Source organism: Brassica napus, chromosome C3 (assembly GCF_020379485.1).
Source record: "Brassica napus cultivar Da-Ae chromosome C3, Da-Ae, whole genome shotgun sequence".
NCBI classification, from domain to species: Eukaryota; Viridiplantae; Streptophyta; class Magnoliopsida; order Brassicales; family Brassicaceae; genus Brassica; species Brassica napus.
In genome coordinates this window covers 62,567,979-62,707,662 of record NC_063446.1, presented here as the reverse complement: position 1 = coordinate 62,707,662, position 139,684 = coordinate 62,567,979, and the positions used below count along the sequence as shown (strand labels likewise).

Sequence of the window (139,684 nt, the reverse complement as noted above, 5' to 3'; positions counted from 1 at the left end):
ACGACCTTCTACTAAGTCGTCCAGTGTATTTTATTTTTAGACGACCTTCTACTATCCCTTCAAGTGTATTTTATTTTTAGACTACCTTCTACTATCCCTTCAAGTCGTCCAAACCTTCTAGACGACTTATTTGTAAGTCGTCCAGTTGGAAAACCTTCCAGACGACTTATAATAAGTCGTCCAAACCTTCTAGACGACTTATTTGTAAGTCGTCCAGTTGGAAAACCTTCCAGACGACTTATTTGTAAGTCGTCCAGTTGGAAAACCTTCCAGACGACTTATTTCTTCCAGACAACTTATATCATGTTCAAATACAAAAATCATGTTAAAAATCATGTTCAAATACAAAAATCATGTTCAAAAATCATGTTCAAATACAAAAATCATGTTAAAAAATCATGTTCAAATACAAAAATCATGTTAAAAAATCATGTTCAAATACAAATCTAATCATACATGCCCACGAACTTATCACCATCCACATTTTCTTTCAGATGCTGATCAACAAGCTCCTTCCATATATCCACCGCCATATTATCCCTCATTTTCTTCGCGTTGCACCTAGCAAAGTCTTTAGGGTCAAAGGAGCCCCCGAGCGCATGACATTCAATGTACTTTACAGTGTACACGCCACAATCACCATTGTTGGCCGTGGGTACACCTTTCAGCGGTCTCTCATATGTGTATGGCTCCAACCCGTATTTGACCCGCATTTCGTCGGTGGCTGCGCACTCAACAAGCAGATAAGGGACCATCTGGAGAAAAGGCTCCATTATCGCATCCCATGCGTCTGGTACACTAGATGAAGGTATGCTGTCCCAGACGACTATGTGCCTCTTAGGGATCGATATCCAAATAGCAACCCAATGCTTGTCGTCCAAGTTCACTGGCGCATAGATATCATCAATGTCCTCCCCCCACTTCTTGTTTGATTGGCAAAATGAAGGTATTGATCCGTCATAAAAATACGACGCCCCACCAGGTAGAACTCTTCCTAAACCTTTGTGATCAGGTTCCGATGTTTTGAAGAGCTGATACTGCTCTCTCCAAGACTGAGAAAAGTTGTGATCCAGGAAGCACATTCGCTCGCTCCTGAAAGCTTGTGGGTTCTCCTGATACCTCTGCCTTAGCACATTAATCCAAGCATCTATATGCTGCATATTAAATATAACAAGTTAGAAGTTACCAGACGAAGACGACTTAATTATAAGTCGTCTACGTGGTCGTCCAAGTAGACGACTTTCCAGACGATTTATCTTTAAGTCGTCTGGAAAGTAGTCTACTTGGACGACTTTGTAGACGACTTAAATCGTGTGCAGAAGACTTACGCAGTCTTCCAGCCATCCTCTGGCTGTCCGGAGGAAGTGGTACCACCTTGTTGGTGATGTACGTGGTTTGTCCTCGATCTTAGTTAAATAATGACTGCAAACAAAAAAGCAATCAGTTTTGGACGACTAAATCAAGCTATTATGGGTAAAGCAATCACTTACGGATCAGTTTTCAACCAATCAGCGAGTTCCTTCAACTTTTCTTTGTTTACTGGCGGAAATGGATTATAGGCTGCCACTTTATCTTTTTTTTTCTCTGCCATATAAGGAGATCTCACAGTAGGAGCAGGTTTCTTCGCTCGTTTACTCTTTGCACGCTTGTCCAATACAACCAGGCTCGGTTGTGAAACTGGATCGCTTGGCTCGGTGGAAGCGAGGCTCGGTTGTTGATCTGTGGAAGCGAGGCTCGGTTGGTGATCGGTGGAAGTGACAGCAACAATCTCTTTGGAGGTGACACCATCTGCTTTATTTACCGAGTTCGCCTCGGTTGCTGTATCCTCCGGCAACCATCTCTGCAATAAAAGTTGCACACAAGTTAACCCTGGACGACTTAAATAAAAGTTGTCTGGACGACTAGTTGACCCTGGACGACTTAAATAAAAGTTGTCTGGACGACTAGTTGACCCTGGACGACTTAAAATTAAGTCTTCCGTGGTCAACTAGTCGTCCAGACAACTTACGTTTAAGTCGTCCAGGGTCAACTAGTCGTCCAGACAACTTTTACAGTCGTCTGGACAACTAGTTAACCCTGGATTTGATACTAACATATTTGATTTGAGGAGGCTGTTTCTTTTGAGGAGGAGGCTGTTTCTTTTGAAGAGGAGGAGGCTGCTGCTGTTTCTTTTGAGGAGGAGGAGGCTGCTGTTTGGTTTGATGAGGAGGAGGCTGGTTACTAACCACGGTTTCATTGGCATGAGGGGTAGCCTGTTTGTTTCTACCCCCGGTTTCTTTGGCAAGAGGGGTAGGCTGTTTATCTTGAGGGGTAGCCTGATTGGTTAGAGGTGGAGGGGTAGCCTGATTGGTGACACCAACCTTCTTCTCCACAGCTTCCAATCTATCAGACAACTTCCTAAACTCCCTCATGCACTTATTAAACCCTTTTTTCATAGCCTCAGCTACGCCCTTGAACATAATTTCCAACTCCTCTCTGGTCACCCCTCTAGCCTCTTCTCTAGCCTCTTCAGGAGCCTCTTTACGAGCTTTCTTCCGAGGTCTTGGATTGTCTTCCTCCTCCTCCTCCTCCTCCAACACAACCATCTCTTTGGCCTTCTTCGATGGAGTCACAACCTTAGGTTTTGTATTGACCTTAGTACCAGTGACTTCCCAGCAATCCATGGTCCACTTCCACGGTCTCCGCTCATACATGACTTTAATGATGTTCTCCGCGGGCAGGTCCTCAACCTCAGAGTCCCATTTTGGCCACATTTCACTAATGTCCTTCTCAACAAAGTTGATCACGCGGGTCTGCAGTAAATAGAAGAATCGAGTTAGATATTTGAAAAAAATACTAAATAGACGACTTAATTATAAGTCGTCTACTAAGTCGTCCAGCTGGAAGACCTTCCAGACGACTTATAATAAGTCGTCTAATAAGTCGTCCAGATGGAAGACTTTCCAGACGACTTAATTAAGTCGTCCGATAAGTCGTCCAGCTGGGAAGACTTTCCAGACGCCTTATTATAAGTCGTCTAATAAGTCGTCCAGCTGGAAGACCTTCCAGACGACTTATAATAAGTCGTCTAATAAGTCGTCCAGATGGAAGACTTTCCAGACGACTTAATAAGTCGTCTAATAAGTCGTCCAGCTGGGAAGACTTTCCAGACGACTTATTATAAGTCGTCCGATAAGTCGTCAAGCTGGACGACCTTCCAGACGACTTATAATAAGTCGTCTGCGCAGTCTTTTGGATTGAAGTAAATACCTGACTCAAGATAGCAGCTTTCATTGATCTGCGGCCTCTGCTGCCCTCGTAAGCCAGTATCGGTGGAGACGGACTGTCTGCTCTGGGACCACCAATACTAGCACCCAATTCCGGCATAGCTGTGTACGTCCAGACTTGAAGAACTTGTATAAACCCATCCACGGTGTAACAGCCAGCAATTTCTTTGTTCCACAAAGAGTCCATCAGCACCTTAAACGCGACTCTCCCCCATGGATAATTCTCAAACCGTTCTAAATCCATCACTAGCCTTGCCAGAGTAGATCGTGTAGCGGTTGAAAACTTTCTCCCTTCAATGAATCCAGTGAAGATGGAGAGGTACGCGAGCCGCTTGCGATCTTCCCTGGACCAATCCCCGCATCTCTTCAGTGCTGCTATTATCTGATCAGTAGTTGGCCCAGCTTCCAGATGAACTCCCAGCATCCCCCAGAAAGAAACCATCTCTGGGGTAACGTCACATTTTGGTGTCTCAAGGTCCTCGATGTACTCGCAGTTTAGACCAGTGAGGTTTTCAAACTCTAACAGTGAAAACCTCAAAGGTTCTGGACCAACGAGAGACCACATCTCATACTTCTTCTTAATGTCCAGCTTGAAACTGAGCATGTAGTGAACCAGCCTTGAAGCCCAACCAAATCCCTGCTCCTTGAACTTGATGAAAACTCCCAAACTCGACTCCTTGAGCTCTTCAAATTCGTCATCAGTAAGAGCTTTCCTAAGAGCAGTATGCAACTTGCTGTTATCCGTATGATACGAAATGCTATTGTGGGCTTCTGGCTCTTCCCCTGATGTGTATAACCTACGGGGGAGTTCTGGAATATCCATCCTTTTTGTCTGCAAAATAATCAAAGACAACAATATAAGTCCAGACGACTTAGTAGACGACTTAAATTACTTACAAGTCTTCCAGTCGCAGAAGGAGTTGGAGTACTCGTCATTGCGGTTATAGATCTGAAAAAATAAACGTGAAACGGTGAGAATGAGTAAATTGATAGAGACAACGTTTTATGTTCATCTTTTCCTCGAGATTGATGACTTAGCGGCGTTAGGGTTTACAGAGAAACGGCGCTAAGGTTTACAGAGAAGAAGCGGCGGCGCTAGGGTTTAGAAGAAGCGGCGGCGCTAGTGTTTAGAGGAAGCGGCGGTGAGAACGTTGGTGACCACGGTGGCGAGGGCGACGGTTTGTTCGGAAATAGTGGAAGCGGCGGCGCTAGGGTTTAGAGGAATCGGCGGCGCTAGGGTTTAGAGGAATCGGCGGCGCTAGGGTTAGAAGAAGCTGCGGCGACAACGGTGAGAATGAAGTGAGATAGATAGCCGACGTTGAGAACGATGGTTTGTTCGGAAATCGTGGGAATTCGAAATCGCCTTTGAGAGAGAACTGTTAGGGTTTCTGAATTTCGTGAAAAATGAAACAAAAAAAAAAAATCACCTTATATATTGGGTAAATAATCCGGTTAGCTTTAAAAGTACATTGGTAAACTTTAAGGTTTGGTCCGGTTTAGACGACTTATTCTGGCTGATAATGTACAACAGACGACTTAATATTTAGTCGTCTGTTTTCAGACGACAAAATATTAAGTCGTCCTAGACCCTAAAATGAACCCCTAAACTAAAATGACTAGATTAACTAACTAACCACGTTATAAAATCAAATTATACTTAAATAGTGTTTACTATACACAGAAATGAACACGCATAAGTAATTTTAAAAATTTTCAAAAACGGTTTTAATGCTTTCCAAAATCTAACCCTAAGAACACATACAATACTACAACATATGTTGATGAAACATAAACTAAAGAATATCATGACTCACTACTTTCACTCATCTATGCTGAAAACAATTGAAATTTGTTATATCTTAATTTATACCTCCTAAGACATATGTTAATTACATAATTCCCATTTTTCACTTATCAAAATATTTTTTACAAAATTTTTAAATTATGTTTAAGACTAACTGTCCAGACGACTTTCAGTTAAGTCGTCTGGACGACTTATTTTCAAGTCGTCTAAACAGACGACTTGCGAGGGGTAGAAACGTAAAAAAAATTCCGTTTTTTTGTTTGGTCACAAGGGGATAGTTGTAATTTCAATAGCCTTTTAGGTTACTTTTGCCTTTGACCCAAGTTGGGGTATTGTTTTGGGTTTGACTCCAAGTTTTGAGTCACACTTGGCAATTCTCCCAATATATATAGATAAATGAATTGACTAAAATAGAGAAACTACATACATACTGTATTTGTTACTACAATTCTGAAAATCTTTAAAGTATTCATTTTGCCACGTTTTAAGCTAATCTTAGAGTAAGATGAGAACATATAATACTATCTACGATGGTTGATTTATTCAACACCCTCTTTTTTTTTTTAACACTCCACATCATCTTCTCTCTCTTCCACCTAATTATTCAACATCCACTTCATTTTTAACATCTACAATAGTTTTGTTTAATAAAATTCAACACCCTACCCCACCATTTTTAAATCATCCTATTATTCTTTACAATTTACATATGTAATAATTTCGAGTGTAATTAACATAAATACAAATACACACGATGTAATACAACAAATAAAAACACACAATTTAATTGGTACAATAAACTCAATTCAACTGATAGTTATTGAGATTTTGATAGTTAAAAGGAAAATTACTCGAATTTTGAGTGTTAAAGGATCATTATTTTGATCTATTTAACCAAAAAAAGAAGTTTAAACATAAAAAAAATTGATTGGAGATTAATAGGAATTTATGTGAAATTGACGGATTTTTTTTGTATCCAAATGAAGTGAAACTAGTATCTATTTATAGACCATAAAAATTATGAATTTTGATATAAATTTTATTTTTTTAAAAAAGTTATTGTTACAAAATAATTGAGTTCTAATAATTTGAGGAGATAGAAAATCTCCTAGATTTAAAGCAACCAATGAAGTGTCAGCATTATTTTAAAGGATAATATTTTTCCGTAAACCCACTCTCTCTCACCTATCTCTTCTTCTCATCTGTTGACAGCTGTTTTGATCGGCCCCATTTTCGCAGTATTCAACTTGTTGAATGATTTCAACTCGTTTGAATCCACGTTTGATTCATAAAAATTCAACATTCCCACCGTGAACTTTCAACAGTTGAATTTGAAATTCAACATCCCCATTGCTGCTAGTCGAATAAAAGAAATTAGAAATATTCATCTGTAAATTTTTAAGATGTTGTATGTTTATTTTACAGGTTAAGTTGTGGAATTTTTTGGTTTTGGGAAGAATTTCTCATTTGTAGATTTTGAGAAACAATAGGGATGAGTGATGACGTTGAAAATATTTAATTTCAGTTATGGGTTGGATGTGGACAAATTATCACATTTCAACACCAGACCCCATTATTATTTAAGTTTAAATTTTGTTTGTTGAGATTAAATCCACGTCAAACTCTACGTTATTTGATTAGTAAGATATTATTCACTTTGGGTCTAAAAAACTGATTCATATGGTTTTACTTTTGAGTTGGACATCTCTTTATATATTAGACACTTTTTGTTTAATTCTCTAATGTGAGACTTAGTTTGATATCTCACATTTCCTCATCAAACTAAGGACCTCATTCATCTCGTGTCGCACAACCGAACTTCCAGGATTTCCTGACTTGATCTCTGCCACACACCTCTCATTCTTAACCCATAGAATACCATTCATCTCTCAAAAAGTATTTCGGTCTTCTTGCAGATTTTTCGTCAACCGCGCTCTAATACCAATTGTTGGAATTTATTAAATCCATGTCTAACTCTATATTGTTTGATTAGTACGATATTGTCCATTTTAGACCTAAAAGACAGGCCCACATAGTTTTATTTTTGGTCTCCTTTCCAAAAAGTCTCGTACTAATTAGAATTGAACATCTGTTTATATATTAGACACTCTTTGTCTAATTCTCCAATGTAAGACCTAGTTTGATATCTCACATTGGTTACATTTTCACTCATATTTAACTCCATATTTTATTTGCCAATGGAAAAAAAATATTTTCACTCATATTTAACTCCATATTTTATTTGCCAATGGAAAAAAAATCAAACTTGGGAAATATCCAGATTCAGTCACTTCCTGATCATCTTCCTCTGCAAGATTCACATTCAATTAAATCCCTACACATCTCCGGTATTCAAATTATACCTACTGTTCCTAAATGCAGTGGAACGAGCGCATATACAATTTTATAGGACAAAACTTACGTTAACCCCCTAATGTGAATTTTTAGATTCACTATCTCTCTTACCACCAATCAAAATGTCAATTAGATAATTAAAAAAAAATATTAAATTGTATTTAAAAAATTTAAAATAGTTGAAAAAAGAACGATGTAAACAAAACCCAAATCCTAAATTTTAAACCCTAAATCTAAATCTAACCCCTAAAAACTAAACCTAAACGCTATACCCTAAACCCAATAGTAAACCCTAAACCCAAACTCTATACTATAAACTCAAATCCTAAACGCTAAACCCAAACTGTAAACCCAAATCCTAGACCCTAAACCCAAACCATAAACTCTAAACCCAAACTCAAATCCTAGATCCTAAACCAAACTGCAAACCTTAAATCCAAATTCAAATCTTTTGGGTTTAGGGTTTATGGTTTGAGTTTATGGTCTAGTATTCAGGTTTAGGATATATGGTTTAGGGTTTAGGTTTAAGATTTGGGTTTAGGGTATAGGGTTTGGGTTTATGATCTAGAGTTTGGGTTTAGGATTTAGGGTTTAGAGTTTGGGTTTAGGGTTTAGAGTTTAGGTTTAGGATTTAGGTTTAGAGTTTGGGTTTAGGATTTATGGTTTAAAATTTAGGATTTAGAATTTAAGATTTAGGGTTTTGTTAGTGGCATCATTTTCATTCTTCAATTATTATTATTATTTTTTTAAATATAATATTTGTATAGGTGGCACTTTAATTGGTTATAAGAGGGTGGTGAATTTAAATTATCTCTATATTGGTTGTCTATCCTTTGATTATTTCTAAATTATCTCTATATTGCTTAGAAAAAACTCTATTATAAAGATCAGTTTTGTTCTGATGTCTATATAATAAAGTTACAGTATTTTAGTTTAGAAAAAAATATATATAAAATTTGAAAATGCTCTTAATAGTTAATTCATGGCACTAACAAAATAATACTAACTAGATTTTTAAAAATATGATGCTATTTGCTTTTTATGTCACTATTTAAGGTTGGACAAAAAAACTCGAATTCGAAGAATCGAACCGATTCCAATCCGAATAAGTAGTACTAAATCCGAACCGAAATTGATTAAATATCCGAATTATTCAAAATTTTAGTATTTGAAGAACTGAAATCTAATTAATCCGATCTGAAACGAAGTATTTTGGGTATCCAAAATAGATTTATATACTTATATATATATTAATTATTTTTAGATTTAATATATATAAAAACTCCAGAATATATATGATACTTTTAAGTTCGTTTAAATACTTGAAAATATATACAAATAATCAAGCGTAAATATCTAAAATAGTTAAAATATACTCAAAACTTCAAAAATTCATAAATAATTATTAATTCTATATCCAAATATTTAAACCAAACCAATTTAAATTGGTTATCCAAATCCGAACCGAATCCTTAAAGATCTGAACCGAGCACGAAATTCCAAACAGACCCGAAAATGATCATATGTTACAAAATATGTGTTATCATATAATTATCGTATTTTATATGTACCATCAAATAAGTTTTCTTATAATTAATAATATTTATACGTACAATCATATAAATAATCACATATATTATATTTTTAAATTTCAATGTGAAATATAAAACCATAATTTAAGTTGTTGTTTGAAATTGGACTTTGTATTGTATATTTCTTATATATATTAAAAACATTTTTATAACGGTTATTAAAAAATATGTTACTAAAAATCAAATTTTGAATATATGTATATTTTGAATGAATTTTTGATATAAATAAATTTTAAATTATTATTTTGATTTGAATATGTATATCAAGTAACATAAACTCATTATTTTTTAATATAATGGACTTTCAATTTTTTAATAGCATAACCCATTATTATTTTTTTTCTAATTTACTACTATCCATGTTTCCAAACAACATTATTTTTTTAACTGCTATCTATGTTGCCAAACAAAAGCCGAAAGTAATTATACTTTAATAAGATAGATTCACAATTAATGTCTATGTGTACTTGTGTAGACACAAATATACAAACATCCAAGCCGCGTTAGTGTGTGACTCAGAAGCTGGCTCTCAAGCACGGAAATGACCTTTTCACTTTGTAAGTTTTTCCATCTCTGTACACAACATATATAGAATACTTTATTATTTTTATTTTCTTAAAAATCAATAAATAATCATAGCTCAATAAGAACATGTCCAATGTAATATCCTATTTTTTACTCTAAAATAGTACAACACCAAAATAGAATAAGGTTTTACTCCAATGTACTACTCCAATTTCTACTCCAAATATAATATTTCTTAAATGATTTCATTTTTATTTTATTAATAATTGCAAATAAAATCTTATACTTATAAAAATTTACCAATTTACCCCAACTATTTTATGTTTATAATAAATAATTAAAATATAAATTATTTGAATAAATATTAAAAAGTACAAAAAATCATTAAAAAAACAACATATATGTGGGTTCAACAATGAGCATTAGAATATTTTTTCCACAAATGATCAACTAATGCATTTCGTAATGAAAAATGAGCTTCTTTATCTTTGATATTCCTAAATCGAACAAGAAAATTTTGAAATCAGACATTTTCATCTTCTGCAATATTGATACTCGGAGGTGGAACTTCTTTCTCAGACTTCTCTGTTTGGGCAATATTTCACCGACCTTAGCGGATCCGGAATGGATTTTCCAGATTATTAAATTACTTATTTTATGTTATTTTTATTTTTATTTTAATTATTTATGTTTTCTCTTATTTTATGCATTTATTTAAAATTATTAAATAATCCTTTGTGGAATATACTATTTTCATGTTATTGTATCATTTTAAATATTATTTAAGTAAGAAATGAAAACATTAAAGATTCAAAGGATCATTTTATAAATAAAAAAAGTTCAACTCAAAATGGAGTAATGGGTAAGATTACTCCATAAATGGAGTAACCCTAGCCACTACTCCATTTTGGAGTTGAAAATGGAGTGGGATTGGAGAAGATTTTACTCTATAATGATGTTTAGAGTTGAAAATGGAGTAGGGTTGGAGATGCCCTAACGAAAACTTGACTCCAGATGATAAAATTCCATGTTTTATCGTTTCAACGAAATTATAGTCTTTTGAAAATCTAAATATGAAAATCAATCAATTAGTCATTATTTGAGTAAAGAGGTTTTTCAATATCTTATATATTAAAACAGAAGTGACAACTTTGATTCATGTGTGATTTTTTTTAAAATGGACCTAATGGACATATTCTTAGAAAGTCACGTTACATTTAATCTCTAATCTTATCATTTAAATTTTGGACCTACCAGAAATTTTTATTGGGCTATCAATAATTAGATTTAAACAATAGATGATCCATTGGATTTATAGATAATATAAATTAAATAGATATAATTTAATGTTGTAATACTATACCTCCATATGTTAAATATTTAAATATTTGTCGATGTTAACTTTTAAAATTATAAAAAAAAATTTAAATAACAAAAATCATATTATCTAACAATGATTAATCTTTACTACCTTAAACCAATGAAAACAAATTGTAAACTATATAGTTTATTTTAAAAATTAAACAAAAACTAAATGTTTAATTATTTACTCGATAATATAAATCTATGAAGCGAAAAGTTTAATTTTTTAAAAACTTTCTAAATTTTTGAAATGTTACAATATCTTTGAATATGACAATAAAACAATATTTTACTAATCTTTATATATATAGTTACGATTTTAATAATGAAATAATAATCCGAAAATATATATATAGAAGAAGATACAAATACATGTGAAAGTTTGAAATAATCTATTCAATGAAAAAAATATACCGTAAACTTATTATGTTTTAAAAATTGATAGAGACATATATATTATAATATATACCAATTTAGAATTGAAAAAAAAATTATTTATATAAAAATAAATGAAAACAAAAATCTGCGCGGTTGCGCGGCTCGAGATCTAGTATATTTTAAATTCCAACCGCACATTATGAACTACAGTCCACAAGCATATTCTGTACTAGAAATCGTTTGAATGAAAGTTTCAGAAACTGATGGAATAAGTTAAAGATCTCCAAAGTAAAACAAAAAATTATCAAATGTTTTTTTCAGATCACGCGTCATAGAGTCAAAAAGCTTCGGCCATGCCCATGATACTTTAGTTGGTCGATGTTCTTGGCATTTTTTCGTATTATATGCTTAATTCGTAGCAATTAAAATATGCATAAAAATTAGACTATAACATGGAATGCCAAACGTACAATTTGATAATCAAAAGTATATTGCAACCCTCTTTCATTTATTCAAAACTGAAGGCCATAAAAAGCTTAAGTAGCTACTTGATCATCCATTAGCTCTTGTCTGAATTGGTAAACAAGAAAAAAAAAAAAGAAGACTAGTGAAATGGGCCTTTGTGTTTCATACTTCTCCTCTTCCCCTCCTTCCAAAACGACTAACAACCTCAGTAATGGAGCAGACATCTGGTCGACCATAGAGACAACAAATAGCAATGTCGGACGACCGAACAAATTATTGGGGGCTTTGAGCGACGGTTCCGGGCAGATATTGGAATCAACAAATGTCAAACTTTACAGCTTTCTTGATCTGACGACTGCGACGATGAATTTTAAACCGGACTTTATGTTAGGTCAAGGAGATTTTGGTGAAGTTTACAGAGGTTGGATAAAACAACATAATTATTTTTGTTTAACCCAAAAAAACATAATTATTTTTGCGACTTTTGTTTCTTCATTCAGCACCACATTTTATCTATTTTTTTTTCAATTTCTTTTCTCTCTTTTCTTGTTTTCTCCGACAGAGGAGAAAAGATCGAAACCAACAAAAGACGACGACTCTGTCGGTCTAGTCGACGTCTCATCCGTCTCTTTCGGTGCTCAGGGCGACTCCTCCGTCTTCTCCTCGAATTGGTGTGTATTTTCTCTTGATTCTATCTTCATCTCCGAAGCTACTCTTTGAAGAATTGGGGATCAAAGCTTCGTGATGGACAACGAATCGTTTGATAGCAGCGGTTAGTTCCCTTCCATAACACTGTATTAGAATAAAAACACCTTCCTTGTTCTTATCTCGTCTTCTGGTGAAATTAGGGTTTACGAAAGTTGTGGACTTTCTCAGATTGAGAAGGAAGCATTCATTTCTATCATAATTTAGTTGGATACTTCAATGAATCTCAGGTCTTCTTCTTCTTAAGTTAGTTTACTGCTAATCTCTTTTTATGTATGTATCTTGTTCAGGAAAAGGAAAGTCTTATAACTGAACTGCGTAAAGAGTTGATAGTGTCAAACGAGGAACATAGAGAGCTTCTCCATCTGATTCGTGTGTCTTTCAGCTCTCGCTCACGATCTCTTCATCTTCGAGATCTCTTCCCAAGTGTGTAACTTTCTCACCTCATCCTTCTGCTTTCAATTTAATGTTTCTTAATCAGTGCTCTTAAAGTTCTTTTAGCTAGTTGACATTCAGTATTTAACTTCTGTTTCGATTATGACTTAAGGTTCCTGAAGGATTAAGGAGGTATGTTGTGTCATCAAGAAAAGCGCAAGCAAACTGGTAAAGATTTAAACTTTGTCTCTTTATTTTAGCTATGTACTTTAGCTTTGTCTCTGTATTTTTAGCTCTGTATTGAAATTGATAAATGCTTGTTAGGTTGTGGTTAGTGTAAACGCGTGTGATAAATGCTTGTGAATTGTGATGAATTGTTGTTTTATTGTTACATTAGAATTGTGATGAATTGTTGTGATGAATGCTTGTGAATTGTGATGAATTGTTGTGCTGAATTGTTTTTTTTTTTTAAGAAACCCAATTTAAGATACTACCATTGTAGCTCAAAAATTAGATGATTTTTAACTAAGGTCCTTAACTACGATTTATTAATTTAATAGTCATTAATATGTACTTAAAAAATCATCTGAGATCCTGAAGATAAACATGCTCTTAATGGTTAGAAGCTGGAGAGGTTTCTAAAAAATATATATATATATATATATATTAGTTTTCAAAAACCTATTGAAAAGATGTGTGATTAACACCTGTCTTTTATAGTATACAACCGGTCCAAAAACTTTGTTAGTTAAGGACTTTTGGGTTCTTCTCTCTCCTGATTCATTAATGATTTATTAATTTTTATCTATATTATTAAAAGAGAAGTACTCATTGAAAATGTTCTTTCTTCATTAATTAAACTCCTTTTTTTTTGCTTGGTTTTTTCAGTTGCATTTATGAAATATCCTAAAACGAATAAAACTGTCTAATTTATTATTTGTCTTTTCAGTTACATTAATGAAATATGCTTAAATGAATTTAAACTTCCTATTTTATTGTTTGTCTTTTTCAGTTACCTTAATGAAATATCCTTAAATAAATTTGGACATAATGTCATTTAATCAACCAAAAAAACTCATGAGTTATCCTCACGTGCATAATTTTAATAATGGAGATTTTAAAAAACGTGCATCATTAAAATGTTACTTAAAACATGCAACACTAATATATAACATGCATCAATAAAACTAGAATTTGACTCACACAATTATACAGATATTATTTTCAGATGATTAAATTTAAAAATAATTATTTATTAAAAAAATATTTAAGAATGGCCATGTTTTTAAAAATTATATGGTATTATTTGCTCATAACTCATTTGTCATTTGATAAATTGTTAGAAAGAAAATTTTAGCATAATATAACTCAGTTGTCATTTGCTAAATTTATTGTTTTTACTTATATTTTTTATTATTTAATTATAATATTTTCATTTTATATTTGAAAGATAAATGAATTTTATTCCAGAAAATATTTTTGTAAATGTATTTTTTAAAAATAATCAATTAAAATTATTATTATCATTGAATATCATTATTTTTGACATAATTTGAGTTTTCGTTTACATCAAAACTTATCATATTTTAGGATAATTTTAATTTAAAATGTAATTTTCATATTTTTCAAACAAATTCTAAAAATATTTTTTAGATATTTTGTTATAATAGTTAAAAAATATTGAGTTGCATTTCAAATAAAAAGGTAAAGATATTAAAAATATTCTAATTAAAATATGTAAAATTTAATATAGTTTTAAGGAAATGGTCAAAAAAAAAATTACACATAAAATAATCATGATTTTTGTTAACTGGGCGGATCATTATTTATATGATATCGCACACGAAAGAATTAACTCTAATTAACTCTATATTCATTTTTTTAATATTTTTTATATGATATCACACATTCGTAAAAAATAGATATTTTAAGATGTAAAAAAAAATATTTACTTAATGAATATAATATGAACGAATATTACAAATACATCATTTAATAAAATAAATAATTAAAAACTGAAAATACATCAAGGTCATAAATAGTTTATGTTAAATGCTCAGAACATTTTTCGGAAATCCAGTTAATGCTGCTCTAACGTCCATTTTCTATTAATTGAGAAACATTTTAAATAGGTAACCTTAAATTTGTATCTTATTTACAACATGCCATTGCTGAGTTGTCAATACTACATGCATCCTCACATCAAATTTAAATATACTCATTCTCTTATAGAACAATTACAAAATTTGCCATTCAAACATTAAAACTTGGACCAGCATTTTATAGAGGAAACTACAAAACGTGGAACTTGCTAGAATCATTATAATTCGGTTTTGGTAAACCAACTTCGACATACACTCAAAGAAAACCAGCTCCAGTTCCATGGATATCAAAAAGCTGGTTCCATATATATGAAAAACACAAACTCATTAACGTTCTTTTGATGCATAGTGCTTAGAATCTGTGGTCTGCATAATGCGTACGATATATAACCTCCATAAACTATTAAGAACAAAAATCTGATTTTTCTATCTGATTTGAATTGCTTATGTACTTCTGAAAAGCTACAGTTGATTGAATGCTTTAGAGAATGTTCCATATAAAATGAAGATGAACCAACCGAAACAAAACTATATCCACTCCAAATATTAAACTGCTTCATATGGTTTATATAATTTGTAAATTTACTCCAAAATACAGTAGAATCTCTATAAATAAATACTAGATAAATTAATAATCTTTATAAATTAATATAAAATTTCAGTCCCAATTTGGACCGGTTCAAAATTTGATACAAATCGATAAAATAATAAGATAATAATTTTTAGAAAATTCTATGCAAAGCTATGGTCTCATTAAAATTATAAATTAATAATTTATATGTATACATATTTTATATAAGTAAAAATCTATCATTATATTGTTTGCTTTGTATTCACAATTGAATTATCTTTATATTTCACTTTTAATATATTTTTGATGAGATTTAGTAATATTATATCTTAAACCATATTTATTAACCAATATCAATTGGTTTATGGTTTGGCTTTGATTTAGCCAAGGATTTTAGGTAGCGGCTATATATTACTTCAACATAAAAGATAAATATAATATATATAGGAGAAATAATAAATTTCATAAATCTTTGAAAAGGTAAAATGTTATAAATTCAAACTAATCCCTTAATTTAAGCTCCAATTTTTTTAAGAAAGGAATGAATATAAATGTTGACGCAAATTTTTTTATTGTTTTAAGAAACATTGATATACTTGGTCTACGGTCAATTACAGTATTGAATATTGTTTCCCATAGATAGGAAAGATAATTAATAAGTATAATACTTAACATTTCTTGCGTGAATGTTGGGAAATGAAGCAATGATGCATTAACACAATATTCGTTTCTATTCAATTAATGTGTCTCTAAACCCTAAGTTTGATGACTATATATAACAAACTAAATTCATTCCTCCAGCATCACTACTAACCTAATTCTATACTGCGATACCAAGCAAAAAATGAGTTCTATGTATCATCTCTGAGATGAATATAAAAGCAGGTGGTTTTCAAATATATAAGGAGATATGAAGGATATTCTCACATTTTGTCTGACCATGAATTTCCAGAGATAGAAGCTTTAAAAAAAGAAGTAAGAAATAAAACATTTTAATCCTTCTTTATTAATTCACTTTAAAGTTTACTTATAAAAACTAAGCTGACAAGAACACCAATTTTTTTTTTCCGATCCCAAGCAGTGCCTTTTTGATAGGAGAAATTATATTCTGAATTCTCTTTATTTTTTATTTTCTGAATAATTGATTCTTTTGCAATGTGTATTGAGTGTTGACACATTGCAAACTTTGTGATAATATTTAGAACTTTGAAATAGCCATGCTTTATATAATTTCGCATAATGTAAGTGTCTTAACTACTACATGGGTTTCGGTCCTCTTTTTCTTAGGCATTATGGGCCAATTAATGAAACATGTAATAGTAATATGTAATTTGCTTTTTCGTCGGAGTTTCAACCTTCCGGTAAAGTTAATTTAGCAAAAAAAAAACCTTTCGGTAAAGTTGTACAGTATATTTGTAGAATGTTTTATTACATGTTTGCTTTTACAGGAACGGTTATAGTTTTGTTCCATAACTTTGTCGAAAATATGATAACTTTGTTCATCTGAAAGCTTTACCAAATGAAGCTTTTATAAATCTTTCAGTTTGACGCCAAAAAAAAAAATTGTTTTCTTTTCTTTGTATAAATTATACTTTCCACATTTTTTCACCCCGATCTTCACCTAGTATTTGTGTATATATTGTTTCCTTGTATTTTTGTATGGCATTCAACCATTCACTTCTAGTTATTCTCATTTCAAGATTGATGTTGCATTTTCATATTCAATGAAAGGTCTGCGTTTTTTTCTTTTAAATTTCCATTTTGATAATGTAAATATATTAAAGTGAACTGACGTATTTACAGACTCCGGGTCGTATTTTATCATAGTAATATATTAATGCGTGGGAGGATCTTTTGATCCCTTCGACGCCAGCTAGACCGGCACGGATCCGGGCTCCAGCATTGAACCCAAAGATGCTCGTAAGCAGCCTTATCAATCATGTTTCAAAAGAGTGGGATATTCGACTACTAGAACAATATGTAGATCAAGAGGATATTCCGATGATTCTGAGTTTGGCCATAAGCCCTACTCATCGACGGGATACATTTTGCTGGAGTTACACAAAGAACGGACAATATACTATTAAGTCAGGATATTGGGTTGCTACAAACTCGATGAGAGAGGAGGAGGATTTAGAAGTTCTACAGCCCAACATTACAAAACTTCAAGCCTTTGCTTGGAAGGTGAATGCGCCACAAAAGATCTGTCATCTTATATGGCAATTAATATCAGGACAGGTTGCTGTAACAAGGAATCTGGTACGCCGCAATATGCGCTGTGACAATTACTGCCCAAGATGTGGAGCACCAGAAGAGACTGTTACTCATGTTATCTTCGAGTGTCCACCGGTCTTACAAGCATGGGAATTATCATCAACGCCGTCGAATTCTGAAATTTTCCATGTACCAAGTATTTATGCTAATATGGACTACTTTTTTTGGAGAAAGAATGGTATTCTGGAGCCAAATGATGATAGAGATCCTTATCCGTGGATAATTTGGTACATTTGGAAAGCTAGGAATGATAAGCTGTTTAGAGGCATAGACAGAGATCCATTGGAACTAGTTAGGTATAATGCCAAGCTTGGTATAATGCAAGAGACACTGTACCGACTCCACCACATGTACAGACGGATGAAGAAACACAAGCCTTAAGCTTGGGTAATATTTGTATGGTGGATGGTTCATGGACCTCCACAGCTCAGTTTAGTGGAATGGGATGAGTTTGGAAGGATACAATGGGGAAGATACAGCTCATGGGGTCAAGGAACTTGCGGAGAAGAGAGACACCGCTGCACTCGGAACTGGAAGCGCTAAAGTGGGCAATGGAGAGTATGATACAGCACTCGACCTGTCAGAGGTTTGGGACGGACTGCAAGGACCTGATTGCAATGATAGAACAGCCACAAGATTGGCCCAACATCTCAACTAAGCTGGAAATCATTCAAACTCTTCGGTTATGTTTTTCGGACTTCAAGATCAGTTACTTTCCAAGGACGCAGAATGAGATTGCAGATTCGTTAGCTAGGAATGCACGTTCGTTTCATAGATCCTTATGTTTTATTGGTTGTTCTATTCCGGTCTGGCTTTCCAGACCACCACAAGTTTGAGTAATAGAATAGCCGTTTGCCGGAAAAAAAAAATCTTTCTGTTTACTATCATTCTTTTATCTCCTGGAAAAATCACAGATTATTTTGTCAGTTGAAAGACATATAATCATCTATATTATTAAAAGAGAAGTACCAATTTGAAAATGTTCTTAATTCATTAATTAAACTCCCTATTTTTTTGCTTATCTTTTTCAGTTGCATTTATGAAATATCCTAAAAAAAATAAAACTGTCTAATTTATTACTTGTCTTTTCAGTTACATTAATGAAATATGCTTAAATGAATTTAAACTTCCTATTTTATTGTTTGTCATTTTCAGTTACCTTAATGAAATATCCTTAAATAAATTTGAACATAATGTCATTTAATCAACAAAAAAAACTCATGAGTTATCCTTACGTGCATAATTTTAATAATGGAGATTTTAAAAAACGTGCATCATTAAAATGTTACCTAAAACATACAACACTAATATATAACATGCATCAATAAAACTAGAATTTGACTCACACAATTGTACGGATATTATTTTCAGTTGATTAAATTAAAAAATATTTATTTATTCAAAAAATATTTAAGAATGGCTATGTTTTTAAAAATTATCTCTATTATTAAAAGAGAAGTACCCATTAAAAATACCCATTAATTTTTTAAAGTTAATTACACTTCCATGCCACTGATAATTAAATTGAATTTCCTATTTTTATGCTTGTCTTGTTCAGTTAGATTAATGTGTTTTCCTTATTCAAATATAAACTTAACATCATTAAATTAACTTCTAAATATGATTACGTAAAAGTAAAGTACAAATTCGAAACTTAACAACATTTAACCGAAAACGTTGGAGGACATCACACTAAATCTCTATTAATAAAAGAGAAGTACCCATAAAAAAATACCCCTAAGTTTTCTAACTTATTTACACTTCCATGCCACTGAGAATTAAATTAAACTACCTATTTTAATGCTTGTCATTTCCAGTTAAATTAATGAGTTTTCCTCAATCAAATTTAAACTTAATGTCATTAAATAAACCTATTTATTTTAATGCTTGTCTTTTCCAGTTGAATTAATGAGTTTTCCTTAATCAAATTTAAACTTAATGTCATTAAATGAACCTAAAAATACATCATATTTAACGTAGCTTATTACGTACGAGTACGGCCCAATAATAAACTTAAATTTTATTTTTACGAAAACGTGAATCACTTGACTTATGTAATATTTAAAATATATTAACTACAATATAACAAATGCATATAACCTACCCATACTTTAGTTTGAAATGATCATGTTCAAGTTTTATATAGTCAACTTACATCATGCATCGATCGATGTACAATATTCAAACCACCTATAGTTTTCGTTTTCTTTATAGGATGTATCACTACAAGAAAACAGCGGTATTCTGACGGACATTCCGACGGAAAATGAAATCCTCGGAATATCCTGAGGAATTTCCTCGGAATATACCGACGGAATTCCGAGGAAATATCAATCCGTCGGAATATTCCGAGGAAATTCCGAGGAAAAATGTGTTCCTCGGAAAAAACCGATGAATTCCGAGGAAATATTATAGCCGTTGGAGAGCCGTTGGGGGATTTTACAAAATTTCGAGGAAATTCCGACGAACTAGCCGTTGGCGTCGGAATTCCGTCGGAAATTCCTCGGTCTGTCGGCATGATTTAAACTATAAATACAAGCAGTCCTCTTCCTCTTCATTCACTTCATATCTTCATCCTCCCTCTTACTCTATTTACACACGAATTTGAAAGGTTATTAAAGGTTATTAAGATGTCCTTGCTCTAATTGTAAAAATAGAAAGGTTATTAAAGGGTGAGATGTTTGGACTTATCTATATTTGAGTGGGTTTACACGAAGTTACAAAAATTGGTATCATCATGGGGAAACTAATTATGAACATGGTAGTACTAGCGAACCTCAGCCAGCGGTTAGATTAGAAGAACCAATTAGAACGGATGTAGATTATGGTGTAGGTACTGAGCAGATGGTAAATGATCATTTTAGAGGGGAAGATTTACCCAATGCACAAGCTAGGAGATTTTATGATATGTTGGATGCTGGAAAGCAACCATTGTACGAAGGTTGCAGAGATGGTCATTCAGCTTTATCATCTGCTACAAGATTGATGGGCATTAAAACATATTATAATTTGGCTGAAGACTGTGTGGATGCGATTGCTGATTTTGTAAAAGGTATTCTACCCGAGGATAATGTAGTTCCTGGTTCATACTATGAGGTTCAGAAACTCGTAGCTGGTCTTGGTTTATCGTATCAGGTAATAGATATATGCAGCGACAACTGCATGATTTATTGGAAGGCGGATGAACAGCGGGTTACATGCAAATTTTGTGGAAAGCCTCGTTATAAAGATACGAGTGGAAGAGTTCCAGTGCCATATAAAAGGATGTGGTATTTACCTTTGACAGAAAGGTTGCAGAGGTTGTATCTGTCTGAACGCACAGCGCAACCAATGAGATGGCATGCGGAGCACTCAACAGATGGTGAGATCAGACATCCTTCAGATGCAAAAGCGTGGAAGCATTTCCAATCAAAGTATCCCGACTTTGCGTATGAGAGAAGAAATGTCTACCTTGGATTATGTACAGATGGTTTCAGTCCGTTTGGCAAGAGTGGAAGACAGTATTCTCTATGGCCCGTCATTCTTACACCATACAACCTACCCCCAAACTTGTGCTTGCGACGAGAGTTTTTGTTTCTCTCGATTCTCGTTCCCAGACCAGAGCATCCTAAGAGATCACTTGATGTGTTTCTTCAGCCACTAATATGTGAGTTGCAACAACTATGGGCTCAAGGTGCTGAAACATACGATGTTTCGTGTAAAGAAAACTTTCAAATGCGGGCAGTACTAATGTGGACAATAAGTGATTTTCCAGCATATGGTATGTTGTCTGGATGGACAACGCATGGAAGGCTATCATGTCCATATTGTCAAGATAACACTGATGCTTTCCAACTAAAAAACGGAAGGAAAACATGTTGGTTTGACTGTCACAGGAGATTTCTACCACCTGATCATCCATATCGTAGGAGTAGGAATTTGTTTACGAAGAACGAGAGGGTGTTTGACAGTCCACCTCCGGAAATTTGTGGGAAAGATTTGAAGATACAACTAAGAGATTTTGGTGCAGAAAGGACGCCAGACGTCGGTGGACATTAGCGTTTTCCGGTAGATGCTGTTGGAGAACTACATAACTCGCACAAAAAAAATATTTTCTGGGATCTGCCATACTGGGAGGATCATCTGCTAAGGCATAATTTAGATGTCATGCATATTGAGAAGAACTTTTTTGACAATCTCATGAACACGATCTTTAATGTTCAAGGTAAAACAAAGGATAGTTTGAAGTCAAGACTGGATTTAGTCGATATATGTGCTCGTTCAGAACTTCATGTTGATGAGAATGGTAGGGCTCCTTTTCCCATATACCAACTTGATGCAGAGGGAAAAGATGCGTTCTTTGATTGGATTTCAAACGATGTGGAATTTCCAGACGGTTACGCATCAAATTTGCGTAACTGTATCGACAGAAAGGAAGGAAAGTTTACTGGCTTGAAAAGCCACGATTGCCATGTAATGATGCAGCGCCTCCTTCCGTTCGCCTTCAAGGAACTATTAGCACAAAATGTTCATGAAGCAATTGCAGGGATAAGTGGTTTCTTCCGCGATTTATGCACGAGATCAGTGACTCTTGAAGGTATTGAAAATTTGAAGACTAACATAGCCGTGATTCAGTGCAACCTTGAGAAGATATTTCCTCCCTCATTTTTTGATGTTATGGAGCATCTTGTTATTCACCTGGCAAGAGAATTGGAACTTGGTGGTCCTGTGCAGTATAGATGGATGTATCTGTATGAGCGGTATATGTTCCATTTGAAGAAGATGGTGAAAAATTTAAGTAGGGTGGAAGGTTCTATAGTCGCACAGATGATCAATGAAGAAACTTCAAACTTTGCCGAGTACTACTTTCCAGCAGAAGTTCAGACCAAAAACAGAAGACCTGCTCGGCATGATGATAGAGGCGAACGGGCAACATATCATGTTACGGTTCCAGACATTTTCACAGACGTTGGACGACTTAGCGGAAAACCAAAGGACCGTCGACTTACTGAGCAGGAGCGTAGTCATTTGCAAACATATTTGCTCACCAACTGCGAAGACGTTCTTCAATATGAGAGGTAAATAAATTAGCTTACAAATTTTTATTTTAACAAGCTGAAATTTAAATCTTAATTAATTACATTATTGTCATCATATACAGGATTTTCATGGCAGAAAAGTGGTTCGAGTATAGATACGCCACAGAGGACGAACTAGAAGAAATGAAGTAGAGAGAATTTACTGGATGGATGTTTACTTATGTGAGTGCTTTAAACAAATTAAAATATATTTTATCACATATTTATATTAATTCACATTTATTGATATAACATATATATATGTGTTATTAATAGGTGTCTGCTGGTTTGGCCAGAGTTGAAACATTTGACGATTGGATACGTGAGATGGTCGTTGGACCAAACTTTGTTGTGAAGTCATATCCGAGATTTTGTACTCGAGGATATGCATTCACAACTCAGAAGAGGAGACGTTCGAGTACGACTTATGATGCTGGCGTTTGTTCTGCATCAGGAGATGATGTATACTACGGACACATACATGAGATTTTGGAAATCAAGTATTTGGGTATGGTTGGATTGCGCTGTATTGTTTTCTATTGTGATTGGCACGACAACACTCCAGATCGAGGTGTGAGAACAGATGCATTTGGTGTTACATCAGTAAATTCGAGGTGAAAGCTGCAATATTATGATCCTTTCATTCTTGCTTCTCAGGCCGATCAGGTAATTAAATGTTAATTATTCAGAATGATTCATCATCATGTGTATTAATTTATAATTTTACTAATAATTTTCTAAATGTTACAGGTTTGTTATATCAAGTACCTCCGGGTAAGGAACAGAGATGATCCATGGGTTACTGTTACAAGACTCAACCCGAGAGGCCGAGTTCAGGGAAGTTCTGAGCTGGAAGACCCACTACAACCAAGCACATCCGGCAACTTAAGTGCAGCAGAAGATTTAGCTGGAGTTGGCCTTGTAGTCGATTTAACCGACTTCAGAGAGGAAGCCGTCGTTCACGTAGAGGATGAACCAGTGATTGGAGAGTTTCACCAAGATCCAGATTCAGATTCATCTGGTGATGATGACTCGGAAACAGACTACCATTGATTTTTTTTTTAAGAAATACCGAGGAAATTCCGAGGAACACTTGATATACCCTCTTTCCTCGGAAAAGCCTCGGAATATTCCGACGGAATTCCGAGGAACACTTGATATTCTCGATCGATCGATGGGATAATCTAATCGATCGATCACATTGTTACGCTTTGGTCCATCTTAGTGATCGATCGATGCGTTTTTGTACATATATCCATCGATCGATCCGTTTTAAAAAAAATTGACGTATTGAAACCCCAAACACTAGTTCCTCGGAATTTCCTCGGAATATTCCGACGGAATTCCCTCGGAATAATCCGAGGAAATTCCGAGGAAATAGGGTTTTTAAACCGAAAACAACGTTTTGCGGTTTGAATAACACCTATATAACCCTTATTAAGTGTCTTACGTTCATTATGAAGTCAAAAATTTGTTCCTTACCGTATAATAAGCACTTTTCCGATTGTATGAACGAAATCCTACAACATAAGAGAAACGCTTATACCTTTTAATGAACGGTAAAGGGAATACTTTCAATTAGTTTTGAAATTTGTTATTTCATGGTTTATGCTCATCTATACAAAGAATCCTCAATGGTATGCATTACAATTGTGTAAGAAATGAAATACGGCAAAAAAATTGATGTTTTGAAACCCCAAACACTAGTTCCTCGGTATTTCCTCGGAATATTTTCATTTTACCGGGCAAATATTTCGCGAGCCCCTTCTTCTTCCCCATTCCTCTCTTCTTCCTCTGCGCGACTCCTCTCTTCTCTCCAGCGATTTCCCCCTGAAATCCGACGATATCTCCGGCAATCTCCCCCTTCTCTTACACAAATCATGTAAGGACCCTATCCCACTTTCTTAGGTTCTATTTGTTAGGTTTTTGTGTAGTTTTGATAGATTTTTGTTAGGGTGATTGGTTAGGATTGTGATTTGGTTGTATAATAGGTTTAGAATTGTGATTTGGTTGAATAATTTGTTTTGTTGAATTGATTTAGAATTTTTTTATAATTTTTTTTATTTTTTTGTATTTATAAAATTGATTTTATACAAAAATCGATTTTTTTATTTTACAAAACAATTTTTCTATATAAATTCGATTTGTTGGATTTTACAAAATCTTTTTTGTATATAAATTCGATTTTTTGGATTTTACAAAGCATTTTTAATGTCTATAAAACTTTTTTGTGATTAAAAACTATTATTTGGGATTTAAAAATATTTTTAATATATATATATTATTAAAACTATTTTTGTAATTATTAAACTATTTTTTATTTATTAAAACTATTTTTTGTTTATTAGAACTATTTTTATGTATTTATTAAATATTTTAATATCTATAAATCTTTTTTTGTGATTAAAAACTATTATTTGGGATTTTTTTTAAAAAAAAACTTAATTTATATATTTCTGTATTTATTAAATATATTTTTTTAATTTACAGGTCTCATGATGATCAGACCCGGCCTCGACAGCGTCGTGGTCGTGGTGGTACGGGGAGCCAGTCTCGGGATTCCAGCCATTTTCAGGATTCCCCTTCGCCCCACAGCTCCAACCATACATCTCCCTCTGCTGCACCCGCTCCTGCTCCTCTCGCTCCCGCTGCTGCATCCGCTCCTGCTCCTCCGGGTCCTCCGGGAGTGATGAGTGTTGCGGAGTTGGTTCAACAGCCCGGTCGTGACCATCTTCTGTATCTCATTACGTATCCACATGGACGGGGTCAAACATGGTAATTAAACATTTTTTTGTCTTTAAATTTGGATTCATTATTAACTGTTTGTTCTTTTTATTAGGTTCAACAGATCCGGGAACGGGATCAGCGCATGGATCAACCGTATGATGTACTCGGCCCTCGACAGGGGACATCCGACTTTCACTCACTTCCCTACCGATAAGCAGGTTCTGTGGTTTCGTCAGTTTGCGGTAAGTATTCTAATTTTTTACTTATATTTTTAATCTTTAATATAAATTTTCTACTAATTGTGTTTTTTTTCAGCAAGAGTTCAACTGGAATTCCGATGAGACGCTCTTTATCTATCATCACTTCGTCCATAAAGTTATGGACAACTATGGGAAGCAGATCCACGAGTGGAAGAAGAAGTGGGAAATCAATAAAGTTCGATTTAATTTATTAAACAATTTTTTAATTTATTAAACTATTTTTTAATTTATTAAACTATTTTTTTTTCTTTTTTTATTAAAAGGTCCCAAAGTCGATGAACGACACGGTCTGGAAGGAGTTGTGTGCGCATGATATCTTGCATAATTACATTGTTTTAACTTTCTATTTCTTGCATGTTTTGATAATCTAGATTAGGAATCACGCGTTTTAGTCTCCTTTTGCATTGCATAAGTCTTTATCAGGTTGTGGAGTTTCCATTGGAGTTCTTAGAGGTACTTAGAAGCATTTGGGATCAAAAAGGGAGTGGGAAATGCTGTTTAGACGAGCAAAGCACCAGAGCGGGGTACGGGAGCGACATGCGGCACCCGCTCCAGAAGAGTCGAAGTTGGCGCGACGTCTTGCACCGAGGTGATACACCCGCTCCAAGCCCAACTTCTTGTCGACGACTTTCATGATTTGGAGCGACCTCTTGGAGCGACGTCACGCACCCGCGCGGGGTTTTGGAGAGGTGAAGCAAGTTCTGCGGAGCGACCTATGGGAGCGACCTAGTGTACCCGCGCCAGATGCAGAGCGACCTCTGGAGCGACGTCATCAACCCGCGCGGGGTTTTGGAGAGGTGAAGCAAGTTCTGCGGAGCGACCTATGGGAGCGACCTAGTGTACCCGCGCCGCGTTTTATCTTATGTCGAAAACTTATGTTTTATTTGGGCTTTTGATAAGCAAGCCCATTATGTTTCAGAAGTCACATAAATACTCTCTAAACCTAATGTTGGGGGGTTATCTTGTTTTCTATCAAATCACAAAAGAACTTTGAGGAAAAAGATCTTATCTTGAATTTTTCTCTCTTGTGATTGCTTGATTTTTCTTGATCTCTTATCATGTTTAGCACCAAATCATCTTTGATTCTTGGGCTCATCATGGAGAGTAGTGAGTAGTCATTTTTGGATTCATGGGTTAGGGAGATTAAGGGTGATTAAGCTAGATCTAAGGTGTTTAGGGATAGATCAATCTTATTCCTTGCTAGTAGAGGGCTTTTAATGCAATTTTAGAGTTGGCCTCTCTAAAGTTGAGCTCTAGGCATTTCATACCCGGAAGGTGTTTGATGAAATGCCTGAACCAACTCTCCTAAGCTTTTAACATCCTTTGCCAAAGGGATTTGTTGTTAAAGGTGTTAAGATGGCTAGTAGACTTGAGATTAATGATTACTTAGGTAACATTCAACCAAAGGAATTTGATGCTTGAGTTATCTAGGTAAATGAGCATTCATCTAGGGATAGAGTTTGTTTAGTATTGTGTCTAGGCCTAAGGAAGATATAGATTGGTTAAAAGTTGACACCTTTAGGTTGAATCTTGATCACCCAAGATCAATTCCCATAGCCCATGAGTTCTCTCTTCTTATAAGAAAGAAAGCTTTGCCCTTTATTGCATTTTAGGTAGTAATCTAGTTTACAAACATCTCAAAAACTGGTAGCACTTAGATTAAGCATGGTCTTGCATTCCCTTTGCTTTAGAATCACTTAGAAATGGTTTGACATCCTTTATATTATAACATTTGATTAGGAGCCTTGAAACTCCTATCATCAAATTGGCGCCGTTGCCAAATTCTAAGTTGATTGTGACATTGGGATTTAGTCATTTGCTTGAGACTAAGTCAATTTATATTTAATCGTGTTATTGCTTCTCTTTGTTCTTCTCTCTTTGCATTTCAGGTGTATGAACACAAGGAGCAGAGGTCCAACAAACCTAGTTCCAAGAGTTGAAGACATTAGAGCACTTGAGAGGGAGATAGCAAGACAAAGAAGAGAAGTAGAGCAACAGGCTCACTTGCAAGGGTTGGGGTTTGATATGGAGAATCTGCCTCAAGATGGTGAAGCCCAAGGAGGCAATGTTCCAAGAGCTGATCATTTTAGACCACAGCGCCAGCCACAACATCCACAGCGCCAAGCTCGTGCCATTGGAGCCTATGATCAACCTCACATTCATGGTCATAGGTTGGGAATCAGAGCACCAGCTGTGGAGAACAACAACTTCGAGATCAAGTCAGGGCTGCTCAACACTATAGAGAACAACAAGTATCATGGTCTTGCTGCTGAAGACCCTTTTGATCACTTGTACAAGTTTGATCAGTACTGTGGCTTGTCCAAGACAAATGGTGTTTCTGAAGATGCTTTCAAGCTGAAGCTATTTCCTTTCTCTTTGGGAGACAAGGCACACCAATGGGAGAAGACTCTTCCAAGTGACACTGTCACTACTTGGGAAGATTGCAAGAGAGCTTTCCTAGAAAAGTTTTTCTCTACTTCAAGGACAGCTAAGATCAGGAACGAAATATCCGGATTTCAACAAAAAGGTCTAGAGAGCTTCAGTGAAGCATGGGAAAGGTTCAAGGGTTATTGGTCTCAGTGCCCTCATCATGGTTTCAGCAAGGAGAGTTTGCTTAGCACCTTCTATAGAGGAGCCTTACCACAGTGCAGAAACAGGCTTGATACTGCCAGCAATGGTTTCTTCTTGGGGAGAACTGAAGAAGAAGCAGAGGAACTGGTGGAGAACATGGCTAAGAGCGACTCCGTCTACAGCGAGGAGCATGATAGAGTCAACAGAAATGATGATCAACAGACAAAGAGAGAGATCAAATCCCTGCAGGAGAAGATGGACTTGCTTCTTTCTAACCAAGCTAAACAAGAGCAGGTCAACTTTGTGGGTGGTCCTATTCAAGAGATTCCTCCCAAGATTAATGAAGTTGATGGTTTGGAAGGACAAGAAGAGCTGTGCTTCATCAACAACAATGGTTCTTGGTACAGGAAGGAACCTAACTTTCAGTACAACAACTACCAGCAAAAGTCCTACTCAAACAACCAGCAAGGAGGATACCAGCAGAGGCAAAACACTCAGCAAGGGAGCTATCAGCCTAGGCAAAACACCCCTCCTGGTTTCAACAATCAGTCTACTCAAGCTCAAGGAAGTTCTTCACAGGCTCCAGCTTCAGATACAAGTGTGGATGCAATGTTCAAGAAACTTTTGGATTTTCAGGCCAAGAATGAGAAGACAATGGGTTATGAGTTCACGAAAATTCACTCCAAGATTGATGGAAGTTACAATGAGCTCAACAACAAGATCCGCCATTTGGAGAATCAGTTTGCTTCAATGAACTCTCAGCCAAGTCGCCAACAAGGGGCATTACCTGGAAAGCCAGAGCAAAATCCCAAGGAGACAATGAAAGCCATCACCCTTAGGAGTGGAAAACAGCTACCACCACGAACTCTCATTAGGGATAATGAGAAGCAAGATGGGGAGGTGATCATCAATGTGGATGATGATGTAGTTATTATGGATGAGAAGACCAATGAAGAGATCTTGGAGAAAATAGTTGAAGCAAAAGGAAAGGGTAAAATTGGAGAAGAAAAGAAAGGGAAGAACAAGAATGAAGTTGCTACTTCATCAAAAGAAGCTCTATTCAATCCTCCTCCCTATGAACCAAAACTTCCTTTTCCCGGTAGATTCAAGAGACAGCTTTTGGAGCAATACAAGGCTTTATTTGAGAAACAAATGAGTGAAGTTCAGATTACTATGCCCATAATTGATGCCTTCATGCTAGTGCCTCAATACAGCAAGTTCCTCAAGGATGCTGTAACTAAGAAGAAGAAGGAGATGGAAGGCATGGTGGTTCTTACTCATGAGTGTAGTGCTATTATCCAAAGGCTAACCATCCCTAAGAAGCTTGAAGATCCAGGAAGCTTTACTTTACCTTGCGCCATTGGGCAATTTACTTTTGAGAGGTGTCTATGCGATTTGGGAGCAAGTGTGAGCCTTATGCCTCTCTCCATTGCTAAAAGGCTTGGCTTTACACAATACAAGAAGTGTAGACTCTCTCTTGTGCTAGCTGATCGCTCAGTGAAGATTCCCATTGGTATCCTAGAAGATCTCCCTGTCATGGTTGGAAATTGTGAGATCCCTACAGATTTTGTGGTGTTAGAGATGGATGAAGAACCAACAGATCCTTTAATACTGGGGAGACCTTTCTTGGCTACAGCAGGAGCAGTTGTGAATGTTAAGGAAGGGAAGATTGATCTTCACCTTGGAAAGGGGAACATTCTTCACTTTGACATCAAGGAAGTGATGAAGAAGCCTATTACTCAAAGCCAAGCTTTCTACATTGAGGAGATGGAGGTGTTAGCTGATGAACTTCTAGAGGAGTTGGCACTTGAAGACTCTCTACAACATGCCTTAACAATTGAGAGAGAGGTCCAAATGGTTGAGAACAAGGAAAGTGATGCTTATGTGAAGATGCTGGACTCTCACAGGGAGATTAGTGATGAAGAACAGAATGAGGAGCTTTCATATGAGGATCACCATGCTTCCTCAGCTACTCAACAAGAGAATCTCCAAGAGGATGATTGGAGTGAACTCAAAGCACCAAAAGTGGAGCTTAAACCTCTTCCCCATGGTGTAAGGTATGCTTTCCTTGGCCCTAATGAGACTTACCCTGTCATAGTGAGTAGTGAGCTTAGTGAAGATGAATTGTCTAAACTTTTGAATGAACTTAAAAAGTGTAGAAAGGCAATAGGCTACTCACTAGATGATATTAAAGGGCTATCACCTTCTTTATGCATGCATAGGATACATCTAGAGGATGAATCTATGACTTCTATAGAGCATCAAAGAAGGTTGAACCCCAACTTGAAGGATGTTGTTAAGAAAGAGATTCTAAAACTCTTAGATGCAGGAGTCATCTATCCTATTTCGGATAGCAAATGGGTGTCTCCTGTGCATGTTGTTCCAAAGAAAGGAGGAATGACTGTAGTTAAAAATGATAAGGATGAACTAATACCGACAAGAACAATAACAGGACATAGGATGTGCATAGATTATCGAAAACTTAACAAAGCATCTAGAAAGGATCATTTTCCATTGCCATTCATTGATCAAATGCTTGAGAGACTTGCAAATCATCCATATTATTGTTTTCTTGATGGGTATTCAGGGTTCTTCCAAATCCCCATACATCCAAATGATCAAGAGAAAACGACTTTCACATGCCCCTATGGTACCTTTGCTTATCGAAGGATGCCATTTGGGCTATGTAATGCTCCAGCCACTTTCCAAAGATGCATGATGTCTATTTTCTCTGATCTTATAGAGGATGTTGTGGAGGTGTTTATGGATGATTTCTCTGTCTACGGATCTTCGTTTTCTGCTTGTTTGTCAAATCTTAGCAGGGTCCTCAAGAGATGTGAAGAGACCAACCTTGTGCTGAACTGGGAGAAGTGTCACTTCATGGTTAAGGAAGGGATTGTGCTTGGACACAAGATTTCAGAGAGGGGGATTGAGGTAGACAAGGCCAAGATTGAAGTGATGGTTGGGTTAGCTGCACCAAAGACGGTTAAGGACATTAGAAGCTTCCTAGGTCATGCTGGATTCTATAGAAGATTCATCCAAGACTTCTCAATGATAGCAAGGCCAATGACTAAGCTTCTATGCAAGGAGGCTGCATTCGTCTTTGATTGGGAATGTCTACAAGCCTTCAAGAAGTTGAAGGAGAAGCTGGTTAGCGCCCCAATTGTGCAGCCACCAGATTGGGATCTCCCCTTTGAGATCATGTGTGATGCTAGTGACTATGCTGTGGGAGCTGTTCTTGGTCAAAAGAAAGACAAGAAGACTCATGTGATCTACTATGCGAGTAAAACTCTTGATGAAGCCCAAATGAAGTATGCCACAACTGAGAAGGAGTTGCTAGCCATTGTCTACGCCTTTGAAAAGTTCAGAAGCTACTTAGTTGGGTCAAAGGTCATAGTCTACACTGATCATGCTGCATTGAGACACCTCATGGCCAAGAAGGATGCTAAGCCAAGACTGTTGAGGTGGATCTTGCTGCTACAAGAGTTTGACCTTGAGATTAGAGACAAACCAGGAGTTGAGAATAGTGTAGCAGACCACTTGTCTAGACTGAAGATTGAGAGTGAGATCCCTATTGATGAAGGGCTTCCAGAAGAGCAGATCATGGCAATTGGAGCAGTGATAGCGGTTTGTGAAACTGGAAAGAAACTTGAAGAAGTGAAGGCAACTGAAGAGAAAGGGCCTTGGTATGCTGATTTGGTGAACTACTTAGCTTGTGGGAGAGAGCCACTTGATCTTGAGGGATATGCCAAGAAGAAGTTCTACAAAGATGTGAAGCGATACTATTGGGATGAACCTTACCTCTACATCCTTTGTAGAGATCAACTCTATAGAAGAGCAGTAGCTGATGAAGAAGTTGAAGGGATCCTCACACACTGTCATGGATCATCCTATGGAGGGCACTTTGCTACTTTCAAAACAGTCTCAAAGGTGTTACAAGCTGGGTTTTGGTGGCCTCATATGTTCAAAGACACTCAAGACTTTGTCTCTAGGTGTGATTCATGCCAAAGGAGAGGAAACATCACCAAAAGAAATGAGATGCCTCAAAACCCAATTCTAGAAGTGGAGGTGTTTGATGTGTGGGGTATTGACTTCATGGGACCATTCCCATCATCTTTTGGCAACAAATACATCCTTGTAGCTGTTGACTACGTCTCCAAGTGGGTAGAAGCTGTGGCAAGTCCCACCAATGATTCTAGGGTGGTGATTAAGATGTTCAAAAGCACCATCTTTCCAAGGTTTGGAGTTCCAAGAGCTGTCATCAGTGATGGGGGTTCTCACTTCATCAACAAGCTGTTTGAAAGTCTTCTCAAGAAGAATGGTGTGAAGCATAAGGTTGCTACACCATACCATCCTCAGACAAGTGGACAAGTTGAGATCTCCAACAGAGAAATCAAGTCTATTTTGGAGAAAACAGTGGGGATTACAAGGAAAGATTGGTCCATCAAGCTAGATGATGCACTATGGGCTTATAGGACTGCTTACAAAACTCCTTAGGAACCACACCTTTCAACCTTGTGTATGGGAAGGCTTGTCATCTACCGGTTGAACTTGAGTACAAAGCATTGTGGGCTGTTAAGTTGCTGAACTTTGACATCAAGAGCGCAAAGGAGAAGAGACTTCTCCAACTCAATGAACTGGAGGAGATCCGACTTGATGCTTTTGAGAACTCAAGGATTTACAAGGAGAAAACCAAAGCTTTTCATGACAAGAAGATCTTGAAGAGAGAGTTCAGTGCTGGAGATCAAGTGCTTCTCTACAACTCTAGACTGAAGTTGTTCCCCGGGAAGCTCAAGTCAAGATGGTCCGGTCCTTTCAAGATCAAGGAAGTTAGGCCACATGGGGCAATTGTGTTATGGAACAAGAATGGTGGAGACTTTATAGTCAATGGACAGAGGGTTAAGCTCTACATGGGAGCCACAACAGAAGAGGAAAGAACTTCGGTTCCACTCTCCGACCCCATTCCCACCTAGCTAAAAAGAAAGGAAGTCAAGCTAGAGACTTAAAACAAGCTCACTTGGGAGGAAGTCCCATGTCTATCCTTGTACATACTTCACTAGGTAAAAAAAAAAAAAAAAAAAAAAATGTGAAGAAAAATTCAGCGCGGGGTGTTCTCGCGAGGTCTGGACGTCGTGCGACGACTCGAGTTTTGGATGGTGTTTGGAGCGGGGTGTGACCGCGGGGTCTTAAGGTCGCGCGTCAATTTGAGAAACGAACACAAAATGTTTAGCGCGGGGTGTGGCCGCGAGGTACCGACGTCGCTCCCGTAACCCAGGTATGATTTTTTGACCCAAAACCCGATGACCCGACCCGACCTACGCCTACCCTACCCCGCGCCCGTTTCTCTCTCTCTCGTTCTCTTCTCTTCTTCCCCAAAACACAAACACACTCTCTCAATTTTCCCAACTCTAAAAACCCCATAACTCACTCAAATCTTCTTCAAATCAACCCATTCTTGTTTCCAAATCCAAGCTTTCGCCCCTGTAGTCTAATTTCTTGAATCAATTCATCTTTTTCATTCTAATCCAAGCAAGGTATGGTAATTCAAAGATGAATTTCGTGGGTTCATGAACCCTAGAAATTCAAACTCAAATTTAGCTTGGTTTCTTGCTTGATTCTTGTGAATTTGGCTAGGGAAAGCATATATATCATGTTGGGTTGCTAATTTTGTGGTAGAAGTGAGTTGAATCCGAAATTGAAAAGCTAGGGTTCTTGCGAATTGGAAATTTTCGAAATTGTCCACATTGGGTTTGAATATTGTTTGGAATGAAGTGTTTGGATGGTTTTAGACTGTGCTAGCTTTACTTAGACCTGATTATTCATTGTAACTCATCTCTTGTGATTCTTGCTAATACTCTACCAAGATTTGACTGCTGTAGGTACAATGGCAAAGACAAACAAGACGGACATGGAAGCTAAGAAGGCAGCAGCTGCAAAACGCGAATTTGAACTGAGGGGAAAGCCTCTAAAACCTGCTGAGCCAAACCAACAAGGAGTGGAAAGGACATCTAGGCAACGAGTTCTGGATGCAAGGAAGGCAGCGGAAAGGGAGAAAAGAGCAGGCAAGGCTGTAGCATCTTCTTATAGAGATGAGGAAGAAGAAGAACCAGCTCCACCAAAGAAAGCCAAGATGTCCAAAGGGAAAGGGATAGCTCTTGAAAGGGACAGAAGTAAGACACCAACAGTTGAAGAGCTACACCATCACTTGGTTAAAGGTGTTTCTTGGGTTCCTACACGCTTTGCTGACCCCAAGATGATGGAGGAGTTAGGAATCGAAAACGATGTTAGGACAATGCTGCAGCACATGAAAATGGAGAGCTTCTACTCCATGGCCTATCCTACTTACGAGGAACCTTCTTCTCAGTTCCTTGCAACTCTTGAAGCATCTTTCTATGAGGCTAACCATGTGAGACAGGGATGGGGCAAAATCAAATTTAAGGTCAATGGAAAGACCTATTTCATGAGTTTCAAGGAAATTGGAGCAATGATGGGGCTTGAGGATAATGAAGATCAAACCCTCCCAAGGTTCAAGAAGCTTCCTACTGGTGTTTGGAGAGTGATAAGTGGAAATCAGCATGCTACTGGTCATGACAAGAACTCAGCCATCAGACATCCCGCAGTGCGTTATCTCCATAGGATACTTGTCCACACACTCTACCCTCGCAAGGAGCCAGGGACAGTCAATGAAGAAGAGCTGCGACTACTCTACCGGGCTGTTAGAGATAATGTCACACCAGAACAGCTTGAGGAGTTTGAGGAGACTGATAAGATGAAGTTTCCCACAACTGACATCTTCGAACGCTTTGGAATGGTTGGTCTCTTTGTGGAACGTCTCATGTACTACAAGGATTGGGTTTGGACTACAGCAGATTCATCGCCTCAGCTTGGAATTGGTGGTATGATAACTCCACTGCTGATAGCAAATGGTGTGAACTTGGGGAATGATCCCAAAGGACCAGCATTCATTGATGCCCCTTATTTGAGGATTGCTACTTACATTAGTGGAAGGTATCAAGAGAAAGTTGTCTACACCTACTTCCGCAAGGGAAAGATGGCTAAGTTGCTACTCCCCAATAGAAGACTCACAAACATAGAAAGGCCGGGGATCACCCACTTCGACATAGATGAATCAGAGCTCTTTGGACCTCTCGGCCCTATAGATCCTGTGACTGTTCCTACGAGAAGGAGAGGTGGAGCGAGAGGTAATGTAATGACTGGAACAAGTGATGCTACACAAGACGGATTTGCTACCCCCCTCTATGGTCCACCTCGCTACCACTTTACTCAGAGCTCAACAGCCTTACCCCATGGCCCTCTCCGTGAAGCTCATGAGCACATTGACAAGCTTCAAAGATGGAACAAGGCTCAGGACAGGACAATCTTCAAACTAAAGACCAAGTACAAGGAACTTAAAAAGACAGTAAAGAAGCAAGCTGAAGCTTCAGCTCAATTCATGAAGAAGGTGGCTGATCTTTTGGTTAGAGGAGGAATAGGAGGATGTAGTTCTGAAGACTTTGTTACTAGAGATACCTCAGTTCCTCAACCTCAGCCCTATGACCCTGTCACTAACCCTTCCTTGGACCTTGGACCTCCCCTTACTACCCGCCAGCTCTTGCGTCTGGCACGAAACCCCCAAGCTCATAAATCCAACTCCGGGAATAAGTCTCCTTCCCTTGCCTCAACCGATGCTGAAACCGACAACGAGGAAGTTGCCAGCGAGCCCCAAGAATACTACACTACCTTCCCGAATGACTCCGGATATGGGGACTCGGGTTTCTTCCCGAACGCTTAGACAGGTACTCCACTACCTTTCCATTGTATATACCAGTTTTTCTTCGCAATTGTTTTCGGTATCTCCTCCAACTTCCTAACACAGAGACTGTGTGAACTAAGTTTGGGGGAGGCATCAAGTATTTAATATGTTTTCTTTGATGATTTGAGTCTCATGCATTGCATTGTACATATATATATGCAAAAAAAAAAAAAAAAAAAAAAAAAAAAAAAAAAAAAAAAAAAAAAAACACAAAAGAAACATGTAGTTGCATCACTTGCACTTTTAAGATTGAGTCTAGAGCATATAGGTTGCATTCACTTGCATTGGGAACAATGATTTAAAATGCCTTGCAAAGAACCCTTGTCTAGAACTCAAAATGACACCCTAGTTAAACATATCAAGTAGCTTAAGCGTCTCTTGAAAACCTTGCACGCTTCGAGCCTTGAAAACTCTTCTTGAAACTTGTTTGCTTGCTTGATGTTAGCATTGTTCTTAAGATCAGCTCCAATCTAAACTTGGCTTGAATGAACTTAATTTCTCTTGCATATGGGCATTTGCGTACTTGATCATGGATCTCATACACATTTGGGTTATCTTATTCCTTCATACCTATCTTTGTTAACCCAAATGGCACTCCTTACCCTAAAACCCTAACCATTCCTTGAGACCAAACATTTAATTGCATGAGTGAGGCCTCTTTTGATAGCTTGTCATGTGCAAAATCTTGAGAGTATTGGAGGCGACATAGGTTTATTCTCATCTCTTGCTAGCACAATGAGTTAGCATTTGGGGATGTGAGAGGGGTTTGTGTGTTTTAAATTTCAATATCTTGGGTTTGGAGAGTGAGAAAGATGAGATATATGAAAATGAAGCTCCTAGGGATATATATATATATAAAAAAAAAAAAAAATAATAATAATAATAATAAGACACCTTAGATTATGTAACAAAGAACCTTCCCCTTAAAAAAAAAAAAAAAAAAAAAAAAAAATCAAAAAGAAGTTGGGGAAGGAAATGAAAAAAGGGTTAGAGCTTGTGGAAAGTGAATTAAAATCCCTAGCGAGTGGGTCAAATGAAAAGAAAAGAGAGTTGTACATTGGGTGAGTGATGTGAGGGGGTTTAGATTGATTTTGAGATGATGATAAAGAGGGTAGAACTTGTGATCATTTACAACAAAATGGGGTAGAATGATGAGAATGAATCTATGTATGCATGAGTTGCTTCTAATCTTAGATAAATTTTGCATAATGATCAAGCTCCTTGTTTTGAGTGATAACCACCCTTAAATAAAAACATTTGAACCCATCTCTTCATTCATATTAGACCATTGCATACCTAGCCAAATGATTGAGATCATGTGCCCATTTGTGAGACTCCACCTTGTGTGTGTGTGTGCGAATCAATGTGAGAGCTGATTGAAAGGACTTGTTGGTAAAGAGTATTGCAACTTGAGTAGAGGAAAAAGAGTATGGATAGGCCTAGAGAAGCTAGAGTATAATAAGGAGAATGCTCATGCTATTTGTTATGTTTCTTTAGGATGTTAAGTTGAGTGCTAGGAAGTGTTACTTTTGGCTATGAGTTCCCACCTTCAACCTCTCTCTCTTATGAGTTCTTACAAGGTCACTTGAGGACAAGTAAGATACAAGTTTGGGGGAGTTGATATCTTGCATAATTACATTGTTTTAACTTTCTATTTCTTGCATGTTTTGATAATCTAGATTAGGAATCACGCGTTTTAGTCTCCTTTTGCATTGCATAAGTCTTTATCAGGTTGTGGAGTTTCCATTGGAGTTCTTAGAGGTACTTAGAAGCATTTGGGATCAAAAAGGGAGTGGGAAATGCTGTTTAGACGAGCAAAGCACCAGAGCGGGGTACGGGAGCGACATGCGGCACCCGCTCCAGAAGAGTCGAAGTTGGCGCGACGTCTTGCACCGAGGTGATACACCCGCTCCAAGCCCAACTTCTTGTCGACGACTTTCATGATTTGGAGCGACCTCTTGGAGCGACGTCACGCACCCGCGCGGGGTTTTGGAGAGGTGAAGCAAGTTCTGCGGAGCGACCTATGGGAGCGACCTAGTGTACCCGCGCCAGATGCAGAGCGACCTCTGGAGCGACGTCATCAACCCGCGCGGGGTTTTGGAGAGGTGAAGCAAGTTCTGCGGAGCGACCTATGGGAGCGACCTAGTGTACCCGCGCCGCGTTTTATCTTATGTCGAAAACTTATGTTTTATTTGGGCTTTTGATAAGCAAGCCCATTAGGTTTCAGAAGTCACATAAATACTCTCTAAACCTAATGTTGGGGGTTATCTTGTTTTCTATCAAATCACAAAAGAACTTTTAGGAAAAGATCTTATCTTGAATTTTTCTCTCTTGTGATTGCTTGATTTTTCTTGATCTCTTATCATGTTTAGCACCAAATCATCTTTGATTCTTGGGCTCATCATGGAGAGTAGTGAGTAGTCATTTTTGGATTCATGGGTTAGGGAGATTAAGGGTGATTAAGCTAGATCTAAGGTGTTTAGGGATAGATCAATCTTATTCCTTGCTAGTAGAGGGCTTTTAATGCAATTTTAGAGTTGGCCTCTCTAAAGTTGAGCTCTAGGCATTTCATACCCGGAAGGTGTTTGATGAAATGCCTGAACCAACTCTCCTAAGCTTTTAACATCCTTTGCCAAAGGGATTTGTTGTTAAAGGTGTTAAGATGGCTAGTAGACTTGAGATTAATGATTACTTAGGTAACATTCAACCAAAGGAATTTGATGCTTGAGTTATCTAGGTAAATGAGCATTCATCTAGGGATAGAGTTTGTTTAGTATTGTGTCTAGGCCTAAGGAAGATATAGATTGGTTAAAAGTTGACACCTTTAGGTTGAATCTTGATCACCCAAGATCAATTCCCATAGCCCATGAGTTCTCTCTTCTTATAAGAAAGAAAGCTTTGCCCTTTATTGCATTTTAGGTAGTAATCTAGTTTACAAACATCTCAAAAACTGGTAGCACTTAGATTAAGCATGGTCTTGCATTCCCTTTGCTTTAGAATCACTTAGAAATGGTTTGACATCCTTTATATTATAACATTTGATTAGGAGCCTTGAAACTCCTATCATCAGCGCATTGGGATAAGGAAGAGACGAAAGAAACTTCTTCCACCAACTCCACCAACCGCATGAGCGACCGTAAAGGGAAGGGCATCTACAAGCATAACTTGGGTGCTCAATCTATTGCCACTCTAGGAGATCGCATGGTAAGTTCAATCGCTTTTTCTTCAATTATTTGAGTTTCAGAATTTTAATTTATTGTGCATTTCTTCTAATTTCTAATGTTTCTTTAATTTATGTTTTTTTTCAAGGCGGAAGAAAATGATGGCGAGCCGGTTGATGATCTCGCCCTAATGAAGAGGGCGTATACCAACAAGAAGACCGGCCAGATTGATGACGGTCTTGTGAGGGACGTGGTCGACCTGGTCCAAACTCAGGTGGTAGACGAAGTGTCTCAGCTTCAAACCGAGGATGACGCTTCGACGGCTTCGACCAACTTGTCCCGGTTTCGAATCAACGAAATCGTTGAATCCGTAAGTTCTTTTTTTTTAAAGTTCAATTCATTTATTTCTTGGTTTAAATTCGTAAATTTAGCTATTTTCTATTCAGTCGGTTCCAAAGAAGAAGGACGTTTGGTCGGTTTGGGTCGTCGCACCCGGTCGGTTCCTCCTTCTTCTGCACCACCGCCCTTTGTTGATCCAGAAGTACTTACGGCTCAGTTGAAGGACAAGGATGATCGCATATCTTTGTTGGAGACCCAGATGGCGGCTCAACAGGCGGGCTATGAGGCACAGAGGAGGCTGAACCAGCAAATGATGGAGATGATGCAGAGGATGTACCCGAACGAGGTGTTCCCGGACGTGCCAGACCCGTAGTTTTTTTCTTTTCCAAAAACTCGGAATGTTTTATTTTTATTTGTGAAACTTTGAATATTAATTAATATGATTTCAATTTTAATTTTAATTTTATATTTTCGAATTTAAATTTCAAAAATTTTATTTTTTTAAAAAAATTAATATTTTTTACATTCCGAGGAAATTAATTATATTTTTTACTCGATCGATCGATGCGTTTTTGGACATATATCCATCGATCGATCTGTTTATAAAAAAATGTTCGGAATATACCGAGGGACATCTTCCTCGGAATATACCGAGGGACACCTTTCCTTGTTCCTCGGAATATACCGAGGGACATGTTCCTCGGAATATACCGAGGGACATGTTCCTCGGAATATACCGAGGGACATGTTCCTCGGAATATTCCGAGGAAGATGTCCCTCGGTATATTCCGAACGTTTTTTTATAAACGGATTGATTGATGGATATATGTCCAAAAACGCATCGATCGATGAACTTCCGAGGAAATATACCGACAAAGTTCTCCCTCGGTATATTCCGAGGAGATTTCCGACAAACTAGTGATCCTCGGAATTTCCTCGGAAATTTGTTTCCTCGGAATTCCGTCGGAAAATTCCGAGGGATTTCCGAGGAAAGAAGAAATTCCGAGGAATTATTTCCGAGGACTTGTTTCGTCGGTATGTCGTCGGAATAACGTTATTCCGACGAAATTCCGACGATTTTTTCCCTCAGTATCCTTGCTGTTTTCTTGTAGTGTATCAACCAACCAATCATACCATTGATTTTCTAAGCTTTATAAAAAACAAATCAATAAATACAAACTCAAAATCCAATATCTTCTATTAATCAAAACATAATATCTTCAATGTCGTATCTTTAATGTACGTATTAAATATAGAAACTGTAACCATAATTATACTAATTATAAGAATAAATTTGATTCCAACCAATTGATCTATTACTTCGGTAATTGATTTGCTTGCAGAAGAGGAAACAATAAATTTAAAATTTATAAGAATATAAAGATATAGAGATTTCAACCAATTGCCTATATTTGCGTATGATTTCCGCATAATAAGCTTCAAATTGAACATTGAAAAATATAGAGAGATTTTTTTTAATCTTTTACCGACACAAACTTAAACAAAACGAAGAGTTAAATGTAATTTTTTTTGTTACACTTCCCGGAAAAAAACGGTTATAACATGGGCTTTCATAATATGGTCTTTTAACATATTAATGTTATGGACATTTAATAATTATCTTGACGAAAAACAAAGACTATAAATAATTTATTATTAATAAAATTATGAAATTATTTACAATTTGATGACTAATTCATCGCCCTTTTTTATATGTTAAATTTTTCATAGAAGTTTAAAAATCATTTTTTTTTTAAACATGTATAACTAATTTATAATCTTTTATGCCATACTAAGTCATAATATAATATTTCTTCATATTTTTCATTAATAACCATTGTTTTTATATATCGTCTACAATTCTCTAATTACGTCTATTTGTTCAATTTTTTATATGATATCAAATATTCATCGTAAATAGATGGTTTAAGATGCCAAAAAAATTATTTACTTAGTGAATATAATACATCAAATATTAAAAATACATTATTTAGTTAAATAAATAACCGAAAACCGAAAATTCAAATTCGCGCTGGGTCTACTAAACTATTAAAGAGAGTTTCAGTTTGAACTCTTCTCTACTACAAACAATCGAAACACACATTGGAAATGAGTGTAAATTAAACAAAACAGCAGCCAAACCAGTACCACCTACCACCAAACGCTGTCGTTTAATATCAACTTTTATACTCTCTCTCTCTCACCAAACTCTTTTCAGACAGATCTTTTGCAATAAAAAGCGAAACTTAAGAATCTGAAGAACTCACTCATACACTCACAATCATGGCGGCGTCAACAAACTCTTTCCTCGTCGGAAACAACAACACTCAGATCCCGTCTTTGAAACCCAAATCCATATCTCAATCCCTCCTCCACCTCGCCAAACCAAACACCTTGCACCTCGCTGGAAAAACCAAACCCGCATCCGTCAGATGCATCTCCTCCCCAACCCAAATCCAAGACGGAGCCAGATCCGCCCCCACCGGATCGCAAGACCGCGTCTTCAACTTCGCGGCGGGCCCCGCCACTCTCCCGGAGAACGTCCTCCTCAAAGCTCAGGCGGATCTATACAACTGGCGCGGATCGGGGATGAGCGTGATGGAGATGAGCCACAGAGGGAAAGAGTTCCTCTCCATCATCCAAAAAGCCGAATCTGATCTCCGCCAGCTCCTCGAGATTCCCTCCGAATATTCCGTTTTGTTCTTGCAAGGCGGCGCCACGACCCAGTTCGCCGGTTTGCCTCTCAATCTCTGCAAACCGGACGATACCGTCGATTTCGTCGTAACCGGTTCGTGGGGAGACAAAGCCGTGAAGGAAGCGAAGAAGTATTGCAAGACCAACGTGATCTGGTCTGGTAAGTCCGACAAGTACACAAAGGTTCCGTCTTTAGATGCGCTGGAGCAGAGCCCCGACGCTAAGTATCTGCATATATGCGCTAACGAGACTATCCATGGAGTTGAGTTTAAGGACTATCCTGTCGTTAGAAACCCCAACGGGATCTTGGTGGCTGACATGTCTTCCAACTTCTGTTCGAAGCCGGTTGATGTGTCTAAGTTCGGTGTGATCTACGGTGGTGCTCAGAAGAACGTTGGTCCGTCCGGTGTGACGATCGTGATAATCAGGAAAGATCTGATCGGTAACGCTCAGGCGATCACTCCAGTGATGCTTGACTACAAGATTCACGATGAGAACAGTTCCTTGTACAACACGCCTCCTTGCTTCGGGATTTACATGTGTGGGCTCGTGTTTGAGGATCTGTTGGAGCAAGGCGGGTTGAAGGAAGTGGAGAGGAAGAATCAGAGGAAAGCTGATTTGCTTTATAACGCTATTGAAGAGAGCAAGGGGTTTTTTAAGTGTCCGGTTGAGAAGTCGGTGAGGTCGTTGATGAATGTGCCTTTTACTTTGGAGAAGTCTGAGTTGGAAGGGGAGTTTATTAAGGAAGCGGCTAAGGAGAAGATGGTGCAGCTTAAAGGGCATAGGTCTGTGGGAGGTATGAGAGCTTCTATTTATAATGCTATGCCTTTGTCTGGTGTTGAGAAGCTTGTTGCTTTCATGAAAGATTTTCAGGCTAAGCATGCCTAAGTTTATTTGTGTTTCTTTCTTTTTGTTTTGCATTTTGGCTATGTTGGTTGGGTGATATTGTGATAAGCTGATGCTTATGATTTGCTTCTAGTAATAATGTATCAAAATCTTGCTCACGTTTGGTAACTACAAAGATCTCATAATCTCTTTATAACGCCTCTTTTTCTCTTCAACTCTTGTAACTGTAGATCATGTTTTTACAGTAAGTTACCATTTGGTATTGTCCCTCTAAAAGCAGCAGCTACTTTCCTTAAGAAGTCATTAGTAGAATCTGCATGTTCAACCAAGTAGCATTTAGTTCACTTGAGTAATGGAGAACAAAGCCATAGTACTATTGTAAGAATCAAGCCTCACCATGTTCCCTGAAGCGCAAGATAACCCTGTGGAACAAATGCACATGCGAAGTCACTTCTTTTTTGCTAAACTGTAATTATCATATAAATGAAGGAAGTTTTACAAGAGAAAACTAATTTTTGGACCATCTTGACAAAAATAAATAAAAACAAGATGGATCATTGATTATACACCTACGAGAGGGAAATGATCATCATAAGCGAACGGAAGGGTTTTCTCAGTCTTCTACCAGATATAATGTTTCTCAGCTCCTTATCAATGCCGTAGAAAAATGAAGCAGGTGGAATTGAAGTCTGATTATGAATCAAGTTATTCCTTTGCTTCCACAGGTGGAAAACAATTACAGTTTGGGTTGCTAACTTACGAAGGAGAGTTAGCTTCCTGGATGGTGAAGCTCTAATCCACGAAAGGAGTTCATACCAGTTCATGAACATGGTTGACGGAGGCTGGCACGGGAGGAGAACCTCCCTCCATACTTCCTGACTATATTCGCACGGCAGCACCAAATATTCGCACATGAGAAGTCACTTAGCATGCAATCGTTTTATACCGTCACTGTGAGATGTTATTATTCTTACCTTCAGATGTAAATTATTCTTACCTTCAGATGTAAAATAGCAGCGCTATATGGTAGACAAGCAGGATCTCAGTCTTTGAATGCCTACAACAAACCACCAAAAGGTACATTGGAGTCAAATTCTCAGAGAAGATACTGCCTGAATCAGACAATGATCATCTTTTAACGGATGAACATTTTTACCTGAAGATCCAGGCGAATGGAGCTTTGAATACATCCTAACATATTTCATGTACCATAACATTGCAAAATACATCAATGAGTTAAGTTGCCAACAAGGTAGGGTTTAGAGACGGTTAGCCAGAACAAAACCCAACGCTTGCTCATGCGACAAGATACTAGCATAAGAAACTACTCAATATCGGTTCCTTTTCAGCCTGTAAACACACAACAACATCTAACCATTATAGTAGGAGCAAACACTCTTCCAAAAATTAGTCATTGGATGATCTATTTATAATCAATGGGAATTGAAAGATTATGATTTCAGCACCATTAAGGCCTAAAATGATTATATAGTAGAGTGATAAGAGAAAAACGTATCATCAAGGAAACTCAACTTAACGTCCCAACCACCTACGGCTAATATTGGGTCGCCCAGGCCCATTGATTATAAATAAATACAAAAGTTAATTATTTGTCATATTGTTGACTTTTTCTTGTTAAACTAAGTTTTTAACTGTCAAAATGAAGGGAATTATGAATAAAATGGTGACAAAAAGGCATCAAAGAAATAAATTTCTGAACGCTGCATGCAATCGCCGAGAACGAGAAACATCCAACCTACGTCAAATCGTCGCTTTGATCCCATAACATAGCTAAATCCACAACCAATGGCTAAGAGATCCGTTTCGATCCTCACCCGCCTCCTAACGAATCCATCTTCTCCATTCACCGCACCCACCCGATCCATCACCTACATGCCCCGTCCCGGCGACGGAGCCCCACGCACCGTAACCCTCATCCCCGGCGACGGGATCGGACCTTTAGTGACCGGTGCGGTGGAACAGGTCTTCGAAGCGATGCACGCGCCGGTGCATTTCGAGAGGTACGAGGTTCGTGGACACATGAGGAAAGTCCCCGAGGAAGTGATGGAATCCGTGAAGAGGAACAAGGTTTGTCTGAAAGGTGGGTTGGCGACTCCCGTTGGCGGAGGTGTCAGCTCATTGAACATGCAGTTGAGGAAAGAGCTCGACATCTTCGCTTCTCTCGTCAACTGCATCAACGTCCCTGGGTTAGTGACGAGGCACGAGAAGGTGGATATCGTTGTGATTAGGGAGAACACGGAAGGAGAGTACGCGGGTCTCGAGCACGAGGTTGTTCCTGGTGTTGTTGAAAGTCTTAAGGTATCAAAGTTTCACATCTTTTATTGGGAATCGTTTGCAAATTGAATTATTTTGAACCAAACAGTAGTAGCCAAGTGGTAAGAGTAACTCCGTGTTAGATTTTTACCATGTTTTAGAGTCTCCGGACTGATATGGGACCATGTTTTAGAGTACCATGTTTTAGAGTTTCCGGACTATTTATTACTTTTATTTAGACTCTAAAACATGGTCCCATATTCGTCATATCCGGAGACTCTAAAACATGGTCCGATATTACAGATTGGTATGACGAATATAGGAACATATTTTAGAGTCTTCAGACTATTTATTGGTATTCTCATGGATATTAGTTGGACCTCGGTTCAGATATTTCGGGTTAATAAAAAAATTGAATTCTTCAAAAGCTTAATACAAAAAATGTTTTAGAAGTTTTGATTTTTTTTTTGTTTTATATGTAGGTGATAACTAAGTATTGTTCTGAGAGGATAGCGAGGTACGCATTTGAGTATGCGTACCTGAACAACAGGAAGAAAGTGACTGCTGTTCATAAAGCCAACATTATGAAGCTAGCGGATGGGCTCTTCCTTGAATCTTGCAGAGAGGTTGCTAAAGCTTATCCTGGGATTACATACAACGAAATAATTGTAGACAACTGTTGTATGCAGCTTGTGGCTAAGCCTGAGCAGTTTGATGTCATGGTATGCGACTTGAATAAGCAAAAAAAAAAAAAGAGTGACTGCTTTATCTTTCTTCTATATGGGTAATTACTATTGGCTTGGTCGGTCTTGTTTGTTTTCAGGTGACGCCTAATTTGTATGGTAATCTTATTGCAAACACTGCTGCTGGAATAGCTGGTGGGACTGGTGTGATGCCAGGAGGTTTGTCCATACAAGTCTTAGTTAAAGTTATTTAACTTTTTCTTGTTTTTTTTCTCTAGAAGATGACATGTTTGGGGTTTGTTTTTTCAGGCAATGTTGGTGCGGAACATGCGATATTCGAGCAAGGAGCGTCAGCAGGGAATGTTGGGAATGATAAAATAGTGGAGCAGAAGAAAGCGAACCCGATGGCTCTACTTCTCTCGTCGGCTATGATGCTTAAACATCTCCAGTTTCCTACGTTCGCTGATCGTCTTGAAATTGCAGTGAAACAAGTCATACAAGAAGGCAAATGGCGAACCAAGGATCTCGGTGGAGATTGCACTACTCAGGAAGTTGTTGATGCTGTCATAAAAGCTCTTGACTGAGCTTCTACTTGCTTCGTGCTTGGTGCTTCTCTGTTTTGCGTTTGCTATTTGTTTTTTCTTGATTGTTTTTATTCATGCATTTACTTCATTTGACAATGTTCGATCTCTTGTTAAAGCACGAGCTTATAATAGTTATATAATAAATTCAATAAAGAGAAATACTCTCTCTGACGCGCTTACCAAGACACTCGTGCTCCGACGCCGGTAGAGGCCGGCGTCGCCTCCGTCCCATCTTCTTCTTCATAGTTTCTCTTGCTCCAAATCAAAGCTCTCATTCTGTCACTTATTTCGCCATTACTCAATCATTTATTCTAGATCTGGGGATAACAAAACTGGAGAAGACCTGTGTGGTCTCTGCTCGGGTTTTGGAGACCACCGGACCTGCATCCTTCACCGGGGACTCCTGGAATTGCGGTACAAATACCACCCCTCCCTGCCTCGACCCACAAAAGGGATGGCTCTCTATCTGCAACAGATTTGCAACTCGCTACGCTTGCACAAATGGCGCCTCACATCACCTCTTTCCCTTCTCTGAGTTCAACTTTCAGCTGCGCTCCAGATCTGAGAGGACCTCCATGGGTTTCTCCGGATCTGAGCTACTGTCAGATAAAGCCCAAAGCTCAGACATAAAGAACACCTCAAGCCACCGTAGTTCATCAACTTCACGTTACAAACGGGATTCCGTGGGTGGCTGCTCAATCCCTAACCTTCAGATCTTCACGGTCTCCTCTCCTCCATCTTGCGCCACCGTCCTTCACCCCGCCAACGAGGTGTACCCTAATTCCGCCGCACACACGCTGCTCGTCAAGTTCAGATCCGTTGAGGATAATGCTGACATCAGCCCTTCCATTTTCTCTATATGGGCCAGACCCATACCAATTGCAAAAGGTGTCAGCCCATTCTCAATCTCTCAAAATGATAATTTTAATGAGAAGACCAAGCCCAAAGATTTGGCTTTATTTAATAGTTTTTCAATGAGTCTCGATGGATTCACCGAACCTTTGATCCAAACTATTGTGAACACGATGTCATATCATTCGATTCAGAACCGATCCTTACTTTTGTGGTTGTCAGTGGATTCACCAATACCATCATCTAAGACTTTCTCCATGAGAAGTGTTATCTCTCCTGCTATAAAGCAGATGAAATTGTCAAAATCTCTAACCGTTTTGTTAACTTGTGGAGCGGTCCGTACGGGGCCTGAAGATGCAACGGATTTCATTTCGACGATATTTCGAGGTGTAGATTGGCTATCAACATCACGATTTAATGTGACTAAGTTTCAACTTTCCGGCTTTGCCGTGAACTTTATTTCGATGCATTCGAGCCTTACTCAGAATTCGCTGTCAATTTATCCTAAAGGTTTCTCTACTCTTATCATTTATGTTGTATTGTCTCTTGTACTGTTGGTAGAACCAGGATTATTCCTGCTTGAATTTATAGTCATCAGTAGACCCACAAGTCTACCTGAATAAGAACATTTTTAGTCAAACTAAGACTATATACGTTGATTTTCCTTATTCTAACACCATTTTTTTCCTTTTTTACATTTCACCTCATATTTTTTTCTCATCCACATAATTATTTAATATTTATTTTCTTTTTAACCAATACAATATTTTTACTTAATAAAATTTAACATTATATCCTACATTAAAACATATTCTTGTTTTATATAATTTAATAAATATGTATTAATAGAATTTTTCTATTTTAATTAACTTACATAGTTTAAAGGAAAACAGATACTTTTGAATATCAAAAGTATTATTATTAGGATATATTTAACAAAAAATAACATTTTTATTTATATCCAAATGAATTAAAACTAGTTTGTATTTCATAAAAGATGTTGCATTCTGGTATAGTTTTTTAAAAAAGAGTTTACTATAAAATAGTTATATTTGAATTATTTGGAAGAATTAAAAAATACAAAATATCGGTAGCCAATAAAAATATTTTTGAGGCAATGTAGGATTCATTTAATTGTCTTTCAACATGCAAATAATCCACCTAAATTTTCATTTTCTTCTGTTAAACAGTTAAATTTTTAATTCAACAAGATCATTGCTCATGGCTCATGGTCTAAGAAGAGAATCCGTCATCACATAAAAGGTTTTGTTGAATATCTTAAAAAAAAAAGAGATCCATAAAATATTCTTATATTTCAAAGATTTACTAGGTGTTTTCCTGCACCATGTGCAGTAAAATTTTTTTTAATCTAACTTATATTTAAAAATAAATTTTATTAAATATTATAGATTTTACTATTTTCTTACTAATATTTAATATTGATTTTATACCTATTAAATTAATTTATATAAAAATAATAAAAATGATATAAAATTGTATAATTATCAAAAGTTTAGCCTAAACAATATTTATAAAATTTGTAGATATATAAGAAACTAATGATCTTACGATTAGATATTTAATTTTTTTAAAAATTGTAGAAAATTTTGAAAGCTTTTGTAATACAATTGTATAATTATACAAAATAATAATATGTCGAAATTTGAAATGTTATATATGAATATATTTATTTTATAGATGATGTATGAGCTATTGTTATATTTACCAAAAAGAAATATCAGTATTAAATGTAATATATGAATTATTACCATATTTTAATAAGTTTGCCAAAAATATAAATCAACATTAAATGAAATTATCCATGTCATATTTTTCCGGAAACCATGTCATCAATTTTAGTAGTCATGTTATATTTGTTTTGTGAAATTGATTGTAAATAGTACATGTGGCAAAATCACTTCGCAAATATAGTTTAGGGGATTTTTCTTAGTTTGTCACAGTTCTCACAAATATTTTTTAGTGAGAAGTTGATCATGTAATTTATTTATTTGCTGGAGGAGTAGGACATACGCACTAACAACCGGTACCAAAACATAACACTTTGCATTCTGGCGTACAAAAACCAAACCCTCCTCCTACTGGTTTAACCGTCGGGATTGAAGTTTCGAGATCAACCGAGGGCAGAGAAGTTTCTTCGTTTAACATACGTTTCGCCTCAATACTGTGGACTGTTACAGACGCCATCACTACAACACATAATAAACATAAGTAACGCATCTAATTGTTTTCTTTCATTAACTTAGAGATTCTTTTGATTTTTTTTTTTTGCATATTATATAAAATAAATAAATAAAATTTTGAACTTACAAGCCAAAGCTAAAAAGACGATGAAAGCAGACTTGCATGCAAATTTCTCCATGTCTCCTGATAATCTTCTTGGAAAAATACAAAGACAAATGTGAATAGATTTATATTTTGGAAAATGTATATTTATACAATTAGAAAAGCGTGGTAATGCTGAATCTGAGTTTGGCCGACTCAGATAATGAGAGAAAATTTGATGGTAGATTATTTCAAAAGTATTTTTATTGATCAGAAGATATTGAGATTATAGAGTGTGTGAACATTTTAACAAGAAAAAAATAGAGTGCGAACAAAGGAAAAATAAGCTGGCAGTCGTCGAAATTAGCCAGAAAAGTACAAGTCGGCAAAAAAATAATAAAAGTAAACAAACCTTAATTTTTAGTTGTTAGTCTCTATGTGTTCAAATCCGGATCCTTTTCTTATTAACTTTGTATTTTTTTATACACACTCCTTTTTTTTTTGCCCAAATCGATTTTGTTCTAATGAACTAAATTGGGCTTAACAGTCAAGTGATTGGGCCGAGCCTTTGAATCTTTGCTTCGGCCGCCTAACTATAAAGCCGAACTAGTGACTCGTGAGTTGTAGTGACAAGCCATTGAGCCGATCTCATGATGCCGAATTGAGACAGGTTAAGCTGACTTAATGTGCCGAATTGGCAGATCTTTTGGAAGAGTGTAGTCCATCTCCAACGGATAAGATCAAACATTCATGTAAGCAAATTATTGTTATCATTTGACTATAAAAATAAAATCTCCAGAGAGATCATAGACTATTAAATAGTCAAAAAGGAATCCATGATTTCTTAAAATAAAGATTTGTATGGAAGATCTTGAAAATATTAATAGCCCAGGAGAAAAGTTAGCCCATTACATAAAGCCCATTTGTATAATCAGTAAAACTAATCATGATAAGTCTTTGCTTAGGGTGGGACATTAATGAGTGAGTAACGCGTGTCTAAAGACACAACGGCTATATTTAGACAAGGTCAAAGGTGGTCCCGGCTGTGAGTTCTTGTGGGACCCAAAAGAGCGTTACTTTCCTATTATCATTGAATACCGTTGGCGTTACAACACTCACACCACTGTGCCTTCTCCTTCTTCTTCAGTCATCGTGCTTCTGTGTCAGAGACGCGGTGGTGGTGAGAAAATGACGGCGGCCGGAGTAGCATCGGAGAAGACGAAGAAGCTATTCAAGCTTAGTCTTTCTCTCTTCCGTCTTGGCTTCAACTCCTCCAAATGGTAACTCTTATCGATCGATTTTATACATTCTTAGATTATTAACAGAGATCTATCAGTTTTGATGAACCTTGTTTTGTCTGGGAATAAAAAAAAAAAGCAAAACGGCGGCGAAGATGGCTGTAGCTCGAATAAAGCTTCTGAGGAACAAGAGACAAGTTGTGGTGAAGCAAATGAGGCGTGACATTGCCCTTCTTCTTCAGTCCGGTCAAGATGCCACTGCTCGGATCAGAGTATTTCACTTCTCTAACTTTCCATTACAAAAGTGTTCGTAGTGTAGCGGTAGCCAAAGAGAATTGGTTGTTCCCCTGTGCCAGGTTCAAACCACCATTGGTATAAAAAATTATTCTTTAATTAGGAATATCTAAAGATTGATTTATAGTTTCTCTAGCACAAGCAACTCAATTCAATGAAGATTTATCTTTTTGATCAAATCAGGTTGAGCATGTGATTAGGGAGCAGAACATTCTTGCAGCAAACGAAATCATTGAGCTTTTCTGTGAACTCATTGTTTCAAGACTCGCTATCATCACCAAACATAAGTATGTTCACATGTCAGTTTCAGCTCATGCCTTTTAACTTAATTTTAAATTTCTTTTACTTGTTTTTTTTATAGGGAATGCCCTGTGGATCTTAAGGAAGGCATTGCTAGTTTAATCTTCGCTGCGCCTAGATGCTCTGAGATTCCGGAGCTTGGAGATTTGAAAGACATCTTTGAGAAGAAGTACGGTAGAGATTTTGTTTCTGCTGCTACTGAGTTGCGTCCTACCTGTGGGGTTAACCGGATGGTAAGTAACATTCTTTTGTTTATGATTAGTTACCATGATGTGGACTGACCTTTTGACTCTTTGTGTGTGTGTTGTAGTTGGTTGTTAAGCTTTCGGTTACGCGTCCCGAAGGAGAATTCAAACTGAAAGTCATGAAGGAGATTGCAAAGGAGTTCCAGGTTGATTGGGATACTAAAGAGACAGAACAAGAGCTTCTCAAACCTAAAGAAGAAACCATTGTATGTGTCTCTTAATCTATTTATCTTTTTAGTAGAATCAATTTTTCTTAAACATGTAATTTTGTTTTGTAATGAGCAGGATGGGCCACGTGCGTTTATTAGCGCCTCAAGCTTACCAGTTGAACGTGCTTCTCAAGATCTCATTGATCCTACCAAAGCAGTGCCGAGGTAAGAGATGCATCTCCATCTTTTTGTATCTACAGTGTCTAGATAAGGACTCAAAATAATGGAGTCTTGTTGTTGTTTTGTTTCATCAAGATCGAGTAGTAGCCTGAGCATCAACACGCATTATCATGACACAGAATCAGCAGCTGAAGCGGCAGCTGAATTAGCCAAGCAGGCGGTTGAAGCAGCACAAGTAGCAGCCTTGTTAGCTAACAGAAGAGACAGCACCACGGAGGATCATTATCATCCAGGTTCAACAAGACAATCCCTAGATTCTGAAACAAGCTCCTACTACGCCAAACCTTATGTCAGAAGACACAGCTGCAACAATCCGTGTGTAAATAATGAAGCTGACCACATGGAAGAAGCAAAGGAAGCAGTGAGGAGGAGACACAGCTACAACTCTCCACCACTACCTCCTCCTGCAACTTCTGAGATCAAGTTTGATGAGTCAGACTATGAGGAAGAGACAGAGCCAGAAGAAGGATTACTGCAGAGTCGTGCTTCTTCCCTCCCACCAAACCGAGCACCGCCTCAGGCTCCTCAGTCGAGAAGGGACTCAAGCGGTCACCAAGTTCACCCAAAACTGCCTGACTATGATACTTTGGCGGCACGTTTTGAAGCAATCAGACACAGTAAAGGGCCATTGATCTGAAAGCTGGAAACTTCACTTACTCCTCCTTTATATATATAAATAGAAATAAGATCACCTTTTGGATTTATGCAATTATTGTATTTATTACTTTGGTTTAGTCATTGTGTATGAAGAAGAAAGAAGCATTATGTTTTTATGTACTGAAACTCATTGTGAGGATTTATGCATTGCTGCTCATCGTTTATGTAATAAATTTAGCATAAGGAAAGTTGATAAGAGAGGTAAGTTCGTTTCAAGGTTTATAAATTGGACTAAGAGCTGGTGGAATGGGTTTAGGTTAATTCCTTGGGAGACAAAACACTCATTATGGCTACAGAGAGTTGTTTTACAGTGACCATGATGACTGATCAAAAAGTAGTTTACTATTGGAAATATGGATGAAGATGTTAAAGTTTTCAAGCTTAATGATGGTGGTATTATCAATATCACTTCCCAAAGTTGTTTTCATATGTTCTCTACTCTTTCTTTTTTTTTTTGCAAAGATTAATTATCTTTCAAAACTTGTATATTGATACTGTGTGCCGTGTGTTATTGTGAAAATTTAAAAATCTCTAAAGGCCAAACTAATATAAAACCTATATTTAAAAAAGAAAAACTAATATAAACCAAAATATAAACATTCAATTGAAAATATCCAGATTTGTAACTGAAATTCTAACTCTGAAGTAAGGGGTTAAGCTCAGCTCGGTTTTTCATGAGCATGAATTCTATGTTTTAGGCTCATTTAATAAATGAGTTTAATAATTAAACTTAAATTAGATCACGAGTTATATGAACGATCTTTAACGAACACGAGCTAACTCATGAGCTTGATTGTTTTTATACTATGTGTGTGTGGATGACTTTTTTTCTTATGTAAGAAAATATAATTTCCATATTAATCATATTTATCTTCTAAAATTAAAATATAAACCAAAAAATATTAAATATATATATAATGTAAAAGAATATTGTTATCAATCCTCATATTATATATCTTTAGAATTAAAATGTAAAACAAAATATTTCTAAGATTCGCATGCGGAATATATATTTTTATGATTTAGATGAAAACTTTGAATGAATCATCTTAAGACTTATGTTAAATATATTTTTGGATCACTAATTTAGATTTTATTTAATTTATTATTAGGTTTTGGTTTTATTCATTATTAATATTAATGTTATGGATTTTTAATATTTAAATTTTAAATTATATTATGAAAAATATTTTATTTATAATGATTTTATAATTTTTTATTTTTTCATATTTGATCGCGAGTTAGCTCATTTAACTCATGATCTAGATGACATGAATTCGAATTTACATATGGAAGCTCATATAATAAATGAGCTGAGCTGAGTTAGTTAATGAAAAATCTGAGCTCCCAATGAGCTGCGCTGAGTTAAGCGAGATAACTCATTTTGACACCCCTACTCTAAAGTAACTTTTTTGGTATTACTGAACATTCCGAGTAATATATTGATTTTTTGGGGTCAAATATATGATTTCTCAAACTTGTTTTTTGCCCATTAATAGAGTAAATTTGCACTACAAGAAAACAACGGCATACTGAGGGAAAAAATCGTCGGTATGTCGTCGGAATAACGCTATTCCGACGACATACCGACGAAAAAAATCCTCGGAAATAACTCCTCGGAAATTCATATTTCCTCGGAAATCCCTCGGAAATTTCCGACGGAATTCCGAGGAAACCCTATTTCCTCGGAATTTCCGAGGACCACAAGTTCGTCGGAAATTCCTCGGAATATTCCGAGGAAGATGTCGTCGGAATATTCCGAGGGATAAACTTCCTCGGAATATTTCCAAAATTAAAAAAAAAAATTATAAATTTATTTTTTTAAATTGAAATTCGAAAATATAAAATTAAAATTGAAATAGAAAACATATTTAAAATACAAAAAATAATAAAATAGTTTTATAAATAAAAAAAATGTTTTATAAATACAAAATTAGTTTTAATAAATATGAAATCATCTTTTTATAAATACAAAATAGTTTTTATAAATACAAAAAATAATAAAAGAGTGTTTATAAATCAAAAAATGTTTTATAAATACAAAATTAGTTTTATAAATATAAATATTTTTATAGATATGAAATCATCTTTTTATAAATACAAAATAGTTTTTATAAATACAAAAAACAATAAAATAGTGTTTTTAAATCAAAAAAAATATTTTATAAATACAAAATTAATTTTAAAATATGAAATCATCTTTTATAAATCCAAAAATCGAATTTATATACAAAGAACGGTTTGTATATTTAAAAATAGTTTTTATAAATACAAAAATAAAAAAAATAGTGTTTATAAATCAAAAAAATGTTTTATAAATACAAAATTAGTTTTAATAAATATAAATATTTTAATAAATATGAAATCATCTTTTATAAATCCAAAAATCGAATTTATATACAAAAAACGTTTTGTAAAATCGAATTTATATAGAAAAAACGTTTTGTAAATACAAAAATAATGAACAATTTATAAAAAAAGTTCTAAATCAATTCAACACAACCAAATCACAATTCTAAACCTATTACACAACAAATCACAATCCTAACCAATCACCCTAACAAAAATCTATCAAAAACCTTCTAAAATCATCAAATCTACTTAAAAACCTAACAAATAGGACCTAAGAGAGTGGGATAGGGTCCTTACATGATTTGCAAGGGAATAGAAAGGATTCGCCGGAGAGATCGTCGCGAGAGAAGGTGGAGAACGCCGGAAGGAGAGAGAGATCGCCGGAGAGGAAGAAGAGAGAAATGGGGAAGAAGAGAGAAATGGGGAAGAAGATGCGTTTCAAGTTTATAAAACCTTGGGTCCGACGGATATTTTCCGTCGGAATTCCCTCAGTATTTCAATTTCAATTTTCGCGAAATATTTGGCGGCTTGTTTGCCCGGTTAAATGAAAATATTCCGAGGAAATTCCGACGGCCACTTAAATATCCGTCGGAATTTCCTCGGAATATTTTCATTAATTCGAGGAAAAAAATATCCTGTGCATGTATTTCTATTAATTTATATTGTTCCTCGGAATTTCCTCGGGAAATTCCGAGGATTTCATTTTCCGTCGGAATGTCCGTCAGAATACCGCTGTTTTCTTGTAGTGTTGTAGCTAGAGAACAACAACTAATTCTAAGTAAAAAGTACATTAAATATATGGTCAAGTCAAAAGTGGAAGTCATTTGTAACATGAGTACTATTTAATAATTTTACAAAATAGTTTGGTAAACATTCAATGAAAATCCAGAAAGTTAAATAAACAACAAAATTCACGTATATCTAAGGTAATTATATTATTTTGGGGGTCAGTCAAGGTCCATATATCTTTTAGCTGACCCAAAAAAAGGAAAATATCTTTCATTAAAGATATTCTTTCCATATCAGATTTAGAGTATATATATATAAACAGATCTTCATAATCTTCAAATCATTCATCTAGTTAACAAACGATATCAGAAAAAACCGTAACAAATAATAAAGAGAGATGAGTCAATCCGTAGAGTGGTCTGGTTTGCCCGAAGAACTAGTCGATGAAATAGCCGGCCGTCTATTCTCTAAAGTCGAGCTTCACCGAGTCCGTAGCATCTGCAAACCCTGGCGTTCCGCGTCTTCGATCCATAAACGTTACCCCAAACGCCATAACCGCAACCGTGTACGTGTGCTTTCGCCCTTCAGTAATATAAAACCGTGTTTGCTCTCTCCCGCGGCTTTCTTCCGTGTGTTTCTGTCGTCCTGTCGGAACAAAGGATGGCTTATTAAAACCCAAGATGTCTCCGAAACCAGGTCCGAAACCCGTAAAAAAATTACTACACCCGCTATCTCGTGTCCCCATGGACTCTTCTCAGCAAACCTTAGATCTTTTGGAGTATACGGTCTCAGAGATCCATCAGTCCTACGACGTTCATAAATACCATAAAACATCGTATAATTTCGCTAGAGTTGTTTTAATGGACAAGTTTGTTTTCGGGGTGAATGACAAGAAGGAGATCTGGTGGTGCAACAATGAAGAAAGTAATGACGATAATAACAATGTTTGGACAAGAGTTTCAGATGAAGAAGCTGAGTATTTCTCGGACATCATAGTCCACAAAGGTCAAATCTATGCCTTGGACCTAAATAGCGCGATATGGTGGATTAGTTTATCCGAGCTCGAGATTTTTCAGTACGGACCTTCGACTCCAATGGACTACTACGAGTTTGATGATTGCAAAGACAAGAGGCTCGTGGAGTTTTGTGGAGAACTGTGCATCATTCATCGTTTCTGTAAGACGTTTCGCGTGCGCAGAGTTGACGTGGAGAGGACTACTGGTTTTAAGGTTTATAAGATGAACATGGAGTTGGTTGAATGGGTTGAGGTTAAGTCTCTGGGAGATAATGCTTTTGTCATGGCGACAGATAGTTGTTTCTCTGTCGTGTCTAGTGACTATTATGGATGTTTGGAGAATGCTATTTATTTTACTGAAGAGAAGGATGTAAACAATGTTAATGTGTTCAAGCTTGGTGATGGTAGTGTTACTAATTTGGTGGAATCTTCTGAGAATTGTTTTCATATGTTTTATCCTCCTTTTGTATGAGAATGTTGTTGTTTATTTAAATCTCAAATCCTTATGTGTTTGTCAATCAGAATGTTTCTACCATTGTTAATGAAAATAAATCCTCGTTGTAAAGGGAATACATTTTTCATTCCTACGCGTCTTTTTCATGTCGGTTTTCTGTTCATTAAACGACATGGTGTTCACATGCCATATCATATCGATTGCTAATCAGTAAAGTACAGTGAAGATTAGCCATGGGCACATTTATTCATTCGGAACTGAAAAACCGAACGAAACTGAACAAAAAAAAATGAAGTTCAGTTTGGGTTTGAATCTCATCAATTATTCGAGTAGATACTATATTTCTACGATCGGAAAACTGAAATCAAACAGTAACCGAACAAAAAAACCGAATTAACACTCAAATTTCTGTAATATAGTTTATTACCTATATTTAGTTTCAAAATTTTTAATAAATCAAAATACCCAAAAACGAATTAATCATAAAAATATTTTTATCTAAAATATTCAAAATTGTTTGAACTATGCAAATTTTATATGAAAATTCATAAAACTGAAATTTAATCTAAAATCTAGAATTTCTGACATTCTAACTCGAATTAACTAGAAAACTAAAATCGATTTGAAATCGAATGAGATCCAAAATTACTTCGGATATTAGCTGGTTCTCAATTTTACTACTTAAAATAATTTGAAAACCGAAATAACCTAACTGAAGCCGAATCAAATTTTCCAAATACTCAAATGGATGGTAAACTTCTAAAACCGAAAACCAAAAGAAGAACTGAGAATCGAATACATAGGATAGGACTAATCGCGTTGACCGAACCGGGGGTTAACGGTTGCTTCAGGATGGTTTTCGTTTATTGGAACCGGTTAACTAATTTAATAGTCCGGTTGGTTTGTGCCTAGCGCAATTCGTTTCGTCGTTTAAGTCTTAACTTTCCGTAGCGTCTCAAGGAAGCCTCGGCACATTCTCGTCGGAGATTTTATCGGAGACAAATGAAAAAATCGCCGTTGCCGGTGCAAAATGTTAACCGCTCCGATAAGAACTTCGCCGGAAAAGAAGCACTGGTGAAGCTATTGCGATGGCACTTCGGCCATGCAGATTTCAGAGGGAAGCAGCTAGAGGCGATTCAAGCGGTTGTGTCAGGAAGGGATTGCTTTTGCTTGATGCCGACGGGAGGAGGGAAATCGATTTGTTATCAGATACCTGCGTTGGCTAAACCTGGAATCGTGCTTGTTGTTTCTCCTTTGATTGGTAAAAATCTGTTTCCTTTCCTTTGTTTTCGATGAATGTTAGAATTTGCGTTTTTGATTTTTTTCTAACTGTTTGTTTCTGTGTTTTTTTGGTTTCTCAGCTTTGATGGTGAGTGTCATTGTTCTTTTCTCATGCTTCTTTTCTTTGAGCTCTATTGTTTAATGGGGTTTTTGAAAAGATCTTTCTTTGTTTGATAAAGGAGAATCAAGTGATGGCGTTGAAGGAGAAAGGTATTGCTGCTGAGTATCTCTCGTCCACTCAAGCTACACATGTTAGGAACAAGGTGAGTTGGCTATACTCTGTGTGTGTATGTGTATATGCAATGTAGATAAATTCTCGTTGTTGGTAGCAAACTAGAATTCAAGATTCATGGCATGTGCTTTGTTATAGTGTTGAGTGAATCACTTGGGAAAGCTCTTTATTTTGTTTCACTTCAAGTGTTTGTGTCGATCATTCCTCGAAAATATCTTGGATGAGGGAGACAACTTCTTGTATTTGTTATTTTTTTTGTAGATCCACGAGGACCTTGATTCTGGAAAACCTTCTGTGAGATTGCTGTATGTAACTCCAGAATTGATCGCGACAAAAGGATTTATGCTGAAGCTGAGAAAGCTCCATGACAGGGGTTTACTGAATCTTATAGCCATAGACGAGGTAAGGCCGTCTAATGCTTTATACAAGAGTAAGCAGTAAAGCTTCAGATGTTGAACTTGAATGTGGGTTTAATTTCTCTCAACTGTTTATTTATATTTCAGGCACATTGCATCTCATCATGGGGCCACGACTTCAGGTTTATAAGTGGTGATTGTGTCAGCATTCTTGTTTGTGTGTGCTAGCTATTCTCTAACTTGTTTTGTGATAAAACAGACCTAGCTATCGTCAACTTTCAACATTAAGAGATTCTTTGGCTGATGTTCCAGTCTTGGCTTTAACCGCTACAGCTGCTCCTAAGTAATCTTCGGTTTTAGTGCATTATAAGAACATGTGTGTAGCTTGTAGAGCCTTTTTCTCAACAGCAATACTTTGCAGGGTACAAACAGATGTTATTGAGTCCTTGAGTCTGCGGAATCCTTTGGTCCTCAAGTCTTCTTTCAATCGCCCAAATATCTTCTATGAAGGTTTATATTTTCCCTTTTGAGCTATTAATATTTTCTACGAGTTCTCAACGTTGTATTGTTTCAGAATCTTTTAAACTATAAAATAATCTGAATAAGTTTTTTGTTGATGCAGTTCGGTACAAAGATCTTATAGATAATGCTTATACTGATTTGTGCAACTTGCTCAAGTCATGTGGAAATATATGTGCAATCATCTATTGCCTTGAGCGTACAACCTGTGATGACTTGTCTCTTCATCTTTCCAGTACTGGGATCTCTTCTGCTGGTAAAAAAAGGTCCCTTGTACCTCTACCTGCTTAAAAACTGAGCCACGGCCGTTGATTTATGCTTATCTTTATGATTGCAGCCTATCATGCAGGACTGAATAGTAATCTGAGAAGTACCGTATTAGATGACTGGCTGTCCTCGAAGAAGCAAGTTATTGTCGCCACCGTGGCTTTCGGGTATTAACAACTCTATGATATAACCTTGCATTTGGGTTCTTGGGTTTATTATGATCATCTTCTTTGCGTCTTACTATGTTTGGGAGCTCTTGGGGGGCACGTGATAAACGCTCTAATGGTTTTTCTACAGAATGGTAAACAAAGTTTCTTCCTCATGTTACATATTCTTTAAAAGATACTTCTTATGTACTGAAGCATGATCAGACAACTGACTTTATAGGGTATAGATAAGAAGGATGTCAGGATGGTTTGCCACTTCAACGTTCCAAAATCGATGGAATCTTTCTACCAAGAGTCCGGCAGAGCAGGTCGGGATCAACTACCTTCAAGAAGTGTATTATACTATGGCGTAGACGATAGAAAGAAAATGGTAATGTTAAACTCTTTACAACTTTCATTCTATACGTAAGTTATCTAACTTACTTTACAAACTCTTTGCTAGGAGTTTCTACTACGAAACTCGGAGAATAAGAAATCCCAATCCTCATCCTCAAAGAAGCCTACATCCGACTTCGAGCAGGTAAATGCTTTCTTGTTTTTTTTTTCAGGCTCTGTGTATTTCAGTTGAAAGTCATTCTCATTCATGCTGCATGAATTTAGATTGTGAGATACTGCGAAGGTTCTGGATGCCGAAGGAAAAAGATTCTTGAGAGCTTTGGTGAAGAGGTGTGTGACTTGTGTTTTACTTTATTCACCAGAACGTTTCATTAAACTAAGCCGCTGATTTTCTTTGTTGCAAACAGTTTCCCGTACAGCAATGCAACAAAACGTGTGATGCATGTAAGCATCCAAATCAAGTTGCTCGTAGCTTGGAGGAGCTCACGACTACCGCCTCCCGAAGACACAACTCTTCTCGAGTTTTCATCACCAGGTTTTGCTAATAAAACCTCATCTAACTGTGCAACAAGGTATATACAAAAGAACTTAACTCCGTACTCAATTATTTTGCAAGCTCGAGTGATAATAAGACCAATGACGGGCAGTACTCTGAGTTCTGGAATCGTAATGAAGATGGAAGCAATTCCGACGAGGAAATATCAGATTCAGATGGTAGCACTTCCTTCAGTAGAGATTTAGCATATATATAGATATTCAATCTTGTTACTCACGCGTTGATCCATCTACATGCAGATGGAGCTGATGTTGTCAAAAGCCTAGCAGGACCTAAACTATCGAGGAAGCTGGGAGTAGATGAGAAACTGGTTTTACTGGAGCGGGCTGAGGAAAAGTACAACGAAAGCAATAAACAGGTTTAGTACTCGCTTTACCTTCTTCAGAAACAGAAGTATAACTTAGCATACTGTTTGCAGGTCAAAAAGTCAGAGAAGAATGCAATATCTGAAACACTAAGGGAATCAAGCAAGCAGAGACTCTTGAATGAGCTTACAAAAGTACTTCAACTGCTCGGTGTAAAAGAGTAAAAATCTCTTGAACCCTCTTTTCAGTATTATTCTCTCTTATCTCATTTAGCTGGAATGTTTAATATTGCAGGATTGAGTCCCAAAACGCATCTGAGTTTCTTGAAAACGAGTGCTATAGAAAATACAGCAAAGCAGGGAAATCGTTTTACTACTCACAGATAGCGAGTACTGTGAGATGGTTGGGAACCGCAACCAGAGACGAGCTAATGACCCGACTTAGCTCAATGGCCAGAGAAGAAGAGCCATCAGGAGAACCAATCCTGGTGACTGAACCAGTCGAGAACATAAGAAGACAGAAACACATATACAGCCGAGCTACAGGTCGATGAACCAACACAGCTGCTTGTGACTAGCCCTAGCCGTTCGCCTATAAGGCTCCCAGAGATTCCGTCATTCTCAGAGTTTGTGAACCGTAGAAAGATGAAGCATTCTACTGAAGGTTCTGATGGCAAGAAACCGTCAAAGGTAATGAAGCTACAGTAAAAATTGCAGCCAAGTCCTTGAAATATTTGTTTATTACAGTAATGTTCTTTTTTTTTTTTGCCAGTTTTGGTAATTGGCCTATTGTCTCTTCAAGTCGTAGCGTAGAGGATACATAGTTCAACCCGGTTCAATAGACTTAATTGGAAATAAACCAGCTAAACCGATATGTAATTAAAAACCGAAGAGAACATATTTAAGAAAAAAAAATCTACAGATTCTCAAACTCTCCTTATCCAAACGACAACAGCTGTCTATTCTTTACCGTGAAAAGGGCTCACTGACATCGAAAAGCACATCTATTTGTAATATTTTTATATTTCAAAATCGTATATTATATTGTTTATAATAATACACGATCCGTGATCTGCGCTAAGAGATACACCTCATGGAGAAACTCGAGACCGGCGAATCTACTGCGGCTCCAGCGTGATCGCTCTCTTGACCGTAATCCATCATCGGACGGTACTCCAGATCGTCGTCGTGGTCGTACACAAACTCCGGCATCTCTATCTCGTTCCTCCTCACGTGTTCCCACAAGTAGTCAACTCTGCTTATGTACCTTAGCTTCCCGTACAACCTACCGTAGCCAATCACCGCACCAAACAAACCAGTTCAGTAACCGAAATAATTTCAGTTTCTTATAACTGAAATAAACGCGACGGTTACTCTACTCACCCGCCGGAGAATAGGAATCGTCCGCAAGTTGCGAGGAAGAGACGCGACTGAAGGCCTGGATGGAGGAAGTAAACCTCCTGGAGATTGTCTCTTACGTTCACCGGAATCGCGTCGTAGATCGCTCGTAGAGCTGAGATTCCGGGGAAATTCTCGCTCCTCTGTACGCCGGTGTGGACGTAGAGAATGGAGAAAGGTTTTCTCCCTAAGCGAGGAAAGATCTTCTCCTCAAGATACTTCTTCAACACATCCAGTGAGAGAAACCGAGCTGATTCAAGAAGAATTCAAATCAGATCATAATAAAGAATTTGAAATAAATCACAGAAAAGCTTATTGTATCAAGTAATTACCTGGAAAGAACTTGCCGATGATCCGAAGGATCTTACGTCGTCGTTTGTCTCTGCCATGGATCTTGAAGATCTCGAGCTTCTCGAGCAGCTGCTCTTGCTCGATCTCCGATATCTGAGTGCTCATCGTTTCGACGGTGATAATCAGTTGAAATATGCGGCGAGTGAGTGTGTGATGAGCTGATTATTTTATAGCATCTTTCGGAATATTCTTTCTCACCTCTCCGTGGGTCCTACAATCATTGCATGTTGAGTAATTAATCTGAACCCTCCATTTACTCTACATCCAACGGCTACTGTCTTTTTTACTCTTTTCCCGCGCACACCTTACGCGTTACGTTTTGCCTCATCACATGATTAGAGTTTTGGATAAGATAAACGTTATCCCTGTCGCACAATCGAATTATTAGGTTTTAATACTGTACAGTCTAGTGTCATAGAGATCTGTACCTGCTGATTATCCCTAAGAGCAGCCGCATTAATGAACTCCCGGTTGGGGTTCATCATGTGAATTTTTTATTATTTTTTTTATTTTTCGTTTGATTTTGTTTTTAAAAAAAAAAAAAAGTTGACCAATAGTGGGCCGCCACGTGGCGTGGAGCCCGCTGAACAGTAACGACCCGGGTTCACTCCAGTGAACCTGCACGAGCCGGATTCATTAAAATTCGATTATTTTAATATTTTTTCTTCTCGAAATATGTGTGAACTTTTGTCCCAATGCGGATGGCCTAAGCACATGCAAGAAAAATATCCACAAGGGACAAGAGCATTGTATCTAATACACCGATATACTACATGCATGATACACCTAGATGCACCGATATAATTTTTTTCTTCAAACAAAAGCTTCTGGATGTTTTGATCTAGGCAAACATGAATAACTCAGTTGGAGGTTAAATAAATATAGATATACCAAAAGTAAATAGTTCAAAAGAGTGTTGAATACATAAAAACACCAGCATGAAACAAAACACAAAACATGAAACAAAAGAAAAGTCTGGAAAACATGACATCATAAATTATAACTGATGATAGATCATAGCAAGGCAGATTACTCTTCTTCATTCTTGTTCTTTGGTTAGAGCAACCTCAAGACACATGTGGCCTGGTTTGCCATCCATGGTTTTCCTTACTACGGCACGGTGATCACCGGCCAAAGGCGTTGAAGGATCAGAGCAACACTTGTAGCTAATGTAGAAGATTGCGTTATCAGCTTTGAGCTTCTCACTCGGCTCTGTTGTGTAATCTTCCAAAGTTTCCACAACAACACTGTTGAGCTCCAAGGGTAGGTAAGCATCCAAACGCTGCAGTTACATTGTGTAAGAGACAACAAGTTTCAAGTTTTGTTGCTTTGGGAGAGAGAGAGGACAAAAAAAAAAGAAGAAGAAAAGTACATACACGATCTGCTTTGGAGAAGAAGGCGACTTCCATGAGAAGTTGAAGCCAGTCATTGTCATGCAGCTCTGATTCTGGCACCTGCGAAGGAAACCAACCTAGGTTACTAACTGAAACATATACAAGTCAAAAAAACTCCATGAATAGATCATCTGATGTTATTACCACGTAATACTTTTTACTGTCACGTTCCCTGGCTTCATCAGAAAACCATTTGGGTATTGGACCTTTGTACAACTCATGTATTCCAGGTGTGTCCTCCTCCTCCCATTCATCATCTACAGGCTCGTTAGCTGATGTCAGAAAACAGTTAGTCCACTTTTTAAAAAAGAGTTATCCATAAACTTGTGTGTTTAAAAAGCGCAGGGCCAGTCCTGATTGAATAAGAAGAAATCTTACGTATTTGTTTGATTCTGGAGGCTATGGTAAACCAGGTAATCCTAGTCCCCAACGAAATGCGGCTTCCTGCATCGCTAAACTGAGTCTGAAAAGAGCAGACAGAGCCAGTGGCCGGATCGGTTGCCTCCAAAGTTATGTAGTAGCTGAAGTACCCAGTCAGCTCGGTACTATGTTTCTCCAAGTGTTTAAACTTTAAGTTCGTTCCCTGTCAAATCGGGAAAACAAACAAAACCGAAAAATCCAGACATTAGAGAATTAAAAAACGGAATATACAGGAATAAAATAGCAGGAATGAAAAGGAATGGCTGTTCCTTATCAATTTTAACAAAAAGAAATGAAAGAGAATTATTATTCCTTGTGAATGGTGATTCTTTTTAGGAACATTAGGGAATGCATTATTCTTAGCTGTTAGCTGGTCACCATTCATACCCTAAGTGATGATTAATATGATATCAGTTAGTCAGTTAGTTTTACCTTCTGAAGATTGTAGCATTGGAGTCCAATTCTACCATAAAGACCGATAACATAGTTTTTACTCCAAGTACACGGAACAAGAACTAATCTAGGCGGAAGTTGTTTATTGTAATTCACATCAAAACCCTAACAAAAAAAAATTAATTTATTCTGTGAGACTCCAAAAGTAAAACGACCTTGAATTCAAAACCATATCATAAGGAATAGTACTTACAAAGGCCAGCTGCCGATTTGTCAAGCCGATAAAGAGGGGTATCGATCTCCGTACACATTCTTCACACGTTCGGACCCGCTTAGCCATTGGGGATGTTGGTAAATTCCCCAGTAGACATTCTTCACACATTCGGGCCCGCTTAGCCATTGGGGATGTTGGTAAATTCCCCAGCTCACTTGATTCTTTGTTAGCCATACCTTTTCAAACCTACACAAGCCCTTTGAAATCTCTCAAAAAATCGTGTGCAGTACGAGACAACCGATACCGTTATATATATATCAGTTGGGCTAAGCTGACTTGCGGTATATATATCAGTTGGGCTAAGCTGGGTCGAATTTTACTTAAAATTGGGCATTGTCACCATTATCTTGTCATGTCTATTGGGCCTTCTCATCAAATAAAATACCTAATGATTCATACGGGTTCGATGCGATGTGAGGCGTTTATATATTCGTTTGGGTTGGGTTTGGATAGGATTTTTAGGATTTTCGAGTATCACAGCATACGAGTATAAAATCCGTTTGGGTATTTCTATATTTTGGATCAGATTCGAGTATTTTTAGTCCAGGTTTGGTTATTTCAAGTCGGATTTTCGGATATTTAGATTTATTTTTAGTCATTTATTTTTAGTCCAGATTCGGTTATCTAAACATCCGAAAATTTTTACTCATTTATTTTTAGTCCAGGTTATTACCACACTATGTTGCATGGAAACTCAGTCAAAAGTACGTTTCACGTTTCGGAACCGGAATCTCTCGGAAACTCACGGAAACGCATTGGAAACTCGTTTTTTTAAAATCTCGGTTTGGAAACTTAGTGGAAACTTGCGTTTCTATTTTGGAAACTCGGATTTCTATTTTGGAAACTCGCGTTTCTATTCTGTAAACGCTAGAACTTTCCATTGGTTATGATTTGATGTTATAATTTTTATTTAGTTAAACTATTTAATATTTAAGTGCTGAATTTTTTGTTATTTTGAATTTTTATATGATTTTGATGTTTAATAATGATTTATTTTCGTATGATTAAATAGAATGGCTATTTGTTTATTTGTATTATAAAATATACTAAACGTAATAAAAATGAATAAAAATTAATAAGTTACATATATATATATATATAGACGTTTCTAAAACGTTTCCAAAGCAAAAAAAATCAAAAATCACGTTTCCACGGTTTCGAAACATTTCGTTTCCGCATATCCGTTTCTGTTTCCATCCGACCTAGTTACCACATCTAAATATCCGAATTATTAATTTTCTAACAATGTACGATCTAGTGTAATAGAGATCTGTATCTGCAGTTTATCCATAAGCACATGCAAGGATACATTATTTTCTCACAATGTACGAGGGCCATAACCATTTTATCCAAAGGCATATAACAATGTATAAAAAACATTATTTTCTACGTTTCCAGTACACCGATATACATGCATGATACACCTACACGTATGTATCATTATGTATACAACATACAAACATGTGTGACTCTTAACATAAATCTCACTCCTAGGCATTATACTGACATACCACGATCCACTATTAGATGACTGCAGATTCTCGAATTGCTATTAGTAGAACCTATCCATTTTTAGAACCTAAGAATCTTTATATCATACGAATAGTGATTCTATGGTGATGGCTAAAGAGAGTAATTATTATGGAGTTCTAACTTCCTATTGCAATAATAAGAACTTTAATCACTTGCATTTACATAGAACGCCATATAACAACTATCAGGATCAACTAAAGAGCATTCACAGATTCACCTACAAAATTTACTTAAGTAGATTCGCCTCATTTGCCTGATCAAGGGTGAATCCAGACATCTCCGCTAGCTCAGCCAATTCTATTTCTCCGCTTAAGACCTAAACAATAAAAGAGGTGAAACAGGAACTGGCATGTGATGGAAACAATGTAAGTAAGGATCCAGAGGTTTTACTCACCTGAGCATTTATCTATGATCCATGTCGGGAATCCTTCGATCCTAGCATCTGAACATGCCTTAAATATCTTAACTCCTTTCTTATAGCCTTCGGGAAAACACTCCACGTAGCTCCACGTAGCTCAGTAACTTTGCTGCTTCTCTTCCAAACATCTATAGATGGGAGGAAACATACATGAACATCGTAAATCAATAAAAGTACTGCTTTCAGGCAAACCGATGATGAATGAAGTGCCTACCTCTTTTTGCTCTAGGCAGTGAGAACACCAGAATGCTTCAAATACATTTTGGCTCCGATGGAGTTTAGATGTTTTGCTAGAGCAACAGCATAAGGGCTCGATGATGTAGTGATCTCTGTTGAATAGTATGGCAATTCAATGTCACCTGAGCTGCAAGACATATTGGGGTTAAACGAAACCACCACTTGATTTGACTCGTTCATCCACGGGCGGATATTTGTTAACTACTTGTTACAAAAGACTAAAAGTTGCCATCATACTCCAGCAAGAAAACTTTTGAAACTAGATTACCGTGAAGGGATTGCTTGAGCAGTACTATAGGAAGCAGTTAAGGAGGCGACTACTATGATTCCCAAGCATATCTGTAATCCCACAACTTGCTGTATCTCTTGCAACTTCACATCCTACCATATGCATGGGGCACACATAAACGTAATCTGAAGTTTAGATGCCATCTTGAGTAAGAAAGAAATAAATAAAAAATCCAAGAGAAGCCGAGACAAAGGTGTTACCTTTAAAGAGAGGAAAAATAGACTGAACGATAGGAAAGCAGACACGAGACAGTACATGCACGATGATCCCGAAAGTTTTGTGCTAAGGATATACAGGAAATATGCACTAGCAGATGCCATTGTAGTCGTGGCTGCAAACAACGCAAAACGCCCATTAGTCTTACTGACTCCAAAGGGTAGATTGCCTTCCTCATCCCCAAGCTGTGCACTTAGAGCCGTTACTAAGCCATACATAACAAATCAATCAGTGGCAGAGGAACACCTAGCAAAATGTAAAAATATCGTCACTGAGTTCAGCTTTCAAACACAATATACGTGCAATGCATTTGGAACGATTCCAGTCAATAAGACAACTCTGCAATAGCTGAAGCAGGGACAAATGAAAAGACAAAGCACTACATAGAGTGAAGTGAAGAATGCTATTAAACTTTAACAGTTCTTTCTATGCATACTAAATACTGAAGCTCCCCAATAAGGCAATACTACAGGTTGTAGCACAAATTCGAGATTCTCACAATCACATGCGAATTATTTAAACAGGATCTAATCATGCCTTAGTGATTGAATTGCTAGTTCAAGAGATCTACACGAATATAAATCTCATATTCTAGACTCAGGACTACCCATATGCATTCAATCTCCACAATTCAACAATGGAGCAACGTGAATCAAAATAAAGCGATGGATGATACTAACCAAAAACAACTGCATAATCGCTGTTTACGACATCGCCGCAAGTACCACCACCAACAGGGCAAAAGGCATCGGAGCCAGTGAGCTTGAGGTAAGTCAAGTACGCGGTGTCTAACATCCCAATACCGCCGAGTACGGTGAACCAGTTGTATCTCGGACTGTTAATAAATACTTCACTTGTGGACGACGATGAGGAGGAAGACAACGACTGAGCCGAATCTACAGCATCCTCCGGATCTGATGACGAACATTTGATCGAAAATCTCCGTTCAGAGACCTAATTAAGAGCATATTACTTCAATTGACCAATCACAGAAGAGACAAATGACAGTGAGAAGGAATTTACCTCGAAGCGTCTCGGATAAAGAGTTGACGATGAAGGAGGAAGCTCACGGAAGCTGAAACGAAACTGAGGAGACGATACACAGACAAACCTCGCCATCGTCGTCGTCGAACTATCGATACTCCACCATTGTTATTGTTAAACGCTTAACTTCATCTTCGCTTCCACCATCTCAGCCACTTGTTTCATTACTGGGCCTAAGGCCCATTATATGATCTCATTTGGATCCATTATTAGCTCAGAGTTGGGCCTATTAAGAGTCGTACGTTGCTAACCAGTCCATACCATTTTGGCGTATGAGCTAGCTCAAGCAGGATATCGATATCTTGATGTTAAGACAGCAGAGGAGTTTAGAATCGGACAGATAAATAATGTACATGTTCTCAACATAAGTTTTTTTTCTGTCTAAATGGCACTCTACCAGAAAAATAAGATCACTAGTTTCACTCGACCTCAGAGAAAGTAATGTAGTCACAACATAATTTCATAGCCGCTCAATGATTCTTCTCAAAAAAGAACTCTGAAGTAAGAAGTGAGGCTCTAGGAAAATACTCTACAGTTATACAGAGATCCCTCACATAAAAAACAAAAAACTATACAAAGCAAGATGAGAGCTGAGAGCTGAGCTCTATTCAGACCGATCAAACTTTCAAGTTTTCAGCATCTACTTGAGAATATATCAATGGTGGCCTTTTCTTAGACCTGAGAAGTATCCACTACGTTTACCCTTTTGGTGCTCCTCATCTCCAACCTGGTGGTTTCATGTCATATTGTTGCAATTGTCAGACTCAGCTTTAGTAATGGTTTTACTTGAGCGGTGAGAATTATAAAAGCAGTTACCTCATGGAGTAGTTGCGTAACCATTTCTTTAATTTCTGCAAAATCTGGTCTTTGAGCTGGGTCTTGTTGCCAGCATTTCTCAAGAAGTTCAGTCAGTTTTGGGTGCGTTTGCTTCGGGATCTTCGGTCGAAGTCCCTGTACAAGAACTCATAATCATTGTACAAATACCTCATGAAGTACAAGGAGAATAAATGTGCAAGTCTTGACAAACATACCTTTTGGACAACACCAACAGCTGCTTGCAGTGGAGTCAAGCAAGAATATGGGAACTGTTTTTCATTAAACGTGTTTAGTAACTTCTACCATTCAAACTCTGAGAGAGACAAACAAAAAGAGGGCTTACCTCTCCAGTCAAAAGTTCCCACAGCACGATCGCGTAACTGAAGACATCTGCTCTGTGATCATAAGGTTTGTGCTCAATGACCTGAGTTCAGAAAGTGTATGGTCAAAATTGAGAAACAGCCAAAACTCTCCACAGATATGTCATTAGATGCAACCAAAGAAGTGCTTCATACCTCAGGAGCCATCCATCTGTAAGTCCCAGTTTCAGCTGTCATGACCCCTGACTGAGTCTGTACTCTCGCAACCCCAAAATCAGCAACCTTGACGACCTGTTCAAAGTTTTACACAACCTAAAGAACTGTAACTCTCTTCTAGTAAAATGAAAATAAACATTTGTCGGATTTCAAGAATTAAGAAGATGAAAGACTACATAACCAGCGAATAAAGAATGCTGATACACTATATGATTAGTGTCCAAATAATGAAACTTACATCATGTTCGTCCATAAGAAGATTAGCGGTCTTGAGGTCTCGGTGAATAATATTGTTTTGATGCAAATAGTTCATTCCTTTCGAAACATCAAGTGCCACTTTGAGCAAAGACTGAAGTTTAAACACTCCTTTCTGTTTGTGAAGAAAATCATATATGCTCCCCCGAGCCATGAACTCTGATACAGAATAGATCAAAATCAATCGACTATGAAAGTCAAAACTAGCAAGATAAGTGTAATGGGGAACTACAACGCAATAAGCTAGCCTCATTGTCCTGCTATGACAACATTCTCACCTGTCACAATGCATAGGTTCGGAGAACGTGTACATGCACCGATAAACTGGACAACGTTTTTGTGCCTTACTTTTCTGTAACAACCATCCCCGGAGAACAATCAGCATCTATAATATGCATTGTAGCATGAGCGAGAATGAGAATCAAGTGCAGCATACCTCATTATATACACTTCCTGAGAAAACTCTCGGAGCATTTCAGTATTTACACGCTCAGGTTTTAGGATTTTGATAGCTACTTCTTGACTGCAATAGGTTCCTTTATACCTGCATAGACATAAAAGAATTATATATGTATCTCATCTTCCCAGTATTTTGAAGGATAAACTCACAGTTCCCCGTATGATCCACATGCCACTTTCTTTTCAATTTTGAGCTGCTTCATGTCAATCTCCCACTCATCAGTTCCATCCGTAGGTATCTCAACACAGGCGGGTAGAAGCTCGTTAGTGGACTTGTCATGCTCAAAGAAAGTAATAGACTTTTGCCTTGAACTAGGTTGATCCTGCAGAGCAGTCAGTGTGGAAGATGGAGAGATGATAAGTATCAAAAAATTGATGTAAAATGTAGCAACAAAACATCAGCACAACGTCACACAAAAGCATCATTTGCATTTTCAGAATTCAAATTGAGGATGAAGATAAGACTAGCTAATGACAGTATATATATAAAATATACCTTAAGCTTCAGTATCTCCTTCTTCAATGCATCTTTTAAACCTTTTGTTTCCTGTATAAGCAAATCTCAAACAGTTTAGTGATGACAGGGACAGGAAGGTTAGCAATTGTCATTATCTTTGCTAAGCCATTCTCTTAAGACATCACTGGCAAGTAGTATGATGTTTTTGAAAAATATTGTCAATTCATAAAACGAAAATCATACCTCCTGGGACCAACCATCAACAACGAAAACATCCAGAGAGAAACCATCCGCAGTAGAGAAAGCGTGAGCTTCTTGAATGTTCAATCCAAGTTCACCAAGCAGGGCAGTTAACTAGAAGAAACAAAGACGTTTCTCGCTCAGACAATGGCATAATGAGAAAAAGAATCATGAAAGTCTAGTGGAAGTGTGACTAAAATTTTATGCAAAGAAACAAAAAAAATTCACATACCTGACTGAGGAGTTTCGGCTTGTCAATGGTTGAAAAAGTGATCTCGTGCATCGGTCTATAAAATAGGCAGCAAAGGACATATCACCACACATGGTTCTGTAAGAATCTAAGGCTAATACGACAAAACATGAGACCACTATTTCATGCTACAAAGTAGCTCTCTTTCATTATATGCAGACAAGGCTGGAGCAAATGCAATATGACTTCAGATATTCAAACTCTCACCGAGAATTAGGAAAATGTGCATTGACAGCACTATCATCATCTTCGGCATGATGTTTATAAGCTTGTGTAAACGCCTCAAAATTCGGAGAAGAACCAAAAGTTGGAGGCGCAAGAACCCTTTTAAACAAGAAGCAAGTAAACAGTCATAAAAGGAGAAAAACGTCAAAAGATCAGACAGAACTTGATCCTTGCCTGCTAGAGTGGTATGAGCTTTGAGCATCTTCCCTCACAGCAGGATCTGAAGCATCAGTGTCAGTAGAATGTCCATTGAGTGATGGAGAAACCTGTAATAAAGACCAACACAAACCAATTAAGTACGCCAAAGAGTTCAGTATCATGCTTTTCGATTACCTGGACACAACGAACTTCAAAAACAGGTCTAGTAGCAGGATCTTCAGCCAATTTGAGCAATCTCTGATGAGTGAGTACATCTTCAGCTCTCTCAACATTTACATCCATAGCATATCTTCACACCAAACACAAAAAGTAAAACATTGAAACAGGACAAGAAGCATTCAAAGTATATCACTTTACTTCAGACAATAAGATTACAAAAAATCCAACTCAGAAGAGACAGCAGAACTTATCATGATTGACCCAAGAACAGTTTAAGCATTCAAAGTATAACACTTTACTTCGGACAACAAGATTACAAATCAAGTTGAGATGAGAGACAGAACTTAGCATGAGTGATCTAAGAACAGAGTTACCGAGCAGGGAGACGATTGAAATGGAGCCAGAGGTGATCATCGAAATCAGGGAGGTTAGCTTCTTCGTAATTAGACTCCTGGATTCTCTGCAGGACGTCACCGTACACCTCCAGTTTCATACGCTGCTGCCTAGGGTTCTCCTTAGTTACCGACACGACGGCTCTGCTTCCGCAGCTCTCCTCCGTCTCGTCTTTGATCGCCATCCGGATCCAGAAAGCACGAACGAAAAGGTGGGAATGATCCAAAGATTCAAGTAGGCCTGTTCAATATGCTAAAACCGAACCAAACCGAACCGAAATAGACATTATGGTTTAATTTTGGTATATACCATATAAACCGAATGGATATAATTTTATAAAAACAGTAGGATTTGGATATGGTTTGGTATATAACCGAATAAACCGAACAAACCCGATTAAAAGTAGAAACATGTAAATATGTATCTATTTTATAATAATACATGAAAATCTATTTGTTACATAAGTTAAATTTGTGTTAATAAATATTATCATAATTTTATAGTAATAAAGAACCTTAATTTGTAAAACACTTGAACTATAATTAAATAACAATACATCGCAATTCAGAAATCTTATTTTCTAAGTCTTCTTTTGATATTTTTGTTTTTTTTTAGTCTTCACTAAACTAATACGAAGATTATAAATTTGATGGACAATAATCAATGAAAAATTTTCACAATTTTTTTCTTATCTGTAAACTAACAAAGTTTCATGTTCAATTGAAAATATATGACTTTAATGAACATTAAATATGGAAGAGTGGAAAAACTTTTCTTTCATGTTTCATATTTCTGTTTTGTTTCATATTTTTATTTTCAAAATTTCAAGCTTTGATTTTAGTTATAGATTTGATAATTTTATTTGATGGTAGAAGCATTTTTACTTTTTTGTTCATTTATTTGAACATGTAATATATTTTTAATAAATGACTGTGTTGACAATATGACTCTAAAATTCATATAATACGATCTCAAACTAAATAATTATATTTTTTTGGTATAAAACCGAATAAACCAAAAACCGATGGTATATAAACCGAACCGAACCGAAGTAAATATAGATTTAGAATGGTAGTTATATTTTACTAACTGAAATACCGAAAACCGAAAAAATAAACCTAAACCGAACTGATATCCAGATTGAACACCCCTAGATTCAAGTAAAGCTGGTGAAGAGATGAGAGAGAGAGGGAGAGGGTGAGTTCCTTCCGAGGAAGCTTGGTTGAAAAGCCAGGGAGTACATGAACGCTTGGTTGTGTTACACGTAGGGACTGTCCACGTCATCATGTGGTGTCCTTCTTCTTTTTTTTTTTTTTTTTTAATTTCTTAATGGATAATGGGCAGTTTTTTTTTTTCAAATATAAAATGTATGGTGATAATGATGTACAGTATAAAAAGGAGACGATGTTAATTCCGGTTGATGATAAATTAGGTGGATACTGTTCAAACATCATATCTTATATTTAAATTTATATATATAAGTGTTGTTGATATGTATATTAAATTAAATTAAATTTATAGTATATGAAAAAGACTAGAATAAACTATTTTTGTTTACGACACAAGTTTTTAGATTGTAAACAACTCCTTAACATTACGTTTTCATACTATACTATTATTTTTGCAATCCTGTTTTGTCCGTTTCTCCACAAATGAATTTCACATCAAAATGATAAATGCAATGTATTGTTTTTCGCTACTTTATTCTGCGACATTTTTTTGTGTTAACATTTTATTTTGTGATATCATATTAAGAAAATTACCTAGAATGACCTATTTTTTATAAAAGCAGGGTGTCACAATTTTTTCACAAAGGGATTAGAGAGACTACTAATCAGAAATGTCTATCAAAAGTAGCATCCTCAATGATGAGATTATGTATTCTTTACATGGCAACTCTTCCAAAGGTTTTTTTTTTTTTTTAAACACTGAATCAATTCATTACTAGGGTAAAACCCAAGAATTCAAACATAGTTTTGAAACAATTAGGTGTTAGGGAAAAACAGAGGAAACCAAAATAAGAAAGGCTGGGTAAGGTTACGTAGCAGCTTCTTTGTTCAGAAGAGAACGAAGCTATGAGGGACCATTTTGCTAATAATTTAACACTATAATTACAATTCTATGTCATTAAAAGAATATCCAGATATTAATGATAGCATCCAATAAAAATCATTAAAATAAGGAAAATAAAAAATGAAAAAACACACGGAACCCACCTAAAACATTTATCGGAGAAAAAAAAAACAAATGGATCATCATTGTTTCCTGTAAAAAGAAATTAATATATTCTAATATTTACCTTTACTGATTAAATCAATAAATATAAATAATACAAAAACTATAAAATTCACTCCATCTAATTAAACTACAAACAACACAACTATGGAGGTTGGGTTGTAGCTTTAAGATATATGCTGTAAAATTTAGTTTACAATTTTTTTTGTTATAGATATATCGGTTATAATTGTAAAAATTAAATAGACTACTTCAAGGGGAGGAAGAGTTCCAGAAAATATCAAAATTGTAAATACATTATCTTATATAAAAATATCTAATTTTATAGTTAACAAATTTGACCAAAAAAAAAAAAAATCTTCATTTTGCAATCGTAGATTAAAATATAGTATCTCTCTAAAGCCAAAAGAAAAAAGATAAGATAAAAATAATACGGAGAGAGGCCTAATGATTAAAATAAGCCTATTAATTTTCAATCCTAACGCAACAAAGGAATGTTTGTTAAGACCGTGTGGCCCATATTCGGTTGGTGTATCTCCAAATTACATAAAACTTCTTTACAGTCTAAATGTCTTAACACACAGGTAACTTTTTTTTCACAAATGATCGAAATAGTCGTTTGACAAAGTGAATCCTTTTGACTATATCCACTAGGTATCGGTAATTAGGTCGGGGACGGATCCGGATATCCAAAAAATATAAAATACCCGAATCCGGATCCGTCGGATCCATGGATTTGATATCGGATCCGGATTTGTAGTTTTCAGATATCCAGATTTCGGATATCCGTCTTTATATTCTATTATCTGCGGATATCCGTAAAAATAATTATTTTTTTAAAAGATACTATTTAAAAAATAATAATATATAAATTAAATATTTATACAAGATTTATAAATAAATATATGTATATATGTGTCTATAATATGTAATAATTAAAATATAATATTATAAAATTAATTTATGTATAAATATTATTATATAAAATATAAATATTAATGAAATTTAAAAATTCAATATGTTTTAAAAATACGGATCCGAACCTAAAAATTAAGATATCTGGATCCGGATTCAGTTTCGATGGATCCAAGATTTTACTATCCGGATTCAGATCCCGGCACTCCGGAAATTTTATTTTCGGAGCGGATCTCGGACAATAAGTTTCAGGCCTATTGATAATCATAAAAAAATGTTTATTATGAATAATTGAAAACATTATCCGATACTAAAAATATCAAGAAAAAACAATAAGAAGGGAATATTACACAGCTGTGAAAAGAAGCATGCTGACATGGCAAAAACCAATCAACTGGTCAATGATTGGTCACTGATTTTCTTCCACCAGTTCATGCTGACCTTCTTTTCACGTCATGCTTTGTTGTTATATGTTTTTTTGGGTGCAACTGTTGTTATATGTTTACACTTGCATATTTATCACAATAACAATATGAATCGTAACGATAACAATCACAGATGAATATGCAAGAAGAGTTACTATTAGTTCGACACAATTGGTATCTTCTCTATATTGGGTATATAAACAATTGGAATCTTCACTCGGACCGTGATGGTGCCTTGGTGACCCTACGGTGTCCACAAAGGTACTTCAAGATCCTTGTCCGAGACCTACTATTGGAGATAAGTCCCTCCATACACTTGCTTAAGTTTCATCCCTGCCAATCAAATATCATTTAGAAAGAAAGAAACCAAACACTGCGGACTACCAAAAAATGCAGACACAGATGAGGAAAGAAAGCTACAAAGAGTATACAGTTAACGAAATGAATACAGTTATTAAATCAATAGCGAATGAATACAGTTATTGAATCAAAATCGAGTTAATCTATTTGAAGCTCTTAAGCTTTGTTCATTTTGTTTTTCTAAGTATTTTTGTGGAATCTATTTCTTAGGGAACGTCTAGGTCTCTGTCTTTGTTTGGATTCACTTAGTTTAGACTTGTGGTGTAATCAAAAAATACTTTTGCAATCTTTTGTATCAACAATCGACTCATTCAAGTTTGTTAATTTTTGATATTCTTGTTATCTAGAGCCCTTGATAGTTTGGTGCTTTGTATCATTTTATTATCTTATTTTTTTTATGTTTATTTGAGAAAAAAATCATTCGGTCTTTACTAATAATTTCTAATGGTTTTCCAAAAGATTTTTCGGTCGGAGTTCTTCAAAATTACTTGTATAAATTATTAAGATTTTTTTATAAAAAAAAATTGCTTCAAAAAAAAGAATTTTTTTGAAAGGAGAAACAAGAAGGATGCAAAGATCCCAAAAAGCAAAAGATCCAACAGTTGAAAAATGTTTCTTTTGAGATCCAAGGGCTAAAAACATGCATGCCAGGCACAAATGATAGTTCTCTTCTCTCTTTTATATAAAACACACAAAGGCTCTTTCATCGCCCATCGAACCCAAATTTAGAGAGAAAGTCTTCATTTCTTATTAAATTTGTCAAGTAATGACATTTGTATCGTTTTCACAGAGCCTGTTACCGTGGTCGAAGAGGAAGGGTTCTTATATGAAGTCAGATATTTCTCCAGTAAGATCTCTCTCTCCCGATACATTTCTCTCTTAACCGATCTATTTAAAAATAATGGCTAATAATGTCAGAGGATAAGACATACGTCTTCTGGAACATGGACGACTACCCAATCCCTGATGGCGTCGCTCCTCTTGACGTTGTCCGTAACATCAAATCAGCTCTTCATCGAATAGGCTTTCCTTGGTGGTTGATTGAGACCAGGGCCTATGGTCAGGACGACCAAATCCATGACTATTACAGGGCCTAGGGTGACAGTTCGTCTGATGCTATCAAAATACCTATAGAGATGATTATTAACATCGCAACGCTGTGGTACCGTGAAGCGTCCAACTTTGTGGTGATTGCCAAACTTACACCCAAGAGCCAGCTGCGCAGGGTTCTCGATCGAGAAATAACGTTGCCGCCTTTATAGACTCGCCTGATAACACCGCGCTAAGTTATGTAGACTCGCTTGCTAATTCCATGCAAGTTATTGGTGGAATGGAAAGGCCATCATGTCATGTTCATGGAAGTCTAGTTGGTGCGGATGTTTTTGGGTGGACGATAGCCTATAAGCCGTTCACTGATGACAAGGAGGAGGATGCTTACTCATGTCATTAGTCATTTCATTGATATTTTTTGTTTTCTGTCAAAAATTTTACCTAGTATTATTAGCGACCGTTTGCTCAAGGAGATTGATACACTTGGACTCTTTGCAACACCACGACGCATTTATTGACTACACGAGCTAAGAACAGATCCACAATCTATTATCTATAATTAATACCCTATCCGTTTCACTTTATATAGTTTTAGATTTTTTCACAAAAAAAAAAAAAAAATTATTAAATTTATTATTTCACTCCTAATTAATATATTAATTTCTTTGATTATTTTAATTAGTAAACTACAATAATAAAGGTAAATTTGAAAAAATAACAAATAAATGTATTGAAAACATAAAACAATACTTAGATGAAGCAAAATTTTGAACTCTAGAACTACAATCAATCCAAAACGGAGGGAATGATTTATAGCTAGTTTTTCTTTGTCTATTTACACATTGCTAGAAACTTCCAGTACTAAGGTAGTTGATGTGGTAAGGGCAAGCCCTCTTTAGCGCAAAAGGCACTAGAAGGAAGACTGTGACCAACCATCACTACCATGAATATAACATAACATTATATTAGATCGGTCAGCTTTGACTTCGATTGTTTAATGTTTTATTACAAACACGGTTCGAACCTATGGCTCTAAAACCACCTGGAGCCGCCTTTTCTTTGGGTAGGTTGGTCAAAAAACGAGAACTAAAGATAAAACAATGCTTCTTCTTCTTTTTTTCTAATAACAATGCTTTGTTGTTGTTATAGGTTTTCTTGCAATAGTATATCTGATTTGAATCGTAACGATAACAATCACAAATGATAAATCCGACCGGGAATAACCAAACCTGGATTAAAAATATCTGAACCCGACCCAAAGTATAGAAATACCTGAATGAGTTTTACTCCTATACCGTAATACCCAAAAATTCAAAATATCTGATCCGAACCTGAACGGATATTTGAACGCCTCACATCGCATCAAACCCGTAAGAATCATTAGGTATTTAATTTGATGAGAAGGCCCAATAGACATGACAAGATAATGGTGACCAATGCCCAATTTTAAGTAAAATTCGACCCAGCTTAGCCCAACTGATATATAAGAGATAAGATACCGCAAGTCAGCCACCACCAACGTTATCGGTTGTCTCGTACTGCACACGATTAGATCCGAGATCTTCTGAGAGATTTCAAAGGGCTTGTGTAGGTTTGGAAAGGTATGGCTAACAAAGAATCAAGTGAGCTGGGAAATTTACCAACATCCCCAATGGCTAAGCGGGCCCGAATGTGTGAAGAATGTCTACTGGGGAATTTACCAACATCCCCAATGGCTAAGCGGGTCCGAACGTGTGAAGAATGTGTACGGAGATCGATACCCCTCTTTATCGGCTTGACAAATCGGCAGCTGGCCTTACCTCTGTTGTTCTTTTCTGGGAGCAGGAGATCGTGAGCCCCTGATGCAGATATCAAACCATCTCAAGAGTGTAATTTCCACTTCATTGTGTTGTGCAAAACCATGACTGTCTCCAACAGAATCTCTCTACTATTTTAATGATGATGATGATGATCAATCACAACCTCAAATCAACAAATAAGTTCTTGAATTCCTTTGTCAAGACACCTAAACACAGGTCATTTCAAGCCACTGGATTGATGATACCTTTTCTCTGGGCTTCTTCCACCACCAGGTGAATGGTCGCGTCTTGGTGACTTCCTTTCATCACGAGGTGAATTGTGGCGTCTTGGTAACCAACGGTGTCCAGAATCATCAGGATCGTCGTGCTTCCCTCGACTGCTATGGCCATCTCCGTCTTTTTCTACAACCGAAAAGAGTGCAGAACAGTTAGAAACCTTTTCAGTTGTCAAAGGGACTCGATAACTTTTGATAGAGGCTTCAAAAGTGCTCACTTACCATCGTCTTTGGAGCGTTTCAAGCCAATATATTGTCCTGGGGTGGGAGTTCTAGGGCGCTTTCTATGGGACTTGAAGATAACACAAAGTACATCAAACTCATGTAATGGACACAAACTACAAGTTACGAAAAGCCACTGAATGAATCCTAGGCTGAACCGAAGAACAGTCAACTAATAGTTGTTAGTGCCTCTTTTGACTAGTTAAGAGTTGAGGCAATAGTTGCTTTATGATTAGTTGGATCAGATCATTTGGAACATGATCAAACTATGTTTCACTTAGTGACTGTTGCCAATATATTCAATACTTATTGCATCAGCACCAGAAGCAGTAGAGCATGAATTTTTTGTTACCTTTTCGACTTTTATGTATCTGCCATCTAGTAAAGTTTTGTTGAGATACTTAATGCAGCATCTCTAAGACTATCCATTGTAACAAAGGCATAACCACGAGACTCACGGGTGTGCGGGTCCAGCATTAGAACGCAGGACGCAACCTGTGGTAATGAAAATCACTTAACAACATGAGTAATGATTCTATGTTAAAAAAAAACGCAGAGCGAAACATACTAATCAGGAAGGAGGATCAGGGTTTAGATGCTTATCACATTTCCTTGCTTGGAGAAATGTGCTTCAAGATCCTTGTCAGTGACTTTTGTGGATAGGCCGGTCACGTAGAGAGTGTTACCAGGGTTTTCAATTTCAGACCTATCAATCCAAGGATCATTAGATGAACACAGAAACCAAACACTGCAGAGTGCAGACTACAAAACAATGCAGTCTCAGATGGGGAAAGAAAGCTAGAGCTAACCTTCCATGCCTCGTTGATGGGGATATAGGCCTTGGCAAAGGTCTTCTGGACCTAGACCTATTCCTCGGTATGGACCTGGATTTGGATCTAAACGTGGATATGATCAGGGACCTGAGTTGTTTCTTTCGGGGTGCAGGAGATCGTGTGCCCCTGTTGCAGAAATCAAGCAAAATACAGTACAATACTCTGCTTCCAAACAATCTCAAGATTATAATCAAATAGAAATTATAATTCACTCATAAAAAAACAAAGTAGCATAGAGAAGCTATTACATTGTAAGTTTCACATTCACTGTGTTCTGCAGCATACATAAGAGAAAAAAGACACAAAGCCATTACTGTCCCCAAACAGAATCTCTGTACTATTTAAATATAATAATGATCAATCATACAATCTAAATCAACACAGAAGTTCTTAAATGCCTTCGTCAAGAGACTTAAACAGGTCATCTCGAGCCACGAGGTTGATACCTTCTCTCGGACCTTCTCTCTGGGCTTCTTCCACGAGGAGAGTAAGACCGATCTCTTCTAGAGCTTCTTCCATGATCACGAGGTGACCTCCTTCCATGATCACGAGGTGATAAGTCGCGTCTTGGTGGTGACCTACGGTGTCCAGAATCATCACGATCGTAGTGCCTCCCTCGACTGCTACGGCTATCTCGGTCTTTTCCACAACAACAAAAAAAAAATGCAGAATAGTTAGAAACCTTCAAAAACTTATAATATAGGCTTTAAGTGTTCACTTACCATTGTCTCTGGAGCTTTTTAAGCCAAGATAGTGGCCTGGGGTGGGAGTTCTCGGGCGCTTTCTTCGGGACTGAAGATAACACAAAGTACATAAAGCTCATGTAAATGGGACGCATACTTCAAGTTACAAAAAGCCACTGTACACTCAAGGAAACAAGATGAATCCTTTGACTAATAGTTGTTGATACTTGATAATGTCCTTTGATTACTTGAGAGTTGAGGGCAATTTAATTGCTTTTGATTAGTTGATTTGGAATGACCAAGTTGTGTTCACTTAAATGTGATGTTGGGTAAGGTTGAGTATCATCTCTGATTGTTGCCAACACTTAGCTTGATGCAATATTTTTTTCTGTTATTAAGTTGTTATTAAGTTAAACAAACAAAGAAATCCAACTTATCGTAACCAGTAGAGCAAGAACTTTAGTTACCCTTTCGACAGTTATGTATCGGCCTTCTAGTACAGAATGGTTGAGATACTTAATGCACCGCTCAGCGTCTTTAACACTATCCATCGTGACAAAGGCAAAACCACGAGACTCGCGGGTGCGCGGCTCCAGCACTAGAACGCAGGACGCAACCTGTGGGAATGAAACCACTTAACAGCATGAGTAATGATGATTGTATGCTAAAAAGGATTAATAAGGAAGGAGAATCAGAGTTTTATCACCTTTCCTTCCTTGGAGAAATATGCTTCAAGATCCTTTTCTGTGACTCTTGTTGATAAGCCGGTCACATAGAGAGTGGTACCAGGGTTTTCAATTTCAGACCTATCAATCAAATATCATTTTAGACAAAGAAAAAAAGAAACCAAAATTTGGAGACTCAGATGGGGAAAGAAAGCTACTAGAGATAACCTTCCACGGCTTCTTGACCTCGACCTAGAAAGAGTAGCGTAAACAAAAGATGATTGATTACCAATAAACTACCAAACTGCAGTGAAATGAGAAACCCATAAACTCAACGCAAGAACTAACCTTCCACGGTTTCTTGATGGAGATACATGCCTTGGCAAAGATCTTGACCTCGGCCTGGACCTGGACCTAGATCTTGGTTGTTCTTTTCGGGGTGGAGGAGGAGATCGTGAGTCCCTAATGCAGAAATCAAATGTAAAGGGTTACACACAAATGTGCTTAGCTGTAACACTTGTCACTAAAAGACTTCTTACTTCAAATAATCATCTAGCTAAGCTACAAGGCATCATTAACACAAAAATTAGATCTTTAAAAAGTCAAAATCTCCAAAACATGTTCCGTCAGCTTCAGATCCTAACGAAAGTAATGCAATTCAACACTGTATGAAGAAAGAGAACGACTTTATAGTGAAGAGCCATGAAAAGAAACTTGAATTGAATCTCTAACCTTTCTTCGTTGGGAGAATCCGCCTGCAAAAACAAACAATGTAATCACCTCAATTTCAAGCAAAACGAAGATCAAGAACGAAGATGACGATTGATTTGAGAGTAACTACAATTACAAAGCTCACCATTGCGAGAGAAACGAGTAGAGAGAAACTCTGTCTCAGGTTGCGATCGAGACGAGAGAGAGATGATTAGGGTTTTACTGTAAATTCAACATTTTGAATCTTTCAATCACACGATTTAGTAATTGCCTGTGGCAAGACTCACGTTTATTATGGTGCATTCCGCAACAAAATTGGTAGTCAATCCGGTTTGGTCTAGCTCATTCTTTTCGCCCGGTTCGATTTAGTTTTCTCTGCATTTTCGTTTGTATACCGGAAATTGTCGTCGAATGAACCAGATATCTGCATATGAATTTTCTGGTTTAGTTCGGTTAAAGAGAACCGGAAAAGAATCACACAACAGTATCATGAATCTCGAATTAAAAGAGAATATTCTCACAAATTATTTGGTGGGAGCCTCTTTAATTAACCCAGTGGTTTCACTAATATTTGTTGTCCACTAAAATATCTGAAACTTAGATCCCAAAACATGATTTATTAACAGTGATACGTAGAAATTAATAGAACAAAAGATTGTTGTCAAAAAAAAAAACAAAAATTGAACAAAAGATTGCAAGTACAACCGATAATTGTGAATTTTCGGTAAATGATTCAAATAACTTAATACAAGTAGAACTATAATGTAAATAGTACATGAATCTTTATAATTATCTTGTAAAATCGTATATTTAATCTTTTCATTTTTTTGTAACAAAAATATTAAACGAATGTTAAAACAAACTTTATACTCGCTCTCTTTCATTATATATGATGTTTTGGATGAAAGCACAAAAATTAAGAAAATTTACTTAAAAACATTTTTAAAATCATAAACTAAAATTAATGTAACCAATTATAAATAGAGATGTATAATCTATTATCAAATAAATTTAAATAAAACTAAAGTTAGTATAGAAATGTCAAGACATCTATACTATTAAAGCAATTGTCCTTTTTACTTTAGTCTGCCTTTTTTTTACTAACATTGCATGTTTCATTAATTAAGGGCAATCAAGTAATATTAATAACACATCTATATTGGACCATTTTTTGGATCCAGTCCACTGTCCACATCAGATCTCTCTTGGGTCATTTGGGCCGATTAAGAAATCAGATCCAATTATCACTTTTTTTTTCTTTGGGCCATTGAGTCCAAGTTCAAATAATTTTTTCAACCATTTTTAATTAATTTTTTTCTTAATATAATTTAAGCATTCATAAAAAAAATTGATTTTTTCGTTGAAAAGTATAAATTTTTATTAAAAGTATATAATTATTTTTATTAAAAATATTAACCACATAATAAAATTAATTTATCAGAGTTATACCAACTTAATTCATTAAAAAAATAAAGTTTAATTTTTTAAACATAAATAGTTATTTTAAATGAAACACGATAAAGAAAGATAAAAAATTTAAGTCTTTTATAAAATAAAACACAAATATATAAAATATGACATTTACTAAATATTTTGACCATTGAAAAAAAAGAAAATAAACCTGCGCTTTGAAAGCACGGGTCAAAATCTAGTTATATATTATGAAACAACAAAAACTTTCTAAAACATTATCTACTTATAGTATTATGAAAAGGAAAGAGAAAGAGTATTATTTTAGTTACCCCAAAGAAAAACAGTTTGACAGTAAATCACAAATATAATAAATTAAACAACACGGTTACAATGTACAACACTTTCATATTAACATTAGACTAGAGTTTATCCCGCACATAGTGCGGGTATATTTTCATTTTATAAATATTTAATTTTAATATTATTATATAAATTTAAATATACAATTTATATTTTAGTGTTTAGTATTTTATAACTTTTTAATTTTATTGTTTAAGTTTCTTATTATTTTATTAATATAGGGGTTTGTTTTATACATTTTACCTTTTTTATTACATTTTCGAGTTTTCATAATTTGAAATCATCAAATAAAAAATATTCTTCAACATATGATTTTTGAAAATATATAGCTGTAGAAATAAATTTTTAACATATGTTAATAACTTCATTTGTATAAAACAAATCTGACATGATTAACAAATTTGAACCCGTTTTAGTGGTAGATGATAATTTATTTAAATCAAAGCATTCTATTATTTAATTACGAAATTAATTAAACAAATATTAAATAAAATTATTTAAAAATTTAGTAGGATTTTGTTAGATTTTTCTCAACAGATTTTGTTATAACTGAAAATAAAATTCAAATCTATAGTTAAAATTAATTTATTATTAATATTCCTATTAATTATTATATCATATTATGTGATTAATGAAATGGTCCTAGTAGACTTCTAAATAGTAGATAAAAATGGTACTTCTCTTTTAATAGAGAAGATTATTGTTTAAGTTTCTTATTATTTTATTAATATAGGGGTTTGTTTTATACATTTTACCTTTTTTATTACATTTTCGAGTTTTCATAATTTGAAATCATCAAATAAAAAATATTCTTCAACATATGATTTTTGAAAATATATAGCTGTAGAAATAAATTTTTAACATATGTTAATAACTTCATTTGTATAAAACAAATCTGACATGATTAACAAATTTGAACCCGTTTTAGTGGTAGATGATAATTTATTTAAATCAAAGCATTCTATTATTTAATTACGAAATTAAATAAACAAATATTAAATAAAATTATTTAAAAATTTAGTAGGATTTTGTTAGATTTTTCTCAACAGATTTTGTTATAACTGAAAATAAAATTCAAATCTATAGTTAAAATTAATTTATTATTAATATTCCTATTAATTATTATATCATATTATGTGATTAATGAAATGGTCCTAGTAGACTTCTAAATAGTAGATAAAAATGGTACTTCTCTTTTAATAGAGAAGATAATAAACATTACGTGGTTAGAGTATCAGGGATAGCCTTAGAATGATCTCCAATGATCTTACCACCAACATCTGGGAAACTGTCGTAACCTGGAAGAGAGATCACATTACCATCAATGTCTACGTGCAGAGGATACTTAATCAAGTGACCTTGCAGCTCTGAGAACTCCGAATCTATGAACTTTCTCCAGTTCCTTTCAGCGATTTCGTTAACGTTCTTGACACATTCTAGATCACCGGGCTCCACAAACTCATCTCCAGTTTTGCCTAAATGCTCTGCCCATAGTGACATCCTATACCCATACACCTATTGATAGAGATAATAACTTTGAAGTTTAAAATATATTTAAAGTGTAAGTGACAGCCACATTTTCAAATTTTAATGCAATTTTTTTCGTAATTATTCTTCCAAGAAGATTTGAGTTTCAGAAACACCAACTTATTAAGCATCTAAAATGGTATAGATGATGAGAGGAGGGAAGGCAAACCTGCCCACGTGGGTGTTTTCCCTTGTTAGCCCATGTATGATGGGGTTGATATGCACCCATGGCTATCTCGGTATCTTTCGTGCCAGCCATAGATCTTTGGTTGATATTCGCAGATCCCATAAGTACATATTCATCATCTACTACCATCCCCTTTGCATGCACATAGATCATGAAACGCTTGAACTTATAAGAATCCGTAACCTGAAAATGCACATCGTAAAGAAACTTGTTATGCTGACTACGACTAGCAAATATATGTGTGTGATATGAATATGATCTCTATCTGTATGCTAGATTTTGAGTGCATGAAGCAGTTCTTAGTCTTTATAAATACTATACCGCACTCACATTGGTTGCTGGCATATCATGATCTGGAAATTGTTCTCGTTTACCAAGGCAGTAAAAGTTAAGGTAATCTAGAGGATGCGCATTTGACTGCACCGACTTAAGTTCTCGTGCTATAACATCATACATCATCTGCATAGTTTGGCTCTAAAAACGAAGATATTTTTCTTAGCAAATATATATGTTCATATATCAATGCTAATCTTACAGTCAGCTAAAAGTCTTACCTGCCAATATAAAATTTCTTGCATAGGTCCCGACTTTGGGTCGCCTTCAGGCCACATTGGTATGACGACATAGACAGCAAATCTTTCTTTAGCTCTAATTTTACTAGTAATCTTTAGTGCCAACTCCATAGGAATAAGATTGTCAGCTCCTGTTCATTCAAGAAGAACCAATGATCAGGTGCACATACAATTGAGAACAATTTTTAGACTATACCCTAGCACTTTAGTTCCTAGTCTAAGGACTTTCTTCAAAGATCAAGATGTACCTGCATCGTTATAATCAAGCCAAGCATAAGAAGAACCAAGAAAATACTGATTCTCGATATATATGAAATGCTGAGCAGATCTGATTATCTGGATGTACGCAGTCTGGATACTTTTATCAACTACAAGACGCTTGTCATATTCTAGATGCTGCAGTAAATCAATAAAAATTTCAAAATCTTAGTAGATATTTGATTGAATAAACGTGTTTGTCAAGTAACATTTGTAATAATAGCAAATAAGATGATCTACTAACCAGGGCCTCGGCATCATTTTCAAATTTTAGAAATCCTTTCACGGATCCTGAGTCGATAGAACGGAACACCTGAACATGCCAGTTCTCAGGATTATCTTCATTAGAAACATAAACAATCGGATCGTCCTCTGGAACATGTGAAACACCATCTATCCGATATTTGAACTTTGGATTTAGTATCCATGATATACGTCCTATCCGTAACAAAGAATCATCTTGCCAGAGAGTTTTCCCATTTAAGTTAAACTCTTTCCATCGTGTCGCTTTTCTCCACCGTTGCTCAAAGTTTATGAGAACATCATATGCCGCAGGCCCATCTAGCCTACAATGCATATCGTGCCAAGGTTGTCTTGGAGCTATGGCACCACTCTGAGCAAGTAGAAAAAGAAATACCAATCAGGATTAAGGAATTAAGATGGGCAAATCTAATTATTAGCATGTTTTTAGTTTTTGATAGATAGTATTCAAAGAGAAAAATCTCTAAAATTTCATTTTATTAATCAATAAATACACTATATTACCTTACATACTAAAACCTCAACAGCTAAATACCAAATTCTAAATTCTAATTAGTAAACCCAAGCCTAAATAAAAAAAAATAAAAACTGGAAAATGTATTTTAACTTTTAATTAATTAATTTTATTTGGATGATTTTTAATGATATTTTTTGAACAAAAATTTGATTTAATGATCTAAAGGTATTTCTCAGTTAAGATTTTAGCGTGTTTAAATAATCATATACTCACTGGAAATGTAGGATTGTGAAAATCATCCTTAAATACAGTGTCAAGATCGTGAAATATCCGGTGCTCAGGTGTGTCATAGCGGCCGTCACAAAGATCGATCCCTCCAATAAAAGCTGTTACTTTGCGATTACTACCAACAGCTTGAGTGTCTACAAGAACACACTTCTGATGGTGCGTGAAGAGAGTGCCAACCACCTGGTTAAGATACCAGCCATGCCAAACAGACACACGTGTAAACAAACCGTTGACTAAGTCAATGACAAACTATGGCCAACGTCCAACATTGATTATAGAGTCAAGGTGCATCTCTCATTAACCGAACTCAAAAATCAACATCAACCTATCATGAACATATAAACAATGAAGAGAAGTACTTGCCTGTTGTTTGAACAACCCAAGCTTATTGCTGGCATAACGAGGTGACAATATACATTTAACAGAAGAATGATTGAAAAACTTTCTAGTCTCTTCATCATGTGTCCCCATAACTCCTGGCTGCAATAGATGACATGCCATGCAATATCTTAGTACCCTATCAAAACATGAATATTCTCACCAGAACTCCAATTCTTTAAAATTTGGTACTCAGCAAGAAAGATAACAGCACACTTACTGAACTCCTATGTTGGAAACATGGGATAGAAATGAATGGGGACTGAAAACATCAAAACTAAAAATTTATAGATATAGATATTCTGATATTGTTTATATATTAATAAAAATATTCATAATTGAAAAGCATAAAATTTATACCAAATACTTAATTAACATAAAACTACTTGAATATAGTATTTTTAATAATAATAAATGATAAATTAATTATTTAAAAATTTATTATCAAAACTTAGTTCTATCTAGTAAAAAAAATTAAAACTTTGACATTGATTTTGCTTGCAAGACACTACTCACCGTGCTTATCCCAAACTTATCACGAGAACTCTTATCGTCCCATACAAGTAGCAAAACTCGAACACCTTCTTCCGATTTGTATTTCAGCAGCTCTCCAAGCGTCAAATCACCACCTCTAGGCAGAACCCTTGTAGGTTCCCTAACCAGCTGAACCTTGTGGAAGACAGACCAGCCAACAATGTAAATCATATGGTGAGCCTCACAAATAGCATGACATATATCTTCCCAGCATTTCCCGTGTTGATAAACTTCCCCGTTCTCCAACCGAATCTCCGGTAACATTCCGTCCATCACGTGAGCGTCTTGGTAAAGCTTCACCTGACTTCCTTTCCTCAAAGGGAAGTAAGTCCCCATAACACCAAGCGTCGTCTTGGGTTGGATTTTATCGAACGGAGTAAATTTCAAATCAATATGGAGAGCGGTTTCCTTCTTTGGCGGCTTTCCTGAGCGGCCAAGGACAGGAAACCATCCCGAAATGCGTTCGCCAGAAGCGATTTGCTGAACCGGGATACGGACAGTGCCAATTGTTTGTGCACCGGAGACATCGTAGTCCTTGACTTTCAACTTGAGATAAGACAGGGGATGCGCCACGGAAACTTTAAAATGCCGGTTCCAAACAGGATCCGAAGCGTTTTTCAAAACGTGCGTCCGAGCAAGAGTAGCTTGCGGGACGGACACGGTGACGTAAGGATCGCTGGTATTCCTCGGGAGGCCACGGATGTTCTCGTCGTCGTCATCGGAACTCGCTTCGCCGTCATAGTCGTCTGTAGTAGGTTTAATACAGGAGTTACAAGGCTTGAAGCAACGGCGCATACGTTCGGAGAAGGTATCCCTGTTAGGTAGCCTCCTCGCTTGAACAATTTTCAAATCGAGGTCGCCGTGTAAAAGGATCACATCCTCTGAGACGTTCTCGGCCATGGTTAGGAACGAAACCCTAACGAACAGGGCTTTGTCGTTGTTGTGGAGGAGCGAAATATATTTGAAAGTTTTTTTATTATTTTTTTTTTTGAAAAATTAGATGGATATTTTTATAATGTTTTTGGTGAATGAGAGAGGGAAGGAAGAAGGAAGACTTAATTAACACTTTGCTTAATTAATTAGTTCACAATAATTTTCTTACATTCGTTTATAGATAAAAAACTAAAATAATGGTGAGCTTGAGAATGATGATGTAAAGTGGGTCGGGTCTGCTTTGTGTGGATAATTTAGTTTATTAAATTATTAGAATTAGTAATAATAAAAAGTACAAAATAGAATAATACATCTATGGTAAAAAAAAAAAAATTTAATGTGTTTCATGTGAAAACATGGAAATTTATAAATACAAAAAGGAAAAAATTTCAAAATTTTACAGTATTATATATTAACCACGAAATATAGAACATGAAGAAAATTATATTTAAAGAATCTAATAAGTTCCAGTAATTATCCTTTAATGGCAAATTAAACAAGAAACGAATTGAATAAAACTCCTTCGACATTATTCCGGAACTCTTTCTCTAAAATCCACATTGGAAAATCCAGTTGTTGAAACACATGGCAATCAAAACTTTTGTCGGAACCAAGTATTCTCGATTCGAAACCTACTCCACGAAGAAACAGTGACATAAAAATCCTTACATATGTATCACAACAAAACGTTTAACATGTTTTTACTTTATGAAATCCAACAAAGCAACAACTCAAAAACCATACTAAAAAGCTCAAAGTTTATGACGATTTTGTTCATATTGTTTCCTTTTATGGGTAAGTTTAGAACAATATACAAATCACAACAAAGTTATCCACAGGAAATGACTTTGAAACGGTTTCTTGCTTTTTCTTAGCATCCCCTGCTGATCCTGGTTACACCAAATAACATGTGGCTCGGTTTGTGAGCTTGTAGGAATTCTAAAATCAATGGTTCCAAGAGATTTTAGATGTTACCTAAAACTTTGAATGTCTCTCTTTCAAGGGTTTCTAAAATTACTTACTTGAGTTACTATCAGTTTAACATTATTATAAACTAGGCATTCACAACTACATGAGCGTGAAATTTTAATAAAGAAATTTCGTTAATTTAAAAGAGATTAAGAGATTTTGCTCAAGAAAAAAAAAAGAGATTAAGAGGTTTTGTTATTTTAAAATATGAGTAACACTCTATGAAAACAATAAAATAAAATACTCAACTAAAACAAGCGAGGGTGGTCGGAGCTGTTTTCTTCATATATGCCGTACGTTGAATTACGTTTATGTGGGGTGATGTAATTCAGTATTGTTTTTTAATTTTCTTTTGAAACTTTTAATAATTTCTATAAGTTTAGCTGTAATCTTTATCAAAATATGATATTATAATAATGTTTACATTGTTATGTATTTTTTTTTATAGAAGCAACAATAAGTTAGTTCTTCTATCAAAGGCTTGCATCATAGTTGAACACGGGAACCAAATATTAGCCAAACCTTTGAGCATCTTTAACCCATAAACCCTAAATGGGGTGCTTATTTTTCTGACTACATTGATAAAAAAGTTAGAAATAAGCTAAGTCTGCTGAGAACTAAAAGTGGTAAGGGGAGGAAAGGAATTCTTCAATTTTGGTTTGCAACAAGAGTATAAATAGCTGCTAAGAAGTTATCGGGAGTGATTGGTAGTTGTTGTAGGTGCTGTCCACAACCCTATTTATTTCTACAGCACCAAATTCAGAGCAATCAAGCTTTAATTTTTTTTTTTGAAACCACAGCTCTTGAAATAACCTACAACTGTTACAAGTGTTCTGCATAGCCAAATATCTAAAGCAATTTTTAAGTGATTTTCATAAAATTTTACAGTAATAAAATCTAAAACCACAGCAAAAAGTCTACAAATTTTTTTCTACAGCAAAAATTTTAAAACTACAGCTATTACCAATCGGACCCAACTATGTCTAGTTACAAAGTTATTTGTAGTAAATTCTAAAGCTAAGGCAACTCTTGTTGTAACAACATTTTTTTTATGTATAAAATTTAACATACATTCAAAAAAAAAAACCCGACTACATTTCCAATTACGCATACTAAGTTAAACCAGTGACGATGCAAACTTCATGTACAAGGAAACGATTCAAGATAAAAACATTAATAAATTTAACAGAACATAGCACAGTTATTGTCTTACACTAACGATGTTAGCAAACTTACAACCACCCGAGATGACATTTAGGATTTAACTAAATTACGAAAGATCTAAAACAGAGTTTTTATGCTGTGCATCAAACAGTGACAGACACACACTTCACCATGACATACCGCCCATCGTCAAGGACAACATCACAGGACAACACCTTACCCCAAATCTCTCCTCCAGATTGGCGCCATTCCAAAGCAATCTCTGCACAGCAAATGACCTCATTGCCGTCACGTTTTTTAGGAAAAAAGAGAGCCAACTTCTTCTCGCCACACTTGACCACTCTGGACCACATCGATTGATCGGTCACCTCCACAGCCAAAAACTCCTCCAAACCGTTGACAACACTCCAACGGCTCTGCTTCGGATCAAACGCCGTCTCCCCAGAACGATCGTGATAGTAGAGGACATCATCAATCACACACGCACCCTCCCACCGCTCCTTAGAGTTCAACACTTCGTTCGTCAACTCTCACTTGTTTTCCTCTGGTTCGTAAACAAAAACCATCAATGTCTTCCTCCACGCTTCCTACGACGACCCATCTTCATGGGCGCAACGACAAAAGGAATCACCGATCAGGTACACCTTCCCGTCAACGACGTTAGCTACTTTTCTAAGCATGCGTTGAGGCATGTCGGAGATTGGCTGCAGCGTGTGAGAGGCGCAGTCGACGCTGAGGGCTTCGAGATCGTTGAACACGTATGTCTTGGAACCCACCGGGACAAAGCTTGCGTGGGGAGACATGGTAGGAAGCGACCCGACGATGACCAAGCGGTTTCTGCAGTTGAGTTTCCGGTGGAGAATGTGGAAACGGGAGTCACCCGTGTGGCGGTTTCAGAGGAGAGCGTAGACACGGTGCTGGGTGATTCCCAGCTGAGACCGCCTCTTGTAGAGCTTAGGGGAAGCAATGAGTTTCCTGAAAGTCTTGGAGACGAGGGAGAGAGTTGGGTAATGGCTACTTGGTACGCGAGCTAGGATATCAACGGTTACGTCGCCTGGAAGCGACGGAATCAGACGAGATTGCAAACAACCTAAAAACAAAACAAGCAATGACAGACTCTATTTCACACAGACTGAACACATTAGAAATAAATTATACTTATTCGAGGTCCTAAGCCGCATAAGAGAAGTTCGGGAAAAGAACCTCACCTTAGCCAATATTGGAAATGGATCAGGAAATACCCAAAACTAATATGTCTCTCGGTCTAGGCATTATATTAGCATGAATTATTGATATAATTCACACCTAAAGTTCCATGTTTCTTCCTGCGCATGGCATGTCACGTCACGATTAACGTTAATTATATGCCATGAAGGTTGCTTGTAGCTCAAGTAGGAAGGAAGAACACTTAGCTACACGGCTTTTAGATAACAAGTGATGATGGTGGTTGGTGCCAGGTGGTGGTGAGACGATGGATCCAGTTCCATGTGCCTTCTCTCCCTTTCGGCTCGGTCACGTTTTTAATTTATATTAAGGAACTGGTACGTACGAGATGACTACACCCGAAAACCGATGGAGACTTAATGACTCCGGTGACAAGGACGTGCCCCTCCGATGACCCGCGGCCCATGGTGGCACATAACGGTGGTTGACAGTTACGGCTGTGGCTCCGGCTAACGACAGCGGCATGGATGGTGTCGTTGGAGTGGTGATGCGGTATGACGGCAATGGTTCTGGTTCCGTAAAGAACGACGAGTGTTGGTGGTGAAAATAAATCTCCAAACCAACACAGTATGGAGGAGAGAAATCAATAATGAAGGAGAGGATCATGGCTCATCTCTCGTTCACTGTGTTGTGATGTTGACGGCCAAATGATGAAGAGGATACATATACGTATATGTAACACGATTAGGTTTAAGGAAAGGTGGATGAGTGGTGGTTTAGTGATAATAATTAAACTAAACCAGCTTTGGTTCTTGAAACATCTATATTATTAAAAGTGAAGTACATTTCATAGTTGTTTGGGTATATGAATAGTAGGATTAATAAAAACTGTTTTGTTTGGATGCATAGATATAGTTAATACTTTAGATGTTAATTTAAAAATTCAACATGCTTTTTAAAAATGTGAACAAAACAAAATAAGGCATATATTTAATACTTTAGATTTTAACTTAAAATAGGATTAATAAAAACGGCTAGATTTTAACAGAACGTAACTTCCAAGATAAAAATAAGGCATATATTTCAAAAACAAATATACACAAAATCTAAACTTAACAAAAACATAATTCCAACACATTAACTCCACATATATCGATCTTACAAACTAACATATCTGAACGAGAATCCTAATTACTTGATTCCCTCATTTCACACCTTCTTTATCCAATTTTCAAATAATAAATTATCAAAACCACTTTTAAGTATAACAACCGAATATTCTCTTTTTGTGCTAACAAATTTAGTTACTTAGGCAACTAATATATATCTTGCTTGATTGACTCCACAAAAATCGTGCTATTAAATTTTTAAAAAAATTCTTTAGATTACGTATAACCCACTATATATATAAACCTTCCCCTCATATTCTTCATACTCACCGTAGCAAAGAAAAAAAAACTAAAATGTCTAACAAGTAAAGTAGTTTGGATTTTTCGAACAAGCAAAGTTTGGTTTTTCTTAACCAAGTCAAACCCTTCAAAGACACTTGGCGAGTACATGTGAAGTGTCTTCACTCATGTAAGGTAAACAACAACTCTGGTGAATCTCTCGAATGCGTTCTCATGGATGAACAAGTAAGTTTGATTTTATATATATATATATATATATATATATATATATATATATATATATATATATATTGTCCCTTATATGTAATACTCTATCGATTTTGTTGTTTATACTAGCAAAAAATATTAATATCAGCTTTTATATTGTGTTTAGGGTGAGAAACTTCATGCTTCTGCCAAAAGAAATCAGATGTATTGTCTACAGCGCAACCTTCCAATTGGTGAATGGCGGTTTATTGAGAACTTTACAGTTACGAGTGCTGGAGGTTAATATCGAATAACTACCTCTCCAAATTACATTATTATTTTATCTTTGTTTTTCTATTATTATTATTTATTTATGTGAAAAAAATTATTTTAAAAACCTTATTCTTACATATTTTAAAAGTATTTATCATATATTAAGAACAAACAGTTTCTGATGTAATATATATTGCCTTTTCAACATTTTTTTCATTAATTATAAATAAGGTTCCCCTATAATTGTATTAAGATAGATTATAATAATATAGATTTTAAATACTGTATAACAATTTGACCGATCTTACACATCCAGTTACGAAATATATAATACACATGATTTTTTAACCATATTGAATTGATATATTTGGCTTCGTTTAATTTTCCATAAACAAATGAATATACATAAAATAGAATATGTATTTTTCATAAAGCTGTAAATTTGTTAAAATCTAAATAAAATATTGTTTGTTCTCAACATTTCAAGATTACACAATACAGTGACGAAATACAAAGTTTAAACAGTAAACTTTAATAATACAAATTCGTTCAACTAAATTAAGATCTGCAAATGTTTATATATATATCATAAAAATATATTCCCTCATCCACGTCCACGACCTCGGTTATTGCTGGATCGGCCGCCACGACCACCCCGATAACCTGATGAATTGTTTTGACGTTGTTGTTCATTGAACCACTCTGGATAACGGTGAACTAGAAAGCATTCAGAATAGTCATTCCCTTTTCGTCCACAATGTGTACACATTGGTGCTGGATCTCTGGATCGTGATGGTTGAACCTCAACTGTAGTTGCAGTAGACTCCTTCGGATGATCAGTTTTGACCGAGAATCCTAATGCTTCGGTTCGTTGCTCTTTGGCACGTGTAGAAGCTACGTTCTGTTCTTCGCGAATGATACGAGAGTAGACAATATTGAGATCTGGCAGCGGCTCTTCATCAGTGATGCGCGATCGTATGGAAGCAAATCGTGCGTCGTCAAGTCCAAATAAGAACTTATGGACTCGAGCATCTTCTCTCTCCTTTTCGATGTCTGCGGCAGCAGCACAAGTACACGGCCGAGAACTTTTCATGTTCTGTAACTCTTCCCATACCTTGGTGAGTCTTCTATAGTAGTCAAGAACCGACTGCCCATCTTGTTTGCAATTAGTGATCTCATCTTGGAGTTGATGTAGACGAGTTCTGTTTTTAACGGAGAAGCGGAAGCCTAGTGTCTCCCAAAGCTTATATGCTTCAGGAACATGTGTTACTGTTGATCTAACTTTAGAGCCGATCGACGTACGTATACATCCGACAACCATAGAATTAATGGCGAGCCACCGTGATAGATCAGGTTCGGCTTCTGGTTTTGTGATGGTGCCACCGATGAATCCTGTTTTCTGCTTTGATTGCAGGGAATTTCGGAGCTCTGTAGACCATTCAGAGTAGTTTTCATTAGTAAGTAGAACCGACTTAATAAGTGCTCCAGGGTTGTCGGATGGGCTGAGATAGTATGGTGATGGTAGGATAGATGCAGCTTGTGTTGTCGGGTTAGAAGAAGTAGAAAACACGTCAGAAATCGTTTATGATGGACGGAGTAGAAGTGATGAATTTTGAAGAGGATGATCAACAGCAGTAAGCGTGATCTAGAAAAAAAATTAGGGTTTAGAGATCTTTTGGCTCTGATACCATAAAATATGGGGCTGATTGGTTGGGCTGTTACTGTAGAAAATTTACTTTAGAATTTAGTCTATAGAATTTTTCGATTTAGCTTTAAGGGATGTAGCTTTAAAATTTCTTACAGCTAAAAAGATGAGGCTTTAGAAAATAAGATTTTTACAACCATTTTTTGTATGTTTTTACTGTAACTTTAGTTTTTTGGTTGTACCTTTAAAAACTAAGATAAAGCATAACTGGTAGTATTTAAGGTTGTAGATGAAAATTAAAGCTAAAGTCACTTCATACATCCCACCAATCACCCCCTATAATGTAATGTTTTATCTTATTCATCAATCCGACCTTGGTATTTATACAAAGTGTATCGCCTATGCGAGCTAGGAAAAGGAAAGTATACTTATGCCTAAATCCCGACATTATAGGAATATTAACATTAACACACTAACTACAAAAGGAATCAGGTACACCTTCCCGTCGACGGCATTAGCTACTTTTCTAAGCATGCGTTGAGGCATGTCGGAGATGGGCTGCACCGTGTGAGAGGCGCAGTCGACACTGAGCGCGTCCGGGTTTTTGAACACGTATGTCTTCAAACCAACGGGAACAAAGCTTCCACGGGGAGACATGGGAGGAAGCGATCCGACGATGACCAAGCGGTTGCAGTGGATGATGTAGAAACGGGAGTTACCAGTGTAGGGGTCACTGAGGAGAGCGTAGACACGGTGATGGGTGATTCCCAGCTGAGATTGCCTCTTGTAGAGCTAAGGGAAAGCAATGAGTTTCCTGAAAGTCTTTAGGAGACGAGGGAGAGAGTTGGGTAATGGCTTCTTGGCACACGAGCTACGATATCGACGATGATGTCTTCTGGAAGCGACGAAATCAGACGAGATTGCTCCTTTACTCCGTTGGAAAATTTGTTGTCAAGACAACTACTCCGCAGAATCGTTATGTGCGTACACCCAACTCCGGAACTCATTGATATTGCCACCATGAGACATTTTTTAACTCTTATTTTTTGTCTTTTTTGTGCATCTTTAGAATCAGAAAGGAGAACATATTTAGAAAATTTTCAAATTTGATAGGTGAGAATGTTGCAACGAATTTACGATATCATAAAATTTACTACTGCTTTACAATTATATTACCACTATTTTTACCAACCATACATATAGATATTTATCACAATTTCAACAATCTTCTATATTATTCGTAATTTAGTCGTTAATTAAATGCAAAGGTGTTGATGTAATTTTGTCGTAATGTAACAACAACTTTTCGACGACATGTACAAATTGTTTGTCGTAAGTCTACGACAAATTTACGATGAAAATTTGTCGTTCTAGGTTTACGTTTAGTTCAAATTTGTTTTCGTCGTGATATAGATGTACAGTCGGCGTAAAATTAAGACCACACTTTTGTATTCGTAATTTGTAGTCAATATGGGTAGTGAAAGAATATCATTATTCTATTACAGTGAAACCTCTGTAAATTAATAATGTTGAGACTACACTAAAACTATAAATTTTTATTAATTTATAGAGATTATTAATTTATCGATATACTAATTAAAACAAAAACTCAATTTAAGACTATAAAATTATATTATTTTTAGAGATTTTTTGTGTATATTAGTTTATAGAGAATTAATTTAAATAGGTTATACTGTACATTTTAGTCAACCAAAGTTTATACCTTATAGCAACAAATGATGTTTGCAAAATTATGTCATCTTGCAATTATTTTATTAGATTCATAACAAAACTATGTGAGACGTCGACATATATCTATGTTTCGTTGAATGTTTTTGATCTTGAAATATGTTAACTGCAGAACACTACAATCAAAAGTTGTTGACAATTATTTAGAGACATTCAAACCATCATCATCATAATTCCCATATATATACCAAACTTATAAGGGGAAAATTTTCCACAATTTCTCAAATATTTTGTAAGGAATACATCCTATAATTGTAGAAACAAATTATAAGATTTTCCAGTTTATGCAGATTATGACATATAATAGAAATACAACAAGATTGAAATTAATAAGTATTTAATATCTAATGAAACATTGAAATTAACTTTAAATTTTAAACAATAACAATTAAAATAAAATTAGATTACATATCAATCACCCATTGGTTCAACAGGTTAACCCGGGGTTTTAGCGTTTTTTGAAGATTTCATCAGTTTTTAAAGCGGTCTTCGAAGATTTCATCATTTTTTAAAAAATAATGGATATCTCTTAAAATCCAAACCAGATTATATATTGCATCACCGAGTTTACATATCAACCGCGGGTCCATTTTGGGTTTAAAACGCTGATTTAAATGCAAAATGTTTTAAATGGACAAAAATTTTACAAAGTTACAAAAGCATTGTTAATGGAATTGTTCATTATTAAATATCCCGCATTTTGAAAGTGTGGATCAATTTTTAGTAACTGTGGGTTATTACCTGGATCTATATGATTTTTAATTTAAAAAAATCATTAAATCCAAACTACATTATATACAGGGCGCCGAGTCTACCAGTTCGACCACAGATCTGGATCAAATATGGAAATACTGCTTGAAACTACATCATAATAGAATAATTTTAAATAATTTATTTTCTAATAAAAATTGTAAATTCATGCAAATTTTATCAAATGGTCAACAAAAATATATTTATGCTTTGAAAGAACGGATCAAAATAGCAATAGCTTCTAAATTGTATAGGGATAAAAGGTAGTGCAAATTGATGGTTACAACTATTGTACAAATATATGATTAGAAAAAAATCATTTCTAATTTAAAATCGACAGTTCATATCCTTACTACATTGGAATACTGAAAACACATTGTTCTTCAGAATATAATATGTATAAATTAAATATAACAAATATTTGTAAGTAAACAAATTTAAAAATTAAGGTACCCATTTGGTTCTCACATCATTTCAATTTGTTTGGTTCTGGAGAGATATGATCTGCTCGGTTACTTTTTTCTTCATTTTGGTAAAGTTCGGTTCGCGGTTCCGAATAAATATGCCCAAATCTATACACTATGTTATATAGAAATTCATTAAAAATATTTTATTTAATTTCGAAAATAAATCTATGATTTCCAGACGCTAGTCCTATTCGAGTTTGTAGTTAAAAGTGCAAGCTGTAATTATACGTTTCAAAATCCCACTTAATAATTTCCTAAAAAAATGTACACATTAATGAAAAGCTAAAACTGATTTTCCGATTTTTTATAAGGTTGATGATAAAGGTACTAGTGGTATTTAACACTGCAACATAATAGAACCATAATTCAATTATGTAAATATAATAGAATTACAATATCATTAAATGAAACAAAACTTGATTGAAAACTAACAAAAAATACATAATTAATTTGTAACAAAATAATAGTTATTCAGTTCTCGATTTCAAGTCGTCGGCCACAATACCAGCAAGCTGAAATAACCGCGAGCATGATGAGTGGCCCAACGATCATGGCAATGGCTAGGACTGGGATTGAACTTGGATCCATTTTCTTTTCTTTTTTTCGTTCACCAAAATTTTCAGTCTTTATAAGTTTTCTTCTTCTTTTTTGTTTTGCCTACCAATCAATTATATATATATACATGTATTGTTGATTCTGAATTTACATTTTTGTGGGTAAGTCACAGAATTTTGGAAAGTTTAGATTTCTTATTAAGAACTAGTAAAAATTGGAAATGTTTTGTTAGAAAACAAAGTACATGGAAATTTTTTCTGTGTTGATTCTTAGGTCCCAGATCCTTCTATTTTAACAAAGGCTTCTATCCTAAAATATAGATACACAGAATATACGATCATATTCAATCATAACTAATGTAGATATGTACATATCTCAATACCTTCTATCAAGTTGGAGAGTGTAGGTTTCGAACTCTAACTTGATAAGAAATACTGAAAATTCCTTCTTACCAAGTGCCTTCGTCAAAAATATTTGCTTGTTGCATCATTGTCGAACATGTTTTGTTGTAACAAAACCTCTCACGATCTCATCCCTTAGACATTATTTGAGAAGTGATTTGTCATGTGTCATCATCACATTGATTTTGAAAGAAAAAAAATATGACATAGAATACTAACAATACTGACATGACTTGAAGTTAATTGTGTCATGAACATTTACATTTAATGTTGATTTAAATTTTAAAAGTGGTGCATGAAAACACCTAATCTCCTATGAAATGTTACTTAATTCCAACATGCTTTGTCCTTTTATGGAAAATGGGATTAGCTGCTCATATGAATAGCTGAAGTGTTATCACAATGAATCTTAATTGGTTTGTGTTTGTCAAAGCAGATGCCAAATGTAGTCAGTAGACTCTTCAACCAAACCATCTCTTTAATTGTATCCGACGTTGCTTTGTATTCTGCTTCCGTTTACGAGCGAAAGTCTATGTCTTGTGTTGAATGTTTTCTAAGAAACCAGTGACCCAACTAACTGAATAAACCATGCCGTTAAAAGATCTTTCTGTGATGGAAAATGCTCCTCGATCTGCATCACACCAAGCACTCAAAGTCAAAGTATGCATTGCCTTAAGTAATATTCTCTGTCTTGGGTTCCATATCAGATATCGTACCACACAAATGGTTGCATCCCAATGCTCATGTTTCGGAGCTTGCATAAATTGGGAAAGAGTATGAATTGCTTACGGCAACTCAGACCTCGTTACTCTCAAGTAAATAAATCTTCCAACTAAATGTTGATATCTAGTCGGTTCTGAAATTGTCGCACCTTCAACCAACACAAGCTGGTGATTCTGATCCATCGGAAACAATGCAGGCTTCAGTGATATCGTCAAGAGCAAACTTCTATTGGCATAAGTAGATCCCTGAATCCAGATTGAACACATTGATAACATATAATATAAAGTAGTGAGAATCAACTCATGTGAAATAGAGCATAAAGAAGATCTCTCTCATGGATCTAGCTCATGAGGCACTACTGCATAATATCTCTATTTTTTATAAAACCGGCTGGTCGAGCCACAACCAACCTTCTGTCAGTCAGTTGCTGGAGTTTACTGGGAAAGAAGTTACTTTATTGACTGTAATTATCTTGTCAGTTTTGCCATTGCTTAAGTTTGTCCTCCCTAATGCAAAATTTATGCCATGAGAGAAGACATGCCAAATTGATCATATATACATTTTAGAATTGTGTATGTATCATCCTCCTTAGCCTCTTCTTTTGATTGTTACCTTTAACAGGTCACATTCCTTTCACAAAACTGGTGTCATGGTTGACGCTAGCATGTATACTCAGCAGAGAAATCTCAATGGTAATTCAGATGGTAAAATGCAAAGCTTATTCTATTGTAACATGTCTTTGACGGCTCTGTTTAGATCTTAATTACTGCTTGGTAAAAAACTGTTTTATTGTTCCTCGTAATTTTCAATATTGCTTGCTTCTTTGTGCCTGGGTGCTTTTACCTCAACTTGAAAAGTCCACAATGCTGCCTGTAGATTCGGTTTAGAGGGTAAAATATGAACTGCCTACTGCTACTGGTTGATCAGTTGTGTTTCCTCTTTGTACTCATGATCTTATTGAATTACTAAAATGTACACATTAATGAAAAAGTTCAAACTGATTTTAAGATTTCTTATAAGTTTGATGATAAAGGTACTAGTGGTATGTAACATTACAACATAATAAAACCATAATTCAATTACGCAAATATAATAGAATTACAATATCATTATGCGAAACAAAACTTGATTGAAAACTAACAAAAAACACATAATTAATTTGTAACAAAATAATAGTTATTCATTACTCGCAAATCGTTCGATAAGTTGTCGGGAGCAAAATAAGCAAGCTACAAGAGCTGAGAGGATGATGAGTCCCACAATGATGATGGTAATGGCTAGGATGGAACCTGTATCCATTTTTTTTCTTTTTTTCGTTCACCAAACTTTTCAGTCTTTATAAGTTTTCTTTTCTTTTTTTTGTTTAGCCTACCAATCAATTATACATATATATTTATACATGTATTGTTGATTCCGAATTTACATTTTTGTGGGTAAGTCACATTGTTTTGGAAAGTTTAGAGAACTAGTAAAAATAGGCAATGTTTTGTCAGAAAACAAAGATATGAAAAATGTTTTCTATATTGATTCTTAGGTCCAACAATGTTTCTATCCTATAATATAGATACACAGAATATATGATCATATCCAATCATAACTAATTTAGATATGTACATATCTCAATACCTTCTATCAAGTTGGAGAGTGCAGGTTTCAAACTCGCCATATGGCGAGCTGGGTATGCGTCGACCCGCTCGCCATGAGGCGAGCTGGGTATTTGTCAACCCGCTCACCATATGGCGAGATGGGTTTGTGTAATTCCGCTTGCCGTATAGTGAGCTGAGTATGCGTCAACCCGCTCGCCATATCGCGAGCTGTGTTCGTAACGTCCTGCTCGTCATATGGCGAGCTTAGCTCGTATCGCCCCGCTTTACATATCGCAAGCTGGGCTTGTATCATCTCGCTCGCCAAAAGTCCCACTCGCCATATGACGAGCTGGGCTCGGATCGTCTCATTCGCCATATGGCGAACTGGGCGCAGTTCATCCTACTCGCACTATGGCAAGCTGGGCTCGAATCGTCATGCTTGCCATATGGGAGCTGGACGCAGTTCGTCCCACTCACCATTCAGCGAGTTGGATGAGGACGAAGCCTTTTTGATACTTCGAAGATCTCTACTTTGGCACTTTCTGAAATTTTCTCGGGAAAGTTTTCCAAAAGTAACAATCTTAGACGTTAATTTCTAGATTACTATTTTCTTTACCTCAACAGTTAGCCCCCTAGCCTGTAAGTTTCTTTACCTCAACAGTTAGCCCACTTTTAATTTCTATATTATTAAAAGTGAAGTACATTTCAGAGTTGTTTGGGTATATGAATAGTAGGATTAATAAAAACTGTTTTGTTTGGATGCATAGATATAGTTAATACTTTAGATTTTAATTTAAAAATTCGACATGCTTTTTAAAAACGTGAACAAAACAAAATAAGGCATATATTTAATACTTTAGATTTTAACTTAAAATAGGATTAATAAAAACGGCTAGATTTTAACAGAACGTAACTTCCAAGTTAAAAATAAGGCATATATTTCAAAAACAAATATACACAAAATCTAAACTTAACAAGAACATAATTCCAACACATTAACTCCACATATATCGATCTTTCAAACTAACATATCTGAACGAGAATCCTAATTACTTGATTCCCTCATTTCATAACTTCTTTATCCAATTTTCAAATAATAAATTATCAAAACCACTTTTAAGTATAACAACCGAATATTCTCTTTTTGTGCTAACAAATTTAGTTACTTAGGCAACTAATATATATCTTGATTGATTGACTCCACAAAAATCGTGCTATTAAATTTTTTTAAAAAATCTTTAGATTACGTATAACCCACTATATATATAAACCTTCCCCTCATATTCTTCATACTCACCGTAGCAAAGAAAAAAAAAACTAAAATGTCTAACAAGTAAAGTAGTTTTGTTTTGTCGAACAAGCAGAGTTTGGTTTTTCTTAACCAAGTCAAACCCTTCAAAGACACTTGGCGAGTACATGTGAAGTGTCTTCACTCATGTAAGATAAACAACAACTCTGGTGAATCTCTCGAATGCGTTCTCATGGATGAACAAGTAAGTTTGATTTTATATATATATATATATATATATATATATATATATATATTGTCTCTTATATGTAATACTCTATCGATTTTGTTGTTTATACTAGCAAAAAATATTAATATCAGCTTATATATTGTGTTTAGGGTGAGAAACTTCATGCTTCTGCCAAAAAAAATCAGATGTATCGTCTACAGCGCAACCTTCCTATTGGTGAATGGCGGTTTATTGAGAACTTTACAGTTACGAGTGCTGGAGGTTAATATCGAATAACTACCTCTCCAAATTACATTTATTATTTTATCTTTGTTTTTCTATTATTATTATTTATTTATGTGAAAAAAATTATTTTAAAAACCTTATTCTTACATATTTTAAAAGTATTTATCATATATTAAGAACAAACAGTTTCTGATGTAATATATATTGCCTTTTCAACATTTTTTTCATTAATTATAAATAAGTTTCCCCTATAATTGTATTAAGATAGATTATAATAATATAGATTTTAAATACTGTATAACAATTTGACAGATCTTACACATCCAGTTACGAAATATATAATACACATGATTTTTTAACCATATTGAATTGATATATTTGGCTTCGTTTAATTTTCCATAAACAAATGAATATACATAAAATAGAATATGTATTTTTCATAAAGCTGTAAATTTGTTAAAATCTAAATAAAATATTGTTTGTTCTCAACATTTCAAGATTACACAATACAGTGACGAAATACAAAGTTTAAACAGTAAACTTTAATAATACAAATCCGTTCAACTTATTTAAGATCTGCAAATGTTTATATATATATCATAAAAATATAGACCCACCCAGTCGGGCGGGTTAAGATCTAGTAATTAATTATAAACCAAGCCAATGTGTCTAGTGAACCGGGTCGTTATAATTCTCTGCGTTGCATTCCCTCATCCACGTCCACGGCCTCGGTTATTGCTGGATCGGCCGCCACGACCCCCCCGATAACCTGATGAATTGTTTTGACGTTGTTGTTCATTGAACCACTCTGGATAACGGTGAACTAGAAAGCATTCAGAATAGTCATTCCGTTTTCATCCACAATGTGTACACGATCTTGCTGGATCTCTGGATCGTGATGGTTGAACCTCAACTGTAGTTGCAGTAGACTCCTTCGGATGATCAGTTTTGACCGAGAATCCTAATGCTTCGGTTCGTTGCTCTTTGGCACGTGTAGAAGCTATGTTCTGTTCTTCGCGAATGATACGAGAGTAGACAATATTGAGATCTGGCAGCGGCTCTTCATCAGTGATGCGCGATCGTATGGAAGCAAATCGTGCCTCGTCAAGTCCAAATAAGAACTTATGGACTCGAGCATCTTCTCTCTCCTTTTCGATGTCTGCGGCAGCAGCACAAGTACACGGCTGAGAACTTTTCATGTTCTGTAACTCTTCCCATACCTTGGTGAGTCTTCTATAGTAGTCAAGAACCGACTGCCCATCTTGTTTGCAATTAGTGATCTCATCTTGGAGTTGATGTAGACGAGTTCTGTTTTTAACGGAGAAGCGGAAGCCTAGTGTCTCCCAAAGCTTATATGCTTCAGGAACATGTGTTACTGTTGATCTAACTTTAGAGCCGATCGACGTACGTATACATCCGACAACCATAGAATTAATGGCAAGCCACCGTGATAGATCAGGTTCGGCTTCTGGTTTTGTGATGGTGCCACCGATGAATCCCGTTTTCTGCTTTGATTGCAGGGAATTTCGGAGCTCTGTAGACCATTCAGAGTAGTTTTCATTAGTAAGTAGAACCGACTTAATAAGTGCTCCAGGGTTGTCGGATGGGCTGAGATAGTATGGTGATGGTAGGATAGATGCAGCTTGTGTTGTCGGGTTAGAAGAAGTAGAAAACACGTCAGAAATCGTTTATGATGGACGGAGTAGAAGTGATGAATTTTGAAGAGGATGATCAACAGCAGTAAGCGTGATCTAGAAAAAAAATTAGGGTTTAGAGATCTTTTGGCTCTGATACCATAAAATATGGGGCTGATTGGTTGGGCTGTTACTGTAGAAAATTTACTTTAGAATTTAGTCTATAGAAATTTTCGATTTAGCTTTAAGGGATGTAGCTTTAAAATTTCTTACAGCTAAAAAGATGAGGCTTTAGAAAATAAAATTTTTACAACCATTTTTTGTATGTTTTTACTGTAACTTTAGTTTTTTGGTTGTACCTTTAAAAACTAAGATAAAGCATAACTGGTAGTATTTAAGGTTGTAGATGAAAATTAAAGCTAAAGTCACTTCATACATCCCACCAATCACCCCCTATAATGTAATGTTTTATCTTATTCATCAATCCGACCTTGGTATTTATACAAAGTGTATCGCCTATGCGAGCTAGGAAAAGGAAAGTATACTTATGCCTAAATCCCGACATTATAGGAATATTAACATTAACACACTAACTACAAAAGGAATCAGGTACACCTTCCCGTCGACGGCATTAGCTACTTTTCTAAGCATGCGTTGAGGCATGTCGGAGATGGGCTGCACCGTGTGAGAGGCGCAGTCGACGCTGAGCGCGTCCGGGTTTTTGAACACGTATGTCTTCAAACCAACGGGAACAAAGCTTCCACGGGGAGACATGGGAGGAAGCTATCCGACGATGACCAAGCGGTTGCAGTGGATGATGTAGAAACGGGAGTTACCAGTGTAGGGGTCACTGAGGAGAGCGTAGACACGGTGATGGGTGATTCCCAGCTGAGATTGCCTCTTGTAGAGCTAAGGGAAAGCAATGAGTTTCCTGAAAGTCTTTAGGAGACGAGGGAGAGAGTTGGGTAATGGCTTCTTGGCACACGAGCTACGATATCGACGATGATGTCTTCTGGAAGCGACGAAATCAGAGGAGATTGCTCCTTTACTCCGTTGGAAAATTTGTTGTCAAGACAACTACTCCGCAGAATCGTTATGTGCGTACACCCAACTCCGGAACTCATTGATATTGCCACCATGAGACATTTTTTAACTCTTATTTTTTGTCTTTTTTTGTGCATCTTTAGAATCAGAAAGGAGAACATATTTAGAAAATTTTCAAATTTGATAGGTGAGAATGTTGCAACGAATTTACGATATCATAAAATTTACTACTGCTTTACAATTATATTACCACTATTTTTACCAACCATACATATAGATATTTATCACAATTTCAACAATCTTCTATATTATTCGTAATTTAGTCGTTAATTAAATGCAAAGGTGTTGATGTAATTTTGTCGTAATGTAACAACAACTTTTCGACGACATGTACAAATTGTTTGTCGTAAGTCTACGACAAATTTACGATGAAAATTTGTCGTTCTAGGTTTACGTTTAGTTCAAATTTGTTTTCGTCGTGATATAGATGTACAGTCGGCGTAAAATTAAGACCACACTTTTGTATTCGTAATTTGTAGTCAATATGGGTAGTGAAAGAATATCATTATTCTATTACAGTGAAACCTCTGTAAATTAATAATGTTGAGACTACACTAAAACTATAAATTTTTATTAATTTATAGAGATTATTAATTTATCGATATACTAATTAAAACAAAAACTCAATTTAAGACTATAAAATTATATTATTTTTAGAGATTTTTTGTGTATATTAGTTTATAGAGAATTAATTTAAATAGGTTATACTGTACATTTTAGTCAACCAAAGTTTATACCTTATAGCAACAAATGATGTTTGCAAAATTATGTCATCTTGCAATTATTTTATTAGATTCATAACAAAACTATGTGAGACGTCGACATATATCTATGTTTCGTTGAATGTTTTTGATCTTGAAATATGTTAACTGCAGAACACTACAATCAAAAGTTGTTGACAATTATATAGAGACATTCAAACCATCATCATCATAATTCCCATATATATACCAAACTTATAAGGGGAAAAATTTCCACAATTTCTCAAATATTTTGTAAGGAATACATCCTATAATTGTAGAAACAAATTATAAGATTTTCCAGTTTATGCAGATTATGACATATAATAGAAATACAACAAGATTGAAATTAATAAGTATTTAATATCTAATGAAACATTGAAATTAACTTTAAATTTTAAACAATAACAATTAAAATAAAATTAGATTACATATCAATCACTCATTGGTTCAACAGGTTAACTCGGGGTTTTAGCGTTTTTTGAAGATTTCATCATTTTTTAAAGCGGTCTTCGAAGATTTCATCATTTTTTAAAAAATAATGGATATCTCTTAAAATCCAAACCAGATTATATATTGCATCACCGAGTTTACATATCAACCGCGGGTCCATTTTGGGTTTAAAACGCTGATTTAAATGCAAAATGTTTTAAATGGACAAAATTTTTACAAAGTTACAAAAGCATTGTTAATGGAATTGTTCATTATTAAATATCCCGCATTTTGAAAGTGTGGATCAATTTTTAGTAACTGTGGGTTATTACCTGGATCTATATGATTTTTAATTTAAAAAAATCATTAAATCCAAACTACATTATATACAGGGCGCCGAGTCTACCAGTTCGACCACAGATCTGGATCAAATATGGAAATACTGCTTGAAACTACATCATAATAGAATAATTTTAAATAATTTATTTTCTAATAAAAATTGTAAATTCATGCAAATTTTATCAAATGGTCAACAAAAATATATTTATGCTTTGAAAGAACGGATCAAAATAGCAATAGCTTCTAAATTGTATAGGGATAAAAGGTAGTGCAAATTGATGGTTACAACTATTGTACAAATATATGATTAGAAAAAAATCATTTCTAATTTAAAATCGACAGTTCATATCCTTACTACATTGGAATACTGAAAACACATTGTTCTTCAGAATATAATATGTATAAATTAAATATAACAAATATTTGTAAGTAAACAAATTTAAAAATTAAGGTACCCATTTGGTTCTCACTTCATTTCAATTTGTTTGGTTCTAGAGAGATATGATCTGTTCGGTTACTTTTTTATTCAGTTTGGTAAAGTTCGGTTCGCGGTTCCGAATAAATATGCCCAAATCTATACACTATGTTATATAGAAATTCATTAAAAAATAGTTTATTTAATTTTGAAAATAAATCTATGATTTCCATACGCTAGTCCTATTCGAGTTTGTAGTTAAAAGTGCAAGCTGTAATTATACGTTTCAAAATCCCACTTAATAATTTCCTAAAAAAATGTACACATTAATGGAAAGGTAAAACTGATTTTCGATTTTTTATAAGGTTGATGATAAAGGTACTAGTGGTATTTAACACTGCAACATAATAGAACCGTAATTCAATTATGTAAATATAATAGAATTACAATATCATTAAATGAAACAAAACTTGATTGAAAACTAACAAAAAATACATAATTAATTTGTAACAAAATAATAGTTATTCAGTTCTCGATTTCAAGTCGTCGGCCACAATACCAGCAAGCTGAAATAACCGCGAGCATGATGAGTGGCCCAACGATCATGGCAATGGCTAGGACTGGGATTGAACTTGGATCCATTTTCTTTTCTTTTTTTCGTTCACCAAAATTTTCAGTCTTTATAAGTTTTCTTCTTCTTTTTTGTTTTGCCTACCAATCAATTATATATATATACATGTATTGTTGATTCTGAATTTACATTTTTGTGGGTAAGTCACAGAATTTTGGAAAGTTTAGATTTCTTATTAAGAACTAGTAAAAATTGGAAATGTTTTGTTAGAAAACAAAGTACATGGAAATTTTTTCTGTGTTGATTCTTAGGTCCCAGATCCTTCTATTTTAACAAAGGCTTCTATCCTAAAATATAGATACACAGAATATACGATCATATTCAATCATAACTAATGTAGATATGTACATATCTCAATACTTTCTATCAAGTTGGAGAGTGTAGGTTTCGAACTCTAACTTGATAAGAAATACTGAAAATTCCTTCTCACCAAGTGCCTTCGTCAAAAATATTTGCTTGTTGCATCATTGTCGAACATGTTTTGTTGTAACAAAACCTCTCACGATCTCATCCCTTAGACATTATTTGAGAAGTGATTTGTCATGTGTCATCATCACATTGATTTTGAAAGAAACAAATTATGACATAGAATACTAACAATACTGACATGACTTGAAGTTAATTGTGTCATGAACATTTACATTTAATGTTGATTTAAATTTTAAAAGTGGTGCATGAAAACACCTAATCTCCTATGAAATGTTACTTAATTCCAACATGCTTTGTCCTTTTATGGAAAATGGGATTAGCTGCTCATATGAATAGCTGAAGTGTTATCACAATGAATCTTAATTGGTTTGTGTTTGTCAAAGCAGATGCCAAATGTAGTCAGTAGACTCTTCAACCAAACCATCTCTTTAATTGTATCCGACGTTGCTTTGTATTCTGCTTCCGTTTACGAGCGAAAGTCTATATCTTGTGTTGAATGTTTTCTAAGAAACCGGTGACCCAACTAACTGAATAAAACATGTCGTTAAAAGATCTTTCTGTGATGGAAAATGCTCCTCAATCTGCATCACACCAAGCACTCAAAGTCAAAGTATGCATTGCCTTAAGTAATATTCTCTGTCTTGGGTTCCATATCAGATATTGTACCACACAAATGGTTGCATCCCAATGCTCATGTTTCGGAGCTTGCATAAATTGGGAAAGAGTATGAATTGCTTACGGCAACTCAGACCTCGTTACTCTCAAGTAAATAAATCTTCCAACTAAATGTTGATATCTAGTCGGTTCTGAAATTGTCGCACCTTCAACCAACACAAGCTGGTGATTCTGATCCATCGGAAACAATGCAGGCTTCAGTGATATCGTCAAGAGCAAACTTCTATTGGCATAAGTAGATCCCTGAATCCAGATTGAACACATTGATAACATATAATATAAAGTAGTGAGAATCAACTCATGTGAAATAGAGCATAAAGAAGATATCTCTCATGGATCTAGCTCATGAGGCACTACTGCATAATATCTCTATTTTTTATAAAACCGGCTGGTCGAGCCACAACCAACCTTCTGTCAGTCAGTTGCTGGAGTTTACTGGGAAAGAAGTTACTTTATTGACTGTAATTATCTTGTCAGTTTTGCCATTGCTTAAGTTTGTCCTCCCTAATGCAAAATTTATGCCATGAGAGAAGACATGCCAAATTGATCATATATACATTTTAGAATTGTGTATGTATCATCCTCCTTAGCCTCTTCTTTTGATTGTTACCTTTAACAGGTCACATTCCTTTCACAAAACTGGTGTCATGGTTGACGCTAGCATGTATACTCAGCAGAGAAATCTCAATGGTAATTCAGATGGTAAAATGCAAAGCTTATTCTATTGTAACATGTCTTTGACGGCTCTGTTTAGATCTTAATTACTGTTTGGTAAAAAACTGTTTTATTGTTCCTCGTAATTTTCAATATTGCTTGCTTCTTTGTGCCTGGGTGCTTTTACCTCAACTTGAAAAGTCCACAATGCTGCCTGTAGATTCGGTTTAGAGGGTAAAATATGAACTGCCTACTGCTACTGGTTGATCAGTTGTGTTTCCTCTTTGTACTCATGATCTTATTGAATTACTAAAATGTACACATTAATGAAAAAGTTCAAACTGATTTTAAGATTTCTTATAAGTTTGATGATAAAGGTACTAGTGGTATGTAACATTACAACATAATAAAACCATAATTCAATTACGCAAATATAATAGAATTACAATATCATTATGCGAAACAAAACTTGATTGAAAACTAACAAAAAACACATAATTAATTTGTAACAAAATAATAGTTATTCATTACTCGCAAATCGTTCGATAAGTTGTCGGGAGCAAAATAAGCAAGCTACAAGAGCTGAGAGGATGATGAGTCCCACAATGATGATGGTAATGGCTAGGATGGAACCTGTATCCATTTTTTTTCTTTTTTTCGTTCACCAAACTTTTCAGTCTTTATAAGTTTTCTTTTTTTTTTTTTTTAGCCTACCAATCAATTATACATATATATTTATACATGTATTGTTGATTCCGAATTTACATTTTTGTGGGTAAGTCACATTGTTTTAAAAAGTTTAGAGAACTAGTAAAACTAGGCAATGTTTTGTCAGAAAACAAAGATATGAAAAATGTTTTCTATATTGATTCTTAGGTCCAAGACCCTTCTATTTTAACAATGTTTCTATCCTATAATATAGATACACAGAATATATGATCATATCCAATCATAACTAATGTAGATATGTACATATCTCAATACCTTCTATCAAGTTGGAGAGTGCAGGTTTCAAACTCGCCATATGGCGAGCTGGGTATGCGTCGACCCGCTCGCCATGAGGCGAGCTGGGTATTTGTCAACCCGCTCACCATATGGCGAGATGGGTTTGTGTAATTCCGCTTGCCGTATAGTGAGCTGAGTATGCGTCAACCCGCTCGCCATATCGCGAGCTGGGTTCGTAACGTCCTGCTCGTCATATGGCGAGCTTAGCTCGTATCGCCCCGCTTTACATATCGCAAGCTGGGCTTGTATCATCTCGCTCGCCATAAGTCCCACTCGCCATATGACGAGCTGGGCTCGGATCGTCTCATTCGCCATATGGCGAACTGGGCGCAGTTCATCCTACTCGCACTATGGCAAGCTGGGCTCGAATCGTCATGCTTGTCATATGGGAGCTGGACGCAGTTCGTTCCACTCACCATTCAGCGAGTTGGATGAGGACGAAGCCTTTTTGATACTTCGAAGATCTCTACTTTGGCACTTTCTGAAATTTTCTCGGGAAAGTTTTCCAAAAGTAACAATCTTAGACGTTAATTTCTAGATTACTATTTTCTTTACCTCAACAGTTAGCCCCCTAGCCTGTAAGTTTCAAAGACGATTCTTGGGAGCAAGTGATGTTTTTAATCAGAATTTACAGCTAGGATTGTGTTTCCTTTTTCTCTTGAAAACCTTTTCGAGTTTATTTTATTGCGGAGAGTCATCTCGTTTTTTTATTTCTACAAGTAGTGGACTCTCATTCTTTATTCATCATGAGAATGGAATGTGTTAAGATTGGGGCTGCACCTTTTGAAGGCTGCCCACGTATCTTTGTTGAGGGGATTAAGCCTTTCGTAGTTCATCTTGGAGTTAAAGGTGTTACGACCTTGTTTTCCAATGAAACCTTTACAGTTTAGTTTATGTGTTGCGAAGAGATTATCGAGCATGTTTCTGCTGGTGGCATTTTGTATTGGACCTTTGTCGGCCTCGAGATTAGCCTTGTTGGCCGTTTGCTTTGGCTAAGTGTGGCCGTATTTATATTTTTGGGACTGGCCGCGTGTGGCTCTGAATCCATGCCGCTTTGCGGCTGCTTTTTAATGAATTGTGTTTCGCATTTTAAAAGAATATTTGTATTCGTGTGAATGTAGAGGGAAGAGTATGAATTGTCATCTCATATCTAAATCTTTGTAGATTGTTATATTCGCTGTTCGTTTTAGATGAGAATGTTCGAAAATTTTGCTTTTCAGAATTTCATGAATGTTGGAACAGAAACAAAAGGACTTGTTTTGGGATCTCGTATCATTTCGATATCATGCCTAGAGATGTTAGAGACCAGTGTGTTGGGTTTAGTACGAGACCTATGTTTACTTCTGGTTTAGGGTGTGCAATGACTAATTCAACTTTCATATCCTGTTATGGTTTCAATCTGATTATGCGTGCGATCGTTTTTCAAGTTACCGAGAGTTTAAAGCAATCTAATATTTTAAAGTCTTAATTTTTTAAAAAAAGTTAATATGATAGTATCCAAAAAATATCTTATATCAATAAAATTTACTAAATTAATACGATAAATACTTCTACGTATAAATTTATTAAAATAATAGGACTATATTATTTAAACAAAACAATATTTTTACGTAGAATTCTCATAAAATACTAAAACAATATATGCTAAAGTGTATTTTCTTATACACAACATGTAAATGTTAAATATCTTAAACATATTTTTATCTATAATATAAATAAATAAAATTAAAATATATTATATGTAAAATTTATAAATTAAAGAAAGAAACATATTTTGAAGAAAGTTCTTTATTTGATTATTCCATATTGTTATTTTTTGTATTTAACTCAAAAAAATATATTAGTAAGTAATCAAAATTAATAGTAAAGTAAAATGTTTTAAACAAATAACTATATATTAATAGTGTCGAATAAAAAAATAATAATTTTATAGAGTTATACAATATACAACACTATAAAATAGAAAGAAAAAAATCTAGTAATTCTTTTTTTAATATCACACCTCTAGTAAGTAATTGCCAATTGCCTGTGGGCATTACTCACGTTTCTTATGGTGCACTACGAATCGAAAAAGAGAATCAACTCGGATTTTAATTTTTGGTCTGGCTCATTCTTCTCGCTCGGCCCGGTTTGGTTTTCCCTGCTTTCACGTTTCAGTACAGGAAATCATCGTCGAATAAACTTTAATTAAAATAAAATAGTACCGGAAAAAATCACACCAGCATGAATCTGGATCTTATATTATTTTGCCACGATAGTCCACAATAAAACAACACATTTTGATTTTGAATTAAACATTAGCGTTATTAGAGGATCAGGAGAGCCACATGGAAAGAGCTCCAATGATCTTTACAGTAAAGAACAAGTATTGTCGATTCAAAATCTAATCAATTAAGAAACACGAATAAAAAAAAAAAACAGTTTAATATGTTTAGTTTCTGAAATCCAACAAGACAAGAACTCAACAACCAGACAGAAAAGACCAAAGACTATGATGTTCATATTGTTCTGTTTTGGATCCATGATGGGTAGCTTTATGAAAAATAGAACAATTTATACAAAGCACGACATAGAGGAACTACTTAGAAAGAAAACTGGCACAAAGGAGACGACTTTGAAACGGTTTCTTCTTTCTATCTCACAGCATCATCCACTGCTGCTTCTGGTTACAAGAAATAACATGTGATGGCTTCGGTTTGTGAGCAAGCTACTATTGAGTTCTAAATCCAATGGTTCCAAGAGATTTAAACGTTACCTACACGTTTGAATTCCTTTCAAGGGTTGCTTTTATCATCCTTGCTGGCATCTTTTCCAGTCTTGTCATTTTTATCACCCTCATGTGGTGTATACTGACCGGTGGATGAGGGTGAATAACCAGGAAGTGTTGGTGAGTAACCTGCGCTTGGGCTGTAATCAGGGCTTGCTCCTGAGCTGTATGGGCTGAGACAGATTTCAACAGAAAGAACAACAACTCAGTTACACTTTTGCAGAATCCAAATGCAAAAGAAAATGTAGTTGGTGAAGTAATTCTAAATGTCATCGACGCACACTACAGAAAATCTATGGACTGAGACAGATTCAACAATAAGAAACAACAACTTTGCAGAACCCAAATGCCAAAGAAAATGTAGTTGGTGAAGTTGGTCTAAATGACAGCGATGCATACAACAGATTCAAGTGGGTAAAAACCGAACCTGCTGGGACTGTATGTTGGACTTGAAGGTGAATACGATGGAGATGTGGGTGAGTAGGATGGTGATGTAGGGCTGCAGAGTAAGAAAATTTATGAATAGTTAACAAAATAAAGAAACGACAAGGGATTATGACAGCTTCAAAGTGGTAGAAAGAACAAACACACTACAGAGCAGATTACTACTGACCTGTAGTTTGGAGATGTAGGACTGTAAGGGCTAGCTGGTGATAGTCTTGCATTGCTAGGAGAGTAAGCCAGAGATGGACTGTATTTAGCAGACTGAGGGTTGTAGCTTGGAGACGTCGGACCGTAACTAGGAGACGTTGGACTGTAGCTTGGAGATGTAGGGCTGTAGCCAGGAGATGTAGGGCTGTATGCAGGTGAAGTAGGACTGTAAGAAGGAGATGTTGGACTGTAGGAGGGTGAAGTAGGGCTGTAAGAAGGCGATGTCGGACTGTAAGATGGTGAAGTTGGACTGTAAGATGGAGAGGTAGGGCTGTATGCAGGTGACGTTGGGCTGTATGCAGGAGAAGTTGGACTGTAAGCAGGTGAAGTTGGACTGTAACTCGGGGACGTTGGGCTGTAGCTTGGAGACGTTGGGCTGTAGCTTGGAGACGTTGGGCTGTAGCTAGGAGACGTTGGGCTGTAGCTAGGGGAGGTGGGAGAATATGAAGGACTTGTTGGAGAATAAGCAGGGCTAGTTGGGCTATAGCCAGGAGAACTAGGACTGTACGTGGGAGAAGTGGGACTATAGCCAGGAGAAGTCGGACTGTATCCAGGTGAAGTCGGACTGTAACCAGGAGAAGTAGGACTGTAACCAGGAGAGGATGGGCTGTAGCCTGGAGATGAAGAAGGAGAAAACGCCATTCCACCAACATATGGAGAAAACTGAGCATCTGACATTGGAGACAACCGCATATTTGGACTCAGGAGGTAGTTTGGGGACATCATGCTTTCATGATAAGGAGTTCCTGACATTGGCGAGCGAGCAGGAGTCATTCCAAACTCCAGTCCATCCATATAGCTAGGGAGCTGAAGTTCAATTGCATTCTTCAGCATCTCATCATTCAGATAGAGTTCGCAGTCTCCTGTTCCAATAGGTGCAAGCTGGCCGAGCATAATATTTTCCGTAACACCACGCAAGCAGTCTGTCTCAGCATAAGCTGCAGCATCCAGCAGAATATCGACAGTTTCTTCAAATGAGCACCTCATCAGAGGCCCAGTATCATTTCTGTTGATACCATGTCGAGTGATCGCCATCAGATGACCTCGATAGGTCATTGTATCACACAATATGGCAAGATGGCGGTAATTCACATAAGAGCCATCAAAGGATATCACAACTCGAAGCTCATCCAACAAAGCACGACGAACTGCTTCAATTCCAAGAACTTCAATAATCTCAATCAAGTGATTGCTTGTTGTCCTCTTTGGATCCACATCTTCGTGGCACATAACAGCCAGCAGATTAACGCCTTCTGTATCTAACATCCACTCCTCCGATGTCTTGAATCCTTCATCCTCATCAAACTTGCTTTTTCTAACCTGCTTAATGAACACCTTGTTGATGTCTGGAATGCCCCTGAGCGCCATTTCTGTCAGCATGTTGCTCTCAATCTTTTTAAGGAAAACATCATCTTCAGCTGATTCATCTTGCGCTTCTCCTTTGGCTCCCTCGTCATTCATAATCCGGATCCGAAGGATCAGTTTCTCCGCATTGTCATCATTAAATATGCAGGTCAGGTCATCATCAAACTCCAGGTTGATCTTCTCTGCTATATCTGCCATACTCAACTTCTTGTCAACCATCATTTCACGATTTAACTCAATACGAAGCAGCCAAGGAGATATTTTATCTGGAGAGACATCTTCATCTGGCATTTCATAGTAGGACCTCACAAATTCAAAATCTTCTTCGATAATGGTACTCATCGGATCCGGGTCATACCAAACCTCCGTGGCTTGAGTGACACTCCTGAGAGTAGTATACTCCAAAGCGCACTGAACAGTTTTAGCCCCCTCTTTTGATTTGCTAGCTTCTGGTGTAAGGTAGACAGATAGGGAAGGTGTTTTAATCCTTTTAGCGACGTTAATAATCTCTCGCAGCCTGGGAACACCGAGTGTAACATTCTTCGCACTGACACCAGCATAATGGAAAGTATTCAAAGTCATCTGCGTAGCAGGCTCTCCAATTGACTGAGCAGCAACACAACCGATCATTTCCCCGGGAGCTACAAGCGACTGTAAGAACCTTGACTCTATCTCACCAATAACCCACTCAAAAGCCTCACGGCTGAGCTTGTATTCCTCCAAAACCCTTTTACTAGCAAGAGTGCTTCGAAGCAAAATGTTGAAGAACAGTGTGGCATTTTTCTGTGCTTCTACACTCAATCCATCTTCACCAGGAACAACCAACAGCCTCTCCTGTAATTTATCAACTGCATCAACAATCTCAACAGGGTGCATATCCGAAATCTTGCGCAAGTCAATCTTGAAAGTCTTCTGTGCATTCCAGATATGCCTCTTGATGTTCACAGGTAATGGCCAAGTGCTATCACCATTTGTAGCAATTTCAGTCCCGAGTTGAAATCTATCAGCCTCGAGTTTCTGATATTCTGCATCAAATACATCACGCAACTCCCTGATCCCTTTCAAGTCCTCAAGATGTTCATCACTTAGGTATGTAGGATTCCAGTTCTCGTCGTCAATCTCGTACTTGAACGTCCTATCAAACTCTGCTTTCTTCATTTTCAAGGAATCCAGCTTCTGAGATTCTATCCACACAGCATCCATACCATCTTCCCCATAGAGAAACTGAATGACATCACCCAACGAGTTTCTGACGGTCCCATCATACTTAACCATAATATCCTCCATAGCCTTGACCAATCGCCTCTGAATGTATCCAGTTTCTGATGTCTTCACGGCAGTATCAATAAGACCTTCCCTTCCTCCCATGGCATGGAAAAAAAACTCTTGAGGAGTCAGCCCACGCAGATACGAATTCTCGACAAACCCACGACTTTCAGGCCCATAGTCATCTTTGGTGAAATGCGGTAACGTCCGGCCATCAAATCCAAATGGGATCCGCTTCCCTTCCACATTTTGCTGACCAACACACGCTGTCATTTGAGAAATATTGATGAAACTTCCTTTGGATCCTGCTGTCACCATGGCCTTCAGGTTATTGGTTTCTGCTAAACTCTTTTGAGCACTACTTCCAGCATCGTCACGAGCTTTATTCAAAACCTATAAGAGCAGTTTATGAGTCAGAATATGTAAGAAACTCAATGACACTGAAACGTTTAGGTTATCAAACGTTGTAAATGACAAAGATCAATAAAGAAGAGCGCTTATGATTAACGAAATACGGAGATCTTTGTTACAATTCTCTCTTCCTCTCGCTAACAAATCTCAACCTCTCCCATAGACAAAGGATAAAGTAACTAACCCATGATTATTCCTAATGAACTACGGTTACTTGCTTTTATCTTAATAAGGAGTCACTCATATCAGAGACGCACCAAATGAAAATTATTATCGAGACATTAACGTACCTGGTTAACTCTGTTCTCAAACGTCTCGGTCATAGTTCGCCCCGGTTCAGGATCCAATTTCTTTTCCTGGAACTGACGGATAAGGTCTTTCACGGCGGTTTTTGCACAAGAAATAGTCTCATTAATTTTCTCCATTGTTTGCGAATCAGCAATAGTATCACCGATTCCAATGGTAAAACCATTTTGCAGAAGCCAGTAGTTGACCAGCCATTGAGTATGACCGAGGAACTTCCTAGCTGCATCAGGACCAACCTCTTCCCTATAAACCAAGAAAAGAAAAATGTACACAAACCACGATCAACACTACATATCTTGATGTTAATATTTTGGTGTCAAGTGAACAGGATGCATCAGCTTACCAAATAACATGAACGAGACTCCCATTACCGGTACCAAGGGTCTTTTTGCAGAGAGTTCCGGCAAGAAGTTCTCCTCTTTCAATTCTCACTTGGGTATCCCCTGGAGTTATGTATCCAGTCTCTGCATCTGAGTGCCAAGCAGAGTACCTGAACAGATTTATCTGCTTTGGTATGATAAGATTGAAGACTTGTTTGCCAGTCCAAAGAGGTCGTGGCTTCAGAATTGTAGGAGCTGGAACTTTCCCATCGAAGTCTTGCCACCACATAAGCGTATTCATGAATACATCCTGTACATGGAAAAGATATCAGCAGAGGAATTAGGTTACTTTTAATTAACAAAAAGAGAACTTCAGCAAGTAATCGCTAAAGAAATGATTACCTTCTCAATAAAGGTATCTCTTTTTGTGATTTTACGGCATCCTAGAAGGGTATCCTGCACAATACCCATCACAGGCCGATTTGCCTGAGGAGAGACAATACATTTAGGAACCATCATCAGCTCCAACACCTCGGCTCTGGTCTCGAATGACTGTGGTACGTGCATGTTCATCTCATCCCCATCGAAATCAGCATTGTAAGGAGAGGTGACAGACAAATTCAGACGGAAGGTCGAATATGGCATGATCCTAATCCTGTGACCCATGATAGACATTTTGTGCAGACTTGGTTGACGATTGAAAAGAACAAAATCGCCATCAATTAAGTGCCTCTCCACTTTGTATCCAAGTTCCAAATGATGATCACTGCTCTTCTTAAGGTACCGAAGATCTAGTCTCTGGCCATCATCCCGAATGATATATTTCGCCCCAGTCTTCCCAGGTGGAGGATGTGGTCCATAATCAACAAGCTCCTTCAATCTGCCAATGAAATATTGTTAACAAAACATGGAGGAGGACTCTCTTTATATAAAATAAACGCCAAACATACTAACCTCTCAATGTTGTATGGAGTAACTGTTTCTGGGTATGTGAGATTCAGGGCAATACTCCACGGTACACCAAGTTCATCGATATTTATTGTTGGATCTGGTGTAATAACAGTACGTGCCGAGAAATCCACACGTTTTCCCATCAAATTTCCCCTGATCCTGCCTTCCTTTGCCTTCAGCCTACTACAAATTGATTTAATAGGCCTCCCTGATTTTTGAGTAGCTCTTGGCTGTCCAGGCAGCTCATTATCAAAATAGGTTGCTATATGGAACTGCAGGAGTTGTGTAAACTCTGAAATAATGTGAGCTGGGGCTCCGTTCTTTTCCTGTCTTTTCAAGTTCTCGTTGTGCCGAATAATCATAGCTAGCTGATGAGTCAAGTCATCCTGCATCAACAAGAAGCATGAACAAGGCGACACACAATCAGTTGGCATAGTCAAAAATGAAGATAATATTTTCCCGTCAGACTAAATCTGCACTAGGAGCTAAGCAACTTTTTTTATTCGGTAAAGAAAAGCCAGACTTGCCTCACTCCTGGAAGTGGCATCCATCATAACAGATGGTCTAACAGGGGGTGGAGGAATAGGAAGGACTTCTAGAATCATCCAGTCAGGCCGAGCATACTTAGGGTTAAACCCTAAGAGCTGACAATCCTCATCACTAATCCTCTTTAAAACACTCAAAACCTGCAAGAATTTCACATGCCATCAGATTACCCCAAACATGAAGGGATATGGTACATTAGAAATGGAAAGAAAAGAGACGAACCCTGTCAGCACCAAGTGTTTGTTTCCTTTCTGCAGGCTCTGGAAGCTGGTCTATCTCATCGTTTTTCTTCTTTGTAACCTTAAACTCTGCAATCATCTTCATTCCCTCAATAGTGATCTTAGGTTGCGTTGCACCACATCCACCACGGCTTTTCTTCGCAGGCTCGTCTGTGTCTTGGGTTTGAACATCATCAATGTCATCACCACCTTCACACTTGGTCTTGTTTTTGCAAGCATCCAGAATCTTCTTAAGCCTATTCTTGGGATTCTTAATCTTCATGGCCTGCTTAAACTTATGCTCATCCTTCACGATAAAAAACAACAAATTGGATTAAAAATACTCAATACAGTTCCAATCTATCCTCCGTCTCTAAGAATCATAATCACATTGACATTCGTTCACACCTCATCAGCTAGGATCTTGGAGCAGTTGAAGCAAACACAACGCATGATACTCAACACGGTCTTCATGAAACCCACATGATACATAGGCTTAGCGAGCTCAAGATGCCCAAAATGCCCAGGACACTCGGCCATGTTAGCCATACACGTCTCACACTTGACCTTCCTATCAATCGTTCCAAGCCGAGTATCACTCAACCCTCCCACCTTAGGTTTACCCTTCTCCGTGGTCTCACTATGCTCCACGTGTATAACAGACATTTGCCTCTGCAAAACAAAAAGCCATTAGATCATTAGACTGAGAAGAACAAGCTCATCAACTAAGCCTATTCGATTTCAAATAGACGGAGGAGCAATAAGCTAGAGAAAGGAGGATTACGATCTCATCGGGGCTGAGAATCCCAAACTGGACCACACGGACTTTGGAGACCTCGGCCGGAGAGAACGGAAACCGCGTATCCATGGCGGCGGAGCTCCGATCAAAGACGGATTCGAAAGAATCGAGAACCCTAGAACGCGGATTGAAAGAAAAGGATTCAAATTGGAATTAAACCCCGATTGGTGTTTTCCCTTTCTTTCAAATGAGTGAGTTTGCAGTTTACTTGAGCTAAATTTTTTTTTTTTTTTTTCGTTTTGTTGGGAGACGACCAGATCTGGATTTCTCTCGTCTCTTCGCAGGAGAGGAACGAGCAAAGATAGATTTCGATGCCCTAAGCTCTGTATTTATAGAAAAATGTCCCCGCAGAGTCGGTTTTAATGGGCCGTAAATGACTGAGGCCCAACTATCATTTATCTGTTTCTGTAATCTATTTATAGAAAAAACGGCGCCTTGGAGGTCGGTTCGGACTAGCCGGGGCCCCAATTATAATTCTTTACTTTTTCCCTAACTTGGGATGAAACGTGGAAGCCTCCTCGTTCCGGTGGTTTAACTAAGGGTTCATTAATGCTTTTACACCAGTAGGTCTGAGTTGCAGATTTATGGAGAAAAACGTACAAGAGATATTCGGCATGACACAAAAAGTACCATCATGCATGGATCTCATAGGCCGGCTCAAGATGATGCAGTCAGACGTGAATCCTCATAAGGCATGTAAAATTACCGGCTGTAGAATCGTCTTATAATATTTCTCATAGTTTGTAATAGTATAATTAACCATCGACGAGCAAAAAAAAAAACTTAGGGATGAAACATGAAAGCCATGTGTCTTTGCCTCTTTGGCTACCAAGAGTTCAAGATTCGGTTTAGTTGGTTTAGGTTTCTTGTTGTATTCCGGTTTACTGTACCGATGCAACGAATTTTTATGCAAACACACATGAAAAAGGAAAGTAGTTTTCTCAAAAGAACCATTAAGCTCGGCTTGTTTTAATTTACTTTTGTTGGTGAACTTAGTTCATATTCTTAACATTACAATTAATTAAGTAGGGTTAATTAGTCTTTTTGGGGAATAAAAATGAAATACAATAAGCAGGCTAATTCGCTAAGATATATGATGACTAATGTGTTAATAATAATATAACCAGTCTTTGTATCTTTCTTTTCTTTTTTTCTTAACCAGTCTCAATCTTATACATGTAATGTAGCAATTGACAAGTTTATTCAAAATACATTTCAGCTACTGGTTTAACTTTCATATTCATTGCATGAGAAGTGAGAGCACTATGGGATAAAAATGGTCGTGAACAAACCAATGTAGGATTTATGATCTATGAGTAAAACGATGACGACAATAGTAACCTCACTTAACTATATTGGTGAAAGCTAAACAGTATACTTGAAATACCAAACAATAAAGAAAAAAAGACAAAAATAACACTAAATCAAGTTTATGTTCCCAAACTAGCACTCAAAGTCAAAAATCATAAAAATAGCACTTAATGTTTTATCAAAAGTCACAAACTTAGGGTTTAGAGTTAAAATGTGGGGTTTAGGATTTAGGGTTTAGAGTTTAGGGTTTAGAGTTTAGGGTTTAGGGTTTAGGGTTTAGAGTTTAGAGTTTAGGGTTTAGGGTTTAAAGTTTAGGGTTTAGGGTTTAGGGTTTAGAGTTTAGGGTTTAGGGTTTAGAGTTGAGAAATGAGGTTTTGGGGATAAGATTTCAAATTTTGAAAAATAAAAAAATTAAAATTTTCAAAGGATAAAATTAGAAATGTGCTATTTTGGTCATTTAAATTTTTGAGTGCTATTTTTGTGATATAAACTTAAAAATGTGCTATTTTGGAGATTTGCCCAACAATAAAGGTTCTAGCAATTAATTAACTAACAGCAAGTGGCTCAAAGCTAGAAAATAAGAAAAGAATCCCTATGGCCTATGCTGTAAGAATTTATAACTATGCAATTAGGTTGAAACTTTAAGATATCTATAATTCATCTTAGTATAGGAAATGCCTAACTCCTTAAATAGCCCCAACGGAAACTAAACATAATTTATTTTTAATACTGAGTTGAATTAACTAGTTTATTTCACTATTCTTGTCTACAGTTCTTAAAATTTCTTAAAAATACAGATACGTGTCTTTGCAATATATGTGTTAAAAAAAAAAAAAGTCTTTGCAATATACAATTCTTTTCTTAACTTGATTTCAAACTATATTTAGCAGGAAATTTGATATAAATGTCCATCTAGATTATATAGAGAATGAATTGACGAGAGATGAGAGTTGATAAAATTAAATTATTGATCTACCCTATTCTCTCTACTAAAGCAGAGTAATAGATATGGTGGTTAATAAGTACATGGATGTTTATAGATTCCATCATCTTCAAATGCATGTTTTCAGTGGGTTCTTGAAAACTTATAGATAAAACTCAAATGGCCAAGAAACCGTATCACCTCCGTCATCAGCCGCGTAAATCTTCATCGACGACTACGCAGGCTTTCACAGTTATCATTCTTCTACTCTTCTTCATTATGATTCTTCTCGGTCTCGGTATCCTTTCACTACCTAGCACCAGCAGGTCCTCTTCAAGGCCGGTTGATTTGACCACAATTGTACGGGATAGCGAGGAGAGGTTAGGGTTTCTGTTTGCTTGTTTGGCAAGTTATCTTCATTTCCTGGTTGAGTAATAGATATGAATTTATCAAGCAGGGAGAGTTATGGAAATGAAGATGTACTCGTGGGAGCCTAGAGCTTTCCTTTACCATAATTTCCTGGTAACTATGTTTGCTAAAATTGTGATACAGATATGTTATATGCTTGATCAAGAACTCAACTTCACCAATCACCATGCTTATTCATGTTGTTAAGATGTTTCTTGTCACACAAGCTATGAAATTTTAACTTGGTTTAAAATTTCACATGTGTTTATAACTTACTTCATTATGCGTATTCATATAGTTACGATGGTTCTTATCACACAAGCTATGAAATCTTAACTTGGTGAAATTATTTTCCCACGTGTTGTTTATTCTTATAGTTAAGGTACTTTTTGTCGCACAAGCGATGAAATCTCAACTTTGGTTTAAATTTTCCCATGTGTTTAGATCTCTTTCTCCGCCAATCAAATCTGACAGGAAACACATGTTCATGTTTGAGATTATAAGTATACATTTTGAAAGTTTTTGGAATTTTGATCTTGGGACATGTGTGTTCTTTAAAATTTTGTAAGACAAATGAAGAATGTGAGCACTTGATTAGCATGAAAAAGTCAAAGGTGGTTGATGTGCAAACTGGAGGGAGCAAAGACAGCAGGTTATGTTACTCATTGATGTCTTTTTTTCCCCTTCAAGTTTGATTTTGGATTCTTTAGAACCCTAACTTTTGCAACTCTATTAGCGTGCAGAGTACGAACAAGTTCAGGAACGTTTCTTAAAAGAGGGCAAGACGAAATAGTGGAAGAGATTGAGAATAGAATTTCAGATTTCACCTTCATTCCTGTAGGTACGTAGCTTCTGTCCTTTTAGTTCTCCAAAACTTGATACACTTTCAAACCGAACAAAAAGAACTTGGTCGTCTAAGATTATCAGTTATGTTTTTCTATTTTAGTCTATAATTTTCTTAGAGACTCTTCTTGTGGTGTTAATGTGACGTAAATGTAGAAAATGGAGAAGGGCTACAAGTTCTCCACTATGAAGTTGGGCAGAAATATGAGCCTCATCATGACTATTTCTCAGACGAGTACAATGTCAAAAGAGGAGGGAACCGAATAGCTACGGTACTCATGTATCTGTATGTAAACTATAAATCTTCACAATCTTTATCATGATCATCAATGCGCTAGATGTAATAATCTTTCTTCCTTTGATTCTACTACTATCGTAGCTCGGACGTTGAAGAAGGCGGAGAGACGGTTTTCCCTGCAGCTAAAGGAAACATTAGTGATGTCCCGTGGTGGAACGAGCTCTCACAATGTGGTAGAGAAGGACTCTCTGTTTTACCAAAGAAGAGAGATGCTTTACTCTTCTGGAGTGCGAGGCCTGATGCGACCCTAGACCCTTCAAGCTTGCATGGTAAGAAAGAGAGATAGATTGCCCTTTTTTTTAACCAGTGATCAAAGGGAACAAGTGGTCATCAACTAAATGGTTTCACTTTAACGAGTACACGGCTTGAATAAAATGAAGATGGCTTTTTAAGAGGTTTAAGCTCTCTTAATCTCACTTTAGTATTGATTACTTTGTATTGTCTCTGATTGTTTTAATGTCTCTGTCGTCTTTTGCAGGTTTACATGATCAAATCTAACTAACAACATTAACTAGTATGTGTATCATTTTCAATTTCATCCTGATACGTCTCTTACGAGCTCTCAAACTCTGCAGCAGCTTTTAGCAACAAAAAAAAAAAAAAAACTCTGGAGCAACTAAATCACGTTTTCACCTTTAATTAAGTAAACTGATGGAGTTGATGTTAGCTTATCAACTACAGTAAAAAGACCTAAATCTTATTGTTTGATAGACAATACAATAAATAAATGTATACCGATCAATTTTTTCCTGGTATAACAAAAGAGTGCTCATATTTTATTTGAAATTTAGAAAACGACTTGTGACAATGGTTCCAAGTGACTGTAGCAAGAAGCGAAAACATAAGACAGAGAAAGCAAAGTTCACATTGACATGAAGTCCCTCGCGGCTTACCAGATTTATTACTGTTTGATCAGATTCCTGATTACGTATTGCAATATACCTCCGTGATTGAAGTAAGCCAACTCCACCTGCCATTTCAAATCCATCTTACTTAACATCGGTCTGCTTAAAAGCCACAAGAATCAAGACGAGTTTTCTTAATTTTTTTACCTCTGTGTCGAATCGGAGTGTACTTGTGAAAGATTTGCCATTGTTTGTAATGACCGTTACATCTTGTCCTGGTTTGATCTCACTGACATTGTTTGGAAGCTCAATGGTGTAAAGCTCCTCGCCTGTTAAGCCTAGAGTCTCGGCATCTTCTCCTGTCTTGAAGCACAATGGTATGATTCCCATTCCCACCAGATTGCTTCGGTGGATTCTCTCGAAGCTCTTTGAGATCACAGCCTTCACTCCCTGTTGTTGTAAAATACATTTTATAACCATGTAAAATATTAGGTTTGTTAAAGACGAAAAAGCATATAAGCCAGAAATGTACCAGAAGCATTGGACCCTTAGCAGCCCAATCACGAGAACTTCCACTTCCATACTCAGCACCAGCCAAAATGATTGTGTCACGTCCCTCGTTTCTGTATTTCTGGTACAGCATATAAAGAAAATACAATCTGATAAGAACAAAGCTACGAAACTGCTATTATTCTGTTTTCAAATCTTTTCATGATTAAAAGAGCTAGAAATTGATGTTATACCATGGCAGCATCGAAGACAGAAAGCTTCTCTCCACTGGGAATGTGGACTGTTTTGGGACCAACTTCCCCTTTCAAGTGTTTGTTGACAATACGGATATTGGCGAAAGTTCCTCTCGCCATTATCTCATCATTACCACGGCGACTCCCGTAAGAGTTGAAGTCTCTTCTATCCACCCCTCGTTCCATCAAGTACTTAGCCGCTGGACTGTCCTTGTGGATGCTACCAGCTGGTGAGATGTGATCAGTGGTTATACTGTCTCCGAAATTGAGCAAACAGTACGCGTCTTTCACACCATGTGGACCGGGTGGAGACATGGTCATGCCCTTGAAATAAGGCGGCTCGTGAATGTAAGTTGATTTCGGATCCCACTCGTAGAGTGTGCCTGACGCTACGGATAACTCGTTCCACATGGAGTTCCCTTTGGTGATTGCTTCATATGTAGCTTTGAACATGTCAGGAAGGACACTGGCTTGCACAACCTATAAAAACGAAACAGAGAATTTGACATCCCTTCTAATTATTAAAATCTCTTATTGTTTATGTATTGCACGAGCAGCCCGCAATATATTTACCTCGGCAACTTCTTTGTTAGAGGGCCATATGTCCCTGAAAAATATCTGTTTGCCGTCTTTCCCAGTTCCAATGGGCTCCGTCTCAAAATCAATGTCAACCTGCACGAACATTCATGGAAATTATTCAGTGCTTCATTTACATTATCAAGAATACTTAATTGTTGTGTAAGGATTTAGAGTAAGCATTAACATACAGTGCCAGCCAGTGCATAGGCTACGACAAGCGGAGGGGAAGCTAGATAGTTCGCTCTTGTTAATGGATGAACACGTCCCTCAAAGTTTCTGTTCCCGGACAACACAGCGGATGCCACCAAGTCTTGTACATTGATCAGAAATATATTTAGTTCCACCAACGAAAATTCAAGTGAATAAGCATTTCGTCATTACTCGAGGACTTACCATTATCAACTATTGCTGAAGCCACAGCTTCATGGATATCCCCCGAGTTTCCGATGCATGTGGTGCACCCATAACCAACTACACTGAATCCAAGCTGATTCAAGTATTTCTGCAAGCCACTGCAAGACTCAAAACTCAGGACCACATGATACCAGGAGGAAATAAATAACAAAACATTCAGTGGTGTATTTGCAGTACCTCTTTGCCAAGTACTTTGTTACAACTCCAGAGCCAGGAGCAAGACTAGTTTTAATCCATGGCTTAACCTAACAATGGAGAAATTTCAAACACTTGTATAACTTCCATTAGATATCAAAACATGTTCACACAAAAGAGATGGCTAGAAAGGACAGTGGTCAAACCTCCAGTCCTAGTTCGCAAGCCTTTTTTGCAACCAAGGCAGCGCCAAGCATAACACTAGGGTTTGAGGTATTTGTGCAACTGGTGATTGCTGCTATAACAACATCTCCATGTCTAAGCTGTGCTGGAGTTCCGTTAAAGTTGAACTCTACAGCCTTGCTCTGCGCTTCTTTTGGTACAGCAAACCCCTGAGAATATCATTGAGAAGTAGGATCACTAACCACAATTTTTGTATACTGGGACTAAATTGTGTTGCAGGACACAGTTGTCTATTGCACCAATTTAATGACTCAAACACCTCGACATTGTACTATTGTTAGAAAACCACTGTAACAGTTTTGCTAGATTGGCTATAATTTCCTACTAAACCCTCGGGACTGCAAGCATTCACATTAAGAATTTCTTCTGAACAAGAAAGAATAATTCTAACCTTGAATCCTACTCTATTATCCAAGCAAGAATGCCAGTCCGCTTTCATTTCCTTCAAAGGAACGCGATCATGTGGCCTGTTGCATAGAGAATAAATGTTATAATTAGAATAGATCCTAGAAAACTTATGGAGAACAATTTTGCTATTAGTACCTCTTGGGACCAGAAATACAAGGTTCCACATCCTCGAGATTCAATTCCAGATTTGCGGAGTATACGGTCTTACTCTCAGGCTGAGAGAAAGAAGTCCCCAAGTGGAGAAAATGTTATGCTCTATGATAGATGAAAATAGACAAAAGAAATGAGGTAACAGAGTCCAGGGTTTACCTCACTGTAGTCCACAAACATCTTGTTTGCTCGTAAATACGCCTCTATCATAGAGACCTGAAATTCAATTCACAAATTACTACCCTGATGGAAACGCAATCACACAAAAAAAGTAGATTACTCGTGTAAACCCTTACAGTTTCATCGCTCCTGCCTGTCAACTTGAGATACTGCAAAGTCACATGATCGACGGGGAAGAATCCCATGGTTGCACCGTACTCGGGAGACATATTAGCAATTGTAGCACGATCAGCTAAAGACAATTCTCTCATCCCTTCCCCTGTGTAGGAAAAAGTAATTGGATGCATATGTGAGTTAGCCTAGCTCAGTCGGGTACTGGGAAAGTAAAAGAAATGACATATATGGATATCAAGTTCTTCACGAATGTACCATAGAACTCTACAAACTTTCCAACTACTCCATGTTTCCTCAGCATCTGAGTCACTGTTAAGACCAAATCAGTAGCTGTCATTCCATCTCTTAGTTTACCCGTTAACTTGAAACCCACAACACCAGGCAGGACCATGCTCATTGGCTGTATAGAAAGAGATATATCCATGTTACAGTTTATAATAGAAGAAAAATCAGTAAAGTGTTCAAATCTCAACTGCAAAAGACTTCAGACAGTTAGTTCTGAGTTCTTGACAGAAAGAGCATATAATTCACCTGACCGAGCATGGTAGCTTCAGCTTCTATACCACCAACTCCCCACCCAGCAACACCGAGTCCATCAATCATAGTGGTGTGAGAGTCTGTCCCAACAACACTGTCTGGGTAAAGAAGTCCATTTGTGTTGAAAACAACTCTGGCAAGGTACTCTAGGTTGACCTGAAAATCGCAAAATTATAGAACTGTGAGGCATTTATATTGAATAAACATCAAAAAGACTCCCAACGTTACAGAAAAATACACTTATTCCAGAACTCTTATTACTTACTTGATGAACAATTCCAGATCCAGGAGGAACGACAAGCATGTTGTCAAAGGCATTGGAACCCCACTTAAGAAAAGCAAATCTTTCGTTGTTACGTTGGAACTCAAGCTCCATGTTGGCCTGCACTGCGTTCTCTGATCTCGCCACGTCCACTTGAACCGAGTGGTCAATGACAAGATCTACAGGGACCTGCATGTACAAAAAAAAACATTGTACCATACCATACAGACAAATGATATCATCTAATCTCAGTAAATAGCAGCGGGAGGAAACTAACCAGGGGATTAATCATATTAGAATCCCCACCGAGATTATTCATAGCATCTCTCATGCAAGCAAGATCAACAACTGCAGGGACACCAGTAAAGTCCTGAAAACAAACAGAAAAAAATGACTTTAAAATCAATCTATTTCCGGAGATCACAAACTTTTATCTCATTAAAAAATGCGGCTCTGAGATTTATGGGGTTTGAAACAATTACGAACTAAATGTTATTATATGATCAATATATAGTTTTTCTTAATACAAGCAAATCACAGGTTTCAACAAACTTATTATCTCATAAAGAACGTGTATAAGCACTCTTTCCGCAATTCACAGGGTTCAACAAGCAATTGATATCCCGAAGTCAAGTTGATTATGTTTGGCCTCCAAACAATTCTCAATCATGTGCCTTATCTTAGCCTGTGTATACCTGAAGAAGCACCCGAGCAGGTTTAAACGGAATCTCAACTTGTTTGGGAGAAGTATTCTCCCAATCAAGAATCTTCTCAACATCTTTGCTCTTGACTTGAAACTCATCACAGTTACGTATCGCTGATTCGAGAAGTATCCTAATGGAATAAGGAAGCTTATCTGCATCATCCACAACAACAACATCAGAAGAGAAAAATGGATCTCTGACTATTTTTGGTCATCAGATGGAAGCGAACTCACCGATCCTTGGATCGTTCAGAGCTGGCAAGCTGTAGTAGTTTCCGAATTCGCCACCGTCGGGCTTCTCTAGCGTCTTCAGTATGCTGCGGAAAGGATTCTCGGAAGCTGAAAACGCATCGGATCGAGGAGGCAAAAAAAATCAAATCAAATAACAAAGCCAAATAATGAATCGTTTTGGATCATAGACAGAGCTGGAGAGAGTAGGTACCCATGGATGAAGAAGCAAATCAGAGATCTGAGTTTGCGGAGTTGGCGATGCGATGAATCGGAAGACGACGATAAAGATTTTTATATGTTGGAATAAAAAAAATATCTGAAAATATGCGTGTGTGGGCTCTTCTCGTCAGAAGTGATGGCTGCTTTGATTTTTTTTTTTTTTCTGAATATTCTGTGTTTTTTTTTTTGCATGAATAATAATTTAATTAACTATTTTATTCTCTGATCCTTCCACCTTACATGTTTAAATGTTTAATATATGGCTGAGTCGTATGTGCCATGACCCAAAAAAAAAAAAAAAAGTTCATCATGCATCGAATAACTTTTCCTTTTTTATGTTTGGAATAACTTAGATAGAGTTTCATGCAACTTCTTTTTTTTTTTTTTTTTGATAAAATTCATGCAACTTCTTGGTCAATTAATTTTCACATATCGCACTAACGTATATTAGTTGTCTTCATCAGTTCTTCTTTGATATATTATACATGTGGCAAACTCATTTCAGTTGATAACAAACAGACACGTCATCAAAACACTACAAAAAATAATAAATGAATGCACATTTTGTTGTTAAATCATCATTAATTCATTATTACGATAAACTAACGCGATTTATCATTCATCGTTAATAGCTCGTCGTAACGGATAATTAGTCTTAAATATTACGACTAAATATATTAATCGTTAAATCGTCATAAACCTATTAGTTGTAAAGTAGATATAATGTTATGTCCTACTAAATGGTTGTATATATGTCTTTAAACATTCGTCGTGACATAGACGTACACGTTGTCGTTGAAATCATGTTAAACAGATTGTAAATATTACGACGAATGTATATCAATTGTTGACGTAAATTCAAAAATTTAAAATAAAAATCTAATATCTCTTATATACTAAAACACAAGTCAGTCTACCAATCAAATTGTGACACATGGATCCTATTTCTTATTTTAAAAATTAAAAATTGTTTATAAAATAATGAAAGCAAAAATAAAAATGGAAAAAAGAAGAGTAACACACTTTCTTAACAATCCAGTTCAATTCAATAATCTCTTTCCAACAGTTCTTCTTGCCTACACCTCCACGATCACCATTCACGTCAATCTCTCTTATAACTACCTTCACTCCATCATCTATATTTCTGCAATGTCATTGTAAGGTTCTCTTACTCAAATCCACACAAAGGATCTTCTCCAAGATAAATTGATATTTGATGTATCATCTCATCTTTTCTCTCCTTTTGTTGCTTAATTTCTCTGGATCTCATTATTTTCTATGCCTTTTCACTATGATATTTATGTATCAAGCTCTCGCATGCAAGGTTTTTTAGAAAAAATCAGGCTTGTATCTTTTTTTTGGTAAAAAAACAGGTTTGTATCTTCTTTCTTCCAAATATGAGAATCTGAGATAGAGGGAGCGAAATAGAATATTTTATGTAAGTGTACAACTCTACATCCCTCAGAAACAGGAGAGAAGAAGATAAGACAAACTGGCTTTAACAAGAATGAAGTATTATTGGATCAACGTACAATCCAGCAAAATAAAAGCCGAAACAAAATGAAGGACTTTTTCTCCAACAAACGAAGGAGTAGAATCAGGTGTCCATAATCTGATAACAAGTGGTATTTTAGATCTTCTCTAATTCCTTTTTTTTTTGTAACTGATCTTATCTGATTATTTTCTTATGCTTTTCTTTAAAAGTATCTATTTTATTTTTGTAGCCTTTACTTGAAGAAATTCCATCAGTCAATATTAAAGATGTGATACAGCTTTCGAAAGAAGAAAATACATTAAAAACCAAACACTCTACCGGGGAAAAAGAGTATTAACAACTTTGATGATGCAGCAAAGCATTTACAAATCTGTAAGTTATGATCTGAGTGTTTCAAAATATATATTTTTTAATTATAATAGAGCATGTCTATTATATACAAGTTGAATATTCTAAATATATCAAATCTCGTTTGTTTAGTTTTATTGTTTTTATTTTCCATTATATTAGAAATAAGGAGATTTATATTTTCAAGAGTATTTACAAAAAAATACAACAAAACTGAATAGATTAAACATATTTTTTAACTACATTTATGCATGTTTGTATGTATCTTAACTTTCTATGAAAATTGTTTCCAGATATGTATATTATATCTCTGAAAAATCATAATAATTCTTATAAGGCTTCAAACTCTTTGTCTGAATGCATCCACTTCTAATTTTAGATGCCGGTGTGTGTTACTAACATAATGCTTAATTTTGATGAAAACAAAAATGAAACAACAACATTGGAATTGTACAATAAAAAGATCGTTTAAGTGCAATATTTCAAAAAAAAATACATCAGTTAAGTGCAAGTAAAAATTGATCCCGTGCTTAGCATGGGGTAATAATACTAGTATAGAAATATTCTAATATCCAAAATACAAGCCAAAAAAAATTCTTAAAGGTTAAAGTCGTTTCGGAACTCCAGCCGTTAAATCTGCCCGGAGTTGAGAATCTTCTTACCTTGCAGCACCGTAGGCTTCTGCCACCCTCGGGACATCGTTTACTTAAGCTTTTATATGCATTTGGAGTCTTTTCAGAGCTTTGACAGATTTAGATACTCATTTGAGGGAAATGGTGATTTTGGAGCATTTTGGAACCTTTTAGAGAGTTATGTTGAAATCAATAAGGCGTATCGATTATTGAATATAACCATCGATCGACAGATCACTTTCACCATCGATCGACAGAGAGCTATTGATGTCAATCGACGGCGAGCCATCCGCGAGAACATCATTTAAGGAAATCACAAGTTTTACCCAAAACTCCAAGTTACTGCACATAAGTCCATGGCCGCATGTTAGGTTATTTATTAGGGTTTTGTATCATTTTAGAGGCATGCCTTCTTGAGACTTCTCCCACCATTGTCACGCACTTGAAGAGGAGGTATACTTGATAGCTTGGAGAGTTTAGGAGAGGAGAGAGAGATCTGAACTTCATAACATAGAAGCTCTTGAACTCCCTTATTTTCTTACTTTATCTTGTTACTTTTCATACTCATTTCATTTTAGGTATTATTCAGATCATTATGACCATGTTTCTTATGAATATGTCTGAGTACTCTTATTTTAGATTAGGGTTCTTCAAAGGGTGATTTATGTATTGTTAATATGAATTGTTGTTAGGGTATTTTAATAATTCTTCGTATAGTTGTTCTTAATGCTAAGTCTAGGATTGATAACCCTAAACCTAGATCTTACGTTTAACTAGCGCAAGCGGAAGCTTGGTTAGTAACCTCAAAGTAAACTAGTATGATCTAATTACTAGATGCACATGGACGTTTGTCTAGAAAATTAGAGAACCTATTCAAACTTGCTCGCAAGCGTGCTAGAAGGAACGTCGATCGACAACTGCATAGTGCATCAATCGACGGGCTGAAAGGTGAATCGATCAATATTCTCATAGAATCATCGATCGACGCTTTCTCAAGATCAACAAGCGACAACTGAGATCTTATATCTAGACATTAGATAATCTAAACAAACGAAAGTTGATAGATTATACCTAAGTTTGAGTTCGAGAACATATAATATATAATTCCTAAACAACTTAATTACATTTGGATACTTGTCATACCTGAGAATTATCCCAAGTCTATCCCTTTCCAAAACAGTTTACAACCTAAAAAAACCATTAAATCGAACAATCACTTTGTTCAAAACCGATTTACTGCTTTAATCATAATTGTCTAGCTTTGCTTCGAAGACTACAAATCTATTGTGTAATCCTAGAGTCTCTGTGGATTCAACCCTAAATATTACAACTGAACCTCTTATTTGAAAGAGTAATTCACTTATAGGGTAATTTGAGTGATATCAGAAGACACGAAAGAGCACATATGTTTGTGGTGGGCAAAGAGAAAGAAACTTGATCATCATCTTAGAAAATTCCTAAGGTATGATGGCTCTCTTTTCAAACATCCATGATTGCGTAAACTTTCAGGGGAAAGCTGGATCAGTACCAAGTTCTGAAGAGCTGACAGAAGCATTAACAAAACCATGATCTGTTTATATATATGTCGCTCATTGAAGTGGTATGAATCAAATAGTCCTCAACCGTTCAATCGTTAAACATGACTTTCCTGCAATTTTTGTTTATTTTGAGATTGGTTTTCTGATATATCTTGCTAGACACCTCTGCTTTAAGCTCTAAAGACATGGAGACATTAGGTCTTTCTCTGTTCCGACCAGACTTTCTCATCTGTTCTTTTACAGAAATTTTAGGTCAAGACGATTCTCCCGGTTCCGGAACCCTAAATCCGAACCGAACCCGAACCGAAAAATCCGACCCGTTATCCGACCCGAAACATAAAAATACCCGAACGGGTCTTGTAGAGTGGTACAAAAAAATATCCGAACCCGAAGTGTTATTAACCGAACCCGAACGGGTAACCCGAAAAATCCGAAATTAATAGTCAATATAAATATTTTGAAATATATATAAGTATTCCAATTATTAAATTCAATATTTGCGGTAATATTATATATAATAATAAATATTAAAATTCTAATAAATGCTTTAAGAACACAATTAGTTATAAATAAATATTTTATAATTTGTTCATTGAAATAAAAAGTCTACTCTCTATAAGGCAATACATATTGTTTACAAATGATGTTTGTTTACAAATGATGTTTGTTTTCTTGCTTGATTTAACATTTTATTATTATTTTATCAATTTTATATGTGATAGACTAATTTTTATTTAATTTAGATGTTTTTCTTTATGTTTTGCTTCAAAAAATTTGTTTTTTACTTTGGTTATATCTGAACCAAACCGATATAACCTGAATCCAAAAGATATTGATTACTTTATGGGTTTTATGATGCAATACAATTTTCAACTGAACCCGAAGTGTTATTATCCGAACCTGACCCGTACTAATAAAATTTTAGTATGGGACCTAGAAGCGTAAACCCGAAAATCCGAAAACCGAAAATCCCGACCCGAATGCCAACGGGTACCCGAACGCCCAGGCCTAGTTAGGGTCATCATTAACTTCTTTCCATGCAATTATATACATTTTATAATTTTACGAATATGTATGTGTTATTTATTTTGTTCCATTCTATTGGGTTAGATATTATATTTGGGTTTAGGGTTTAGTCAATACAACTTGTCTGTGTGAGATCTTTTATGCATATCTATTTGAAATAGAATATGAAAAGTTATATGTTCAAACTATTCTATTTGAGATAGAATCGATTGACAAACTATTCTACTTGAGATGAAATTGCATGATCTGTACCGAATGCGCTATCGTTCTTCATCATTGTAATGTTTGAAATATAAAAAGTTCATTTCTATATAAAATACAATGGATTACTCTGTTATAACCATGTTTCCAGCGGTTATCATTTGAGAAGCATTGAGTACTTACAACACATATATTTTGTCCTGTAATATGTGAACTATGCTATTATCTATATGAAATAGCAATTTCAATAACATCAAATATCCATTACGTGTACGTATGTTCTGTTACACAGACAAATATTATTCCCTAATGTCGATGTTTATTCTTTCATCATATGTGTAAATATATCTGATGTACGCCTTCAGTACAGTTCTGTGATTGTTAATAAGCCACAAAAAAAACAACCACGTCATTTACTTAGACAATGCAACTGGAAACTTGTTGCTGGAAAGGGTATAACGGGTTAGATTGGGTGCAAAAAGCCTGACATTTAATTATGTCAAATCATGGACTTACTTAATTTGACACTCATATATGGCTATCTCGCCAATAAACCCTTTATTAATTACTAGATATTGCCGCGCAACTGCGCGGTGGTTAATTCTTTTTCATATATGTTACAAAATAAAATATAATACTTTTTACTAGAAGAAAAAAAAAATTACATATACATATATAGTCAAGACTTAAAAATTATATTGACTAAATCAATTATAGTTAAACAAAACAAAATAAGGACTTTTTGCGAAATTGACTCAAAACTCAATGTCAAACCTAAAACTAATCCACATTTATTTTGGATTTTATTTTGCCATATTCATCCCACAAGTTCATATTATTCATAAAAATACCATTAGTTTTTTTCGAAAATGGTATTTTTACTCTCTCAACTTCATCATCTTCAAGTATTTACAAGATTGCCATTGCCATCAATACACCAACCACCATGACAACCAATTTGAAGCTCTATGCACCTAAAATCGATTTACACTCTTTCTTTTTCAATTATTATGAATTAAAAACAACATCTCTTTCACTTTCTCTCCATATTCATCCAAAAAAAACCAAATATTTTGATTCTAAAATTTTTATGTTGATAGAGCCATTGAAGCTTATGATTTTGGTGGGTCACTTTTGTTTGAAAATTGAGTGCTTGGAGAAGACTTTTGTGTACTAAACAAGTTATCTCATGAAACTATGAAATCAGTTTGTTTTCCAGATCTGTTCGTCTAGATGGGTAAGTCGTCTGGTTATAGACGACTTACATGAAAGTTTTCTAGTCAATGCAGATGTTACTTTGCAATTAACTTTTAAATGTGTTTTCTAGACGACTTATATGAAATTCGTCCATCTTTGTTGTTAAAAAAAAAATTCGAGACGACTTCCATGTAAGTCGTCTAACGTAAACGAGTTAGTTTTGCATTTGACCGGATTGTGTCAGAATTTGACTTTTCCTCGGTAGAAGAAAATTAAAAAAATCAATATTTTTTTATACCTAGACGACTTACATGTAAGTCGTCTCAGGTTAGTTTTTCAATTGAAAAATAAAACAAAAAAAATTTTGTGTCTAGACGACTTACACGAAAGTCGTCCATCAGACGGCTTCACGAAAGTAGTCAATGATTTTATTC

The 139,684-nt window shown here is 36.2% G+C and overlaps 11 protein-coding genes, 2 long non-coding RNA genes, 1 other non-coding gene and 4 pseudogenes across 22 annotated transcripts; 7 read left to right on the top strand and 11 right to left on the bottom strand.

Moving 5' to 3' along the window:
• Window positions 1-11,896: 11,896 nt before the first annotated feature.
• Window positions 11,897-13,249, top strand: LOC125583793. Its single transcript, XR_007320852.1, has 4 exons — window positions 11,897-12,168; window positions 12,310-12,519; window positions 12,743-12,878; window positions 13,000-13,249. It is a non-coding gene; the product is annotated as an uncharacterized LOC125583793 (long non-coding RNA).
• Window positions 13,250-28,308: 15,059 nt separating this feature from the next.
• Window positions 28,309-28,415, bottom strand: LOC125584598. Its single transcript, XR_007321510.1, has one exon. It is a non-coding gene; the product is annotated as a small nucleolar RNA R71 (small nucleolar RNA).
• A 13,407-nt stretch (window positions 28,416-41,822) lies between these two features.
• Window positions 41,823-43,400, top strand: LOC125583792 (phosphoserine aminotransferase 1, chloroplastic-like). Its single transcript, XM_048751300.1, has one exon. It carries the CDS (start codon window positions 41,986-41,988, stop codon window positions 43,282-43,284), a length of 1,299 nt encoding a protein of 432 aa, XP_048607257.1. The 5' UTR covers window positions 41,823-41,985; the 3' UTR covers window positions 43,285-43,400.
• A 1,648-nt stretch (window positions 43,401-45,048) lies between these two features.
• On the top strand, window positions 45,049-47,853 carry LOC106436612 (isocitrate dehydrogenase [NAD] regulatory subunit 3, mitochondrial). The gene is made up of 4 exons (XM_013877570.3): window positions 45,049-45,561; window positions 45,999-46,238; window positions 46,340-46,418; window positions 46,509-47,853. Exons 1-4 carry the CDS (start codon window positions 45,049-45,051, stop codon window positions 46,781-46,783), a joined length of 1,107 nt encoding a protein of 368 aa, XP_013733024.1. The 3' UTR covers window positions 46,784-47,853.
• A 3,094-nt stretch (window positions 47,854-50,947) lies between these two features.
• On the top strand, window positions 50,948-53,063 carry LOC106436614 (IST1-like protein). 2 transcript variants are annotated; one of them, XM_013877572.3, is made up of 7 exons: window positions 50,948-51,198; window positions 51,296-51,428; window positions 51,634-51,737; window positions 51,812-51,983; window positions 52,061-52,201; window positions 52,281-52,369; window positions 52,460-53,063. In XM_013877572.3, exons 1-7 carry the CDS (start codon window positions 51,107-51,109, stop codon window positions 53,019-53,021), a joined length of 1,293 nt encoding a protein of 430 aa, XP_013733026.2. In that variant the 5' UTR covers window positions 50,948-51,106; the 3' UTR covers window positions 53,022-53,063. The 2 variants fall into 2 exon arrangements, with proteins under 2 accessions (XP_013733026.2, XP_022555766.2); XM_022700045.2 differs by having other exon boundaries at window positions 51,296-51,528.
• Window positions 53,064-56,218: 3,155 nt separating this feature from the next.
• On the top strand, window positions 56,219-57,927 carry LOC125583791 (annotated as a pseudogene).
• Window positions 57,928-58,546: 619 nt separating this feature from the next.
• On the top strand, window positions 58,547-62,540 carry LOC125583788 (annotated as a pseudogene).
• On the bottom strand, window positions 62,465-63,576 carry LOC125583789 (ganglioside-induced differentiation-associated protein 2-like). The gene is made up of 3 exons (XM_048751298.1): window positions 63,340-63,576; window positions 62,993-63,257; window positions 62,465-62,894 (listed from the first exon to the last, which is right to left on the bottom strand). Exons 1-3 carry the CDS (start codon window positions 63,461-63,463, stop codon window positions 62,687-62,689), a joined length of 597 nt encoding a protein of 198 aa, XP_048607255.1. The 5' UTR covers window positions 63,464-63,576; the 3' UTR covers window positions 62,465-62,686.
• Window positions 63,577-64,222: 646 nt separating this feature from the next.
• On the bottom strand, window positions 64,223-66,082 carry LOC106436620 (UPF0725 protein At5g63820). 3 transcript variants are annotated; one of them, XM_013877577.3, is made up of 6 exons: window positions 65,819-66,082; window positions 65,605-65,730; window positions 65,131-65,335; window positions 64,897-65,024; window positions 64,735-64,812; window positions 64,223-64,640 (listed from the first exon to the last, which is right to left on the bottom strand). In XM_013877577.3, the coding sequence occupies exons 1-6, from the start codon at window positions 66,011-66,013 to the stop codon at window positions 64,398-64,400; spliced, it is 975 nt and encodes a 324-aa protein (XP_013733031.1). In that variant the 5' UTR covers window positions 66,014-66,082; the 3' UTR covers window positions 64,223-64,397. The 3 variants fall into 3 exon arrangements, with proteins under 3 accessions (XP_013733031.1, XP_022555769.1, XP_022555767.1); XM_022700048.2 differs by having other exon boundaries at window positions 64,731-64,812; window positions 65,819-66,077; XM_022700046.2 differs by lacking the exon at window positions 65,605-65,730 and having other exon boundaries at window positions 65,819-66,069.
• Window positions 66,083-67,474: 1,392 nt separating this feature from the next.
• LOC125583787 lies at window positions 67,475-69,783 on the bottom strand (annotated as a pseudogene).
• Window positions 69,784-69,976: 193 nt separating this feature from the next.
• Window positions 69,977-74,748, bottom strand: LOC125575004 (serine/threonine-protein kinase STY17-like). The gene is made up of 17 exons (XM_022700049.2): window positions 74,680-74,748; window positions 73,507-73,753; window positions 73,148-73,262; window positions 72,989-73,080; window positions 72,797-72,913; window positions 72,572-72,626; window positions 72,343-72,453; window positions 72,139-72,189; window positions 71,793-71,965; window positions 71,620-71,727; window positions 71,462-71,535; window positions 71,167-71,342; window positions 70,908-71,003; window positions 70,736-70,816; window positions 70,608-70,661; window positions 70,393-70,527; window positions 69,977-70,303 (listed from the first exon to the last, which is right to left on the bottom strand). The coding sequence occupies exons 2-17, from the start codon at window positions 73,707-73,709 to the stop codon at window positions 70,232-70,234; spliced, it is 1,713 nt and encodes a 570-aa protein (XP_022555770.1). The 5' UTR covers window positions 73,710-73,753; window positions 74,680-74,748; the 3' UTR covers window positions 69,977-70,231.
• A 5,126-nt stretch (window positions 74,749-79,874) lies between these two features.
• Window positions 79,875-81,013, bottom strand: LOC125583786. The gene is made up of 2 exons (XR_007320851.1): window positions 80,807-81,013; window positions 79,875-80,711 (listed from the first exon to the last, which is right to left on the bottom strand). It is a non-coding gene; the product is annotated as an uncharacterized LOC125583786 (long non-coding RNA).
• An 812-nt stretch (window positions 81,014-81,825) lies between these two features.
• LOC125575678 (serine/arginine-rich splicing factor SR45a-like) lies at window positions 81,826-84,059 on the bottom strand. 2 transcript variants are annotated; one of them, XM_048751295.1, is made up of 8 exons: window positions 83,844-84,059; window positions 83,720-83,742; window positions 83,336-83,449; window positions 83,216-83,239; window positions 83,029-83,128; window positions 82,790-82,939; window positions 82,362-82,431; window positions 81,826-82,278 (listed from the first exon to the last, which is right to left on the bottom strand). In XM_048751295.1, the coding sequence occupies exons 1-8, from the start codon at window positions 83,844-83,846 to the stop codon at window positions 82,061-82,063; spliced, it is 702 nt and encodes a 233-aa protein (XP_048607252.1). In that variant the 5' UTR covers window positions 83,847-84,059; the 3' UTR covers window positions 81,826-82,060. The 2 variants fall into 2 exon arrangements, with proteins under 2 accessions (XP_048607252.1, XP_048607253.1); XM_048751296.1 differs by lacking the exon at window positions 83,216-83,239.
• Window positions 84,060-86,554: 2,495 nt separating this feature from the next.
• On the bottom strand, window positions 86,555-91,917 carry LOC125575032 (phospholipase D delta-like). Of its 2 annotated transcripts, XM_048751293.1 has the most exons (9): window positions 89,916-91,915; window positions 89,358-89,501; window positions 89,007-89,201; window positions 88,260-88,628; window positions 88,006-88,153; window positions 87,740-87,888; window positions 87,516-87,659; window positions 87,168-87,368; window positions 86,555-86,986 (listed from the first exon to the last, which is right to left on the bottom strand). In XM_048751293.1, exons 1-9 carry the CDS (start codon window positions 90,831-90,833, stop codon window positions 86,690-86,692), a joined length of 2,565 nt encoding a protein of 854 aa, XP_048607250.1. In that variant the 5' UTR covers window positions 90,834-91,915; the 3' UTR covers window positions 86,555-86,689. The 2 variants fall into 2 exon arrangements, with proteins under 2 accessions (XP_048607250.1, XP_048607251.1); XM_048751294.1 differs by lacking the exons at window positions 86,555-86,986; window positions 87,168-87,368 and having other exon boundaries at window positions 87,501-87,659; window positions 89,385-89,501; window positions 89,916-91,917.
• Window positions 91,918-92,482: 565 nt separating this feature from the next.
• Window positions 92,483-94,629, bottom strand: LOC125583225 (annotated as a pseudogene).
• Window positions 94,630-116,073: 21,444 nt separating this feature from the next.
• On the bottom strand, window positions 116,074-123,576 carry LOC125583785 (DNA-directed RNA polymerase II subunit RPB1-like). Of its 4 annotated transcripts, none has more exons than XM_048751289.1 (12): window positions 123,254-123,576; window positions 122,878-123,141; window positions 122,474-122,776; window positions 122,233-122,391; window positions 121,709-122,091; window positions 121,157-121,634; window positions 120,778-121,064; window positions 120,419-120,677; window positions 117,049-120,110; window positions 116,863-116,934; window positions 116,424-116,608; window positions 116,074-116,330 (listed from the first exon to the last, which is right to left on the bottom strand). In XM_048751289.1, exons 1-11 carry the CDS (start codon window positions 123,335-123,337, stop codon window positions 116,443-116,445), a joined length of 5,517 nt encoding a protein of 1,838 aa, XP_048607246.1. In that variant the 5' UTR covers window positions 123,338-123,576; the 3' UTR covers window positions 116,074-116,330; window positions 116,424-116,442. The 4 variants fall into 4 exon arrangements, with proteins under 4 accessions (XP_048607246.1, XP_048607248.1, XP_048607247.1 ...); XM_048751291.1 differs by having other exon boundaries at window positions 116,074-116,324; XM_048751290.1 differs by having other exon boundaries at window positions 116,428-116,608.
• A 2,105-nt stretch (window positions 123,577-125,681) lies between these two features.
• LOC125583224 (probable prolyl 4-hydroxylase 8) lies at window positions 125,682-127,548 on the top strand. Its single transcript, XM_048749860.1, has 7 exons — window positions 125,682-125,910; window positions 125,959-126,023; window positions 126,479-126,561; window positions 126,620-126,750; window positions 126,909-127,038; window positions 127,132-127,319; window positions 127,529-127,548. Exons 1-7 carry the CDS (start codon window positions 125,682-125,684, stop codon window positions 127,546-127,548), a joined length of 846 nt encoding a protein of 281 aa, XP_048605817.1.
• A 257-nt stretch (window positions 127,549-127,805) lies between these two features.
• LOC106405661 (aconitate hydratase 1) lies at window positions 127,806-133,022 on the bottom strand. The gene is made up of 20 exons (XM_013846182.3): window positions 132,806-133,022; window positions 132,598-132,702; window positions 132,356-132,516; window positions 131,938-132,030; window positions 131,664-131,849; window positions 131,393-131,554; window positions 131,117-131,261; window positions 130,864-131,006; window positions 130,727-130,783; window positions 130,553-130,632; window positions 130,401-130,476; window positions 129,973-130,158; window positions 129,809-129,876; window positions 129,611-129,729; window positions 129,406-129,527; window positions 129,212-129,310; window positions 128,639-129,118; window positions 128,428-128,526; window positions 128,103-128,345; window positions 127,806-128,020 (listed from the first exon to the last, which is right to left on the bottom strand). Exons 1-20 carry the CDS (start codon window positions 132,807-132,809, stop codon window positions 127,952-127,954), a joined length of 2,697 nt encoding a protein of 898 aa, XP_013701636.1. The 5' UTR covers window positions 132,810-133,022; the 3' UTR covers window positions 127,806-127,951.
• Window positions 133,023-139,684: the final 6,662 nt, after the last annotated feature.

What these genes read in the sequence shown, in the direction of transcription:
- LOC125583224 (XM_048749860.1), top strand. Translation starts at nt 125,682, where the DNA reads ATGGCCAAGAAACCGTATCACCTCCGTCATCAGCCGCGTAAATCTTCA. An exon ending in TCTGTTTGCTTGTTTGGCAA is followed by an intron (nt 125,911 to 125,958) that starts GTTATCTTCATT and finishes TTTATCAAGCAG; the next exon opens with GGAGAGTTATGGAAATGAAG. An exon ending in GGAGGGAGCAAAGACAGCAG is followed by an intron (nt 126,562 to 126,619) that starts GTTATGTTACTC and finishes TGGATTCTTTAG; the next exon opens with AACCCTAACTTTTGCAACTC.
- LOC106436614 (XM_013877572.3), top strand. Translation starts at nt 51,107, where the DNA reads ATGACGGCGGCCGGAGTAGCATCGGAGAAGACGAAGAAGCTATTCAAG. An exon ending in ATGCCACTGCTCGGATCAGA is followed by an intron (nt 51,429 to 51,633) that starts GTATTTCACTTC and finishes TGATCAAATCAG; the next exon opens with GTTGAGCATGTGATTAGGGA. An exon ending in GCTATCATCACCAAACATAA is followed by an intron (nt 51,738 to 51,811) that starts GTATGTTCACAT and finishes TTTTTTTTATAG; the next exon opens with GGAATGCCCTGTGGATCTTA.
- LOC125583785 (XM_048751289.1), bottom strand. Translation starts at nt 123,337, where the DNA reads ATGGATACGCGGTTTCCGTTCTCTCCGGCCGAGGTCTCCAAAGTCCGT. An exon ending in TTCTCAGCCCCGATGAGATC is followed by an intron (nt 123,142 to 123,253) that starts GTAATCCTCCTT and finishes TTTGTTTTGCAG; the next exon opens with AGGCAAATGTCTGTTATACA. An exon ending in CCTACATCTCCAAACTACAG is followed by an intron (nt 116,935 to 117,048) that starts GTCAGTAGTAAT and finishes CTTACTCTGCAG; the next exon opens with CCCTACATCACCATCCTACT.
- LOC125583789 (XM_048751298.1), bottom strand. Translation starts at nt 63,463, where the DNA reads ATGAGCACTCAGATATCGGAGATCGAGCAAGAGCAGCTGCTCGAGAAG. An exon ending in CATCGGCAAGTTCTTTCCAG is followed by an intron (nt 63,258 to 63,339) that starts GTAATTACTTGA and finishes TTCTTGAATCAG; the next exon opens with CTCGGTTTCTCTCACTGGAT. An exon ending in CGATTCCTATTCTCCGGCGG is followed by an intron (nt 62,895 to 62,992) that starts GTGAGTAGAGTA and finishes TGGCTACGGTAG; the next exon opens with GTTGTACGGGAAGCTAAGGT.
- LOC106436620 (XM_013877577.3), bottom strand. Translation starts at nt 66,013, where the DNA reads ATGGCTAACAAAGAATCAAGTGAGCTGGGGAATTTACCAACATCCCCA. An exon ending in CAAATCGGCAGCTGGCCTTT is followed by an intron (nt 65,731 to 65,818) that starts GTAAGTACTATT and finishes TTTTTTTGTTAG; the next exon opens with GGTTTTGATGTGAATTACAA. An exon ending in ACAGTAAAAAGTATTACGTG is followed by an intron (nt 64,813 to 64,896) that starts GTAATAACATCA and finishes TTTCCTTCGCAG; the next exon opens with GTGCCAGAATCAGAGCTGCA.
- LOC106436612 (XM_013877570.3), top strand. Translation starts at nt 45,049, where the DNA reads ATGGCTAAGAGATCCGTTTCGATCCTCACCCGCCTCCTAACGAATCCA. An exon ending in GTGTTGTTGAAAGTCTTAAG is followed by an intron (nt 45,562 to 45,998) that starts GTATCAAAGTTT and finishes TTTTATATGTAG; the next exon opens with GTGATAACTAAGTATTGTTC. An exon ending in CTGAGCAGTTTGATGTCATG is followed by an intron (nt 46,239 to 46,339) that starts GTATGCGACTTG and finishes GTTTGTTTTCAG; the next exon opens with GTGACGCCTAATTTGTATGG.
- LOC125575032 (XM_048751293.1), bottom strand. Translation starts at nt 90,833, where the DNA reads ATGGCCGAGAACGTCTCAGAGGATGTGATCCTTTTACACGGCGACCTC. An exon ending in ATAAGTTTGGGATAAGCACG is followed by an intron (nt 89,502 to 89,915) that starts GTGAGTAGTGTC and finishes CATCTATTGCAG; the next exon opens with CCAGGAGTTATGGGGACACA. An exon ending in GCTTGATTATAACGATGCAG is followed by an intron (nt 87,889 to 88,005) that starts GTACATCTTGAT and finishes TTGAATGAACAG; the next exon opens with GAGCTGACAATCTTATTCCT.
- LOC106405661 (XM_013846182.3), bottom strand. An exon ending in ATAATAGAGTAGGATTCAAG is followed by an intron (nt 130,159 to 130,400) that starts GTTAGAATTATT and finishes TGATATTCTCAG; the next exon opens with GGGTTTGCTGTACCAAAAGA. An exon ending in CTAACAAAGAAGTTGCCGAG is followed by an intron (nt 129,119 to 129,211) that starts GTAAATATATTG and finishes TCGTTTTTATAG; the next exon opens with GTTGTGCAAGCCAGTGTCCT.
- LOC125575004 (XM_022700049.2), bottom strand. Translation starts at nt 73,709, where the DNA reads ATGGCGATCAAAGACGAGACGGAGGAGAGCTGCGGAAGCAGAGCCGTC. An exon ending in AGCTCATACCACTCTAGCAG is followed by an intron (nt 72,914 to 72,988) that starts GCAAGGATCAAG and finishes CTTGTTTAAAAG; the next exon opens with GGTTCTTGCGCCTCCAACTT. An exon ending in GAACCTATGCATTGTGACAG is followed by an intron (nt 71,343 to 71,461) that starts GTGAGAATGTTG and finishes ATTCTGTATCAG; the next exon opens with AGTTCATGGCTCGGGGGAGC.
- LOC125583792 (XM_048751300.1), top strand. Translation starts at nt 41,986, where the DNA reads ATGGCGGCGTCAACAAACTCTTTCCTCGTCGGAAACAACAACACTCAG.
- LOC125575678 (XM_048751295.1), bottom strand. An exon ending in CCATCAAGAAACCGTGGAAG is followed by an intron (nt 83,240 to 83,335) that starts GTTAGTTCTTGC and finishes TACTCTTTCTAG; the next exon opens with GTCGAGGTCAAGAAGCCGTG. An exon ending in ATTTCTCCAAGGAAGGAAAG is followed by an intron (nt 82,940 to 83,028) that starts GTGATAAAACTC and finishes TCATTCCCACAG; the next exon opens with GTTGCGTCCTGCGTTCTAGT.